Source organism: Mesocricetus auratus, unplaced genomic scaffold (assembly GCF_017639785.1).
Source record: "Mesocricetus auratus isolate SY011 unplaced genomic scaffold, BCM_Maur_2.0 Super-Scaffold_100006, whole genome shotgun sequence".
Taxonomy (NCBI): domain Eukaryota; kingdom Metazoa; phylum Chordata; class Mammalia; order Rodentia; family Cricetidae; genus Mesocricetus; species Mesocricetus auratus.
The window spans coordinates 104,633,419-104,744,891 of NW_024429190.1; the positions used below are offsets into that span (position 1 = coordinate 104,633,419).

General features: G+C 51.9%; 5 protein-coding genes across 10 annotated transcripts; 3 read left to right on the forward strand and 2 right to left on the reverse strand.

Annotated features, from left to right (window-relative positions):
* The first annotated feature begins 737 nt into the window (after nt 1-737).
* Stimate (STIM activating enhancer) lies at nt 738-44,088 on the forward strand. Of its 3 annotated transcripts, none has more exons than XM_040747803.1 (8): nt 738-982; nt 31,954-32,002; nt 33,638-33,733; nt 35,733-35,854; nt 39,907-40,019; nt 40,942-41,019; nt 42,129-42,278; nt 43,216-43,242. In XM_040747803.1, exons 1-8 carry the CDS (start codon nt 823-825, stop codon nt 43,225-43,227), a joined length of 780 nt encoding a protein of 259 aa, XP_040603737.1. In that variant the 5' UTR covers nt 738-822; the 3' UTR covers nt 43,228-43,242. The 3 variants fall into 3 exon arrangements, with proteins under 3 accessions (XP_040603737.1, XP_040603738.1, XP_012980037.1); XM_040747804.1 differs by lacking the exon at nt 43,216-43,242 and adding an exon at nt 42,383-43,203; XM_013124583.3 differs by lacking the exon at nt 43,216-43,242 and adding an exon at nt 43,302-44,088 and having other exon boundaries at nt 745-982.
* Nucleotides 44,089-48,141: 4,053 nt separating this feature from the next.
* Nucleotides 48,142-50,680, forward strand: Mustn1 (musculoskeletal, embryonic nuclear protein 1). Its single transcript, XM_013124585.3, has 3 exons — nt 48,142-48,425; nt 49,509-49,641; nt 49,789-50,680. The coding sequence occupies exons 1-3, from the start codon at nt 48,417-48,419 to the stop codon at nt 49,893-49,895; spliced, it is 249 nt and encodes an 82-aa protein (XP_012980039.1). The 5' UTR covers nt 48,142-48,416; the 3' UTR covers nt 49,896-50,680.
* Nucleotides 50,681-52,322: 1,642 nt separating this feature from the next.
* On the forward strand, nt 52,323-69,014 carry Itih4 (inter-alpha-trypsin inhibitor heavy chain 4). Of its 3 annotated transcripts, none has more exons than XM_013124590.3 (23): nt 52,323-52,461; nt 54,122-54,282; nt 55,740-55,844; nt 55,973-56,135; nt 56,277-56,387; nt 56,887-57,015; nt 57,621-57,737; nt 57,920-58,088; nt 58,170-58,295; nt 58,489-58,670; nt 58,784-58,969; nt 61,007-61,146; nt 61,372-61,526; nt 61,753-61,779; nt 62,012-62,068; nt 62,498-62,638; nt 63,333-63,395; nt 63,618-63,689; nt 63,786-63,899; nt 64,799-64,967; nt 68,033-68,187; nt 68,299-68,395; nt 68,815-69,014. In XM_013124590.3, the coding sequence occupies exons 1-23, from the start codon at nt 52,372-52,374 to the stop codon at nt 68,882-68,884; spliced, it is 2,799 nt and encodes a 932-aa protein (XP_012980044.2). In that variant the 5' UTR covers nt 52,323-52,371; the 3' UTR covers nt 68,885-69,014. The 3 variants fall into 3 exon arrangements, with proteins under 3 accessions (XP_012980044.2, XP_040603741.1, XP_040603740.1); XM_040747807.1 differs by having other exon boundaries at nt 63,657-63,689; XM_040747806.1 differs by lacking the exon at nt 61,753-61,779.
* A 7,375-nt stretch (nt 69,015-76,389) lies between these two features.
* On the reverse strand, nt 76,390-90,778 carry Itih3 (inter-alpha-trypsin inhibitor heavy chain 3). Its single transcript, NM_001281350.1, is given in 22 exon segments — nt 76,390-76,627; nt 77,429-77,540; nt 77,733-77,905; nt 78,715-78,919; nt 79,375-79,488; nt 79,628-79,663; nt 79,903-79,935; nt 80,824-80,826; nt 81,461-81,615; nt 82,721-82,860; nt 83,030-83,215; nt 84,619-84,800; nt 85,056-85,181; nt 85,838-86,006; nt 86,638-86,754; nt 86,967-87,092; nt 88,019-88,132; nt 88,810-88,972; nt 89,206-89,310; nt 89,410-89,576; nt 90,071-90,091; nt 90,695-90,778. Coding segments are annotated over 22 exon segments (2,661 nt in total). The 3' UTR covers nt 76,390-76,497.
* Nucleotides 90,779-96,874: 6,096 nt separating this feature from the next.
* On the reverse strand, nt 96,875-110,448 carry Itih1 (inter-alpha-trypsin inhibitor heavy chain 1). Of its 2 annotated transcripts, XM_040747808.1 has the most exons (22): nt 110,309-110,448; nt 110,074-110,094; nt 109,555-109,721; nt 108,963-109,067; nt 108,250-108,412; nt 107,686-107,799; nt 106,557-106,685; nt 106,306-106,422; nt 105,536-105,704; nt 105,321-105,446; nt 104,052-104,233; nt 103,621-103,806; nt 102,005-102,144; nt 101,278-101,432; nt 101,176-101,190; nt 100,710-100,730; nt 100,199-100,279; nt 99,995-100,108; nt 98,675-98,876; nt 97,733-97,905; nt 97,279-97,390; nt 96,875-97,124 (listed from the first exon to the last, which is right to left on the reverse strand). In XM_040747808.1, exons 1-22 carry the CDS (start codon nt 110,429-110,431, stop codon nt 96,995-96,997), a joined length of 2,745 nt encoding a protein of 914 aa, XP_040603742.1. In that variant the 5' UTR covers nt 110,432-110,448; the 3' UTR covers nt 96,875-96,994. The 2 variants fall into 2 exon arrangements, 1 of the variants encoding a protein (XP_040603742.1); XR_005877923.1 differs by lacking the exon at nt 97,733-97,905 and having other exon boundaries at nt 96,994-97,124; nt 110,309-110,447.
* Nucleotides 110,449-111,473: the final 1,025 nt, after the last annotated feature.

A 111,473-nucleotide genomic window follows, 5' to 3' on the forward strand; every position in this document is an offset into this window, starting at 1 on the left:
GTGTAGTGGCTAGCTGCCCCGGGACAGAGGTTCTAGATCAGCCTAGGCAACTCAACAACAGGACCCCCATCTCAAACTAAACGGCAAAATCGGGCTGGGGTTGTCACGCCTGTAACCCCAGCACTTAGGATGTGCGGGCAGGGGCATCAGTGGTTCAAGGCCATCCTTGTTTTAAGTTTGAGTACAGCCTGAGCTACAGAAAAGCCCGTTTCAAAACAACAAGAACCCCACTAAGTATGTTAGGGGACGACGACGACGACTCACCTTGGAGCTTTGAATCCTGTGGCTCTTGGCCATGAAAATAGAACACTCTATGTCTGGTGTGGCAAAAAGACTCAGTCTGAGATTGCTGTACTCAACACCCTGCTCTAGCATAATGTAGCTGCGGGTTATCGGGCTCCACTTGTGAAGCAAAATCCATGGGGATGTAAATTGCCCAGGCCGTGAAAGACTGACCTTGGAGGGGAAAGGGATCTAGCACTGCCTCTGATGCTAACCTCACGACCTAGATAGAGCACGGGGTCCTGCTGACTTCCCTTCCACACAGTCTGGCTCGGTCTACCTGCAGAGAGAGAGTCCCCTCGGCCCCGCCCCCTAGCCCAGGCCGGAGCCCCGCCCCCCGAAGCGGCGAAGCCCGCCTCTCGCCCGGCCGGCCCAATCAAGCTCTACGATCTCCGACGTCGGGTTACGCGCGGCGCGGAAGGTGGCCGCGGTCTGAGGTACCGGCTCCCCAGCTCCAGACCCCGGGTCGCGGCTGGGCGGCGCGGCCCGGGCTGCAGCGAGGGCCCGGGCGGGCCCCTCGCGCCCTGCCGCCAGGCCGCCATGCAAGGCCCGGGAGGGAACGTGAGCCGCGGACTGCCAGGCGCGCCGGCCTCCACCGTGGCGTCCGGGGCGGGCCGCTGCGAAAGCGGCGCGCTCATGCACAGTTTCGGCATCTTCCTGCAGGGGCTGCTCGGCGTCGTGGCCTTCAGCACACTGATGCGTGAGTCCGGGGACCCCAGCCCCGCCTCGGCCCCGCGTCGCCGGCCCCACCCCGGCCCCCGGTCCCCCCCGGCCCCCGGTAGAGTTCCGGCCTGGGAGACCCGGCCCTAAGGCTGCAGCGCCTCCCTCGCTCGCTCGCGAGGCCGCGCTGGGCGTTCGCAGACTGGAAGGGAGTCCCGCCCGCCCGCCCGCCCGGCCCGGAGTGACCCTGTCCCCTCTTCACCTGAGACCCGGTCCCTCACCAGACGCCACCCTAAAGCCGTCCCCTCCCCGCAAATGAAGGCCCCCTCCCTTTCCGGTGTGGAGCGAGACCCCCGCGAAGGCGGCACGGCTGGCTCTCACCTCCTGCTGGGGGGGATGGAACGGTCTCCCCTCCACCTCCCCTAGGCTCTTCCGACCCCACAGCCTTCAGCCCCCGCGAGGCTGACGCCGGGCTCGTCCCTCCCTGAACCTGCACTCTCCAGGCCGGCGTTGGGGCCGCCCCACACCCACCTGTAGTGTTAGGGCCGCGCAGTCCGGGCCCCCGCTTTACCGCGCGGCGCCCCCCGCCCTACCCCGGTCCTCCTCCCTCCCATTGTTCAGGAAAGAGCCTCTCGGACTGCCTTGGGCTCCACCTCCCCCCCCCGTTCAGCTCTACCCAGGCTTTTCCTAATTAAGTTGTATCTTGAAGTTTCCCCCGGCCGTTCTTCCCACCCCACGATTGTTACTGGCATTTTAAATTTCCTCTCTCCACGTGAAACTCGTACATCCTGGCTGGCTTGATGGAGGAGGCTTAGAGGGTCCGGGGAAGGTCCTGGACTCTCCGTGCTAAGTTGCCAGAGGCTCTTCCAGAGTTTGGTAGCAAAGGAAGAAGTCTCCTGTCTCCCGTGGGGTGGCGGCGAGGGCCTTGAGGACGCTCAGGTCGAGAGGTCGAGGTGTTTCCCTGATGGGCATCCTCCCCTTATTAAAGGATGGGGGCCTGCCGGGCACCCAGGCCCGGGGGGGGTGCGGGGGCTGCGGGGGTGTCCCTGTAATGCGTTAGGCGGGAGTAGTACCTAAGCCGTACCGAGGTGTCAGTTCCAAAACTTAATCTGTTCTCGAAACCTTGCTCCATGGGCAGAATGGGGAGTTCGGGCAGCACCTGCTCTTCTTCCGCTTGGGGGAGGGGAGGGGAGCCCTGCAGCTGAGTGCAGATACTAGGGTTAGCCTCGCTTGTCTGTAGCAAGAGGTCTCTTTGGGCAAACTCTTCCCAGGCTTCGGTTGGCCCCGGGAGAGCCTGACAATCCTAGCCACCATTTCTTTCTGTCCGCTCGGCCTTGAACAAGAAGTGCCCAACTGCCCGTGTGCGTGTCACTTTGTCTTTTCCACCGCTATCTGCGCTGCCGGCCCGGTGCTCCTTTGTTCCCACAGTAACAGTTGGTGACAACTTAGCCCGACTCGGTGGCTGACGGGCGGGCGCGCATGCATGTACTGCCGCCTGTGTGTTTTCAAGATAACTGTGGTGGATGGAGGCTTCTTCCCCTTCACACTTTGTCGTGCTTATCTTTACTTAATCTTCAGTGTGAGTTTATGACCAAAGCCCATGCTGCTAGTACTTTCTGCGAGCATACAGTAGGGATGAAAGTAGACGCCCGTCCAGGGGAAGGCTTGATGTGGAGAAGTTTGTGAGAATGGCCAGTAGGCCCTGGGACAGCCAGAGTTTGGGTGATGTGTAGAACTGGGGAGGCCATACCTAGGTCTGTCCTGCACACGGAAAGCAGATAGAGCAGGCCCAGAGGATGGGACTGTGGCGCCAGCAGGGGGCCCAACCCAGTTTGGGAGGTAACTGTCATCTGGCTTAGGCTTCTTGGTCCTGTTGAAATATGATTATGGGGCTTTCCTGCTTTGAGCAGGCAGGAAGAGGAAGGGATCCTTTAAGGGGCTGCCTTAGACTCTGGACTAGATTTTTGTCGCGCAGCACATCTGACAGATGTTGGTCTACATCGTAGCCTTCCTGATCACAGAATCTGTCTGGTAAGCTGTCGGAGTCAAGGGCCAGCCTTCTGGGCCAGAGCCCAAGTGGAAGCCCTTGGGGGGAGGGATGGGGGTGGGGAGCACCTTACTAGGGCAGTCCCATCTTTGTCATCTTCAGGCACATTTTAAGTGCCTTTCAGATGCTTCTGAGCAGTCTGAACTAACAGTTTCTGGTCTCTTTCGGGTCTTCCCCTTCCAGGTACTGTGTCCCTTAAGGCAACAGAGTCAATGTCTCGCTTGGTTCCTATCCCAGTTTTGACTCCTGGGACTATTCAGTTTTCTAGCTGGACCAGTTCTTGCTGTGGTACGATAGACCCACCTCTCTGCATGACAGCCTGGGAAGTTTCCTCCCTTCACATTCCTGGTCTTAGTGGATCCGCAGACCACTGTGTTTCTTCTTTCCTTATGCATGAAATGCTGTGTTTTCTTGTGAGGGTAGGCTTTGTGCTAGAGGAAGAATGTGGACATATCTTAATGTCACCTGGGGAAATCTGGATCCTCCCAAGTATTTCTCCCCCTGCTGCTCTTCTAATGGATGTCTTGTGTCATTTCTGGAAGTTGCAGGCTGACTCAGCCTAGGTCCCGAATGTACCCTGTTCTTTATTCTGTAGAACCATGCAGACCGTTAGAGACCGCCAACCACTGGTGAGTTAAGTAGAGGGACTTCCCAGAGCTTTCAGCTAAGGAGCCCCTTCCTTCCTTGTGCAGGGAGTGCCCAGCAAACCCAAGCCAGATTATAAAGTTTCTAGCCACTCCAAGAGTTTTCAGAGATGTTATGAAACTGGCTGGGTGTCCGCGTACCCACTTTAAGCAGGAGACTTTGTCATGAGCTGCATGCCAAACAGTCCGTCTTGTTTGGTGTCTTTGTCTCAGAGTGTGTGACTCACTGAAGTCACTCAGGCTGGAATTGCAGCAGAATGTAGCTGAGCAGTCGTGGAGCTTGGCGAGCTACTCCAGTGTAGGAAAGTCAGCTAGCTGTCAGCCAAAGGTCGGTGTGGGCCTGTGTGTGTTAGCATTTGGGGGTGTTTACGCTCAGGACTGTGAGTGCAGAGCAAACTCAGACTTCCTTCAGCATGCACACTCAGGGTTCAGAGCTGAAGTGTGGACAGAATTGGCTTTTAACAAAGCAAGCATTTGGCAGCTTGGGTAAATCTACCAGTGTGTGTTCACGTCACAGATGGGGACTAGCAGGCTGGTAGCAATGGATGCAGATTAGAGCAGCAACAGGACACTGGCGATAAGAAGTGACAGCTCTTTTCCTGCGGCCCAGAGCAAAGTCACAAACCAGGCCACTCAGCTATGGCATCGTAACCCCAGGTAAGTGCCGGATTTTCCCTCGTACAGCTCTGGCCTCCCTGTGTGCTCTGTGCTCATACCAAGTTGGCACAGTGCTTCTCATGGTCGCCCCTCTGTGTCCCACTACAGTTTTACCTTTTAAAATGTCAGAAAAGCAAATGCCTGCCTGCTACCTAGTTTTGTAAGTTCACATTTTGTCAAGACTTCTCTCTTCATGATTTTTTTTTTTCTGAGCCATTTGAAGAAAAACTGCAATCATTACCACACTTCATCTCTGAATACTAGGACAGTCCTCTATGTAACACCGGAGAAGATTAATAACTCCATACCATCATCATCTGATACCTACTGCGTGTTTACATTTCCTCAAATGCCGTTTTCTTTTATAGCTGGAGTTTTAAACAGCTGACTCAGCAGAGGGCCGTGCGTTATGTTCAGTCTGTGCTTCCCAGTTGGCGGTGCGTTAGAGTGGCCAGGGATAGGCTAGTGTTGTACCGCTTGGCTGCATCTCCGGCCCCACGGCTTTTTAGCTTCTAATGACACTGACCTTCGGGAGACTCCTGACTGGTTGCCGAGTGAAGTGTCTACATCCCACAGGTGTTTCTCTGGGTGCCTTTATTGTTTCACTGACCCCATGCTTCCCCCAGTTTGGAGCGATTAAATTGATTAAATTCATGTAACTTTTTTATGCATGAACACTTTATAAGAGGGTCTGTGTGTCGCTGTTAATGCTGTCAGGAGACTGTAGCTCTTGGATAAAACCAGGCCTTGCTGGGCTGTGGTGGCGCATGCCTTTAATGCCGGCACTTGGGAGGCAGAGGCAGGCGGATCTCTGAGTTGATGCCTGCATGGTCTACAGAGTGAGTTCCAGGACAGCCAGAGTTGTATGGAGAGAACCTGTCTCAAAACAGCCCAAAAACTCAAGAAAGAGAAAGGCTGGTTACTTCTTGTTAGAAGTGGGAGGAGTCCTCATTTCTCCCTTATAAAAGTTATCATTCTCACGATCAGCTGTGAGAGTAAGTAAAAGCCTGGCCTTTGGTAACCTTTCCCCTAGAGGTTACTTCCTCATAAAGAAAGGGATCTGGGGCTGTAAGGCAGCAAAGGCAGCAGACTGGGTGTAAGGCACCCAGCACATACTCCTCCCCGTGGAAAGGAAGAACATGCCTTTTTCTGGCCCATATGCCCACTAGGGAAAGTCGTGTGGCCAGTGTTAGCATGCCAGTTAGTTCCGGGCTTTCATTTCAGAAGACTTGGATTTCTAGGTGTTCATTTATTTGATAGCATTTGTTCAAATGACATCCTGCCACATCAATAATAAAACTTTATTAGTTTGGAGTTGTGTGAATTAGGACATAATCTGAATTGTAGAATAATTTCATCAAATGTGTTGTTGTTTTTCTGTTTTTTAAGATAGGTTTCTCTGTAGCTTTGGAGCCTTTCCTGGAACTCATTCAGTAAACCAGGCTGTCTTTGAATGCACAGAGAGATCCACCTGTCTGTGCCTCCTGAGTGTTGGGATTAAAGGATTGTGACACCACCGCTTGGCTATCAAATGCATTTCTAAAATTATTAAATACCCCTTGGCTAAGTGTTGCTCTGTAGGGGCCTATCAGACCTCTGCTGCTTTAGTGCTCGGTTTAAACCCTGTGTAATTAGTGCAGTATTTGCATGAAGATGAAGTTGTGTTGAAGGAGTTTCTTCACAAGAAGTTAAGAATAGCAGGCCCTTTGCCTGTGGACCCAGTCCACACGTAGGTCTCTGCTTCTGCCCTTGAGCCTCAGTTTGGGTTTCTTTCCGTGTAAGATGGATGGTAGTTCTCTTTTCTGGGCGTTGGACTTCTGGGGAGTGGAAGTCTTCAAGGATCAGTGTCAGGTTCACATTCGGTCCTCTGGGTGCGGGTGCGGGTGCGGGTGGGGGTGGGGGTGGGAGTGGGGTGATGTCATTATCCTCCTTGGTGCGCCATGTGCATTCAGAGGTCCCCTGGAAGAGAAAAAAAGACTTAAAAACAAAACAAACAAACCTTCATCCCAATCAGCAAGGTCAACGTCAATTCCAAATGAGCATATACCCAGAGCTGTGGTTTTAGGAGATACCATACCAGCTCTACCAAACCCTTTCTTGTGTTTTCACCTGTGATTTCTCATTGGGGCCTCAAGAGAGTAGGGAGTATACCGGGGCTAAATAAGTCCCATGTGACACACTGCCTCCTGCTCATGGGCTTTCCTTTGCCCAGGCACTTGGTGGCTGTACTGTCACTAGCACCGGCCTCTTTCCTGCAGCTCGCTCTTCTGAGCTCCCTGTGTGCCAACTCTTGCGCTCAGCCCTTGATGCGCTCACACGAATCCTGGAAGGAGGGGTTATATTTTGTTTGTAAACGAGGAGGTTGATCTGTGCCTTCGTGTTAATAGATGCAGAGCAGAATTGTAAGCCAAATCCCTCAGATGTTTCAATCCTCCTGGGCTCTTCCCATTCCTGCCTGCCCTGTCCACTCCTCACGAAGCCAATGGCGGCTTTTTGTGCATGGATACTTTACTACAACTTTGGCTCAGAGCGACCTGGATTCTCCTCCGGTTTTCCTTTCTCCTCCTAGTCTTTCCCCTCCCCAACTCTGTTTTTTGACACAGGGTCTCACTATGTGGCCCCGACTGGCCTGGAACTCGTGGCAATCTCATTGTCTCACTTCTTGAGCGATGACATTGCAGGGTGCATCACATGCTGCCCAGTGTGGTTTTCCTGTCCAGCGTATTGTCTGTCACTGTAAATTATCATGTGATAATTGATAAAATTAAAAATGTAAGTTTGGAGCCAGGTAGGATTTGAAGCCAGCTTTGTGAGTTTTAAGTCGGTCAGGGCTGTATGGTAAGACCCTGCTTTAGAAACTTCAGTGTGCATATGTCTAAATTTGGAGTTGGCCACGGTGGCTCGCTCCCACCCAGCATCAGGAAACTGAAGCAGGAAGGTCTTGTCCTCGAGGGCAGCCTGAGCTGTGTAGTAAAACTGCCTCAAACAAACCAATGGTGTGAGGGGTGAGGAGTTATAAAATGTGTCTTATGAATATTTATGTAAGCACATTTGAAGTGGTTTACCAATCATTCATGCATTCTGAGTTACGTTTTGTTTGTGAATGTTTCCTTAGCCCTGCTGAGGTGGTGGTCCTCTGAGGATTGGCATCTGAGCAGCAAGTTGCTAACTAACTGGTGGGGAATGGGTCTTCAGGGCCCTGCGTGATTCACAGATGCCTATTAGTGACTCACAGTTCGTTGCTTGTGCTATGGGACTGTTAGTCATTATAGGAGTTACCTGTCCCTGTAAGTTATTCTCTGCCTAAGTAGAAGTCACCAGTCTCTGAGATTGCCCCACTGCTAACACGTAATCCTTGTGTCCCGAGGTTTTTCAGATTAGCACTGTTGACATTTGGAATTGGATTAATTTTCCTGATGGAGAGCTGTCCTTTGCATTAAAAGGCACTTAGCAGTATCTGTGGCCTCTGCCCACTCCTTGACACTGTAGCAACCCCTGCACTGTGTTCCTGTTTGAGAGTCAAAGAGTCTGTTCAGCATGTCCCTTACACAGGAAGCTCACTTCAGCTCCTGACAGAAACACGGTATAATGTCCCAACCCGTGAGAACGGTGACTGTCAGGACATGATAGAGAATTGCTGTCCTAGCCTCCTCATGTCCCATTGGCAGTGGCTTCAGCATAGATGGTGGTGACATGTGGGCAGACACGTTAATTGCTAGGCATTTATTCCTGACAGCCGTCCAGATACTTAGTACCCCCTTTATAGATGTGGACATTGAGTCACAGAGAAGTCTGCTCAGTGTCACACAAGTCAATAAACAGAACCTATCGTCCACCTCTGGAGGGCTCCTTTTGTGCGGAAAAACAAAGGAGAGTCCTCATTGCTGCCTGGCTTTTATTGGTTGTCACCACTTTCATGGAGGTGCAGGGAAAGCAGAGTCATTTCCAACCCTAGACTTCTTTTTGTTTTGAGCTTGAGTCTCACCAAGTTCTGGCTGGGCTGGAATCTGTAAACTAGACTGTCAGCTGCCTTTCTCTCCAGAATGCTGGGATGAAAGGCACTGATAACCAACCACCGAGCAGCTGTCTTTAGTGTCTTATTCTAACCTTGATTCTGACCACCTCCCAGGGTGTGGTCACAGAATCTTGCTAGGCTGTACAAGTTCTGGGACCCGCTATTGCCCACTCTGTGACCATGGCCCCAGGCAGTGGTGGGGTTGGTCTTTGCCTTGGAATGTCTCCAAACAAGAATTCTGCTTGTCAGCAAATTCTGGAAATCCTGGACATTTGTGACCAGGAGAAAAGGTCTTTTCCCTTGAGTAATGAAATCCTGAATTGTCAGTAAACTCATCTCCTTGCCATTTCATTTGACTTCTGGGATTTTCATTCTAAAGGTTACTTTGTGCAAGAGGCAGGTTCCTGTCAAGCATTTTGGAAAGGAGGAGGGGCCTCAAGACCATGGACACAGGTTTTTTTGTTTGTTTTGTAGGGGGAATAGGTATCAAGCAGAAAAGGGGCCATGGGGGTTTGCAGCCCAGCATTTTTGTTGTCTTTGACACTTCCTTAAAGACTTGCTACAAAGCTCTAGTTGTGTGGTGGATAAGGCATTGTCCTCCTTAAAGACTTGGTACAGATTCTTGTGGCTTTTTCTGTCAGGGGCTTTTGTGCTTTTTCTTTATTTGTGTATTCCCAAAGTTGAATGCACAGGCCAGGTCACATGTGGTGCCAAAATTTATTTTATAGCTTTGTCTTTCCCCAAATACTCCCTCCTTCCGGTATTTTTTCTAGTCTTCAGGCTTTTCTAGGCCTTATATACTTCATGGGATTCTCCATTTTCCTAGGCGTTTTTAGTGTCATCAGAAATGATGTAGAGAGAAAAGGTAGTGACTGCATTTTCAGAGGGTTGAAGTCCAACAGCAGCACAGGGTCCTGTTGATCCTGCATAGTGTGACTGTGCTGACGGAGACCTCCCCCCCAGGCCTTCAAGCAGTCTTTCTGTTTGAGGCTTACATTTGGGATGGAACACTTAAAGAAATTACAGCAAGCGAGGTCCCTTGTACCCACAGTGTGTGTTGTTGTTATTATCTAGAACAGCGGCTCTCAACATGGGGGTCAAAACCCCCACAGGGGTCACATAGCAGATATCCTGCATATCAGACATTTGCCTTACAATTCTGAACAGTAGCAAACTTAGAGTTATGAAGTAGCAACAAAAACAATTTTATAGTGGGAGGCACTACACACAAGGAGCTGTATTAAAGGGTCCCCACACTAGGAAGGTTGAGAACTGCTGCCCAAGAGATAGAGTGTGGGAGACAGTAGGCACCTTTAAACAAACGAGTCACACATGTGGCTCTCCTCGGTTAGCCTCACCCTTGTGTTTTTGAGGCAGCAAACTGCAAGTCTGAGTTATTGGTTCCATGGGTTCCCCAGAGTGGCTGCAGCACAGAGGGGCCAGAGACAAAGAGTATGGTGTGTTCCTACAGGCACGGTATTAATTGACATAGTGTTAATTTTGTCCAGAACCCTGGTTTACAAATGGAATTTGGCTCAGTGACAGAGCATCCACCTAGAACACATGAGGCTGGTTTGGATCCCCAGCATAGGAAAAAGAAAGAACTCTACAGTTCTACTCTCAGATTTTTCTGTGAGAAATTCTGTCAGTTGTTGGCAACATAACAACAAAACATTCTAATTCTGTTACAAGAAATTAGAGTAAACAAAGGTAGTTTTGATTGTCTATTAATTTAACCAGTAGTGACCTTTTTTATTTTGTTTTGTTTTGTTTCATTTTGATTTTTGAGACAGGTTTCTCTGTGTAGCAGCTCTGGCTGTTCTGCCTCCCAAGTACTGAAATTAAAGGTATGCACCACCACCACCCAGCTTGCCAATAGTGACCGCCTCATCCCCACATCCCCCACCCTCCCACCCCATCCCCTGCACCCTGATACTAAAAAACAGGAGGAATATTCAGGGAGCAGCCAAAAAGAATGCTACAGGTGTCCCTGGTGTGGATGGACAGCTGTTTTCTTTGTTTTTATTTATTCAGCTTTTGGAGGCGGAGTCTTGCTGTGTGAGCTTGGCTGGCCAAAGTTGCGATACATTAAGAAGGCAAAATTGAGCTGGGCAATGGTGGCACATGCCTTGCAGATCTCTGTGAGTTCAAGGTCAGCCTGGTCTACACAAAGAAACCCTGTCTCAGAAAATAAAAAATAATAAAAAGGCAAAGTTAAAAAGACTGAAGCAACTGAGTTTGCAGGAGACAATATGCAGGGAAAAGCCACACAGGAAAAGCTGCAGACGCCTGCCCTGGGGCCCTCAGGACTCCAGTGAGCACTTACCTCTGACTGGGGAGGGGGGGGGGGGGTGAGACTCATGGAGAAAAGGAAAGAGTGGCTGCTAAGGAGTTGTAAGCAGAACTGTTCCCAGGGCTCAGAGATATCAGGTTCTTTGCAGTCATAGTGGGAGGTCTTATTGGACACCTGAGGCATTCAGTAAGCACCTCTGAGGAGTGATGCCCAAGTGTCTAGCTCTAGCAAACAGTAGTGCATAGCTGTATTTACAAAGGGGGGCTTTATACATGTATTAAAAGTAAGACATAGCTATATTTACAAAGGGGGGGCTTTATACATGTATTAAAAGCAACACTTGAAGGGCATTGGTGGTGCACACCTTTAATCCCAGCACTCGGGAGGCTGAGGCAGGCGGATCTCTGTGAGTTCCAGGCCAGCCTGGTCTACAGAGTGAGTTCCAGGACAGCCTCCAAAACTACACAGTAAAAAAGCCCTGTCTCTAAAAACAAAACAAAAGAAGCAAAACTCACTTTCTTCTACTCTACATTCACAATAAGGACTACTTCTGACCCCAGAAATACGGGGCTTTTCCTTCACTGTTCTTGGCTCATAACTCTCACCAAGGCAGGAGAGACAAACTAGAATTTCTTATCTCCTAGGTGAGCCAGTTCTAAGAAGCCACCAGTTCCACAGTAGTATCTTTCCCATTTGATCCCATTCTGGCATCATCTCCTCAAGCATTGTTTCTAGTCCTGCAGGAGGGCTCAGTACTGGAGACCGCCTCCTCTGTTTAGTGGCCAGTGCAAGCCTCTGGTTACTTTACCTGTGCATCTGCCTCATTGGCTTTGGGGTCCACACAACCCACCTACTGGGTTTGGTTAACTTACTCAAGTGCCTCCAGAGCTCAAGGAAACAATCGTTCAGGGCTACTGGTTTCTCCTTTTCAGGGGGTTGGGGTGCAGGAGTGCACATGTGGATATGTGCACGTGAGGGCAAGTGCCCGTCACAGCCAGAGGGGTGGGAACCCTGAACTGGAGCTAACATGGCTGTAAGCTGCTAGACTTGGGTGCTGAGAACAGAACTCAGGTCCTCTTAGCCACTGAGCCGTCTCTCCTGCCCAGTTAACGGTTTCTTGTAAAGGATATCGACAGAGGCTACAGATGAAGACACTCATAGCGGAGGGCCTGAAGGAAGGGGTGTGGTGTCTTTGCCTTTGCATGGGCTCTCTGCACTGTTCACATGTAGACATTTAGCCTCTGGAAACTCCAAACACCGTCCTTTGAGTCTTTTCTAAAGAGACCTCATTGCTTTGTCATGACTGAAACATGGACAGACAAAAAGAGTAGGGTCCAGCACTAATGACGGACTGGGTGGGGTAAGCCAGCAAGGTCTGTTCTTTATCAGGATTTCCTCTGAAACAGAAGTCAACCAATCAGATACATCTCCGTGGATATTAGAGAGTGACAGGTGGGCTGAGATTAGAACTCCTCTAGACTCAGGAGGCTGAAGCAGGAGGGTGTCACAAGGCTAGGTGAGCCTGAGCTATGTGGTGAGATGCTATCCCAAAATCAGTTTTTACAGCAGTGAACTAAGAGCCCTGCATGAAGGAAAAACCGCAATGTAGTGACATTAAAATTGACTAGAACTAGATCACAGATCAGCATGTAGACGTGAAAACTCGAAGAGTTCTACAAGGACCATGGAAACAGGAATTCTGACCTTGGATTTCTTAGGTCACTGAAAGCTTACGCCATTAAAAATGATAAATTAAGCTGGGCAGTGGTAGTGCACACCTTTAATCTCAGCACTCAGAAGCCAGAGGCAGGGGTATCTCTATGAGTTCAAGGCCAGCCTCGTCTACAAAGCATGTTCCAGGGCAGCCAGAGCTGTTATACAGAGAAACCCTGTTTCAAAAAAAAAAAACACTATGTGTATACGTACATACATAGATACATACATACACACACACACTAGAATTCACCTATATTTAAATTTTCTGTTCTTTTTGTTTGTTTTGTCTCACTGTGTAGCCTTGGTTGGCTTGTAATTTGTATGTGTGAACTGAACCTATGAAGGCCCATCTGTTTCCGTCTCCCAAATGCTAGGACTAAAGGTGTGTGCACCCCATGCCCAGCTTAGAATTCCTGTTTAAAACATGGAAGAGGCACACAGGAGTTGCTGGTTTAAAGGTCCAAGCATTTCATATGGGAAATGACTATGATGGAGAATAATTTTTATGAGGCCAGCAAGATAGCTCAGTGAGTAAAAGGTGCTTGTACAAGTCTGGTAGCCTGAGTTTGATCCCCAGAACCTATGTAAAGGTAGAGGAGAGAACCAACTCTACAGAGTGTCCTCTGATCTCCATATGCTCACCCATATGTGTGCGCGCGCGTGCGCGCACACACACACACAATTATTTTAAAGGAATAATTTACATATTACTCTTTTGAGTAGAAATTGAATATCCTTAGCCCAAATCCCACATGATGCTCAAAAAAAAAAGCTTCATATTTTCTCCGTATTTCAAGATGGCTCAGCAGGTAAAAAGTGCTTATCATGCCAGTGTCGGAACCTGAGTTCAATCCCTAGAACCCACACAAAAGTGGAAGGAGAGAACTGACTTCTCAAAGTTGCGCTCTGACCTCTACACACTTACTGTGGCTTGCACACCCATAAGAACATACAGTTTCAAAAACAAAGTTTCAGCCAGGCAGTGGTGGCGCAACCCTTTATCCTGGCTCTTGAGAGGCAGAGGCAGGGGTGTTAGGATTCGGGCGTCTGTACTGGCCTGCCACTGGGGCCTGGCAGGACATGTAGGTCCTCAGCTGCAGCCACTAGGAGCACCTCCTGTGTACTTCACTAGGCTCCCTTTTGAAAGGTGGGCCTTGCCCTCCCGGCAGCCCCCTCCCCGCCTCTTCTGCTACTCTTGCCCCAGGGTCCAGTCTCTGCCTCTTCTCTGCGCCTTCTCTCTCTCCCCTCCCAATAAACCTCCCATGTGAGCCCTGTTGTATGGCATGACTTCTTCCAGCCGTTTTAAAGTCAATTATAACAAGGGGCGTCTCTACAGAGTGAGTTCCCAGACAGCCAGGGCTGCACAGAGAAACCATGTCCCGAAAAACCAAAATACAAAACAAACTTTCAGGTTTTTAATTAGGAGTGCACATAAAGCACATGAAAATATTCTGAAATCTAAAAAGTTCCAAAATCAGGATCGCTGGCCTTAATCATTTCAGAAAAGGGTTATAATCTGTGTTATAAAGTAATTGAGAGGGGAAAATTTAAATCTCTTACTAGAGATGATAGGTGCATAGTTAGCCTAACTTAATCATCCCATGTTGTATGCTAATATCAGAGGGTGCCCTCTAATACATGTATTGTCAATTAAAAACATTGTTCATTTTTAAAGGTAGTTCATAAATTAGGAGAAATGTTTACAATATCAATATCTGACCAAGCACTTATACCTAGAACATGTGAAAAATTCTTACAACTCCGTGAAAAGGAACAGTGTACTTTTTTAAAAGGCAAAGTCTATTAGTAGACATTTCTCCTGAAGATCCACAAATAGCCAATAAGCACATGAAAAGACAGGCTTAGTCATCAAGGGAATGCAAATTAAAATAATGATGAGATGCCATTATTCACCCACACAACTGGATAAAAAGACTGACCAACAATACCAAGTGTAAAATTAATATAACCGTTCAAACTTTCATACATTACAGTTGGACATTAAAGCACTTTGGAAAAATCACTTGCCAGTTTCTTTTTTTTTTTTTTTTTTTTTTTTTTGCTTTTTCAAGACAGGGTTTCTCTGTGACTTTGGAAGCTGTCCTGGAGCTAGCTCTTGTAGATCAGGCTGGCCTTGAACTCACAGAGATCCACCTGCCTCTGCCTCTCGGTGCTGGGATTAAAGGCTTACGCCACCACCACCCGGCTTGCCTGTTTCTTATAAAGGTCGGTGTCCCATACAACCAAGCAGTTTTATCTCTAGATTATTCAATAGACGAGAACACAACAAAGTATAACAAGCAAACAACAAAAGGATAGTTCAGATGTTTGTGAGCATGTAAGTAGATAACCATGGATGTCTTAACAATGGAATAAATGTTGGCACCGGAAGGAATAAGCCACTGAAGTGTGGTGCAGCAGCATGGCTGATGCTCACTCTTGAAGATGCTGGCCAGAAGACACCAAATGTGTCTCCATTATATAAAATTGTAGAAAAAGGTAATTCTAATCTATAGTGACAGTAGAAGAGTTAGCTGTTGTCTTTGTGGTGGTAGGCGCGGGACTAAATGCAATAGAATATTTGAAAACCCAGCTAATATAGAAAGCAAGTGAGTAAAAGTACGATAGCGAGCCTGAAGACCTAGTTAAACCGCTGGTATACAGACACGTGCAGAGGTCCAGGGTTGGCATCTCTTGTCTTCCTCAGCTGCTTTCTTTCTTTCTTTCTTTCTTTCTTTCTTTCTTTCTTTCTTTCTTTCTTTCTTTCTTTGTTTATTTATTTGTGATGTTGTTGGGCAATGTCTAGGGCTTCTTACTGGCTAGCTCTGTCTTAAGTATTAACCCATAAATACTAGTATGTATTTCTACAAGGTCTTATCTTACTGAGAATGCCAGGCTTGTGTCCTCTCCTCCCGGGATCACATGGTGACATCCCTTACTGTGCTTCCCAGAATCCTCCTTGTCTCCTAGTCCCCGCCTGTCTTGCTTCCCTATTGGCCAATAGTGTTTTATTCATCAACCAATAAGAGAAACACGTACAGAAGACTTCCTCCATCATCTCCTCTTTTCTGTATAAATAAAAAGAAAGTTTTTAACTTTAACATAGTCAAATTATATATATATAGCAAGATAGTTATTAAGCAATAATTATAATTACAAATTTTAGTCTAATAACTTTTAGCAATATTTAAAGAAAATATTTTATCCTATCTTTATAGTCTAAAGTCTTATATGTAACTTATCTTTTATCATAACTAGGGAAAATTATAACCGTGACTGTCTTCAACTTCATCCAAGACCACAGAAGGATAGTATATAAACTCTAGAATTGACAGAGACAACTCACTGCCTGGTCAGTCACCCAAAGTTCTTCTGTAACGTTCCATCTTTGGCCCATAGGCCATAGTGAGTCTGACAGACTCCTCAGCAAAGCAGGAAACTTTAAACTGTCAGTCTGTCAGTCACTTTTCTCTGTGTCTACTTTATTTTTTTTTGAGACAGGGTCTCTCACTGAACCTGGAGCTGATTGATTGGGCTGGGCTGACTGGGCAGTGGTCTCTGAGGATCTGTCTGTCTCCCCTGCTCCCCTAATGCTGCAATTACAGGCACATGCATGGTTTCTGCATGGGTGCTGGGAATCTGAGCTTGGGTCTTCATCCTTGCACAGAAGTGCTTCACAGGTCGAGCCATCCATCTCCCCTGCTGCCTTCTGAAGGTTCAAAGAAAACTTTGTAACAAGGAGTGCAATGGAATAGCTTAAAGGGAACCATGTGGAATTTCTGGAATAGAAAATAAATTTTCCAGAAAATTTAGTGGACCAGCTTAGCAGAGAATTAGACTGCACACAAGGATGCTGAACGTGAAAACAGCAATAGGAAAATATGAATTGAAGCACAGAAAGGACAGACTGAGAGAGAAATGAGCAAAGTTATGACAAATATTATTATGTTTATATGAAAATATCAAAAAGCTGGTGCGTAATTGGATTTCCAGAAGGGATGAGAGAGGAAAGAGCAGGAAAAAAAACTAGTAGAAAAAATGAAAAATGGCTGTATATTTTCCAGAGTTGATGGAAACTACAAAGTCACACTGCCACAGTGAATCAGATTGTCGAAGAATAGTGATAGAGAGAAAACTATTACAGCCGGAAAAGAAAAAGACATTACACACAGAGAAGTATGCATAAGAACTAATGTGGGCCGTGATGGGGCACGCCTTTAATCCCAGCACTCAGGAGGTAGGGGTGGGTGGATTTGAGGCCAGTCTGGTCTACAGAGTAAGTTCCGCAGAGAAACCCTGTCTTGGGGGGAAAAAAAAACTAATGTGGGCCTTTCACCAAATTATTTTGAGCCAAAGCACAATGGATCATCTCTCAGATAGGCATAGTAAAAGCCTGTCAGTCTGGGATTCTGTATCTAGTGAAAAAAATGTCCCTCATGAATTATGGCTTCTGGAGAGGGAGCTCAGTAGTTAAGAGTGCTTCCTGCTCCTCCAGAGGATTGGAGCTCAGTTCCCAGCACCACATCAGGCAGCTAACCTGCAACTCCATCAGGCAGCTAACCTGCAACTCCATCAGGCAGCTAACCTGCAACTCCATCAGGCAGCTAACCTGCAACTCCATCAGGCAGCTAACCTGCAACTCCATCAGGCAGCTAACCTGCAACTCCAGCTCCAGAGTATCCAGCACCATCTTCTGCCCTCTTGAGGGACACACACACACAGACACACATGCACACACACACACACACACACACACACACACACACACACACACACACCGTAAATAAAAATAAATCTTTTAGAAAAAAGACATTTTTAATAAAAAATGGATAAAGGAACTTTGGTCCCTCTTTACCCAAAGCAGGTGATTCAACATGATTCCATCTTAGCTCCTGGGCCCTTCATCAGTTAAGGTTTTTAGTTACAGTCTCAAAGTTCAATGTGATGCTAGCAGGTTATGTACATTAGGAAGGAATTGGCTCTCTGCCTCCTTCCTTTCCTTCATTCCTTCCTTTAAGGGCCTGGCTTCCAACTGGGCAGAAGCTGACTGTGAATGACCTCAGCCTCCAAATGCTATGATTATAGGCCATGTGCCTCCATGTCCAGCTCGTGTTTCTTTCTTAACATTAAACGCTATGTCTACCACAGTAGCGTAAAAACAGTATGGTTTTAGACTCCTCCAAGCCGCATAGGAATCACGTGCTCCTGATGCCTCCTACTCACTGTCCTCTCTCCGTCCTTCCCTATCATTCTGTGAAGTGACAGGTCGTAAGCTCCTCTTGAAAATGGTATGTAGCTATGTGTATGGACTTTTGGAGTGGATATCCAGGGAGGATACAGTCTCACTGGGTTTCAGAGTAACGTAACAGTGACATGTGATAGAGCAAAACTGATATGGGGAAGTTGAGGAACGTGACTGCTGCTCTCCAGAGGCCTGCAGTCTGATTAGGAAAACTGATGACCTGAACAAACTGTGTGCTAATGGACAGCGGCAGTTCCCGTGTCTGCCTGTAGGAGACGGTGAGAAGGAAGATGGAATGCAGACTTGGAGAGTAGGGCTGCCACAGTCCTGCGGGTGGGTGGTGGCATTGCCAGCCCTCCTGTGCTCTGGAAGGTGGGTTCCCAGCAGACATCTAAGCCAACATAGGCACTGCCTGCTTCCATCTTCTGAGTCACAGGAGTGATGCGTCTTTCTTAGGTTTACCTTGTTCTTAGCAGCTCTCTGCTTATACTTTTAACTGGTAAGAAATCTGTGTCTCTATAATCCATGCTGGATTTCAGACTATTTTTGTTATATGGTGAGTGTCTGAATTACATGTGGGCGTCAAACATAGGCCAGTGTTTGAAAAGAAGTCTATTCCGTATGTGGTGACTTTTTACACATGTTTAATCTCAGATGTTGCTTTGTTTCCACTTCTTCTGTGTAAGGAGCACTTGATTAGTTCCTTTCTCACTGAGAGGGAGGGGGCACCAGGAGCCCTCTCCCAACTCCTCGCTTATATACAGTGCAGAACCCAGCTTCGTCTTCCTCTACCAGGATAGATGCCTTCATAGGTCTCTGTTCTCCTTTAGAATGTGATTGCACATAGTCACCCTTCTCCTGATGCTGTGCGTGCGTGCGTGCGTGTGTGTGTGCATGTGAGCTATGCCAGCATGTAAAAACCAGAGATTGGTCTTGGGTGCCTTCCTCAGTCACTCCCTCGTGTCATCTTTTGAGATGAGGTCTGTCACTCAAATTGGAGGTCATCAGTTCAGCTTGGCTGATGGGAAGCCAGTGAGCTTCAAAGATCCACCTGTCTCTACAGAGCTGAAGTTACAGCCACACATAAAGGTGCCAGAATTTTACATTGAGTACTGAAGATCCAAACTCAAGTCCCCACACTAACACAGTAGGCACTTAGTGACTTAAGCCATCCCGGACCCCTTCTGATTTTTTTTTATGGTTTATTTTATGTGGGCCGGCATTTTGCCTACATGTGTGTCTGTGTGCCACATGCATGCCTGGTGCCCACTGAGGTCAGAAGAAAACAGTGGATCCCGGGGAGCCGGGGTTATGGGTGAGCACTGGTGTAGGTGCTGAGAACCAAGCCCTGGCTCTCTGCAGTAGCACCAGGTGCTCTTAACTGCTGAGCCACCTCCGCAGCCCCGCTTGTTCTGACTCTTGGTAGTCTTTTAACTCTGTTTCCCTAGGCTCTGCTCTTGCCCTTGCCACATTTGGATCCTGTTCATAGCATCAGGTCTGGTAGAGCCTAGCCAAGAACCCTACAGGTAACGAGGCTGAAGAGCAAGTCCAAAGGTCAGTGCTGGCCAGTACTGGGGCAAGTTGGAGAGCCCTATACTTCCTTTTTCTTCTAGGACTCTGTGGATTGTGTACAGCTTTTTTGGATGGTAGATGGCATAAGCAGGCCTGTTTTAAAGGAGAAAGAGCAGAACCAGAGCATGCTGGTTCTCTGGAATTGGCATATCTCCATTCTAGACTTTTAGGAAGGTTGGAGCCAAAAACCAAAAGAAGACCTAGATTTAAAATACGTCTTCAGGCAAGCCTCTCTCCAGACCTCTAGATACTGAAGTGATGACTCTCCCTCACTCCATGCAGCTGGAGTTTGCAGCCCTCAAGGCACACCTTTCTCCCTTAGTTATTGGTGCCTCTCCTCTTCGTACCTCCCCGATCATTGTCCACAGAGGGAGCTTCCCCAGTATGAGGGATCCAAGCATGACCAGATGAGCCCTCATCGCTCAGCAGTGCTTCATGACTGCAACCCTGCCTCCCTCCACAACCTCTCTGCTAAGCAGGGCCTTTGTTCATTGCAGAGTTTCTTTCTCCATGCTGGCATACTTCTCACATGCCGCCTCTGCTCTGGAGGAGCGTGTGGGTAAACACACAGTACTCTCGCTAGGCCAGAGTGTGCTCTTGTCGCATCTCTCTCTTGCACAGCAGAGGTGTCCTCTGAAGACTGATCACTGCCATGTTATTAGCAGTCTCACTAGTTCCTGTTTGCGGGGAGGTAGTGAGACAGTCCTGGCTGTCCTAGAACTAACTCTAGACCAGGCTGACTTCGAACTCACAGAGACCCGCCTGCTTCTGCCTCCTAAGTGCTGAGATTAAAGGCGTGCGCCACCTCCTCCTGGCTCCTTTTTTGTTTTTTATAGTGTTCATTTTTATTGGTTTGTTTTGAGGCAGAGTCTCTTGTAGTACAGTGTAGGGTGACCTTGAAGTTGTATTCCTACCCTACCTCTTGAGTGCTGGGTTTATGTGTATGCACCCCATACCCAGGGCTTGCAGGGGTGGGTGGGCGTGGCAGAACCCAGGGCTTTGAGCATGCTATGCAAACATTCTAACAATGGATCCATATCCTGAGACTTGAAAAAGAAAGGTATAGCAGTCTGGCCTGAACCTTCTGTCTTTATTTAGCATTTGCATACCAGTGTATACCACAACGACTAACTTTGTGTTAATCGGCTCTTTGTTGTTGTTTGGTGCTGCTAGTTATTGGCCGTGGCCCTGTGCATCCACAGAAATGCTCTGGCATTAAGCGACAGCCACAGCACCACTTTTTATTTTCCCCCAGTGCACTGTAAAGGTAGCGTCTCCCTGCCTCTCTTATGGAGAAAGTAATGCTGCCTTCTGGAACTCTCACTTAGACACACCTCTAACTTCCTATGTAGCTTCCAAACGAGCCAATTCCCGTTAGCTTGTCCTTGGAAAAAGGACATGTGCCATGTTTCTGTGTACTGTTATCAGGATAGAAATGCATTTGGGTGGCTCTCGGGACAGTTAGGAGGGCAAATACTTGTCATTCAACAGGAGGACTTCCAGATGTGGTCCAGCCTGAGCTTGCTGATGAACCCTGGCATCACACTGCCTGAATTGGGGCCCTAGCTTCTCATGACTGCCGTACCTTTTTGCATAATGGCAGTGTTCGGGTGCTGTGCGGCCTCATCAGATAACTTTATACCTCTGAGATGGTTTCTTGTCTTCAGGATGGGGGTGCTCATCACCAGTCGTGATGGGCTCCTAGGGAATCTGCTGGAGTGAGTGCTTAGAATGGTAGTGCTGAGTAAGTGTTCATGTCAGACCTGAGGGGGAAAACCAACCCACAGCCGTCCAATTAAAACAACCATACTAGCCAGCGTCTGCCTCTCCCAAAGTCAGGCTTTCAGAGAGTAGCCCCTCACTGGCTTTTGCGGTTCCTTTTGTGGGGAAGGGTTAGGGCTGATTGAAAACCGCCGTCAGATAACTGGCTGTTAGCACGTGGACAGAAGAGTGGGAGGCTCAGGGCTCACGGCTGCCTGTGGGGTGGATGAGCGCAAGAACACGTCACGGGGAGGGACAGTCGTGCTTATGTAAGGCAAAAGGGCAGTCGTATCACGTGTTCAGGAGTTTAGCAAGGCAAAGGTATGCATCCCAGGGTCACAAATTCAACACATTAGGCTTAGGAAACAAACTTATTCTTGAAAGGTATGGAGACTTAATAACAATATATAACAGTGTGGCCCTTGTTTTGGTTTCACAGTTAGCCCAGTGCCACCTACGTTGACAACTGCTTTCCATAGCACATGATCCTGAGGAGTTAGACCAGTCCCCACTGTATCATCAGTAGAAGTAGGAGAACATGCTCCTCTTAGTTCAAGACCCCGTGTAGGTGTGGAACTGGAGACTGAGTTGCTCACTTAAGCCTCCCAGCAGGTCAGAGACTGGGCTAGCACTTGACCCAGGTGTCCTACTTCCCAGGCAAGCCTGCCTGCTGCACCTGCTGTCTCTGTGTCCTCACTAGAGTGCACATTTGCTTGTCCTCATTGGAGGTCCCTCTGTTTGTTCTACACTATGGCGTGGAACCAGAGCTGCAAGCCAGCTTTCCTAACTGACACTGTGCCCTTGGCCACAGCAGCCCACAAGTAGAGCTTGGAGAAGCAGCCAATGGGAAGGTGCTGAAACCCACAGTTAGGTGGAGGGATGTTGCATACTCTTGGGAAATGACCTTTTCCTCTGCCCCACTCCCACTGGCAGAGCAGATGTGGCGTTGCCTAAGAGCCTGAACTACTAGTGGTGATGGGCGGAAAGGCCCCAAGGAGAGCTTGTCAGAGGAACCAGTTTGACCTCTTGTCTGTATCTGTGAACTTGTAACAGTCAAATCCCCTCACTTCTAACCTACACTAAGATTTCAGGTGACTTCTACGATATATCATAAAAATTTGACTAATTCTTACATAGTCGCCTTCCAGACTAAATGACCTTCTGGAATTGCTTTGCCGTCTAGATTTACCTTTTTGAAAACATTGAAGTTTGGGAGCATGTGGAGGCCAGAGGCCAGCTCTGTAGTCAGTCCTTTCCTTCTGCCTTTTCATGGGTGCTGGGGATTGAATTCAGGTAACCAGACTTGTACAGGAAATGGCCTTTACCTGCTGAGCCATCTTGCCAGCCCGTGATTTACCTTCTTTGGGTGCTCATCTCTTAAATGCTCTTCTTGGCTTTTGCAATCCAGATTACATAGAGGTCTGAGTTTAGCACGCTTTACTTTGCACCTAGAGACCAGACTCGTCCATGATACTGGTTGCAGCCCATAAAGTTATCTTAACTACTGAGCCATCTCTCCAGCCACGCACTTGCTGTTCTTGCAGAAAACATGGGTTCAGTTCTTATCACCCACACGAGGCAGCCTACAACTGCCTATTAACGCTAGTTCCAGGGAATCTAGTGTCGTCTTTAGGCCTCTGCAGTACACGGTGCACATAAACTTACACAAAAAGTTAATTTCTTAAGAAGTAGAAACATACAACCAACATTTGATTTTAACTCGTGTCTATTAGTGTGGAGTAAGAATGGAGTTCTGGCCTGGCAGATGAGGCATGGGGAACTTGTGCCTACAATGGTAAAACTGTAGCAGTAGCCCTAAATCTTGTAGGACTCCACACCAGCTCAAGATATGTTTTCCACATCCAATGAGTTCTATCTACTTTACTCTGAAGTAAATGGTTTAGATTAGCCGGGTTTGAGGATTCTCTAGAGAACAGAACTTACAGTACAGTTCTGTCTGGGGGGGAGGGAGGGAGGGAAGGAGGAGTGATCAGAATAGTTTACAGGCTGCCAGGCAGTAGTGGCGAACACCTTTAATCCCAGCACTGGGGACGCAGAGACAGGCGGATCTCTTGAGTTCAAGATCAGCCTGGTCTACAAAGCAAGTTCCAGGACATGCTCCAAAGCTACACAGAGAAACCCTGTCTCAAAAAACAAACAAACAAAAGCAATAGCTTACAGGCTGTGGTCCAACAATGGCTGTCTATCAACAGAAGGTCCAAGGATCCAACAGTTGTTCAGACCATAAGCCTGGATCTCAGGTAGTCTTCCATGTACATCAGAATCCTAGAGAAAGAGGCTCTGATCCCAGTGAAGGAATGGACTTGCCAGGGAGAGCCAGAACAAGCAGGGGGAGAGAAGTTCCCCCCAGGTGCTGAATGTGAGTTTTCCCACCACAGAAGATCTGGATTCAAAGGGGAACTTCCCATGTAATTAACTTTACATGAGTTAATTTAGAAAAAAAAAAAAAAAAACCTCACAGGTATGATACCCCAGCCACTTGGGTTTTAGTTAATTACAGATGTAGTCAGCTAACAACCAAGAATAGCCTTTTACAAGTTCACCCTTGACAACTTGACACATAATCATATCTCTTTATGTCATGCTTAATTTCAAAATGAAAAAAGTAGCCAGATCATAACTACATCTAACATGATATAACTATCCCGTGTATTATGTGCAAATGTATTATGTGCTTAACCAGGTCTTTAATTATGTCTAACATGATATAACTATCCCTCATACAACCACAAGCACATTATAAATTTAAAATAAGTGGCAGTGTCCCTTGAGGGACATTCTTCTAGTATCTCAACTTAAATATGATAATCACGGATATTCTCTTACTTAATGTTACATTACATGCTATAAAAATTGCGGAAACACAATTATCTGTACAAACACATTCTTAACAAAATATGACAGAAATAGTCATGTCAGTTATAATCCTTGTTTCTGCAGCTGGTCATGTGGCCTTAGCCTGGTATTTATGACTACCTTCCTCTCCTACCCATCCAGTATTTCCATCACCCTCAGCAAGAACCTCAGCAGGTCTTGGGTCTTTTCCTGAAGGAGTGGTCCATACTTTCATTCCTGAAGGCTCTGTGTCCTTTGTCACCCTGCCTGGATTAGACTGCTGTAGTTTCCCATTGACTTTAATCACAGGACATGGTAGCTCCAAGAGACACCCTAAAGGATCTGCACTCCAAACAACCCTTCTTACCACCATTGTGGAGAGGCATCCAGTTTCCCCATGGTAGTCTGGATCAGTCACCCCTCTGAACACCGTTGTTCCTTTCTTAGCCTGATGGCTTAACTCAAAGGCATCAGAAGCTCAAAGTGGCCAGGGGGAAGTCTGAGCTTCCGGTTTAGTGGGATGCTTGTTGTAGCTTTTGTGGGAGGATCACTTTCCCTTCTGGAACCAAAACTTCTAGGCCAACAGAACTTAAGGTCACAGGAACAGGAAACAAAATTTTTCTTAGTGTGTCACTAGGGTCCACTAGTGAGTGGAACTATCACCTTTCCCACCTTGATTCCTGGACCTGTAGATTCTGAGTATGTGGGGGGGAAAAGTCCCATATATTGGATGCTGAGTCAAAGCATATACTTCCTTCTGGAGAACCCTGCCCCAGCCCTCCAGAATGCTGCCACCTAATTGGTCCTGTGACTGTGTCTTCAAAGGGCCATTCCATCTTGTTATCAGGTCATTTGTTTCACAGTTGTGGGGATATGGTAAGAGTAGTGGATTCCTTGATCATGGGCCCACTCTCCGGCTGGGAAGTGAGTTCCTTTGTCAGAAGCAATACTGTATGAAATACCACGTCTGTGGATCAGACATTCTGTAAGTCCATGTATGGTAGATTTGGCAGAAGCATCACCTACAAGAAAGACAAATCCATAACCAGAATAAGTATCTACTCCAGTAAAGACAAAATATTGTCTTTTCCACGGAGGAAGTGATCCATTGTCAACCTACCACCAGGTTGCTGGTTGGTCCCCTACCCGGAGGAATGGTGTCTTATCGGGGGCTCAGTGTTGGCAGATCTGGCACTCAGCAGCAGCTGTAGCCAGGTCAGCCTTGGTGAGTAAATGTTGTCGCGCCCATTCATAACCCCCATGTCAGCAAACGTGGCCACTTTGTTCATGGGCCGGTGGGCAGTGACAGGGGTGGCTGGGGAAAGAGGCAGACTGTCATCCTATCTACTTGATTTCTGAACTGCTCAGCTGAAGTCTCCTTTAGATGAGCATTTACATGGGATAAAAGCATCTTCACATCCTTCACCCATGTGGAGAGATCCATCTGTCTACATACTTCTTCCCCAGATGTCTTTCTGTAATTCGCTCAACCTTATGATGATGGCTTTGGTTTGGTTTTCCTCAGCTCTGTGACTGCTAGAGATTTTTTTTCCAGGACACATTTAGACATTTCATGCATATCTGAAGCTGATCAGTTTTATCATGGAGCTCGCTCTTTTCCTTTTGTCAGTTTATCCAGAGATGCTAGGAGCAGCCAATCAACATCATCATTTTTTTTCATTTTCCACAAATTGTCAAAGTGTTCATATACAGAGTCACCAAATCCGTGGCCTCTCACAGTTGGTGAATCAGGATAATCAAATGCATTTATCTCCTTTAGTTTGTAAAATACTTCACATCATGAGCTTTCAATACTCTCTGAGCTCCCAGGAGAGGCTTCAGCAACTACAGATGTTAGCAAATTGGAAACCCTATTCCAGATACTTGAAAAATGTATCCTTATACTTCTGATGCTCTAGAACCCCTCCTGGTACCAAAATCTGTATTAATCATGGTTCTCTAGAGGAACAGAACTTGTAGAATGAGAGAGGGGCATGGGGTGCATTTATTAGAATGACTTACAGGCTATGGTCCAACTAGTCCAACAATGGCAGTCTCCCAACAAGAAGGTCCAAGAATCCAGTAGTTGTTCATTGTGTCTGGTCTTCCGTGTACACCAGAATGCTGAAGAAGTAGGCTCTAATGCCAGTGAAGGCATGGACTTGCCAGGGAGACAAGAGCCAGCAGGTAACGAGCGACGCTTCCTTCTTCCATGCCCTTTATGTAGGCTCCCAGCAGAAGTGTAGACCAAACTAAGGTGGATCTTTCTATCTCAAAACATCTGTGTTAAAGGGGATTGTCCCACCTCAATGGTATGGATTAGAAATGGGTCTGCCAACTCAGATGATTTGATTAAGAAAAAAAAATCCCTCACAGGTATGCCCAGCTACTTGGCTTCTAATTAATTCCAGATGTAAACCAAGTTGACAACCAAGAATAGCCATCACACCACCACCCCTTGTCAGCTTGACACACAATCACATCTCCTTATGTCACGCTTTATTTCCAAAGTAAAACAATAACCAGTATTTTCGGAGTACCTATATAGTACACATACACACAACCTTCATCCACTATGAACTATGGTGAGCTGGGAGACAGACCTTCAATGACAGCCTGTTTCTTCTTGGATTCTCATCTGTATTCAGAGAGGCGTTATGACATTTCACTTGTCTTGGGATGTGTTCACTGGTCTCCAGCTCCTGGTTCTTACACCAGACCGCACCCTAAAGACCTCATCTTACCGCCTCCTCTACTAGGTCCCAAAGCAACATCCAAGGCACATCTACCTGTAGCATTTTTGGTTCAAGAAAGTTCAGTGAGACCTCCCTGGCCCTCGGGAAGTGCCTTCTTTGGCCTGAGTTTTTCTGGGTACCAGGATTATAAACCTTCATCCCCACTTTTATTGTTTTTTTTCACCAGAAATACCTGTTCTTAATTCTTACCGCATCTATTAATATTTATTAATTTTGATGAAAAATTTACATCTTCAAAATCAGCATCATCGAGTCTGATTATCTTCCTGTGTGTTTATCAGCTGTTGCTGTTTCTTTCCACCGAGTCCGTGTGAGGTGCCGTGCAGTAGTAATGCCAGGACTCACTCCTGCTAGGTTCCTTGTCATGAGCAGGTAACTCCACTGCCCTCCTCCCGGGGAAGTTGCAGCTTCCAGGACTGCTCAGAAAAGTTCGTCTATTTAGTAGTTCATCATTTGTCTCTTAGTCCTTGACTGAGCATGTGTGTAAGAGGTCTAAACCTGGCTACCTTAGAATCTTATCTGATTCAGAGAAAGTTAAGTCCTCACCAAAAACTACTTGTGAGCACTTGCAGTTAAAAGCCTCGTTGTCTGCGTCTGGCCCTTAAAGCCAGATGCTCAGTCCCTCTTGCCCTGCCCTGAGGGGTAATTGTCCTCTGGAAACCTACTGTCAGCTTCTCTGTTTAAGACCAAAGCAATTTTAGTCTCTTCAGCTAAACTGAAAGAACCTGTCATGAAAATTCATGGAACTTACTGAAATCAAAATAAATACCCAGACAGTCTCAAGAAATGGAGCTTGGGTGGCAATCTAAATAAATTCTCTTGTTCAACAAATGTTACTCAGCTACCTGATATGAGCCAGGCCATCTAAGTGCCATTGGTGAATATGGCTGTCACGAGCAGACATTCCTGACCCCATAGAGCCGAATTGCTATCGAAAAAAGACAAAGCCTGGAAAGCACGTGAGAAGCCAGGCCTACTGGCTTACACCAGAAATCCCACGTCCTCATGAGGCTGAGGTAGGAAGATCATGATTTCAAAGGCTGCCTGGGCAACAAATCGAGTTCTAGGACAGCTTGAAACTTAGTTGAACTTTGTCTTAATGTCAGAGTATAAAAATAAATACAAGGCTGCAGATATAGCTCAGTGGCAGGGTGCTTGTCTGGTGTGCATGTGACCCTGGGCTCAGCCTTCAGTTCCAAAAGAAACAAGAGAAAAGAAATAGCCCGGTGGTGATGGTGGTACACACCTTTAATCCCAGCACTCGGGAGGGAGGGAGGGAGGGAGGGGGAGGGAGGGAGGTAGGGGGAGGAGAGAGAGCATGCTGATTTCTGAGTGTAGTGGATAGGATAAAACAGGAGGCTGGTGAATGGGCATGGTGCACACCTGTAGACGTGAGTGTCTGCAGAGCTTCTGAGAAGATGACCTGTGACCCAGTACAGGTCAGAGAGAAGCCAGCCCCTTGTTGATCTGCAGCAGAGTGCGGGTGACAGGAAAACGGAATGTGGGTGTTGTTGCAAGAGGAGGCCTATGTGGCCGGAGCAGGTGAGGTCAGATCAGAAGAGCGAACAAGATCCTGCCATGTGAGACCTTGCTAGAGAAGGAGCCCACCCTTCTACATGCTCGGGACAGGCAAGGGATGGCTTTGTGTGTTTATAATTGTAAAGGGATCAGTTACTAAAGTAAAATGTACACATCTCAAGTGTGAAATTCAATGAGTTTATGTGTCATTGTATTTTAAGTGGAAAAGAGAGCCAGATGGAAGACTGGGTGGGTAAATGGACAGATGTGTAGGTGGAAAGATGGATGAGTGGGTGGATAGTGGGTTAGATGAATAAACAATAAACAGTCTTGTTATAAAACATAGTATGGCTCTGAGCAGGCTATTTACTCATTTAGCTTTTTGAAAAGAGTGACTGAAGATGGCATCTGATGATGTCTCATTGCCATCTGTGTCCCAGAAATAGGCCAAGTGGGGGCCAAGAGAAATGAATTGACTCCGATTGCTATGTCAGTAGACTTCAGCTTGGACCTTCAGGTCCTCCAGGGGTGGCTGGGTTGTTGTCTCAGTCCTACCACTGGGAGTTTACGGTTCAGGCTCTGTGTTCTCCATCATAGGAGTCCTCACTAGGGCCACCCTCATAGATCCCAGAAAGTTTCTACTGCTCTAGGTTTCCACATCATCCCCTGAATGTCTCCCCCCCCCGTTCAACTATCTTTCCCTGTACTCTGTCCCTCCCCAACCTGAGGTGGTATTCCCAAAGAACTCCAAAGTTGGTCATTTTTAAGCATACTCCCTACCTCCCTCCCTCCTTCTTCCTACCTTCCATCTGTCCCTCCCTCTCTTCGTGTGTGTGTGTGTGTGTGTGTGTGTGTTTGTGCACGTGCACTAATTTGCAAATTAGAGGCAGTGACAGGATTCAAAAACCACCTCTGTGTCTGAAGCCCAGACTCTTGACTATTCTTTCAGAAGCTTGGGACCCTGTGTCTGTCTTCAGGGCCAAGACCCTGCTTAGGACCTCTCCATGGCCTTGAAGCAGTTTGGAGTCCTGTGTGAGACAAAAGGCTTCCCTCAGTGCTGCTGGCCTGGGACTTGCTGGGTTCTCCTCCCTTTGCCTGGGAAGGGCTCTGAGGAGCTAAGCCCACCCTGAGGCCATTGTCTGCTTTCTCTGCCCTGAGCCTTGCCCAGAGAATATGTTGTGGGTGGGTGGGTGGCTTTGCTGTTTGTAGTGGCAGCTCCTGGCTTTTTACCAGCGAAGACTTGTCTTCCCGGGCTTCTTTGTCCCTGAGCTACAGCATTCAGATGAAATGCAAACCGCGGGACAAGTTTGAGTTCCCACCATTCTTTCTCTTTTGTCCTTAGCTCAAGGTTTACAAGGCCCCTAGGATCTTCCTTCTCCTCCTTCTCCTGTGGCAGCATGTGAGCCAGCTGTCCTTTGACCCAGGGTGTCTAGTGGTCCTCCCTCTCTACATCACCGCTTCAGAATACGCTGCTTAGTGGACTTCTGTTCCGCATCCATCAGCACAGGAAGAGAGAGTGGCTCTTGCTGCGGCTTCAGGGTAAAAGCTGTTTCACTACGCTGTTGGATGACCTGGAACCTTCACAAACCGACCAGACTCTGTGTCACAGAGCCTTTGCTCTGCTGCAGAGCTCATCTCCACACAGTGAGGTGTTGTCTGTCTGTTTCCTCCTGAATGGGACGTGTTACATAAAAGTCCATATGTCTATGTATACATTTATATGTGTATTAATTTACTAATATAACACTTGAAAGTGTTTCCATATTAAGTCATTAATTTTGTCTAGATCTATCTTTTTTTAGCAGTGTCTAGGATGTGTGTGTGTGTGTGTGATGTCCCATTATGTATACTTAGCCCTGTTAATATTTATTGACAGCCTATTTCCAAGGTTTTTGTTATAACAGTATTACAGTGGCATCCCTATACATCTTAATACATTGGCATTATTATTTTCTGTTTTTTTGTTTTTTTCGAGACAGGGTTTCTGTATTACTTTGGAGGCTGTCCTGGAACTCACTCTGTAGACCAGGCTGACCTTGAACTCACAGGGATCCCCCTGCCTCTGCCTCCCAAGTGATAGGATTAAAGGTGTGCGTCACCAACGCCCACTTGGCATTAATACTGACAGAGTGCATACTTTGCACTTGAAGGAATGTAATGTAAAAGTATGTGGGTGGTTAATACTTTGATAAGGCTTACTATATTAGCTCATTCTTCTGGAGTATGTTTTCTCTCCGGCTTTTTAAACAGGCCAATTGAAAATGGTGGAGAGAGAGCTGGGCCTGGTGGCGCACACCTTTAATAACCTCAACATCAAGGAGGGAGAGGCAGGTAGATCTCTGAATTTGAATCCACCTGGTCTACAGAGCGCGTCCCAGGACACCTCAACAAACAACAATGACAAAAATGAAACAATAATAATAATGGTGAGACATGAAGTGATAAGCATAAAGTGGCTCTGGTCCTGGCTGGAAGTTTCTAGACCTTCTCTTGTGAGCCCCTGCGCCTCGGTGAGACTTGGCCTGCTTCTAGGAGAAGAACTAGTTTCAGGCCGGCAAAGCCGTTGTTTCCGCTTGAGGCTCTTTGGCGCTGCTGAGGCTTTGGGTCTGTGATGTGTCAAGGACACAGCAGGCTTCCTCACAGTTCGCCCAGCTTTCCCGTCTCTATCAACATGACTGGAAACTCCAGGCTCATTTCAGCCTTTGCATAGACAGCCCTGCCCTGCCAGATGTGGACTGGCCGCGTTTATCCAGAGAGCAGGGTCTGTTGACTTTGCCCCGTTTTCTCTCTCCCCTCCTCCTGCTGCTCCTCTGGCAGCTTGGGTTTCTCCAGAAGTTGGTTCTCCCAGGCTACCAGTTATGATTAGGGGTCTTTGACGGCTTGAGTCAGTCTGTCTCTCTCTTAGCATTGTCGTGTGGGGTAGATACCACACAGGCAGCACTTCCGGTGATTGTTTTAGTTTTGGGATGTTGCCAAGAGCTTCAGGGGTGCCTTAGCAGTGAAACTTCATTTCTTCGGTTCTAGACAGTGAGCCCAGGTACAAACCTGGTGAGTCCTTGCCAGCCAAGGTTGAGCGGTTGATGCTACCTCTTCTAGAGCTGTGCACACAGCCAGCATCCTCTCTCGGGGCCTCCACCCAGGAAGTCCATGTCAGCACAGTTCTCGGGGCTGCTTTCCTAAGCCAGCTTTGCTTAGAGGCCCCTGGCTCTGCCTTTCCTACAGGATTCACTCCAGACCCCTTGACTCAGACACACCCTCCCCCCAAATGTGATTCGTGTTCACCTGCAGCAGGCGTTCTTGTTTTCTACTGTAGTGAGACAAATTAAGTTATTCCAAACGCACAGCCGTGCTCCGTTGCTGTACCTGTGAGCTCCTGAAGCTGTCGTCTGCCCAGCGTCTTCTCTCCTCTCTGGTCTTTCAGGAAGCTCTTACTCAGCCTGGAGGACTTGGCTTGATTGTTTCCTAACTACTGCTTCCAGCCCCATGTGGAAAGAATTCTCCATCCTGTATGGTCACATAGCTCTCCCGTTTCCTAGACAGCTACTTTACATTTGTATCCTCTGTTTGGCTTGGAGTAGACAGTAAACCTCAGTCAGGTGGGGGGATGGTCCTCAGATAGAGCGTGTGCTAGAGTTAGAAGCAGCTGCTTCGTCCTTTCTTGTTTGTAGTCATTACCCAAGTGAGCTTTGTCCCAAGGGAAAATGCAGGTCTGCACACACGGTGAGAAGTCTTGCTTTAGTAAGTATCTATCTAGTTCTGAAGAGTCCATGCTGACAGGTTACTGTCTGTAACCTTCACTGAGCAACATATGCTGTCCCATGCTAACAAAGGATTTTAGCTTAGCAATGTAAATGACATGTAGACTGGTAACCCAACTTGTGTGTGTGCTTGGCTGTTGGTTTGAGAAACCACTGATGTCTGTCTATTCTTCCAGTTAAACGCTTCAGAGAACCAAAGCATGAAAGACGACCGTGGAGGATATGGTATGTACCAGAGTGCTGACTCCCCCAGAAAGCTTTCTGCTGTGTTGGGGTTTGGTGTGGGGACTGACAGGAGTGTGTTAGGGAAGGTAGGGATGGAATAGAAGTTACGTATCATATAAAGTATGTGGAATTCCTCATTTGAGTTAATTAGAAGACATGCTCTATTCAGTCCTGTTTTTTTCAAATAACTATTGACCCCTCCTTTTATTTATAACGTTGCTTTCGGTACTGGAAGATGGAAGACAATACAAACGCGACAGCCTCTGCTGTGGGTTTCTTCATCTTGACTTGTTATGAGATTATGTTTACATTCTTGACTTCTATAGTCTGTATGTGTAAGCAAATACAAATTTATTTGGAGAATACTCTGCATCCTTAGAATACCCTCTACCAGATGTGACTCAAAACTCAAGGAAACAGTATTTACATTTCCTGGTTTATTATGAAGAACACAGATAAATGGTTACATGGAGAGGTTCAGTGATCTGGGATGCTCCTGAACACAGTTCTGTGACTATGACTTTAAGAATACACCATCTGGGGCTGGAGAGATGGCTCAGTGGTTAAGAGCATTCACTGTTCTTCCAGAGGTCCTGAGTTCAATTCTCAGCAACCACAGGGTGGTTCACAACCATCTGTAATGAAATCTAGTGCCCTCTTCTGTCATACAAGAATAACATGCAGGCAGAACACTGTATACATAATAAATCTTAAAAAAAAAAAGTACACCATCCTCCCTATGTACCAATTTGTTTGCTCATTGGTTCCAAAATACTCCTGGCCCCATGTTTTAAGATCACTAGGCTTGCCTGACCGTTCACTTAGTCTGTCTCCTTGGAGTATGGTGGATCTTGGGTTAATCATGGCTTAGTCTTTCAGGGCCTTCCCCATCCTAAAGCTCTCTAGGAACTAGTCACCTTTTTAGAATGAAAGATGCTCCTATCACCCAGGGCAGTCCAAAGGACTGGGAATTCCGTGAGAGAACCTGGGACCAAAACCAAGTATTAGGACAAAAAGTATTTTTCCCACCTCTGGCACTTGGGAAGTTACAGGGGACTTGGGACTCTGGGTCAGGGGTGGAAATCAAGTGTTTAGTGTAGATACATGAATATCAAACATACTCATTTTGTGTAGGATGACCCTGCAGTAGCAGCTGTGTGTTCAGTATGTGGTGGTAAAGCTTCATAAATAGATTCAAAGGACGAAACTCCCAAACAGTAAGTCATTTTGAAGGAGACAGGCAGGCTTTGGGGCCACACTGAGCTTACTCCTGTCCTAAGGAAACTTCAGCTCTCCTTCAGAAGAAACCTCATTGTCATGTCAATAAAGTGGCTTATCAATTGTCACGCATGTAAAAGACAGTACTCCCACATGTTGAGAATTCTTACTTGTACTCACTCGGTCACTGATTTTCCCAAATCTGGGCATTTAGTCCTGCTCTCATAGTTAGTAAGGAAGACCTAGATCTAAGGCCCTCTGCATCTTAAGCATGTTGTCTTTTGATGTTTCCTCATTCCACTGTGTCTAGGGGTGATCTTGAGGCGTGGTCTGGCTGACTGACCTGGTTTGTTTTCTCTGAAGCGGTTGCTGCTGTCCTATGAGGTTGGTAACCCTTGCTGGTTCTGTTTTGTGCAGGTTTTTAGATACCTCCAAGCAAGCCATAGGGATGCTCTTCATCCACTTTGCAAATGTGTACCTAGCAGACCTCACTGAAGAGGACCCCTGCTCACTGTGAGTCCTGCATTTGCATCTGACCTCAACTGAAAATATGGGCTGCTTGGGGGAGGCACCCATCCCTTACCTACTGGATCCCCCTCTAGTTTGATCCTGCGTGTGCCTTCATGCATCCGTATACTCAGCTTCAGGTTGGCTCTCGGGCTTTGACAGCTGCCTTGTGTGTTGGCTTTCTGCTGATCAGTCCAAGTTCAGTCCTTTGTCTTTCTGGTGCCCTAGTGGCCCCGAGTTCCCAGCGCCCCACCCCAAGCAGAGCAGGACAAGCCTGCAAGAGCAGCTCTGTGCCAGTCACAGAACACATAGGCGTCTCAGTGTGCTGACCTCTGACCTGTCAGTGTGGGCTGCTTTTCATGTGATACTCAGAGCAATGTGTCTGAAACCTTAACCGTTAAGATATTGTACGTGTTGCTGGATGGAGGAGCGGTCATTCCCGTAGCAGACTGAGAGACAGATTTTACCCCAACTCTTAACTTCCCATCTCCAACTTCAAGTTGGAGGCACCAATAGTCCTTAAAGATCACACAGCACAGAGATGGTGGAGCTAGACTTAAACCAGTGTGCACCCAAGGCCCCATGATCTCTGGTGCCTGAATGTGTCCCCTGTGTTGAATACAGAGTGTAAAATTTGGACTTAGTTTCCAAGCACAGCACACAGTGGGCTCGGGAAGCATTTGACAAGCGTATGGATGGATGCAAGACTGGATATCTCCATTGTCCTTGGTATTTTTCAGGCTTTGTCTCAGATGTGAAAATGCAGGCGTGAATAGCGTTCCTCACCCTTAGATGTGTCAGTGGGAGCCCTCCTGCCAGACTAGAAGTTGCTTTGGAAGCAGGGGCAGCTCTCTCTGACTGTGGTCTGAGGAGAGTGACCTCTTGTGTCCGTAAGAGGGAAGATCAAGCTGCCCGCCTCCCTGTCAGTGTGCTGGTCCTGGGAACCAAGCTCAGCCTGCTGCCTCCATAGTGAGTGTTGTGCACATCCCGAGGCCCAGGCTGGGGCCGAGGTCTGCGTAAAGTGTCTCAGGCCCTAGCCGCTTGGAAGCTCCTTGGAGTGGAGTCCTGCATTGCCCTTGAGCTTATCTATAGGGGTTCAGGACCATGTGGTACCCAGAAGGCCAGGGCCTGCCTCAGTGGTCTCATTTCCACTTAGTCCACCCAGACAGCTGGAGCCTGCCCCGCGGTGCTCAGTCAGACCTGGATACAGGGCCCTTGAGGGAGGACAGGTAAGCACAGTGCCCTCCCTGGGTGAGAAACAGGCTCTGTGTCAGGAGAATGGAAACAAACCTTGTAGGAATGTGTGGTTGCTATGGGCGTGCCTCCCCACCCCGCTTCCTCCAGTGCCCTGGCCTTTTCTCATCGCAGCACAGTGCTCACTGATGTTCAGAGGTCGAGTCTGGGAGCGTAGCTATGGTGGAGCTCTTCTCCAGCATATGTAGGTGCCGGGTTCCATCACCACTACAAAAAGTAAAAACCCTGTTTGCACACTTGGTTACAGATAAGGGTGAGCATGTGGCCATGCGCCCCTGTCTACTTTGTCTAGGAAGTCTTGGAAGCCATTTTCCTTGAATGTCCTGGGAAGTGGCACAGTTCTGTGACCTCATGAGGCCCAAACCATCAGGGAAAGAGTAGATTCGTTCAATGGATTTATTGTTGTCAATTGGGTTTTGGTTCCCTGTGAGTTTCCTTAGCTACTTCTAAGTATGCTGTCTTCTACTGAATCTTGGCCTTGGCACACACACTTGGAATGTATAAAGTTTCTTTGTCCTTCTCTTTCTTGCTCTTCAAGTTTTTTATATTAGCACCTTTTCAGACACCTGGAGACAGGAGCCACCACTTCCATAGCCTCTTGCATAAATACATGTAAGGGTGTCACTCTGCCCCGTAAGGCCAGACAGAGTCTGGGTCTGTTAGCCTTGATCCCAGACCCTGATAAGTGCTGCTGAGGCCCCAGCCTCGTGGCTTTTCTCCCTGACCATGCTGGTATGGCCTCTCTTTCTAGGTACCTCATCAACTTCCTTCTGGACGCCACTGTAGGCATGCTTCTCATTTATGTGGGCGTACGTGCTGTCAGTGTCTTGGTGGAGTGGCAGCAGTGGGAATCCCTGCGTTTTGGAGAATATGGTAATGTCCGTGAACCCTGGGTAGAACATGCTGGGGACTACTCACCCTGTGTCGTTCTGAAATCTGGAGGTTTGGGAGCTGTTCACTGTCTTCCTATGTAAACGCAAAGGGGTTTGTTTTAGGGTCTGAAATCACTTTCCTGAGGCCAGGAAGGAAGGACTTCGAGGCCAGGACACTCAGATTGTGGGAGAGAAGGTGGCAGAAGCCAGGGACCGCCAGCCCCTCTGCCAGAGGCGTTTGCAGTCCCATCTGCAGGACTGCACAGCCTCCTCACTCTGCTGAGGTCCCCAGAGATCTCACCGTGCCTGCCCATCACAGGAGAGATGGGAGCCTGCCCTTTCTGCTACACACAGTGTTTGCCCCGTCTGACAGAGTAGCATTCCCATGGTGGGTCCTGGAGTGTGCATCCCTTCTGAGGTCAAGTTGTCTTGCTTCTCCTAACAGTAGACTTGCCCCCACCCACCCGCAGCATGTGGATGGCCCAGTGGCTCAAACATGAGGTCATCACTCAGATACAAGGCTTCAGACCAGCAATTTGTGGGTGCTGGCCTGCCTCGTAAGACGCCCTTGTTACATCTTGAGTAAGAGGCTGCTTTCGATTCGGCCGTAAGCACGAGGAAGAGTTGAAGGTGGTCTTGATAGGAGCTGCCAGTGCAGAGCGTCTCTTCGGGAAGTGTTAGTAGAATTTCACCACAAGAGGGCACCAGGGCCAGCGTGAGAGCTGCGGGTGGAAATCTGTCCCACATTCCGCTTTCCTTGTCCTGCCATCCAAACAGCTGGCTCTGGGCCCAGAGACCTGCTCACTGGTAGGTGGCTGAAGATCTCTGACAGTTTAAAAGGACACATGATTGGTGGAGCTGGCTGTGGAGAACCTTGGGTATTTCTAGAAATCTTGAGTAATTGTTTGTCTTCAGTGAGGGAAGATGAGCTCAGGGGAGGGCTTTTCTTAACCTTTACTTGATGCCTATGAGTCACTGACTTAAGATAGTGCCCAACACAGCATGTGTGGCAGGACTGAAGTCATAGAGCTCTCAGCTTGCAGACAGAAGCGGCCGTAACATTCTCGTTTATAAGACAGGCAACTGGAGGAGCTAAGTGACATACCTACCCAGTTGGGGTGTGTCTGAGGGCTTTTGCCTCTGCACCAGGAGTCCTGGCACCTTCCACTGCCTCCATCAACACTGCCCACGAGCACCTTTGCTGGCTGGAGGTAATGTGGATTCTCAGCTGTTGGCTGAGAACAGGTCGGGTCTGGTCCTGATACACCACATATTAGAGTACCGCCTGCTCTGAAGCAAGTTTCGTGTGCCTGCCTGAGGATGGAGAGAAAGGAAGAAGGCAGTGGCTGTGTGTGAGCTCTGTCCTCTTCCCCATTCCCTTATTCCCGCCACTGCTGTTGGAAACCAGAGTCTTCAAGCCAGAGCGTCTCCAGAGAACATGTCCCTTTGCCAAGGACCATCCCAAGCCTCCTTTCCTAGGCTATCTCCCCTGACACTGGCTGCTTTGCAGGTGTCAATCATTGTTGTTTTCTGTTGCTGCTGTAACAGCCCGTTGATTTACTCTGTCGTTCCTCTGGAAGTCAGCCCAGTTCTGCCAGGTTAACATGGAGGTATCAGTAGGTAGTAAGGATGGTTGTTCTGTTGCCCTGCCCAGCCTCTAGTTCAGTCTGAGTCCCTCAGCTCATGGCTCTCTCCCTCTGCTTTCAAAGCCAGTGGCTAAGTTGCTCTTGTAGTCTACCGGTCTGGCCTTCTACCTTGAAGGCCCTGTGACTACCCCGCGTGCACCCAAACACTCCAGATAGTCCATTAGAGCCTGAATCACAACCTTACTTCCACTAACAGCCAGAATTCCCCCTTGGCCAAGTCACAGCGCTTACCATGGGTTCCAGAGATTGGGATGCGGACATCTTTGCAGGGCCATTGTTCTGCCTTCTACACCTGTGAACTTTCCTGTCCAATTGAGGCAGGAACTCCATGTAGGCTCCGCAACTCTCAGGCAAACAAAGAGATGTGTGCTCTGTAGATAGTTGCTTGGTTCCTAGAAGAAATATTGGGACTTGGAACATAACTTGGTTTGAACAGTTTCTGAGTGACCTGTGACATCTGGGGTCTGCTGAGCAAGTGTCTCATACCCTGAAAACAAGGTAATGTTCAGCAGCACTGTATGTCATGGACTTTCCATCTAAATGTTCCCTTCCGGTAGCTTCTCGGCACAGATGTCTCTTTTTTGGCCCCTCTTCCTATAACTTACCCTGAGGGAATAACTTACCAAAACAAACCAATGTCCCAAGGTTGTCCATTACAATAGAAAGCAGGACACATGGCCATGCTTATTAACTGTATTTGTCCTGTAGAGACGAATTTCAGGGGGCATTTGAAAAACCCACCAGGAACAGAAATAAGCAAACTGTGCACTCAGCCCAGCTTCGGTGACCTGTGACCTGGTGTATCAGCTGGGCACAGGTGCGTTTTCCCTCTTTGGTTTTGAACATTTTTGTTTTAGTATCCCAAACAAAAGGCAGTGCCAGCTCCACTGCGGAGAAAGAAGAGGAAAAGCCTTCCTCTGTTGCCCGTTGCTCACAGCCCCCAAGCACATGGAGTGTACATGAGTGTACACCTTGAGCAGGGGAGTGTTCTTGTGACAGTAAACAAATGTATGCTTACTTCCAGACACACCAGTCCCTATTCAGACATTTTCCAGTGCTACTAAGTCGTTTCTTCTCCTGTTGAGATGAGCTTTTCTCCATTAGGTCAGGGGGTTTACCAGAAGCTGCATGGGCAGCTTTGCCGGGGGTGGCACTTCTGAGTACTGCAGCTCGCATGTCAGGTGCACTGCCCCGGGATGGAAGCAGACAGGAAGCCGTTAGAATAAGCGGTTAGTGTGCTTCTGCAGGCTTTCTGCCCCTCTCCTGGCGTTGTCCAGAAAAGGAAGCGGCAGCCCGGTGTCTGTCCATGGCAGCCGTGTAAAGGCATCCACTTGCCTCCACTATGCTCAGCTCGCAGGCCCAGGCAGGACTGGGGGCTGCAGCATGAATGCCTGGGGTTGCTACGGAAACAGGAGTCAAATGAGAAGTTGGAGATTTCTCTCCAGACCAGAGTCTCTTCTCACAGCCTCCCTGGAATGTTAATTTTCCCGTTTTGGTCAGTGGAGCCCAGACTGCTCTGGTTGAGCGTCTAGGACGCAGCTCTGGCACCCAGCCTCCCACTTTGAGGGGGCCTGTCCTAAGGTTCTGATGCCATTAGGTCATCCTCTAGAGAGGCTGGTCCTCCACCCTTCATTGAGTCCCTTTTAGAAGCATTCTAGAGGTACTTTGTGTCTCAGATGCCCCACAGTGGACCGTTGGGCCCTTCCCAGTCGTTTCTTAAGCCCTGGCAGCCTCACAGACAAACCTCACTCACAGCTGCAGGCCCCGGCCCGTTCCCGCTGTCCCTGTCTTGAGGGCTTCTGTCTTCTTTGTCCTGACCAGGGTTAATTAGGTTGCCCTCCCCCCATTCGTTTTTGTTTTAATTCCTTGAAAAGGCCCTGGAAAGCATTAACTTGTCATTCTTTTACGTTAATTCAGTTGGAATCTGAGTTTCTCTATGTCAGCTTGGGGTTCTCAGAGCTGAGGACAGCAGGGATGGTGGGTAATGGCATAAGACATGGGTGGTGGACCAAGAGGTTGAGTACTGTATTTATAACTGCGGTGTCAGTCTCATCGTGGACAGAGAAAGGGAGGGATAGCACCAGTCACTGGGGAAATCAACTCTAGATAATAATAGTGCTCTTGCTTCACGCAGAGAGCCTGCAGTCAGCTCTTGCTAACTTTAGTGCCTCTTAACTCTATCCTGGAATTTTTTGGAAGAAAAACATTCTGGTATGTCCAAATTAGGAGCTCTGACTTTATTCAGAGCACCTCCTGTTTTGGGAATGAGATGAGTGGTAGAGCTTTAGGGACTCACAAAGTGCGAACCCTGGGATGCCACTAGCAGTACAAGCTGCAGGGGGTTGGGGGGTTGTCTTCCTACCCAGATCCTGGGCGCATGTGGCTAAGCACCTGTCTGTCCCTGCAGGAGACCCTCTGCAGTGTGGGGCCTGGGTGGGGCAGTGCGCCCTTTACATCGTGATCATGATCTTTGAAAAGTCCGTCGTCTTCATCGTCCTTCTCATACTCCAGTGGAAAAAGGTTTGCCTCCTCCTAACCCGTGCTTCTGCGGCCTCCAGCTAAGCTAAGCAGGCAGCATCCCAGTCACCCTGGCCCCGGCCTGCTTGATTTTGTTTTTGTTTTAGCTCCTCGAGTGAGTCCTGGATTTGGTCTACTAGAGCAGCTATTTACAGGGCGTTAACTCGTCATTCCTGTACTTGGCGTCCGAGGACTTTATGTAAACACGCGTCTTTTCTGGATTAAACTGTGAAGTGTGCAAGCTCAGTGGGAACACGTCCCTCCTGGTGTGTTGCTTGGTCTTCAGACTCTAACTGGCAAACGTCCTTGACACATGTGTCTGGGCTAGCTAGTTCACTGAAGCCACTGTGTGCCCGAGCAGTTTCTGAGGTCTGTCCCCACCTATATGTTAATACCTGGGAGCGTCCACGGTTTTCACAGCTCTGCCCTTTGCCCTCTGACGCCAGTGCTGCCTAGATAAACCTATGCCACTTGTTCCCATGTGAAACAACCAAGGAGCCTTCTAGAACATGTGTCTTAGATACTGGCTTTCATTGTTTTTATCCTGTGGTTGAAGTTTTACCTTTTTAAGGAAAATAAGCCAAAATATTTCAGAGCTGCTGTGCTCAAGGTGATGACTGCGTGTGGGGGTCTCTGCTGGAGAGTGGTCTCGCACCTCATTGTCCAGGTCTCCAGTGATCTCCCTCCCGTCCCCTAAGGCCATGCCCACTGCTGCTGCTCCCCAGCTTCAGGCTGCTCCCTACTGGATCTGACTCAGTGACCTCAGGTCCACAAAAGGGGAAAGCTGCTGATGTGATAATGACCCAAAGTGGCTCTGAGCAGTGGTCAGGTCCAGGGTCCCTGCAACATGAGTGTAAGGGGTTTCCAGTGACGCTTGGGGAGTCAAGTCTCTCTGTGCTTCTCACTGTGTCTGTTTCTTCTGCAGGTGGCCCTGTTGAATCCGATTGAAAACCCAGACCTGAAGCTGGCCATCGTCATGCTGATAGTTCCCTTCTTTGTCAATGTCAGTGCCTTGTTGCTTGTTTTACTCCGCTTGTTACCCTTCCCTTTGTCAATGTCAGTGCCATGTTGCCTGTTTTACCCCCCTTGCTACCCTTCCCTTTGTCAATGTCAGTGCCTTGTTGCCTGTTTTACCCCATGTACCTGCCTTCAAGGGTTCCTGTTGAGAGCTCTGAGTGTGACACAGAAGTCACCTTAAGCCCCAAGTAGACCTTTCTGTCTGTAACCAGTTGCTGTTTCTCATCCCATAACCAGTCTTGGAAATGGCGGGAGCCCTTCCTAAGAATTCAAGTACCCTCTCCAGGTCCCCTATTTCAGATGAGGGATCCTAGGAAGTATGACTTGCCTTCCCTGCTAGGCCACTTCTCACAGAAATGTCCCAGGCTATGTGTGATAGTCACTTCTAGATGAGGGTCATTTCAACTGTTCTCCAGATATTGCTGAACACAGACATCAGAGAAACTCGTGAGCACAGTGGCCAGAAGTGAGGAAGCAGGGTGTAGAGGTCTGAGGGAGTCGGGGCTCCTGCAGCAGCAGGGTGTACAGGTCTGAGGGAGTCGGGGCTCCTGCAGCAGCAGGGTGTACAGGTCTGAGGGAGTCGGGGCTCCTGCAGCAGCAGGGTGTACAGGTCTGAGGGAGTCGGGGCTCCTGCAGCAGCAGGGTGTACAGGTCTGAGGGAGTCGGGGCTCCTGCAGCAGTAGGGTGTACAGGTCTGAGGGAGTCGGGGCTCCTGCAGCAGCAGGGTGTGGCCACCTGTGAAGGACCCACGAGGGCTCAAAGCAGGTAGTTAGAGGCCTGGGTTCTAGGCCCAAAACAGGCTTCCTGGTTTGTTTGTTTGTTTGTTTGTTGTGTTGTTTTGGAAACAGGGTCTTTCTACATTGCCCTGGCTTTCCTTGAACTCCCAGGGATTTACCTGCCTATTATAATACAACAAAACCCTTAAGTGAACACAGCAAGAATTATCCTGCTGTTCTCTGATAACAAAAGCCCAGGAAAGGAAATGGAGTGACAGTCAGGCTGAGTGAGGCTCTTCTTACCTCTGTTGAAGGGTGGGCATGGACCCCTCTGCTCTGCTCTGACTTACCCAGAGTAACCTGCACTTTCTTCCCACAGGCTTTCATGTTCTGGGCAGTAGACAATTTCCTCATGAGAAAGGGGAAGACGAAAGCTAAACTGGAAGAGAGAGGAGCCAACCAGGACTCGAGGAATGGGAGCAAGGTTCGCTACCGCAGGGCGGCGTCCCATGAGGAGTCTGAGTCTGAGGTAGGAGCCTGCTTGACCCTCCCCAAGGGCCTAGCCATTGTTCCTTGGGCCCTGGGGGTCTCGGGTCTCCATGTGCGTCTCATCTCCTGAATGCTGATTCACAGCGCTAGTCAGAGGGAAGGAAAAGCTGAACTGAGGACTAGCCCAGGTCACTCAGCCTTATCCAGCCAGCCAGAACCCAATGCCGTCACATGATGCCATATGAAGTCAGGTTAGCCCCTGTGGACTAGCCGTGGAGACAGCCAGGTGAGGTGAAATGCACCTTATTCCAGGGAAGCATGGAGATCCATGGAGTCCTGTCCTCCAGCAACAAGGGAAGTGTTGGCCACAAGCTTCTAAAATATGGGACTAGTTACACCTCACAGAGATAACCTCACCTTCCTTTATTTGCTGGGGTGTAAATTCACAACCACATGGTGTGGCCTCTGATAATAAAGTAAAATTCACATTGGCCATGGTGGGGAGTGATCAGTCAAGTGGTTCAGTCTGCAGGAAGGGTGGTGAGGCTGTTGGCCCACTCCTGGAGTGGGGGTTCACACTCCCTGCCTTAAGCCTTCTCGAGGGCTGTTGTGATCTTCCCGAGGTTCTCAGAGGGGTGAGGGAGCAGCTGTGGCAGGGAACGAGCACGTTTGTCCTCCGTGTCTCAGCTGCATGGATGAGTCGAGCACGTCTCCCTCTTCATCTTCAGCAGTGACAGCCCGTTTGCAATTGCACGCCTTGTGTGGTCCCTGGGATGACTCACTCCTTTTGAAAGAGACTGGATTTAAGGCAGATCCAGGACCCGAGCTTCCGTGCACCCGGTTGCTCCTGATAGGATTTGGGCCTGGCTGGGAGTTGGATGAAGGCGTGGGGAGGAGGGCAGATGAGGGGTGGTGACTCTCAGGTTAGCGTCACGCCCATCTCACTGGAAGGGGGCACTCCCACTCTTGCAAGGAAGTGGCAGACTTGAGGCCTCCCAGAAGGCGAGCACAGAAGGTACTGCCGCTGGCTGGCGTCTTAGGCCTTGCCTCTCCACCGCCGCAGATCCTGATCTCGGCTGACGATGAAATGGAGGAGTCTGACGCCGAGGAGGACCTCCGCAGACTGACGCCCCACAAGCCTGTGAAGAAGAAGAAGCACCGCTTTGGGCTGCCTGTGTGACACATTCCCACGCTGCGGATAACGGCCACGCTGCGGATGACGGTCGTGGGACCTGGCCCTCAGCAGCCCCCTTCCCTCTTCTCTCCACCCTCCTCTTCTACCTCCACTCCTCTCGCTGTCTCTGCCCGCTCTCCACCCGCCCCAGACTACGGTGACTGAAGAGAAGGAAGAGAGAGGACCCGTGCCTGAGGGGGCTGTGGGCAGCTGGAGGTCCCGCTCAGTTGCACTACAAACACTGACCAAATATGCAAGCGCAGAGCTGTTTGTTTGTTGACGTCCCTTTGGGGTGCTGTGACACCCCTGTCCTCTGTCTGACCAGGTGGCCATGGTGGAAGAAAACAGAGCACACATTGACTGTTGCAGGGCCTCGTGCTGAGGCCGGGGCCTCGTGGACGTGTGACATGCTTGGGGTTCACAGCTGCTGGTTGACCCAAGTTGGAACAGGAATGCTTTCTTAACTCAAAGTGGCTTTTGTAACTCTTTATTTCTAAAGCCAGTTTTATGAGCTGTGACAGTGTTACTGTTTTTTGAGTATGTGTTTATTTCCTACAAAGTATCTATGGGTCTAACGGGCAAACAGATTTTTAAGTCTTCCGTATGCTGTTTGACTTTTATATTTTTAAGTTATATTTTCATACTACTGTATTTAAAACTCTTTTTAATCCCTAAAGAAATGGATCTGTTTGCCTTTCATGGGGTGTCAGCTGGGGAGGAGTGGGTAAAAGTCAGATTTTAGGCGGGAAGGTTGTTAGGTAACAGCCACGAGGGAAGGCACCCTGCTGGGAGGGGCGGGTAACCTGCATCTGTGGTCAGAGACCCGGTGTGCTGAGGTCAGCTCTGTCCAAATGGACCTCTGTGCTCCAGCGCGCGGGAACCGAGCCCTGCCAGGACATTACCAGCTGGAGCGCCAGAGGCTTTGGTTAAAGTTGACTGAGGAAGGAGCTTGAGTCAGACATTTGTGTGCAGAGGATGCAAGCCACCAGGCTATTCCTGCTCGTTTCCTGCCTCTCAGAGCCTCCAGATTACAATGTTAGAACGGTCCCAGCCCCTGCCTCCAGGACAGCAGCTTGCAGAGCCAACCTTTGCCTTGGTGCCGCTCTCTTGCTCAGCTGTCTGGGGAACTCTGCCTGGCCAGAAAAGCCTGTTGCCATGCCCTCCAAAGTTGTGAAGTGGCAGGAGCAGAGCAGATACCAGTGAGAAGTAAGTCTCACTGTATAGGCGGGATGAGGTCTTTCTAGACTGTGGTTCCTCGTTGGTGTTACACCCACTTTACCTGGTGACACAGGCTGACCCAGCACTGTACCTGCTGTAGAACCAGCAGGGTGGAGTCGTCCGTCTAACAGGCAGGCACAGTGGTAAGGAGCACAGAAACACCCCACTACTTCGTGGGCGTAGGCTTAGGTGAAGTGAGCACAGAGGAGGTGACTCTCCTCGGATCCGTCTTCTAAACCTGTGTAAGAACGTGTTTTGCTTTAATGTCCGGGATCTAAATATGCCTGTCCATGTGAACCCAGCCTTTATCTAGGATACCTGGGGCCTGCCCTCTGCCCCTTGAAGTCTCACTTGTCCTGGACAGAGGGTTAACTCTGGGATGTCTCTCGGCTCATCCTCCAGTGCAAGCACCACTGAGAAAAGAGAGACTGCTGCTGGAGGCCAGCGGCCTGGGAAATGGATTGGTCAGGCCCTGCGTTCTTCCTGTTTCCTTTCCGCGTTCTTCCTGTTTCTACCCTACAGCCATGGTCATTCCCCTCCCCATCTTTCGTGAGGGTGCACCGAGTGTTGTGGGAAGAGTGCAACTCGAACTCCTGATGCCATGGTCAGTCCTGGTGACGCTACTGATGTCACCGTCGCATCCCCTCCTGTTTCACCGTGCTAGGGACAACCTGTGCTGCACCGGGTACCCCTGCCATCCTTCCGGAGCTCAGGGTTGGAACCTCACTTCAGACTGAGCTCCTAGAGTTTCCAAACCAGACACAGAGGTGGGGGAACCACCGTGAAGAATGGAAACTCAAGTTGCTCAGGCCTCTCAGAGGCAATCTCTAAGGCTCTCCCCGCTCCCTGCGCCTGAGGGACGGGGAGTGAGTGAGCCTAGGCTCCTTCTGCATCCCGATTTTCACTAAGGGCTGTAGTCCCTGAGCTGCTCTGTGACTCTGGCTCAGCAGGGAAGGAGGCCTAACAGAAGTCTGGTACTGGAGCCCGTCTGTGCAGGCGTGGCGTGTGTTCCCCCTGCCCCTCCTCCTGTGCGGAAGTGTGTGCACACACACACACTCACACATTTCTGCGTCCCTCAGGAGAGCCCCCAGCGGCCGCTGAGGCATTTCTATGACCATGGTGCTTCCCCTCCCTGGAGTGGATGTAGAAGGCTCTAGTCAGGACGTCTTCCTGAGCTGTCCTCCCTCCTTGGAGCGAGTGTCCTCATCACTTGTTCCAAGGTGCCTTACGAGGTGGGACCCTTCACTGGCTGCTGGCAGACGTCACCAAGCTAGGGAGGAAAAAGGAAAAAAGGACGGCTGATTTAGCTGTGGTGTGCTGTCCATCTGATTCAAGCTGCTGTCTGCAGAAGCTTTCAAGCCAGGGAGATGAATGAGTCTTCCATAGCTAACAGAGATAAACCACTGAGAGAGAGCTGACACCCGGAGAGATACTGGGTTTTTTTGTTTGTTTGTTTGTTTTGAACTTCATTTGGCTGTTGGCAGGGCTTCGATAAAGGCAAGGATGAACAGTAAGATCCTGTGTGGCAGGGACCAGAAAATGCGTCAGGTAAGAGTCTGCGCCCCCCTCAGTCCCGGAGCGTGTCAGAAGCTCCCTGCCTCAGACTTTAGATTGTGAACGCCCTAGTAGCAAGGATCTATGTGTTCACCTCACTTACAGGGAAAACAACAACAACAAAAAAGCTCAAGTTCAAGTTGTAACTTCCCTTTGGCAGCGCAGGCTACAGCACAGGGCCCACGTCGAAAAGGTGACCCAGGACCCCGGGAGGGGCAGACCCAGACCGTCCCTCATACCACACCCAGCAGCAGCCACATTGCAGGATGTGAGCTAGCTCCTAAGTCAGCGGTTCTCAGCCTTCCTAATTCCGCCACCCTTTAACACAGCTCCTCATGTTGTGGTGACTCCCGACCTTAAAGCTGTTTTTGTTGCCGCTTCCATAACCGTAGTTTTGCTACTGTTGTGGATCATAATGTAGATGTTTTCAGATGGTCTTAGGTGACCCCTGGGAAAGGGTCATTCGACCCCAGGTCGAGAACCCCTGTCTTAAACGAAGTTTCACACAGCTTCCAGTGAGGGACCTGCCTTGCTTTGAACACCCTGAGTTCTGAGTGGGTGAGTGGATTGGTTGGTTGGCTGCCTGGTTTGGTTTTTAATTTTTCTTTCCATAAGATTTATTAGCAGTCAGACCTGTGTGAAGAAACCATTCCCACTTCAGCTGCCTATCCAGATAGTGGGGTGTTTAATCAGCGGCACCATGAGTCACAGAAACACAATTTTTAGATGAAAGGGAAGACGGTGTACTTATATTGTAAACTGGTTTACAATAAAGTTTCACATCTTATTACATTTTAAAAAAAAGAAACCATTTCTTTTGTGGCCGTTGGTTGTGCCCTCTGGAACTGAAATAGCTCAGGAGGCTAATAAACCTGATGCCTTCTGGCAGCTATGGGGCTAAATCTGCAAGAAAAGAAACCAAACATAATGTAGCCGGCTTCCTTGCTGATGAGAGCCTAATCCAGTTTACCTGCTGTGGGGACAGGGGAACATCCCATAACATCCCGTATCCTTGCCCTTCCCTTGAGGCCAGAGCTAGACAGAGCTAGCTGTGGGCACTCCTCACAAGGCGCGGTCTGCCTGGCCTCTCTCTGGAGTCACCGGTGTTGCTCAGATCATCACCTGTTCCAACCTAGACCTGGCAGTGCCCACATTGACCTGCCGGGAGCCAGGGCCAGAGCAGGGGCTACGGTGGAGTTTGAGGTACAACAGCCACGCAGTGACATTTAGGATAGCCGTAGGTCAGTACCTGTTTGGATTTCGTCCACCTGGAGCCTTCAGGGTAAGAATAATGTCCCGTGTGGACTGGAGGGAGCTGAGGTGGGTAGGTCTAACAGAGACTGACCTCCGACCCACACCTACCACTGCCCAGCTCGGGCTGAGGGTCGTCCCCTCATGTTCCCAAGGTGATCTTTCCATGTAAAGGTGAGGAATGCTGAAGGACTTTCCAAGGGAGCCTCGCCCTTTTCCCTACAGCTTAAAAGCTGAAGTGGACTTTGCCCCCTCTCCCCTAAAGGAGATCTGCTTCTGCTGTGCGGTTCCCACCCCAGGCAGCAGCCCCCTCGAGACCCTCAGCAGCAAGCATGGTCCCCTCCCTCCTGGGCCCATACCCCGCCTCGTCCCAGGTCTGGTAGGGTAGAGGACCAGGACGTCATCAGCAAGTGTCACACAGTGCCCCCCCCCCAGGATCTCCTCCTCGAACAGAGGCAGGCGGGCTGCTCAACTGAGAATCAGCCGTGCTCACCCCGAGGAAACACTCTCAAGCAGCAGGAAGCTTCTGCCCTGCCAGTGTTCCGAGATGGGAAAAGCTATCTCCACTGGAATCCAGGGGTAGGAGAGAAAGACAAACAGGCTCAGAGATTTCCCCTCCCGCCCGTGCCACCGGGATGGGCCCTTGGCGGTCTGCCCGCCCAGACCGTCACACGTTCTTAAGCACTCTGGACTCAGTGCCAGCACCTCCCACCTGCGGGTGAGCAGCTGTTCCCAAAAGCACGGGGTACCCCCAGCTGTCTGCCCTCACCAGGGCTGCCACCCATCATCTCCGAGAATAAACGCCAGCTAGTGGCTGCGTGGATCTGAATCATCTGGAAGCTTCCAAAGGAGGGGAGTGACTACCCGGGACGGACAAGCAGGCTATATAAGTTCCCGAGGGTTGGGCTTCACACAGATCTCTTCTTGTGGCTACTGCCTGGCAGAGTTAGCTACAGAGAGAGAACTTGCAGGGCATCTACCATGTCCGAGGTAAGAAGGCTGGGGGAGGAGGGGGGGGTCCAGCTGTCGCCAAGGGAGTTGGGAGGGGCAAGGCTGGACACTAACGGATGGTGTCTGCTTTGAACTAAAAGCCATGCCCAACAGGCGGCAGCCCTGCAGCCCGGGAGGCTGGGCTGGGAGCAGACACCCTGGGTCCCCGTCCCCCCCCCCCCCGGGGCTCTGGCGAATGGCCTTGTGAGGTGTTGGGTTTGTGGGGAGTTCTTATGTAGAACCGTGTGTGCTCTGGTATGCCTGTGAGTTGGGCTGGCTTCAATAGCTTAATGTGTCCAGTTGTTTACATTTGTAATCTGGAGGAAGGGTGGGGGAGGGAGCTGTACCTATAGGTCACAGTTCTGTGCCCTTCTACTCTCCTGGCAGGGTGTGTCTCTGGGCAGGCCCTCCTGGGAGCCCAGCCCAGGCTGAGTGAGGGAAACCCTGCACCTGCCTGCAGGGCTCAGGGACTAAAGTGTCAGCCTCACAGGCGCCTGGGGTTGAGGGGAAGGGTAAGCAGAGCCCGGCTCCCCCAGCTCCATGGCTGTCCACCCCACACCCTTTCCAAACACAATAACAGAAAGTATCAGTGTTTGGTTTGGAGAAGGGGGGGCGGTCCTTATGGGACGCTTTGCTCCCCAGTAAACAGCACCAGACTCCCTAGGGCTGCTCAGTCTTGAAGTCCATCCTTTCCCCCTCTGCTCCCAGGCCCGAATTGGGCTAGACAAACAGGCCACCACCCCCAGGGGTATTCTTTGGGCCAAGGTTAGATGTCTAAGTCGGACGGAAAGGGAAGAGGGCTTACAGGGGCTGGGGGAAGAGTGGCGTTTTGTTTTGGTTTTTTTGTTTTCCAAGACAGATTTTCTCTGTTGGTTTTGGAGCCTGTCCTGGAATTCTCTTTGAAGACCAGGCTGGCCTCGAACTCACAGAGATCTGCCTGCCTCTGCTGGGATCAAAGGCGTGTGTGCCAGCAGGAGTGGGCTTGGAATTGACTTGAGTTGAGTGATCTGGGAAGATGAACCCCCGCCAAAGCTGGAGGGGTTCATTTCAAGACCCGAAATGTGAGACTCTGGGCTTTCCAAGGTTGGCACCCCGGAAGCCCCCATCAAGAAAAAGCGCCCCCCTGTGAAAGAAGAAGACCTGAAGGGGGCCCGGGGGAACCTGGCCAAGAACCAGGCGATCAAGTCTAAGACGTACCAGGTCATGCGGGACTGCGGTGAGTACTCCAGGGCTTGCGGTGGGGCTGGAGACGAGTCCCCCGTGTAGCTGAGAGGTGTGGAGGGTTTCTGGGTATGGGAAAGGGCTGCACCCAGCATAGGCAGCCTTGCTGTCCTGACGCCACGCCTCTACCTCTTGTCTACAGAGCAAGCTGGCTCAGCTGCCCCGTCTGTGTTCAGCCGCAATCGCACAGGTACCGAGACTGTCTTTGAGAAGCCCAAAGAGGGACCTGCCAAGAGCGTCTTTGGCTGAGCAGTGCACACGGCGCCACTCCAAACAGCTGGACATGGGAGCCTTTCCCACGAGCTTTCTTTTTTATTTCTTTTTTAAATGCTAGAAGATGCCTTTTCCCTGCTGCCCCAGAACCATCATGACTCCCCACAAAGCCAGCCCTGCCTTGCCAGCAGCTTGCAAGCGTCCATAGAGAGGGTGCCCGAGTGGCTCCAACCTTGGGAAGGAACTGGTCAGTGGCCATGACTAGTAACTGCTGGGAAAGAGAGGGAGTGTGGGATGTAACACATCCAGTGTCCTTCCTGGGCTCTTCGGTGGGCGGGAAATAAAGTGTGTGCTTTCAGGGCATCTGAGACGTCCTCCAAAAAGCCTTAGACATGGTTCAGACCTGATGACTGTAGACCTCTCTGCTCCTTCCCTCCCTTTGTCTGTCTGTCTGTCTGTCTGCCTCTCTCTCGGTCTCCCTCTCTCCCTCCCTGTCTCCCTCTCTCTCTCTGAGACAGGGTTTCTCGGTATAAACAGCCCCAGCTGTCCTGGAACTCACTCTGTAGACCAGGTTGACCTCCAACTCACAGAGATCCGCCTGCCTCTGCCTCCCAGGTGCTGGGATTAAAGGCGTGCGCCACCAACGCCCAGCGCTTCTGTTCTTTCTAACCCTCCGTTTCAGAGCTGGGGAGATGGGCACAGTTAGGAATTCTTGATGTTTCTGCAGAGGACCCTGGCCCCGGTCCCAGTATCCCCATGGTGGCTCATTTCACTCTGTCGCCCTCTTCTGGCCTCTGAAATAAAAATAAATTTTAAAACTAGCCTCCGGTTTCCCATCATATGCACCAGGAGAGTTGAGTTGATGCCTCTTCCATAAAGCGGGTCACAGTGACACTTACAGCCATAGGAGGCCTGGCTCTCTGCCTGCCACAGAAGCCACCGAGACGTTTCCAAGGTCCTCAACACCCCTCCCCTTGCACGTGTGTTAGACGGCTGCTTACCATGCTCTGCCCCCAGCATGTTGTCTGGAGTGTGAGAACACCAGGTTCCTAGCTTTGTGTGACCTCTTCAGGACTGTGTCCCGTGTCTGCCGTGTCAGATTGAGGAGGCCAAATGCCTGGCCGGCTGGGATGGCAGGCTGATAGCGGCTCCTCCTGAGAGCAGGGCCTGGCTCGTGAACCACCGCTGCCCGGAAGCCCCTTGTGTGCCCTGGGCATTTTTCTCAGGGCATTTTTCACATCCCAGCCAGCCCGGTCTTGCATAGCTCTGGCTCCAGGCTGACCTATTCCCTGTGTCCCAGAGGAGCAGACCTTCTGTGGGGACAGAGCCTGTGCTTGCTCATTGGACCTCTTAAGAACGTTCTTCCCAGAAGAGCTGAGTGTCCCCCGTGTAACCCCAGTCCAGAGCCAAGAGGGCGAGCAGGTGCACAGAGGTGGCCTCTGGCCTTGCAAGGAAAGGGAGGGTCTTAATGGAAGCAATAGAAATTGTTCCAAAGTCTATGGTACCCTGTCCCAGGGCCAGACACCACCAGCCTTGAGCTAAGCTGTGCTGGTGATAACCCCCCCCACACACACACACACAGCTGGCCACACTTTCGTGTCCACAGACCCAGGAGAGGCCTCTCCAGCGCCCCAAAGAGTATCAACACCAGCCTCACCAAGTCTCCAGCGTTTGTTCACTTAGTCACTGTTTGCTTCAACTGTATCAAGGACATATTGAGAAAAGCCACTAGCAGCCCTTAAGTAACACTCCCGTGATCCCGCTGTGACAAAATCAGGTCACCGCTGTAACTGTAAACAGCCTTCAGGAACCGTGTGCAACTGACTCTACGCGTTCCACCTTCCTGCAGAGACTGTCCAGCATCACAGCTCTGGGCTCGGGATACGCATCTTTACAACCCTTGGCTGTTGTCAAATTGCAGACCTGTCTGGGGGTCTGCTGGGCTTGACCCAAACAGCAGCCTTGAACCAGATGGGCAGAGAGAGGCTCCTGGGCCCAGCATCTTTTGCTCCAAAAAGTGTCTAGTTCTCTTGATGTCTCTGGCACCAGGGACCCCCAGGCATGTCTACCTGGCTAGTAAGGTCCCCGTCTCTTCCAGGAAGCCCCCTGGGGTATCCTTCCAGCCCTAGTCTTCCTGGTGAAGCCGCCATTTCCTCCCAGGCTAGACTCATGAAGAGCAGACTGGCCTCACTGTTGGGTGCCTCTGGGCCTACAAAACCATGGAGGATGACCTGTGTAAGGTTGTGATTCCTTGAAATTTGGAGCTTGCAGAAGGGGAGCTAATACCCAGCTCCAACCTGAGCCTGCCTCTCCTCAGGGTATGTCCCACTGTCCGCAAAGTTCACTGGACATAGGTCATTTGTCTCCTTATCTGAGGCCGCTGGGATTTTTGGCTGGAAAACCCCCATTTCCCAGAACTTGCGCCAGTAGGGGCAGGGCACCCAGCAAGTTACCAATTTATACCCCACCTGCCCTCAGGTTCAGACGCAGCCTGGCAGGCAACTGAAGACCAATGAAGAGCCCAGCCCCTGCCCACATGTGGAGCATTGTGCTGGTCCTGCCCGCACTGCTGGCCGTGCTTCAGACCACCACTGCCAGGAAGGTAGCAGTACCCATAGAGGTGCCTCTGTGTGTGTGTGCATGTGTGTGTGTGCGTGTGTGTGTGTGTGCCTCTGTGTGTGTGTGTGCCTCTGTGTGTGCGTGTGTGTGTGCCTCTGTGTGTGCGTGTGTGCCTCTGTGTGTGTGTGTGTGCCTCTGTGTGTGCGTGTGTGTGTGTGTGCCTCTGTGTGTGCGTGTGTGTGCCTCTGTGTGTGCGTGTGTGTGTGCCTCTGTGTGTGCGTGTGTGTGTGTGTGCCTCTGTGTGTGCGTGTGTGCCTGTGTGTGTGCGCGAGCCTCTGTGTGTGTGTGTGTGTGCCTCTGTGTGTGCGTGTGTGTGTGCCTCTGTGTGTGCGTGTGTGTGTGCCTCTGTGTGTGCGTGTGTGTGCCTCTGTGTGTGCGTGTGTGTGTGCCTCTGTGTGTGTGTGTGTGCCTCTGTGTGTGTGCATGTGTGTGTGTGCGTGTGTGTGTGTGTGCCTCTGTGTGTGCGTGTGTGTGTGTGCCTCTGTGTGTGCGTGTGTGCCTGTGTGTGTGCGAGCCTCTGTGTGTGTGTGTGTGTGCCTGTGTGTGTGTGTATGTGAGTGTGCCTGTGTGTGTGTGGTGAGCTGGGGAATGAGTAAACACATCTGGGAAGCCTCTGGGTGTGTGCAGGTCAGTGTGTGTGCGAAGACATGGCGCTGACTATTCACCAGGCACTACCCAGAGATCCTTACCGGGTTCCTTCACTTAACAGAAGTCGTGACCCTATTCTTGTTCCTTTATAGATGAAGGGAAGCTTAGCCAGTTGCCCCTTGAGGCTGACAGAGCCAAGTAGGTCAAAATGTGGCTGTACAAGCTCAGCTCTTCTGCTGCAGACGAGTGACTCCTGGGAATCATTTGTATGCTCTGTCTGCCAGTCTCCTCACCTGAAAGAATGATAATATAACCAACTGGGAGGGCTGTGCTGACTGGAGACCAAGCCCACAATGCCCAGGAAGCTTTCAGAGCCACACACGGTGCAGAGCTGACAGTAGACCTGTACACGAGCTGTGCTGCCCCTCTGTGCTAAACCGGGGCAGGTGGCCAACCGTGAGCAGCGTAGGGCGTGCTCATGTCCTTTCGTAAGGAACTGCCAGCCTCCGTGGCTAAACGTGTGCGTGGCGAGTGGTAACCCTGTGGAGTGGCTGGCACAGACAGGGCCCATTGCGGGTGGGATGGGTGAAGAAGGAGGTTGTTGACCCTTAGTGAGACCTGATCCACTGCAGATTCCCACAGCTCCCACGACCGACTTAATGGGAGAGCAGCAGGCGCGTTCTCCCATTTTCATGGAGCTCAGAATTTCCAGAAATCGAAATGCTTACTCACTACCCTTCTGCTAGGCAGAGCTCAGCCTGGACACAAGGTCCCTGACTCCAGGCCCCTCACCTCTGCCCAAGTGTGACCCTGTCAGACTTGGACTATTACCCTAACCCCCTTGCTATTTCCCACGGGGGCCCTGTGGCGCTGTCTTGTAGGGAATGAGGTCCACAGCTGCCTCTAACTTCAGAGAAATGTTCACACGTGAAATGTTTGACAGGGTTCAGCCTGGTCAGTGTCTGTATCAGAGGATGGGTGGAGTTTGGTCTGGGACCAGAGTCAAAGCCTACTCTTGAAGCCCTCCCTCCCCCTCTTCCCCTTGCCTTGTCCAGAATGGCATCGATATCTACAGCCTCACAGTGGACTCCCAGGTGTCTTCCCGGTTTGCCCATACTGTGGTTACCAGTCGGGTGGTCAACAGAGCCGACTCTGCTCAAGAAGCTACCTTCCAAATAGAGCTACCCAGGAAAGCCTTCATCACCAACTTCTCCATGTAGGTAGCTTCTAACTCTTCCGATCCACAACGCAGCCCAGCAACTCCATCTGTCTGGGCCTGAGATGTGTTGCTCCAGAAGCTGGTTACTCGGGACACTGCCCCACCTGTTGGCCTCACAGGGTACAGGGACGTTATCAGGCCCTGTGAGATCTCTGTCCCTCCTGTCCGTCATCCAGCCTCCTCGCTAAACACTGCCAGGTGGCAGACAGAGAACCGCAGCATTTTGGAATCTTTGCCACTGGGAAGCCTAGGGTATGTCTAGGCCAGAGCTAGGCCCAGGAAGTCACCAAAATCAGATTCCAGCTGGAAAAACGTAAGCCCTGACTCCTGGGGTCCTCTCCGTCACTGCAGGGGGCGGGCAGGTCTCCGTTTCCTCAGAAGATGCCAGGGTTTCTGTGGACTCTGAGCTTGCAGGAGTCCTTGCCTTTGCCCTCTGCCTTCCTGCACACCCCCGCCTGATCTATTTTGCAATGTTTATTAAACTTGGGGGGGAATCCATGCTTGGCCCCTAACCTCCTGGAGAGGCAGGCATGGAAGGTGGGCTGCTCCCATTAGGGGGAGCACTTCCGGAAGAGGAGGGCAAGCGCTCAGGGTAGGGTGGGTGTTTCTGGAAAACTGCAGGGGTGGGGCGAGCTCCTCCCTTTCTCCCCACCTACAAGAACAGTTTCTGTTTCCTGACCCTGGAACCTAGGCCCCCAGATCTTTTCCACTGCCTGTCCCCTGCCCTGGCCAGGAATCCCAGCAGAGCATCTGGAGCGAGTGTGAGCTTCCCGTCCAGCAGAGGGGACCTGGCTTCCTGTTCATGCCCACTGTGACCCCGAGTTACACCATCTGTGTGCTCAGCTAGGTCCCCTCCAACCCCCTCTCTGCACACTTCCACCCACGCACGCCACTCCCAGAACAAGTGGTGTCCATTTGCTGGTCCCCAGTCACCCCCACGAGGAAGTCCGGGAATGGAGAAACGGCCCTGGCAGCTCCTCCTCAATCAAAAAAGCACAGCAGCTAGAAGCCTGTCTCCCTCCACCACTGGGTGCCCAAAGATGCCAGGCTCCCCGCAGCATCCGTCCTAAGCAGGAGGGCTGAAGGAGAAGCTGCAGAGGATAGAATCACAGCCTTCAGCCCTGTGCCACCCTCTGCCCCACAAGAGGTAGATTCAGGGCTGACAACTCATCACTGTATTGTTCTAGAGTTTCAGAACAGTTCACAAGAGTCCCGGGGCAGCTTGGAATGCGGGCTGAGTTTAGCCTCCTCTGTAACCTCCTGCCCTGCCCCTGCAGTAAAAGCCAAGTGTGCTAATGCCCTGTATGCCTCAGGGAGGCTGAAAGCCTCTCCCAGTGCTGTACATGAGGCCTTCTTCTACACAGGAAGCACATGACAAAAGGCAGTGGCCTTAGACATCAAATTCTAGAAAGGCCCTCCTAAAAACGTTCTCAACTGTCCTCTTCCCTACTTAGGGTCATCGATGGTGTGACTTACCCAGGGATTGTCCAAGACAAGGCTGCAGCCCAGGAGCAGTACAGTGCAGCAGTGAGCCGCGGGGAGAGCGCTGGCCTCGTCAAGTGAGCCCGGGGGGAGGGGGGGAGGGTGCCTCTGTGCAGAGACTGTCCCTACCTTGGCCTTTATTCTTGCTCCCCTCCAGCAGCCATCCCCCTACCTGACCCAGTGGGTTCTTGTTCATATCCCCCAGGACCGCTGGGAGACAGACAGAGCAGTTTGAAGTGTCAGTCACCGTGGCCCCTAATGCCAAGATTACCTTCGAACTGGTCTACCAGGAGCTGCTCAGGCGGCGACTCGGAACGTACGAACTACTCCTCAAAGTGAAGCCACAGCAGCTGGTCAAGCACCTTCAGGTACCCGGCACCGCCCTCTCCAGGAAGCCCCCTAGGTTTCCCTTCCCAGCTAAGGTAGCCTGTCCTTACCGCCTAGCTTCCCGGGGAGGCCACAGCCTACCTCCTGGGTCCCCTGGTGACCCATATCTTGCTTGCTTCCAGATGTGTATCCACATCTTCGAGCCTCAGGGTATCAGATTGCTGGAGACAGAGAGTACCTTCATGACCCAGGAGCTGGCAGACGCCCTGACCACCTCACAGAACAAGACCAAGGTGGGTCTGCTGTGACCACCAAGTGCGGACACCCCAGGGCCAGTCTTTAGTCCAGCCGACTGTGGCCTAGATTCCCATAGTCCAAAACAGTTGCAAGTTCCCTGAGCTGGGGAGGCTTCTGAGATCCGTGTCCATGCCAGGGCCAAGAAGACAGGACGGTGAGACCTTGAGAGGGTCAGAGGGCCCTTGTAGGAGCTTAGGTTTATGGAGGACAAGCTTGGAGGGTAGACTGGCAGGAGGGATCCTCAAAAGGAGATAACTGGCTCGTACTGGATCTCACTGAGTCCAGATGTTTGCATGTCCCCAGAAATGGGATTCGTACATGTACGTGTGTCCTCACACACGTACCAAGTGGAAGCAGTCACCTCTCAGCTCAGAACACCCCCCCCCTAGAATGTTCGCCCACGGCTGCGGATGGAATCTGGTTCCCCAGTGTGCACACAGGAGCGGGTGTTGGCCTCACCGCTCCTCCGGCGGTCAGCTTTGGTTGTTCCTCCAGGCACATATCCGGTTCAAGCCAACACTCTCCCAGCAACAGCAGTCTCAAAACGAGCACGACGTCGTCCTGGATGGGAACTTCATTGTCCGCTATGACGTGGACCGGTCTGTCTCTGGGGGCTCCATTCAGGTGGGTGGATTCCAGTCAAGAGCAGTGAAACCTCAGAGTCTAAGCACGGGTGACTAGAAACGGAAACTGATGGCCCCTCCTTCATACCCTGCACTGGGGGGGGGGTTGGCTCACACAGAAGATAGGCAGTTCAGTTATGGTGACTCTGAATACGCCTTCCCTCTCCGGAGGCAGAAAAGGGTTCCTCTCTGCAAAGAACTGCTTTGTGGCGATTCCCTCTGCCACTGCCACCCAGAGGCTCCTAGCTCAGCCGCGTGTGCAAGTCCAGCAGCTGTGTAGGTCATTTGTGTCCCCCCTTTCGCTCCATGCTTCCCCGGCGTTCCCTCTGGAAGCACCTTGGGTTCGCTATGTTTTTTAAGTATAAAGCTGCTTCAAATACTAAAAGAGGGGACGAAGTTATGGGGAGACTTCTAGGGATATACATGGATGTGGAATTCTTCTGCCAACGAGGGGCTGAGCTTTGAAGGATGGTGGGGACCTTGGGGGAACCTAAGGAGCTGGCTGGAGAGGGATCCAGAAAGGAGAACATGGGAACGGGGGGGGAGGGGTGAAGGGGGCGGGGCTCGTGTCCTGGTCACCTGGGTGTGCTCTCACTCCGGTCACAGATCGAGAACGGCTACTTCGTGCACCACTTTGCCCCCGAGGACCTCCCGACAATGCCCAAGAATGTGATCTTCGTCATCGACAAAAGCGGATCTATGTCAGGCAGGAAAATCCAGCAGGTAGGTCTCCCAGACGCTGAGGTCAGCAGCAGCCGGACCCTGATTCGGCATCCTGGGTGGGGGCTTCCTGGGGCTCTGTGAGCCCGCCGCCCGAGATAACCAGGAAAGTAGCTCTCAAGGACCGCACACGCCTTTGGGAGCTCCTCTGAGACACCCCCCCTTGTCTTCTCACCCCTGATTAGACTCGAGAAGCCCTAATCAAGATCTTGAATGACCTCAGCCCCAAAGATCAGTTCAACCTCATTGAGTTCAGCTGGAAAGCCACCCAGTGGACACCATCGCTGGTGGAAGCCACAGAAGAGAACTTGAAAAGGGCCACAGAGTATGCTTCCAAGATCCGTGCTCACGGAGGTGAGTGTCCCTGCGTCACGGGAGGCTGGGAGCTCCCCGGCGGTCTCTGGCTGGGATCGACCCTGAGTGTGTGCCCTTCAGGGACCAACATCAACGACGCTATGCTCCTGGCTGTGAAGCTGCTAGACAGCAGCAACCAGGCTGAGCTGCTGCCCGGGGGGAGTGTCTCCCTGGTCATCCTGCTCACGGACGGCGAGCCCACTGAGGGTGAGGACACTGGGGCATTCCGGGGGCCGCTCGGCATGGACTGAGGCTGGAACCATTTCCCAGGCTGGCTGTGAAACCTGGGGCGGGGAGAAGGGGAATCCTCAAGACCCCTTTGGTTCTGAAGTTCCAGAAACGTCGACGCACTGGAGCAAATGATTCCCTTCTCTTCCTCTCCCCAAATTCATGAGTCTAGGGGAAACCAACCCCGATAGCATCCGGAGGAATGTCCAAGAAGCCGTCAACGGCCAGTACAGCGTCTTCTGCCTGGGTTTCGGCTTTGATGTCCACTACCCTTTCCTGGAGAAGCTGGCACAGGACAACGGTGGCCTGGCCCGGCGCATCTACGAGGATTCAGACTCTGCACTGCAGCTCCAGGTACCAGTTCTATCCAAGGCGGGACTCGGACAGCCAGGCAGGCCCTGTTTGCCTGCCTTTTGTGACGCAACTCCCCCTCCCCCTCCCCCCGGCCGCCGACCGCCACCCCTTAGGACTTCTACCATGAAGTAGCCAACCCGCTGCTGTTGTCGGTGGCTTTTGAATACCCTGAAGACGCCGTGGAGGTGGTCACGCAGGACAACTTCCGACACCACTTTAAGGGCTCGGAGATGGTGGTGGCGGGGAAGCTCCAGGACCAGGGTCTTGATGTCCTCTCAGCCAAAGTCAGTGGGCAGATGGTGAGTGTGATCAAACCATCCTGGAGCCTAGGGCGCGGCTGGGGCCACCTGGGCAGCCTCCTCATTTGCAGCCAGGGGACTGGGCTCAAAAGTCCCAGCCATTACCAAGTTCCAGATGACTGGCCCTGAGTGAGTGTCAAGAGGACCCTCTTCCGTGGGTTTCCCTGAAGGACAGCAGCCCCAGCTGCGTGGGTTCATGGTAGAAACCCAATAAAGCAATGCAGTGAGGGCGCTCCGGAGACCCTAGCGCACATAGGAACTGGCGACTCAAGTCTGCCCTGCTGTCACCCATCTCTTCTGTGAGCATACAGTGATAGCCGTCTTCCCAACGGCCTCTTCCCTCTGTCCTCATGCTAGGCCTTTGAGGGCATGGGTAGACAGAGAGACACTACCATTTCACAGGAGAGCGGACCAAGGACCAGGCAGGACAAGACCTGGTCCCCTCTGCTTCCGGGCCCAAAGCCCAGCGCACCTCATAGAACCCCAACCTTGCTCAGACTTCTCTGCCCTCCTGGGTGCTGGAGGTTCAGCCTGACATCTCACAGATTTAAAAAAATAAACAAATAAACCAGAGTCTTTAGGTTGAGGGGTGCAGCGGTCAATAAGGCCAACCCTCCTTCCCCTTCTGGGACAGACAGCTTGTGCACAAGTGGAGTGACAGCCTGGGCCGCTCCTGACAGCGCGAATCCAGGACTCCAGCAGAAGGTCTTGCTAAGACTGAGTGATAAGTAGGAATGGAGAGAACCCAGACATGCCTGCAGGGCACCTTGTCGGCAGAGGATGGCAGTGGGCATGGGGGGGACCCGGGGGCCTCACCTTAGACACAGCCAAGTGGTGGGACTGTTCCTGAAGACTGTGCGGCCAAAGAACCTGTCTTTAAACCTCGCCTCCCGTGGGTGAGAAGTGAGAAAATTGCTTAGACTCCTTGTGTATCAGTTTCCTCCTGATTTTACAGACGTGTCCAACTCTCATGCCTGCACCAGAGAGTTACTGCGGAAGGCTGTCTGGCCCCTTGTAAACACAAACGTGACTCAGGCTTCAAACTTAAGGGATGGGGCTGCTTACGGTCACGTTTCTTCTCTTTTAGTGCTGGGGATTGAATCTAGGGCCCTAAGCAAATATTCTACCACTAAGCTGTATTCCTGTTCCTCTTTTTACTTTTTATTCTGAGACAAGACTTTGGTAAGTTTCCCAGGACGGCCTTGAACTTGCCCAATAGCCCAGACAGGCCTTGGCTTTCTAACCCTAACCCTGAATCACAGGCTTGTGTGAGCCCAAGAAAGCATCCGTCTATTCAAAATTCATTTAAGGGAAAACATCAAATAAGTAGCCTTACAGTGTGGAGAAAACTCCACGCTTGTGGCCTTCATGTACCAACGCTTTGGCAAGCCAGGCTCAGGGTCAGAGTCAGGGAGAGGCCGGTGCCTTCAGGACAGGCAGGAGATTGTACTGGGCCTCTTAGCTGTCCTTCTGATAAAAGAGGCTGGGGGCATCTTTGCTTTCGGCCCCATTTCCTAGGCTCCCAGCTTGGCCCAGACTAAGCCCATGACCACCTTTTCCCCGGGAAGAAAACAGCCAGGCAGTAGGGAGTTTCCTGCTGTCACCTAACAGGGGCCAGCCCCAGCAGAGGGCAATGTGGAGCGCATAGCTTGTTGCAGTTCAAGCTCTACTGCTGACCACTGGGGGGAGCCCTTCTCCTCCTTTTCCTCCTCCCCATGATCCCTGCTCCACATTGTGTTTGGGATGCCTGCCTTCCGCACTGGCCTGGAAGTTGACTCCCTTCTTGTAAAAAGTCAGCTGGCCCAAGCTCCCACGCCTGGACAGCTGCCAACATTTCTCCCCTCCTCCCTCTCACCCTGTGGGAGACCCTCATACTCCTGAACCCCCTCCCTACCCGCACAACACTCAAAAGAAATGAAGCCCTCATCAGTGTTCCATGCCCTGACCCTGGCCCCAGTCCCAGTCGGGGCTCTACTGGCGAGCTCGGAAAGGCTGGTCAGCTGTAGACATCAGGCCCTCACTCTCCCCTCTTCCCAGCATAAGCAGAACATCACCTTCCAAACGGAGGTCAGCGTGGCCCAAAAGGAGAAGGAGTTCCAGAGCCCCAAGTACATCTTTCACAACTTCATGGAGAGACTCTGGGCACTGCTAACCATACACCAACAGCTGGAGCAGATGTGAGTGGCCCTGACCTTCGGAGGCCACTGTCTCGGGTTTCACATGACATCAATGAAACTTTCGGGGGGGGGGGCAGGTACTGCGGGTTATCTACCGAGTATGGCTTGAGGTGTTACGCCCGGACTCTTCATCCTCCCGAGGGGGACTCACAAGAAGGGGCCAGCGAGAGGGAGACCGCCAAGAGAGCCAGGGACCTCCTGAGCTCTTATGTCCTCAACCCACAGGGTCTCGGCATCAGGTGATGAGTTAAAGGCCCTTGAATCGCAAGCTCTGAACTTGTCACTCAAATACAATTTCGTCACTCCTCTTACACACATGGTGGTCACCAAACCTGAAGGCCAAGAACAATTCCAAGTTGCTGGGAAGCCCGTGGAAGCTGGTGAGTGTGAGCCTGGGTCTTGACCTCATCATCAGTGAAGCCTTGTGACCAAGCCCCTACAATCCACAGACGAGACCCAGGGAGCCCCATCCCAGCTCACTAAGGAGGAAACTGGGAATGGGTCTCGCAGGCCCCTAGATTGGCTGGGGAAGCAAGTTGAAACACAAGCACTTCGAACTGGCAAAACCACCCCATAAACACCTCCCTTTCCTTTTCCTTTGTGTAGATAATGGACTAAGGGATATCTTAAGAGGTAAGGGCCTAATAGCTCAAAAGCTGATCTATGTAGGCTCCACCGGCGTGCTCTGCCCTGCTGCCCGGAGCTGGTGTTACCTGACCAAACTCACCGGCCTACTAAGTCGCTTGCTCACTCAAATACCGGCTACCCCTCAGGCCTTGATTTGGACCCTCAGTACAGTCCCCATCCAGATGGAGCCCCAGAGAGCTGGCTCCAAGGAGTAAACGTAAGTCTTACTGTCTTCCAGTTCAAGGCCACTTTTCCAAGTCTCATGCCGGAAGATCTAGACTTCACAAGCCAACAGGTAACGGTGGAAGACGGGATAGAAAGGGGAGGTTTGTGGAATTGTGGCAGGGTGTAGGCTGAGCTCCACGCTTGGCTCTGGAAGGATGGTGCCTAGCCTAACTCACTTGGCTGGCAAAAGGCCTGTGACTGAAGATCAGGTGTGTTTAATTAGAAGCTGGCCATCTAGAACCTTGCTTGACCCAGAGAAGGGGGTTTTAGTAATCAGGTAATATAAGGGGCACAGTGTAGGGGAAGATTGACCTTCTAGGGGGGGAAGTTCCTCGGATTGTTGTCTCCTGGCTAGGGGAGGCTCTCCAGGGGGGGAGGGCAACAGGGCCTATGTGCTCTCTCTACACCCTACTCCTGGCATAAGGTTCCTAGTCCTGGCTGTTGGGACCCCAGGGAATCCTCTGTGAGAACACCGCTCATGTCGACGTTTTAAAATTAGGAGCCAGGTTCCACCTGGACCCCAGACTGGATGGTGGTGTCACTGCACTTAGACAACACATTTTTCCCGGACTTCATGGATCCCCCGGTGACCCCAACCTGCCTCGTTTGATGGGAAGGATGCCAGCCCCGCCACCCTTTTGTGAGCCCCCTTCCTTTTCTTCATAACTCAGTGACCCTGACCCACAGAGAAGGCAAGGACGATCGCAAAGAAAGCAGGTGGCCTAGGCCCAGCAGAGCCAGGAAGCAGGGCCCGGGTGCCTGTGTTTCCTATGGCTGCCCTGGCTTTTCCATCCCTCAGCAGTCTCCCCTCTGCCTCGTCCTCAGCATTTTGTGTCAGGCATGTTCTGCCCTGGCTCTGGCTCTGCCCCTAGGTTGCTGTCCCACAAGCTTTGACAGACTACCCTCCTCCTGCCAACCCTGGAGCCCAAGAGGACTCACTGCGGGGCTCTTTGGGCCACCATGGCCAACTCTTTCCTTCTTGAGGAAGCCTCTTCCCCCGCCAGTTCTCGGACGGACGCCAGCCCTTCCTCCCCAGAGCAGGGACTCTCCACATCCTTTGTTTTCACTGACGATCCGCTCCCCGTGACGGAGAAAGGAGGCCTTCCCAAGTTTGTTTCCAAAGTCAGCTATGGTCCCTTGTGCTGCTTCCCCATGCCCAGTGGGAAGTCAGACTCAGCCAGGACCGATCTTGAAGTCTCCCCTGCCCTATAGGCCTGAGCTTGATGGGCAGGAAGGGCAGGGCCCCCCCCCCCCGCAGGTGCACGGCAGGCCCTGCGTCCTGACTGCCTCTCCCTTTCTCTCCATGACCCTTGCTGTGCTCACACTCACCTCAGCAACGGGAGCGCCTGTGGTTTCAAGTCAAGCTGCGTCACAGAGCACGAAGGAAAGAGACAAAGGTACCGGAGCTAGGGGTGCGGCGCGGTGATAGACCGTTTGCACAGGTCCCTGCATCTGCTCCCCAGCACCAGAAACAAACAAAAAGCTTGAGGCATAAGATGCTGGAACCCGGGGGAGCCCTGGGCGTCTATAGCCTGTTACATTCTGCATGTTCAAGTGGAGAGAGAGGGAGCCCCAGCCGCAGTCACCCACCACTCTACCCGCAATGCCCTCTTCCCCAGGAAGGAGCTACCTGAACCCAGGCTTTTCCTACCTTTTAGAAAGCACCACTCCTGATGACCTCCCGCACCCAGGTAATCCGTCCCCTTCCAGGGTCCCACCCCCCCCTTGCCCGCCACCCCCCCCCCCCGACCGTCGCTGACCCAGGAACTGTGTGTGGGCCATTTCAGCCGACTTCCAACAGTTTCCTATCATCCTGCCACTTCCTGGATCCAGTGTGGACCAGCTCTGCGTGGATGTACATTCTAGGGAGGGCATGAAGCTGTTCGAAGACCCTGAGCAGGGTAAGAGCTGTATCCCGGGCACCCACATAGAAAGCGGACCCCAGTCACGTGACTCACCCCTAACCACCCCAAGCTACCCACGTGTCCCTCCCCCAGCCATCTTCCACCAGGAACTCCTCAGGGTCACCCAGGATTGTCAGATGAACCCAGAGAAGGGTCAGGGTGTCCCAGGTAGAGGAGCCAGAGCTGGAGAACACAGGTACCCAGTGTCTCAGTACCGGAGGAGGGGAAAGGTTGAATCAACAGATGTGCTGGCCAGATTCCCACTCACTAGTCCTGGGACGGCCTCGCTTATCAGGCTGTAGTGTCGGGGCAGACACGGGGCTGTGGAGCAGTCAGCGGTGTTTGCACTGAGCTACTCGGGGACAGCCGCGACTCCTTCATTCCTCTGAGAACCAGTTTCCACCCCACTCGCAGCCGTGTGAGCTCAGGACCCAGGCACACCGCGGGGACTCACGAACGCTTGAAGCGAGACTCACAACTCCCATTATCAAAAGTCTGGCGGGGTGGCTGTCAACGGGATTTGAGGGTCCAAGTCCACTGAAAACCAAAGCTTGAGTGTAGAAATCGTGAGAACTAGGTCGTGAGCCGGGCGTAATGGCACGAAACTCTGACCCCCAGCGCTTGGGAAACAGAGGCATGCTGTTCTCTGTGAGTCTGAGGCCAGCCTGGTCGAGGCAATGAGTTCCTAGGCCAGCCTGGGCTACTAGGTGAGATCTTGTCTCAAAAATGGGGAAGGAGAAGGAGAAGAGCCTAAGCTGAGGCAGGAGTATTGCCGGAGTGGACAGCAGAGTGGCCCTTCCGGGGCCCCCAGGCCCTAGAAGGACGTAGTCAGGGAGACCGCCCTCTCCGGCCACTGCTCAGAATTGACTTTGAGCTCTCTGGCCCGGTCTCCTTAGGGCTTCAGGTGTTTGGTGATTATGAGAATGGCGGGTTCTCATCGATCAAGGTGAACATCCAGGAGCCTCACCTGCATATCCATGCAACCCCTGAACGCTTGGTGATGAGGCGGGACCGAAAAAGCTCTGAGTACAAATGGAAGCAGACATTGTTCGTTGTATTACCTGGGTGAGTCCCGGGGGTGGGGGGTGGGGGTGGGGTCCCAGCTGTGTGTGGGCCTCTCAGGCTGCCCTGACTGAGATGCTAGTGGTAACAGGCGGCCGGAGGCCACAGATGAAGTGGTGGGTTGGTTATGAGTCCCCTGCAGTGGGGCTGTACTCCCGGTAAATTCCCTCGTGTCCTGCAGCTCTGGAAGCATTGTCCTGGGACCTGGACCTCATCACTGACCTGGGTCACTAGGCCGTGGACATGGTGGTGTGGCTTGAATCTAGCTTTGGAGGCAGGCAGCCCTGTGTTCGCAAGCCATATAGCTCCCTTCAAGTCTTCTTTTCCTTACTCATCACCACCAGACTCCTCCAGACTCAGCCAGAGACCTGGGGGAGCCACAGAAAGGAAATCCGTGGGCATGGAGAGTCAAATCATGGCGGTGGGAAGTTCTTTTTTGTGCCGTCTGGGCCCCCGACCCTAATACTTGTTGCTACCTGTATTCGGGGCAGTCTTCCCTGCTGAGTTGCTCTCTGTCACGCTGATTACTCTCTGGAAATGGCCATTACGGACACGCTCAAAAATATTTTGTGATCTCCTAAGTGTTTCCCAGCCCAATTGCAGTGACATTTGAAATTAAATCATCAGCCTGTTTGAAGCTAGTAGGGAGTGGAGGCAGATGGTGATCCTGGGAAGCATAGGTGTCCCACTGTAGGCTTTTTGAGGACAGCTCTCTAGCCTGGTGAGTCCCAGGAGGCTGAAGACATTTTGCAGTATGTCCTCTGTGTCCCCAGCCTATTCCACGGCCTGTCTTTTCCCAAGCAAAGGGTCTCGTCTGTTTCCATCCTTGCCAAGCCTTTAGCAGGGCCTTGTCACATGTGACAGGGAAGCATACACACAGAAAATCCAGTGTGCTCATCTGAAGTCCTTCCAATGTCACAAAGTGTAGGTTGGCTTTAATTTAGCAGCTTTCATGATCAAATGTGCTTTTTAGCAGCTATGGCTCCTTTCGCAGCAGTCAAAAAATTCAAACACAACACAATAGCACACAGTATCAAGACTCTGCGTATTTTCCATTTTACATGGCTTAATACATTTTTTATTACTCTATTCCTTTTTAAGGACTTTACCTTATTTTAAAACTATATATGTGTACATATATATGTATATATATATATTTTCTTTTGGTTTTTTCAAGACAGGGTTTCTCTGTATTGTTTTGGAGGCTGTCCTGGAACTCTCTCTGTAGACCAGGCTGGCCTCGAACTCAGAGATCCACCTGCCTCTGCCTCCCGAATGCTGGGATTAAAGGCGTGCGCCACCAACACCCGGCAAAACTTTATTTTTTAATCTAAGACTATATATACTCTTTCTCTTCTCTCTCCCAAGCCTATGTGTATTTTTAAACACGCTATAACCCATTCAGAGGACCTCTCTCGTCTGAATCTGTATTTACTGCGTATCTGTCTGTAACCTTTTTCTCCCTGTATGAGCCTTTAAACTGGGAGATGCTTTTCTGTACTGAAGCCATCATGAGAGACGGCAGGAACCTGCCATTTGTCCTATCCCATGGTGCTGCTGGTGGCTCAAGCCCACGGGCAGCAGCCAGGAGACATGTTCCTATACCACAGCCACCATGAGAGACTCGAGACCGGGAAGCTGCTCTTGGTTCTGTTTCTGTGCACCTAGAATCCTTTTTTTTTTCCTTTTTTTTAGCTAGACATTATATGGGAATTCCAGCCCCATGTTGGAATACCATTGGTAGGTGGATATTTCTCTCCTGATTGCCAGTTCCCAAACAACCAACACAGAAACTTAATATCAACTGCAAATTCTCAGCTAATAGCTCAGGCTTGTTAGTAGCTGACTCTTACATTTTAAATTAACCCATATTTCTTACCTATCCTCTGCCACGTGGCTCCTGGCTTGTTGCCTCATTTTCTACATGTCCTGCTTCCTCTGTGTCTTCCAGCGTCTCCCCTGACTCCGCCCTTCTTCATCCCAGCATCCTTAGTTTGGTGGTTTGGTGGTCCCACCTATACCTCCTGCCTGACTACCAGCCTGTCAGCTTTTTTTTTTTTTTTTTTTTTCCGAGACAGGGTTTCTCTGTATTGTTTTGGAGGCTGTTGGTCCAGCCCGGCCTCGAACTCACAGAGATCTGCCTGCCTCTGCCTCCCGAGTGCTGGGATTAAAGGCATCAGCTTTTTATTAAACAAATTTGAATGACAAAAATCTTTACAGTGAACAAAAGGATTATTCCCACAGCATTTCTCCCCTTTTGTCTCATTAAAAAAGGAGGTTTTAATTTTAATAAAGGGCGTGGCTTTCTTTCAATCTCAACAATAAAGAGGAACAGCAGGTTCTTCCTCTACTTAATGAGACAGAATGAGAAAAGACTTCCCCTACAGATGTTAGAACGCATCTAAAACCGTGGCACCCGCTATAAAAACAGGGACCAGCGCAGGTGTATGAAACTCCACTGCCTCTGTGAGAGCGGAAACCTCAGGGAGCATCTTAAGGGAGGCAGGATTTCCTCTTTGCACATCAGAGGGTCCAGCCCATCAGACAGGAGAGCAGAGAAGCTCACAGCACAACCGCCCAGGGCAGAGAATGCCTGCGAGAAAGAGCTTTCTCCCTTTTATCCCGCCCAAGCCCCAGGTTTTGAGACAGCGTGGTCCATGTTCAGAATGGGTCTTCATTTTACCTCCAGAAGTATCCCTTCAGACACATCCAGAGATGAATTTTACTAATACTCCAGGTGCTTCTCAGTCCAGTCGAACCGACAATGACTGTTATCGATCCCCCCCCATGAAAGCGTATAAAATTCATTCGTGAGAAACAAAGTTTAAAACCAGAGGGAAGGAATTATAATTCCCTTTTTATAAACGGTGCGGTGGAATTGGACATTGTTAAGCTCACCTTGGTGCTCTTCTGCCAGTGGCAAAACTGAGCCGAGAAGATTTAAAGGATTCTCTCTCTGCCTAAGGCCACACAATGACCTCCTGGTCCAGAGTTGAGCTCCCCACCCCTGCTGAGACCCCACACAGGCGTCTCTTCCTTCCTGATCAGGGTTTGGGATCTCTCTGCAGCTTGAAGATAACCATGGACAAGATGGGACTCCTACAGCTCAGTGGCGCAGACAGAGTGGGCATTGCCCTCGTGCCCATGAACGAGCCCCAGAAGGGACTGATGCTCCAAGTGCAGGACACGCAACACTTCTCCAACCGCACCGATGGGGATCTCGGTACTTCACCTGCCCCAGAGCCTGCCTGTGACCGAGCACGGGCAGGTTCCTCTCGAGATGCCCACCTCCCTCGCCATATGCATCCCTCACTGACCTAGCCTTTTGTCTCAGGACGGTTTTACCAGGATATCGTCTGGGATCCACCAGTTGGACCGGACGACACAACACGGACACTCAGAGTTCAGGGAACAGAGTACTCGGCTACCAGGTAAGTATACAGCCAGACCCCTGAGCCTGGCTATGGTGGGCGGGGACTAGGAGGGTGAGAGCTGGGATCTACAGATCCCCCCACTCCGGGTCCCCTTGCCTGGGAACTAAAAACAGATGAAAGGGTGATTCAGCTTAGTCTCACGGAAGACACGCAGGTTCTGGGCTGTGGGCAGAGTAGCATGTCCCTCTTGTCCCTTCCCCAGGGTCCAAAGTCCTGGGCCCAGAAGACCTCACATGCTAAGTCCCTTGGATAACCCTTTGGGCAAACGGGCCTTCCTGGCCTAGGTCAGAGGGAATTCTGGGGGACTCTGAGACTCCCTGCGCTCCACGTTCATGTCTGCAGCTGTCACCCGTCTCTTGTCTTACCTGAGGTTTGCTGACCACCTAGTTACTTTCTTTTGTTGTCTTCCACCCCAGACAGCTCAAACGGAAATACCAAGGAGGGTCCAAGGGAACAGACATTTCCTGCTGGACCGTGAAGATCTAGCTGTTAGGAACAGTGTTCCCTGCTGCCATTGTATGCGGACATTTGCGAACAGGGCCACCCACCGGCGAGGCCTAGATCTCAATGGAGAAGAGGAGTCTCACTTGTCGCAAATAAAGGAGGGCGATTTGAACCCAGGGTGTTGGTGTCATGGTGTGGCCGGCCCTGGGGGACCTAGGGTTCCAACCTGAATATTCTTCCTCATAGAAAATTATAGACTCTTTCACAACTGTTCCTCAGCAGCCTGGGGCCAGGGAAACCCTACCGAGTTTTCAGCCCTATCTTTGTCTTTGTCACAGGAATATAAAGCCAGCCATTCAAAGTGTCAGTGCTGCGTCAGGTGAGGGCCCAGCCTGGAGTGTTCTCCAGAGAGAGCAGAGTGCGGGCTGCTTTTGTGGCTGCCTGGACCACGGAAGCCACTTTGACTCAGGAAGACCCCGCCGGGTTGCACAGTTGTGCGATTTCTTTGCTCGAGGAGATGTGAATGAATGTCTTCTCGTCCCAGAGAGGGCACCAATGACAGATCAAAGAAAGGGTTTCACCCTCATCTGCTGCAGGGAGTCCAGTTTTCAGCAGCTTAGAGAGACTAAAAGGAACTGTGGTTTGTTTTTTTCCCCATGAGGGTCAAGGCTCAATTTTTCATTTTTTTTTCTCTCTGCCAGATGCCATGTTTTTTAGCCTTACATTTTCCCCCTATCCCTTTCATTACACCTAAGACAAAAATTTCTACCTAAGAAAAGATTACCTCATAACCACAAGTTACATATTTCTAAAAAAAAAAAAAAGGAATTAAAATCTTTACGTAAGGAGAAATCACATTAAGATCACAATTACATGTTTTCCTTAGAAGCCCACAAGCAGTTAAACTAACCAGGCTGGTCTCAAACTCACAGAGCCTGGCACATTTTTCTTTGTATGAGTTTTCCCACTATAACATTTCCACCCCACAGCGATGGTTCTTTTATTGCGGATTAACGACGTTTGCAGCAGGCTAAGCCAGTTCTCTTTGCTCCGGCAGGCAGCTGTTTGCAGCTCAGGCCTAACGGATTTCTAGTCTTAATTCTACCCCGAGAAAGTTTACACAGGTGGCCCAGCCGGTCATCTGCTTTTCTGTACACACAGTAGGGCCACTTAGTTTTTCCAAGGTGCACACCAGGGCCTGTGGTTAATTCCATAGGTTACGTGACCTAACCTTGGCTGTAGGCACGTGACTGCTTTCTTTAGCCAACAACCTGTTTGTCCATAGGTAGACCTCACAGCTCTGTAATGCGTGAGACTCCCTTGTTCTCATTTTCCGTCCTCTGCAAATCTCATATCTAACGAAGGGGAAGGTGCCTTTTTTTGGGGGCTCCCATTGGAACAATTGGAAGGATAATCTAAGTCCTGTCCCTGACCATCCTTACTAACTGTCCTAACCACCTGTATCTTAGGCTAACTCCGAAAGTCCCATTAAATCAACAGATCTAACCGATCATCGTTGGCTCTCATAAAACTCATCTTCATTATGATCTGCAAGTAAATTGCCCAGTGAGGAGTGGGATTTTCCCAAGAAACAATCACGCTATACTAGATGCAGTGGGATCCGTTCATATGGTAATCACACCCGTGGCAAATTCAGCGGGGAACAGGGCAGCAGCAAGGGCCATGCTGGAGACAGTCCACCCAGGGCTCCGGCTCTCCAGGGTGCTCTCATCATAGCTGTGTTATCTGGTGGGGTGTATTCCGTTCAATCCATTGCTGACTGCAGCTCCCCCAACGTGGCCACCGCCACTAGTCTCGTTGGTAAATGCGCTTATTGAGTACTTACAGGGGCATGGACGAGGAGGAGCATGCGTGACTCCAAGACCACAGCATCACTGTAAAGCCCACCCATCCTGGATGAAGACTCCAGGTTGCATGCCTGGGGGCGGGAGAGCCGGCTCTGTGGTTGAGAGCATTTGCTTCTCTTTCTGAGAAATTGGAGTTCGGTTACCACCCCCCCCCCCTAAATAAAAAGTTTTAAGAGGCTGGAGAGCTGGCTCAGCAGTTAGGAGCATTGGCTGCTCTTCCAGAGGACCTGGATTGGATTTCTAGCACTCACATGGCGACTCACAACCGCCTGTAACTCCATTTCCAGTAGATCTGATGACCTCTTCTGGACTGCATGCTAGTGCTACACGGGCAGACACGCAAGCAAAACACGCACACACAGAATAAACTAAAATACATTTTAGAAGTAAGTGAAAAGATAAATAATGACCTCTTTTTTAAAAAGTAAGAGAAAGAGCCTGGTGTGATAGTGTGAACCTTTAGCTCCCGTGCGCAGAGGCAAAGAAAAGGAAAAACAGGAGAGGGAGAGAGGGAGAGAAATTTGCACCCCTGGAGTTCCCTGCAGTTTGCAGGCCTTTCCCAGAGTCCTCTCCCCTGGCAACTGCAGCCTGGGGAAGAAACCCGTGAACCTATTGTTTTCTGAGCTTCCTAATACTTTCCTCCTCCCTTCACCCTCCTCCCTTCTTGCCCCACCCCCAGAGAAGAATGTTTTTCCCTTCTGAGGAGACACCTACACAAACCTGGCTAGTCTAACTCCCAGACTTTCTCACCTTGGGCCTCTTCCCTATGGGGTTTGCCTTACTTTGGTCTTCACATCCAGGTTCAGGTACAACCCTATCTACCCAATGCTGGGTTAAAAACAAAACCAAAAACAAACTAGCAAACAAAAACCCCCAAAGCAACCAAAAAATATAATAAGGCAAAACAAAACTACCACTGGAAGAAGACAGTGGTGAGGCCCAGGCCCAAAAGGTGAGCAAGGGCTGCTTCCAGAATCCTCTTATCTAAGGGTGATGGGGCTGTCAAGTCTGACGTTGGGGGTTTCCTCTCCTGGGCATGCCCCAGAGTCAGACACCCTGGAGATTCTACCCAGAATATTTTTTGAGTTTGTATTATAATGCAGTGCATGGCTGTGCACACCTTTAATCCCAGCACTCGGCAGGCAGAGGCAGATGGATCTCTGTGAGTTCAAGGCCAGCTTGGTCTACAGAGCAAGTTCCAGGCCAGCCACAGTTACATAGAGAGACCCTGTGTCAAAAACAAACAGCAACCTTTGTATCCTTTTTCGTATGTATCATATGCATAGAATCAACCAGCTGTGGGTTGAAACGTTTCCAGAAAAGTTGCACCCGTGGGCAGAATAGATACAGATTGCTCCTTGACACTGTCCTGTACAGCATGGTAAACTCCGCATAACACTGTGTGTGGCGTTAGTAGCGCTTTGCAGATGATTTAAGAGCACAAGAGATTGAGCCAGCTCTATGTGAGCACTACACTGTTTTATATACGGGACTTGAACCTCCATGGGTTTTTAGTGTCCTTGGGGGTCCTGAAACCAATCAGCTTTAGATACCAAGAGACGACTGGACCCTACCTACTTCTAGAAAAAAGGGTGTGGCTTACAGATAGACACTGTAAGAAGAATAAAGCCATGAGTATTAGGATAAAAGAGCCAAGCAATCGGGCAGCAAAGTCGGACACCCAGGTTGAGGCAGCCGCAGAAGCAGCTGGCCACCCAAGCACAAAGCAAGCAGCCCACTTGCTTGTCAGCGAAAGGCGTCTACGTTTTTTCATCAGAAAGACATTGCGTGCCAGCTCTCGGGCTGTGGAGGGTGTTGGTTGGATGAGTCTTTCTCTAAGAGAAAGGTTGAGGCAGCAGGCTCTTGGCTAGGCTAGTCACACTGAAATGGCTAAGGTGACGCCATCTTCTCCTAGCTTTATTTTCTGTCTGCCTAGACACCCTTAGCTTCCCGCCCCCGCATGTCCAATAGCCACATCTGCCTTGGCAACACTTTTGGCACTGTCTGTGACCCTGACCATAGTCCAGATGAGTTAACCAGAATAACTGATGTTTGAGCTAAAACATTAAAATAACAAGAGGTCGTGTAAATCGGAAGTAGTCGTCACGTGGTGTCTGAGAAAACCCCCTAAGCTCTGCAGACACTCCCCCCCAACACTGATCTAATTTTGGTTCTTTTGTCTTTAAAAATGTCCTACCCCTGAGCGTCAGTACCAAGAGGCTGTGAGGCAGGAGCCTGCTCTTGGACATGGGCTGATTGAATGACTTTTAGTTGGTTTAATTAGCATGATTGTCTGTCTTGCACGGGTCATTACAACATCCCTTCCACACTCGAGAGCAGAGAACAGTAAATTAATGATTCACACCAGGGGCTTGGCTGGCTCCACCTCTCCCTTTCAGTCCAGGACCCAGGCCAAGAAAAGTCATCGCTTCCATCAGGTGCACCTTCCCACTTTGATTAAGCCAATTAAGAAAATTCCCTCATTGCTAGGCGTTGGCGGCGCACGCCTTTAGTCCCAGCACTTGGGAGGCAGAGGCAGGTGAATTTCTGTGAGTTAGAGACCAAGCTGGTCCACAGAGTGAGTTCTAGGACAGCCAGGACTGCTTCACAAGAGAAATCCTGTCTTGGAAAACAAAAAGAAAGAAAGAAAAGAAGGAAGAAAGGAAAGAAGGAAGGAAGGAAGGAAGGAAGGAAGGAAGGAAGGAAGGAAGGAAGGAAGGAAGGAAGGAAGGAAGGAAGACTTTCATAGGCCGGCCGATTCCTAAACAAGTCCTCACCCAGACTCCCTTCACAAGTGATTCTGATTGTGTCGCTGTGACAAAACTAACCTTCACAGATACCTGCCCATCCCGGGGATGTCAAGAAAGGCTTGCTAGGGGTGGTTCTGAGGAAGCAGGACGAGGACACCCAGGAGGGAGTACCAGGAGTCTAGCCCTAGAGATGGGGCACTCAGCTGAATTCTGGGGAAGAGAAAGAAAGTGCTTCAGGCTGGTCGAGAAAGGACCAGGTCAGCCCGGGTGCCGCCTTCACCTGGAGCAAGACCTCTGCCTGATGTCTGGCTCTCAGCGAGAACAGGGGAGCCAGAGTGCTGTGGAGGGAGAGGACACAGCCTGCCTAGTCGTTGCCTGGGTGGAGGCGTCCCTGCATGTGTGTAGAGAGAAGGGCAGGATTCGGGCTGAGTTATTTCTCCAGCCTTCTCCCCACACTCACCCTGGATCATGGGAAGGCCTTCAGTTTGGGAGCTATGTCTCATGTACCCTCTCTCTAGAGTGGTAGTGATCAAGAGTCACCTTCCCTCCCTCCCCTTGGCCAGTGTGAGCACTGAAAAGTCATCCTGTGACCCCAGAAGTGGGGCGTGTCTGTGGGTCTTCTGTAGTGAGAGGTATGACAATCCTGTGACCCATAGCCACATGCCGCCTCCTACACACACACACACACACACACACACACACACACACACACGTGTGCACACACACATGTACATGCACACGCATTCTGCATTCAAGGTGTTCCCCATAGCCACATGACACCTCCTACACACACGCACACACACACATGCCTGTGCACTCTCCATGCAGAATGTTCCCCAGTTTGATTCCTGACTCCAGCCTTACTGTGCCCCCTGATTGGTCATCTAGCAGCGACCCACTGCTCCTCCAGGATCCTCTGCCCAGCATCTCCCAGGCCCTCAGAGAGGGAGGCAAAGAATCTAGGCGGGATGACCATATTGCCATTAGAAGCAGCCCGTGTGCCTGGAGAGTGAATGATGAAGAGAAATACCTGATGCACGCACGGAAAACAGAGAGGCTGGAAGAGCAAGTTCTGTCCCCGAAGCGATGAGGGGCTGTCCTGGTGCATGGATTCAGGTAGGGCAAGCGTCTGCTGTGCTCCTTGCAAAGCCTCACAGAAGTCCAAGCGCTAGGGCCGGAGATGTCCTCGATTCCCCCTCTAGGAACCCGTCTCTGCCTGCCTCCCTCACGCACCCCAGGTTCATTGGAAGAGAGAAAGTGGCCGCCATGAGGTGACTGGAGACTCCCAGCAAGACCTGGCCCCACTGAAGACAAGCTTTGGCTGTTGTGAAAGTAGGAACTGTGTTACAAGCTCTATGCCTGTGACCCTGGCCCTGGGCACCATGCCTGTCTGCTGAATCCGGGGATGGCTGGGTGGATGGAGGTGAGTGAGTGGGTGGGGGGAGTTGAGTAGATAGGTGGTGCTGTTTTACATCTGCTGTGTTACCAAAAATTTATGTGTGCTTATATCTTGGTCACCAGCCTGCACCAACAGCCTGATAGAAGGTGATGGAACCTGGAGAAGCTTGGGCATAGTGGAAGGAAATTGCCCTTGAAGGGAACATGGATTCATATTCTCTCTCTCTCTCTCTCTCTCTCTCTCTCTCTCTCTCTCTCTCTCTCTCTCTCTCTCTCTCTCTCTCTCTCTCTCTGTTCCCCCCTCCCTCCTTTCCTCCCTCCCTCTCTCCCTGACACAGGATCTCACAGAGCCCAGGCTGGGCTGGCCTTGAACTCCTGATCATCCTGTCTCTGCCCCCGCCCCCCAAGCGCTGGGATCACAGCAACGTGCTACGATTGCACCTGTCCCTCCTCTTCCCCCTCTTCCTCCTCCTGTCCTCCAGGTTTTAACTGTTTTTTTTTTTTTTTTGAGGTAGCGGCTTGTATGTGCCGAGGCTGGCCAGCAACTCTCCATATAGCCTAGGCTGACCTCAGTTCTCTTGCCTCTAACTCCTGAGCTTGCAGGCCTGGCTCTCTTGTTTTCCTTTTGAGCTACCATAAGGTTAAACAGACTCTTCGCTGGTACACACTCCAACCGTGACGTACCGCGCCGCCACACTACCCCAGTGTCAGAGCCACAGGTGGGCACAGGGCATCCTTGGAAGCTGTGGGCCAAAGCGAGCGTTCCCTCTTGTTACTTGTGGGAATAGGAGCTGCCCTCATAGGCCCATGTGTTTGAACACTCCAGGACCCAGCTGGAGGAATGGTCTCTAGAGGGCAGGTCTTCATAAATTAGGCCAGACGGATCTGCTTCCAGCCCCAGGTTCTGCTTCTGACTGATTCTGAGATCTGAGGAAGCCAGCTCCTTCTACCGTGACCAAGGTAATCCCAGCTACCATGCCTGCCCTGCTGTGATGGACCGTACCTCCTTCTTTTTTAAACGACTTATTTATTTATTATGTATATAGTGCTCTGTCTGCATATACACCTGCAGGCCAGAAGAGGGTGCCAAACCCCATTACAGATGGTTGTGAGTCACCATGTGGTTGCTGGGAATTGAACCCAGGACCTCTGGAAGAGCAGACAGTGCTCTTAACCTTTGAGCCATCTCTCCAGCCCTGGACCGTACCTTCTCAAGCCGTGAGCCTCAATAGACCCTTCCTCTCTTGTCCCAGCGAGGAGAAGGGGAGCTCTTGAGCCTCGACCCCTGACTTAAGACATCCCCTGGGTTTTAAACTTCGCGCCACCCTCCCTGATGTCTCGGCGGCCCCTTTGCCCAGCGCCAGTTGTGGGCTCCCCAAGGGGTCACCCAACCAACCCTGTCCCACACCTGTCTCAGCTGAGGGCCCCAGGAAGTTACCCCCCCCAACAGCCACCCCACCCCCTCCTTCCCGGATCACAGCCGCTTGCTTCTTAGGGAGTGGCTCGTGAACTCAGAGACCAACAGCCGTCTTGGTTTACAAGCTGGCTTTATTGTCCTGGCCCTTCCCACAAGCCCGTTCCCGGGCCCTTGCTCCGGACCATCCAGGCCTTCCACTTCCGCAGCGGGGTGACCCGTCACTCAGAACAAGCTGGGGACGATGTAGTCGGTGTGCACACCGTCAATCAGCCCTTCCCCATTGTTGTGGACAAACCAGCAGGTGACCTTTGTGCCGACACTGGCATCCTTCCTGTAATCTCTCTGGGAGCCCCTGGGGGGGGGGGGAGAAGAAGAAATGCTGTAGCACAGGGGTGGGCAGCATGGCTGTGAGCATCGTGGGCCTGAGGTTGGAGGGAGCCGTCGAGGTTTGTTTCTGTGGTTCTGCAGTGTTAGGGTTAAACCCAGGGCCTCACATTTGCCAGGTGGCTGCTCTGCCTCTGAGCTACACCCCTGCAACTGGTCCCTGAGATGGGATTTTATTTATTTATTTATTTGTTTATTTATTATTTATTTTTGGTTTGGCTTTTTAATGTTTAAGGCAGGGTCCCCTGTAGCCTAGGCTGGCCTTGAACTTGTGGTGTACCTCGTCTACCTGGTCCACCCCCTAAGGGCTGAGATTATAGGTACATGCCACCAGGCCTGGCTTGAAGTCGAAGAGCCTGGCATTCTTTCTTTCGTCAAGAACGAAGTCATGCGATTGCTCTTTCGAAGGGGGGGGGGTCTGTTCTGAGCTATTCCTTGATTAGAAGAGTCTAAAAAATGGCCAAGACCAGGGGGCTGGAGAGATGGCTCAGAGGTTAAGAGCACCCAACTGCTCTTCCAGAGGTCCTGAGTTCAGTTCCCAGCAACCACATGGTGGCTCACAACCACCCGTAATGAGACCTAGTGCCCTCTTCTGTCCTACGGACATACATGAAGACAGGGGGTTGTATTCATAATAAATAAATAAATCTTAAAAAAAAAAGGCCAAGACCTCAGAAAGAAATAAGGGCGCCCCACAGGAATCAAGGGCCCATCCAACAAAGTGCCGGGCACAGAGGGTGTGGTGGTGGTGTCAGAGGTATCACCTCACCTTGTGACAGTCAGCTGATGGTTCTTCACCACCATTGTGGCATCTGGCTTTGCGGGGTCAGAGCCTGGGCGGACGTCAGACACTTCAAAGTCAAAGGGGCGGAAGAATTGCCCTGGAAATGAAAAAAAAAGTTAGCGGGTCAGCCTCGGCCTGTTGCCATGGTGATGCGGGCCTTCCGGGATTGATGCAAAGGCTGAACGGGCATGTTGCAAAATGGGTGCGGGGTGACTTCGTGGCCTTGTGCGGTCTATTTCCGGCCCTCCATGTGACTAGGCAGTGTGCAGTTTGAGGAGGATTGCCGTACCCAGCAGCCCGTGTGTCCGTGCTGACATCCGGTGACTGTCCACCACGTAGAACCCTAGGAAGTCCTGGTGAAGCGGATGTTTCTTCCAAACCTGGTGTAGAACGATCACGAAGTTAACCCCATCTCCAAAGGACACGACCATGTTCTTCTTTCTGTTGATCGCTACAGACAGCCTAGGAGAGACGAAGGAGGCAAAGGCAGTGAGAGGCCATCTGAGCCATGGGACGTTTCAGTGAGGCCTTCAGGCACAGGTCCCCTGGGGGCACACAGACACCAGACCCCCACAAACATGTGTGTCATCCACGCCTCTGTGGGCAGGAAAGAGGCCATGTAACCCGTGCTGACCTGGGACTTGGTTCTGTCTCCCAAGCACTGGGATTATAGACGTTTGCCACTGCACCCAGCCATCCTGGGTTCTTGCTTGGGCTGGTAAAATGACTCATTGCACAAGGGTGCTTTCTGTGCAAGCCCCATGGCCTGAGGTCAACCCCCAGAACTCACATAGCTCGTGCAAAAGGAGAAAACCGACTCCACAAAGTTGTCCTCTCTTACCTACCCACACGTGTTATGACACACACACACACACATGCACGCACACACGCACGCACGCACACACGCACGCACACACGCACACACTAAGAAATAGAACTTCAGAGATGGAGTCCTGCTATGTTTGCCAAGTCTGTTCTTAACCTTGTGGCCCCGCGCAGGCAGTCCTGTGACCTTAGGCCTCCTACTATGTGCTCCTGCACTTGATGGCTATATGATGCCTCCATCCAGCCAGGGCTTCCCTCGAAGTGAGTCCTGCACACTGTCCAGGCACAAACTTGGACTCACCCCGTGCTTGCCATCCTGTGGTTACTGAACTCAGGTCATCAGTCTCTCCTGTGACCCCTGTCAACGTCCCGAGGTTGGCCCAAATCCCTCCAGCGTTCCCCTACATCCTTAGGCTGCAACTGCGCTCGGAGATAGGGGTTCTCACCCAGTCTGTGTGATTGTGACTGTGTCTAGCCAACTGAACGTGCTCAGTTCGTCTTCAGTCCCCAGGATGATCTTCTCTGTGGTCACCTCAATCCGGAAGTCCATCCAAGCGTGGGTGATGCCCAGTTTGCCAAAATAGGTTTTCCCTGTCCTGGAGTAAGGGCTACTTCCCTTATCTCCAATGATCTGTCCAGTCACAGTGATGCCTGCAGGGGGGGCAGGGAGGGCAGGAAGAGAGACTAGTGAGGTCTTCTCCTTCAGTGAGGCATGCTGAGGGGAAGCAGAGGCGCGGGGGGGGGGGGGGGGGAAGGGTATGGAAACACCAGGGTGTCAGAGCCAAATCCTGGTCTAGAAGCTCAGGTCCGGGACTCGCCGGGACATCATGGGTCTTCCCTGGGTCAGGGAGTGTTGCGAGAGGAAAACCTGCTCCCCGTATACAGGCTGTCTCCACGCTCAGGGTCAGGCTGCCCACATCTCTACCTCTCTCTAACAGCACCGAGCGCTTAATGGGTCTGACTCTTTGGTAGTTCCCGCCTCCCTTGTGCGGGAATGTCCTGCGCATGAAGGTGGATAATGGCCGGGCAGAGTGAGCAGGACCCTGTCCGTGAACTCACCTGGGCACTCAGACCCCGACAGAAAGAACCCCAGCCCGTAGCCCCACCTGTGACTGGGTCCTGGATAAGCCGAAGCACCGTGCCGGGTTTCTCGTCGATGTTGAAGCAGATGGTGTCGTTTTTTCCTGGCACTTGGATGATGAAGTGAGGGTCCCCGTCCACTGAGGGCACATCAGAGAAAGGGCTGGACCCAAGGGCCTTTCTCTGTACCACAGGCCCTCCCGAGCCAACTGGCCCTGCGGGCAGGAGCAAGGCACCCATAACCCTGAACCTTGGCCAGGGAGGAGCCGAGGAACTCACCATAATAGTAGGGGGTTGGAGGAGACTGGTGGCTGGCTGTGGAACAAAGGGAGATCAGATTGAACGCAGTAAGCCGTCCCCGGGAGAGATCTGGGGGCCTCCCATTCGATCTCATTCCCTCTTTCCCCCTCCGCCAGCGTTCAACCTCCCGGGACACCTGGTCAGTCTGCCTAGTGTGACAAGGTTGATTCGGAACCACTGCCACCAGAGGGAACCGGGCAGGGAAAGCTCTTGGTGGTGGGCGGGGCTGGTTGCAGCAAGCAGCTTTTACTCACTCAAGTAGGCCGTGGACGTGGCTGCGTAGGGGGCTGGGAAAACACCAACGGGCAGTCATGAGCAATCGTTAAGGGCTTCCCCCCCCAACCTCGTGCTTTCTGCCAGCTTGGAGGCTACCGGTCCCTGCTGGGGCCTTAACATTGGCGAAACATGCCCAGGCAACCCCGTTACAGGGCTGTGGGTAGCATGGTGTCATCCTAATGCTGGGAGCATATTTTCGCGTGGCTAAGACGCAAACCTGTCGCGCCACCAGCCTCCCCGTTATGAGCAAGGTCCCTTCCCTTTGAACTCTTTAGTCCTCAGACAGGATAGAGTGAGACCCATCCTATTGCGTCTGTCCTTCGTGGTTGGCAGCTCCTAACACATACGTGACAGCGATTGCACCTAGCAGGGCTTCTCCAACGGCGGAAATGGTGGCCTAATGTACTTGTGCCCCACAGAGATCTGGGTGGGCAGCTTGGCAGGGGGGCTGAGTTTTGCCCAGTGTTAGTGGGCTGGAGGGGTCCGAGGCTCTGATTTTACCGTGAGAGAAATGTGGAGTGCCCTGGTTCCCGGAGACCTTCATCCTGGGCACTGAAAGCTGCCTACGCCTGTGTCCCAGATTAGCTACCGTTCAGCCCTCTCTGGGCCTTGTGCTCTCACTATAACATGAGAATTGTAAAGGGCTTCTGTGAGGGTGGCCGGGGGGGGGCCGTGGAAAAGTGCTTAACCACCACAGTTGCTCATTTTTGCAGATAATACGACACTGTCAGTGACTGGTCCATCTTGCGATAGGGGAGTCATCTTCAACCAAAGAATGGGAGCCTTGGGATTCTGAGGAGTAACCCTGAAGACTCTCTTCAATCTGCCTCCCTCCCTTCTCCTCCCTTCCTCCCTCCTCCCTCCTCCCTCCCTCCAACCATCCATCCCGTGAAACTTACCGTCTAATACGCAGGCACAGCGGGGGAGGGGGAAGAAAGACGCATTAGACACAGACTACCGATTGGGGCCATTGCAACCGATGAGAATGGTCCATGGCCTGGCTTAGAGCTAGCTTTGCCCCCATAGGATGTCCCCTAAAACCAAGAACTCCCAGAAAGCTGTGACTGTGCCAAAAGAGGTCTCTGACCCCCCCATGCCTCTCTCAGGCTCCCCATGAAGCTGCTGTACACACTGGGGTTCCCCTGGCGAGTCCAGTCTGGGGTCTTGTTGAAGGCGTTTGGTCTCAGCCTCCAGCCCTTAGGGCCTCTTTTTCTCACAGATCCCAGGCTCCTGGTATAAACTTGGGGTTGGAAGAACCTCTTGTCTGACTGAACCCTTCCACGCTGTAGCTGAAGTCCCTTCCTTGTCGAGGCCCCAGACAGTGCACTCTCTTGGCTTATACGCCTTGAAAGACACAGACCCTGACTGGGCCACACCCCCTGCCTCTGCTGACCACTCCACTCTTGCCACGCCCCTTGAGATACTTCCAAACCTCTTCAAAAGGTCTGGTGTCCCCAGTTTCTCTGTTGGGATTCTAGGGCCCAGGGACTAAGGGGCGGGGGATTCTAGATCCTGGCTTCCTCTCCCTGTGCTCACCTTCCCCAGGCTTGTCAGCAATGGACGTCTGGTCCTCATTGTCCTCAGGCTTGGTCACCACCATGGAGGTCAGGGGAGTCACAAAATGGTACTTGAGGGACAGCTCCAGGGCCTGGGCTGTGAGGTTCTCTTTCTCCTCCCCATGGGCGTTCTTGCTATGAGGAGAACACAGCTCAGAGTCAGCCCAGAGCACAGTGTCCTGCTTCCAGTCTCCAGGGACAGCGTAGGAACAGCACCACTGCCCCATCACACACTCACATACTCACACACTCATACACACACTGTCACACAGACACACACTCACATGGTCACACACTCACACACACACTGTCACACAGACACATACTCACACACTCATACACACACTGTCACACAGACACACACTCACATACTCATACACACACTGTCACACAGACACACACTCACATACTCACACACACTGTCACACAGACACACACTCACATGGCCACACACTCATACACTCATACACATTCACACACATGCACACACTGTCACACAGACGCACACTCACATTCATATACACTCACACACAGACACACTGTCACACACTCACATATACACCACATACATACACACACTCACATACACTGTCACACACTCACATACACTCACACACAGACACACACACACAGAAACACACTCTGCCTACATTGTTGGTCCTGCTCAATGGAGCTCACAGGGAGGAAAATGCTAGCTCACCAGATAGCTCCCGGAAGCACATGGACAAACTGTTTTCTCTCTAGGAGTCAGTTTCTCCACCCATAAAATGTAAGGGACTTGACTTGGCTGCTGTTATGATCACTTAGGATAATAACTGTATGCCGAGCACTCGGCCTGTGCCGTATTTACTGGGGCTTCATTGTTCCTCCTAAGAAACTCTTGCATTGCCCGTCAAGGATGCCCTCTGGGTACCGGGGCTTGACCCCTCCCCATGTCACCGCTATTCAGCCTCCCTACCACTGGGTGGTGCTGATGGCTCTGCCACGCCCCACGGGCACTCTCAGCCCCTGCCCTTGGCAGTGCTTGCCCGCTTGAAATGGCAAGCAGGGGCAGGACACAAGGAGACTTTTTTTTTTTAACCTGGGCCAAGAAGAGGACGGAGCACCGAGAAATGTTCACGGGGCTGTCCTTCCTCCTCGTGTGGCTGTCTTACTCCTCTGGCCCCATCGGAACACAGCCAGAGGTGTGGTGGACACTAGACAGCTCGGTATCCCTCAAGGCCGGGGTAGGCCAGCTCACCGTTTCTCCAGTAACTGCTCGATAGTGAGGTAGGCCCAGAGCCGTTCAATGTAGTTCCCAAAAATGTAGCCCTGCTCCTTCAGCGCTGCGTCCATTTCCTTCATGTCTACCTCCTCCGTGAAGGTCAGGTCATTCAAGGCCTGGGTAGGGGGACAGGGAAAGCAAGGCCCTGGAGAGCTGGATGGTGCAGTTATGTGAGCCAGGCTGAGAGGACGCTGCTCCTGGACCACTGGCAAGAAGGCGCCCCCCCCACCGTCGTCTCTGCTGACCCTTCACCCCAGCACAGCCCAGGCACCAGTTCCCGCTCACCCCGTGGCCCTTCACGTCTGCCTTAAAGTTGTTCATGTCACTGTCCGCCAAGCGCCCTGCTACGACGATCTCAGAGCCGTCGTAGAAGTGGGGGTAACTGTTCTTGGTGAGGTCCAGGATGGCGTTCTCGGGATACTCCACCTCCACGTTCGTCAGCAGAGGGTTAGCTACCTCCTCGTAGAAGCCCTGTGAGTCCAGATCGGGACCCAGTCATCTTAGACCCCGCCCAGAGTAGACATGGAGAAGCCGGGATAGGTCGGTCCCACACATGCTGCCTGGTGGCACTCGGTCCCCAAGGGGCTGAGCCAATCCCTCCTGCTGATCCCCACTTCTAAGAGGCCCTGACTGTGCCCTGGAGTCCAGGAGAGCCCTCCCTGCCCTGCCCCTCTCGAAGACGAGAGAGGACAGGAGCAAGGGACCGAACCCTTGGCACAGGACTTTGAATGAAGAAATGTCAGCCAGAGACAGTGATATGTGTTGGGGTGGGGGAGGCCGCCAGCTTCAGACTGAACAGTGAGACATGCAGTTGCCTGTGGCTAGCAGATATCTTTAAATGTTATTTTATTACATAAAGGCTGTTATGGGTCAAATTGGTACTGCATTCCCACAGTCTTTTGCTCTCCTGATCCTCACAGTGCAACCTTGTTTGGAGGCGAAAATCTCTACAAAGATAATCCAATGTTGTCATGAAGTTGGGCCCTAATCCAACATGCCTTGTGTCCTTATAAAAAGAGGAAACTGGATGCAGGCACACCATGAAGGAGTGTATGGGAAGGCCCAGGGGGAAGAGGACCACAGGTCAAGAATGGAGGCCTAGGGGCTGGAGAGACGGCTCGGCCGGCCATTAAGAGCACTGGTTGCTCTTCCAGAGGGCCCGGGTTCAATTCCCAGCACCCCTCGGCGGCTCACAACTGTCTGTAACCTCAGGTTCAGGGGACCTGACACCGTCATACATGCAGGCAAAGCATCAATGCTCATTAAACACAAAATTTTAAATGAAAAAAATAAAGTATTTTTCTTAAAAAAAGAATGGAGACCTATACAGACCTCTCTCCCTCAGAGAGAACCAAACCCTATCACCCTGATCTCATTCTTGTAGCCTCTAAGACTGTGAGGCACGTGTTCCTGTCAGTGGTCACATACTTTTTATGACAGACTCAGTAAGCCATGGTCCTGTGCAATAGTGGGGCATATTTACATAAAAATTACTCAATGCTTATGAGACATATACTTTTGTTTTTGTTTTTGTTTTTCAAGACAGGGTTTCTCTGTGGCTTTGGAGCCTGTCCTGGAACTTGCTCTGTAGACCAGGCTGGCCTCGAACTCACAGAGACCCGCCTGCCTCTGCCTCCAGAGTGCTGGGATTAAAGGCGTGCGCCACCACTGCCCAGCTGAGACGTATACATTTAACTTGAGGTCTTATGTTTGATCTGCCAGGCCTGCAGAGGAAGCAGCCCTTTTTGTATGGAGATTAGAACTAGAGGTGGCCAGAGGTAGATTTAAACAGAGAGAAAGTTCCCTCTAACATCTGAGGTTGCCACAAGGCGGGAACGGCTTCCCCGGGAAATAGCGTGCGAGCTGAAGTGTACCTGCAGCTGCAAGTTGGCATCAGAATCTTCATAAATGCGCCGGGCAACCCCATGGTTCTCCAGGGCCATAGTCTCCAGGAAATTATAATTCAGATTGTTGCCAAAGCCCAGGTTATACAAAGGGAACCTGCCCTCGATGGCTTTCCGGACATTCTCCTGGATCTTCTCAGGTCTGCTCTCACCTGGAGAAAGCGCGCTTGCTTCATTCTGGGGACTAACCTACACTACTAGCTCTGCCCGGGGAGCTCCGACTCTACTTGCACAGCTGGTAGGGAGCCTTGGCAAGGAGAGAGGCATGCGCCTGTCTTTAAGGGGCTCACAAGATGCTGGGGGACCCCCAGGGAAAGATGTCAGGCCTTAACAGTGAGCCGACTGCAGAGCCAAGAAGGCAGGCAGGCCGGCACTTGCCTGGGGGTTCAAACCTCCCTCTCCCTCACCGGTATTGGCGTCCCCGTCTGTCAACATGATGATGATGGAGGTGCTCCTCTCCGGAACGATGTGCTGCTCCCGGGCATCTGTCAGCATTCGGATGCCCCTCAGCAGTCCATCATTAATGTTGGTCACTGTACACAGACAGAAAGACAGAGCCACTGGGGTAGGGGTGTCCATGGGGTAGGGGTGTCCCTGGGGTAGGGGTGTCCCTGGGGTAGGGGTGTCCCCGGGGTAGGGGTGTCCCCGGGGTAGGGGTGTCCCTGGGGTAGGGGTGTCCCTGGGGTAGGGGTGTCCCTAGGGTGCCAGTGTGCAAGGCTGCATCATGAAGGAGAAAGGGACAGCAGACAATGTTCTTGTGCTAAGGACTCTGTCAGCCTGCACATGAAGCATTCGGTAAGCACTGGCCTACGTGGGCAGACAGCGTAGACTTCCACGTAGGCATCAAAGGGGTGCTAAGAGGTTCTAGGCCTGCAATAGTTGCAGCAATCTGGCAAGCAGTCAGATGGCGTCACCAGGAGTGCAAGGGAAGTGGTAAAGATGTCACATATGGTTTCCACAGGAAGCAGAGTCAAGAAGGGTTCCCTGTGGACCTAGCGTGCCGAGAGACTCGTGAGCACCAGGACCGTGGTTAAACACTAAGAATGGGTCTCCCTAGGCTGCACAGAAGTCACCCTGGTGCCTTGTCTTCAAGCCTGAGGTTTACATCCAGGGAGAGGCTTGCCAGAGGCGGGCTGCTGGTGCGGATAAAGGAACGGGCGGAACACACATCTGTGCCCCCGACCCTTACTGCCTTGATCGCTGATGCTCCTCACAAATGTCCTGGCCTCCTCAAGGTTTGCAGGGGTGGCTTGCACTAGGCTGTCTTTCCAGGTGGTCACACCCGTGCTGAACAGAATGAAGTTCAGATAGTCGTCTTGCTTCATGTCGTCCAGGATTTTGAGAAGGGCATCCCTGGTCTGGGGAAGGCAGAGAGAAACAGGCCTTAAGGCTGAGGCATGAGACAGTGGTGAGCCAGGCAGCTCCCCAGTCTAGGCTGACTGGGGAACTCCCACTCTCTTTATGGGCAAGCCTTGCCCTAGACCCCCACCTCCCCGTGAAAGTGGGGGTAAAGGCTTGAGTACTCTTTTTTTTCTTTTAAAGATTTATTTATTACATATACAGTGTTCTGTCTACACGCCAGAAGAGGGCACCATATTGAATTGTAGATGGTTGTGAGCCACCATGTGGTTGTTGGGAATTGAACTCAGGACCTCGGGAAGAGCAGTCAGTGCTCTTAACCTCTGAGCCATCTCTCCAGCCCAAGGCTTGAGTATTCTTACACTCTGTCTCATTCCTCCTTTTCCTCCCAATTAAGAAAAAAAGGGAATCTCCCAGCCTGGTCTACAGAGCGAGTTCCAAGACAGCCAGAGCTGTTACACAAAGAAACCCTGTCTCGGGCGGAAAAAAACCAAACCCAAGCCAAAATAAAACAAAACAACCCCCCCCAAAACAACAACGACAAACACGCAAACTAAAATCTCTTCCTCCTCACATTTCTACACCCAGGCGCTGCCTTCAGTGTTGGGAGGGGGTTGGATGGGGGCAAACCTGCTGGATTTTCCGCCCAGCCATGGAGCCGCTGATATCAATCACAAAGACTATGTTCTTGGGCACCACTGGAAGGCCTTGGGGCGCAAAGAAGTGCACAAAGTAGCCGTTGACTACCTGGAAAGGCAGGGGGAGAGATGGAGGCCAATGCACGCGTGTAACAGTGCCTCTTCTTGCAAGTGGATGTCGGAAGTTTGCCGCTGGAGGGGAAGGTGCCCCATTTCCACTACAGGTGGAGAGAGGGGTGCAGCCGCAGCCCCTTAGGGTACCTCTGCCCAGCATGAGGATGGGCTGGCAGGCCTGGCGGAGCCACCCACCTATGTGTATACCTGCACGTTGCCTGGAGACTCTCTGTTCACGTCATAGACGATGGTGAAGTCCCCGTTGAGGAGGGAGTCTGTACACGTGGGGCATGAGCGCTGTTGGTCTAAGCTGGGCTTGAAAGACACATGCCCCTGTGGGGAGGAGGAGGGAGGAAACCTGCTCAGCCTGGCCAAGGCTTGCTTCCCACTGGCAGACAGGGGGGAAAAACCCTCTGAAAGCACGGAGGTGAGAGCCTGGCGTTGAGTCAGAGGCCAGCTCCCCGGGGACGGGGATGGAGTTGCCCTCATGCCCCTCCTTTCTGAGTACCTCCCTTCCTAGGTGATGAGAACCTGCCCAAGGTGTGGTGTTTGCCATTTTCATTCCTCTCTCTCTTGGCTGCCTCATCCTAACCCTTAAGCTCAGCACCAGAGGTTACTTGGGCATGGGAATGTTGCCCCAGATGAGAGAGCTCTGTGTTGAACGGGTTCTGCACATTGGAGTTGGTACCCAAAGAAGGGGAGAAGGGTAGAGTGGGGTAGAGCATCTTAGAGTGAAAGAGGCTGGGGCAACACTCCGGAAGCCGGCAACTCTCTTGAGTGTAGGCTCTCCGATGACTGAAATTTGATGTTTCTGTTTTCTCATCTGCTTCCCAATCGGGGGAGGGGGCGCTGGGATCCTCCCCAGTATAGCTAGGGGCGGGGCTCAATGACTGGAGCCAACTGCCCAGCGCCAAGAATTGCATTCTCTTTGATCCTCCATCCCCCTAATGGGGAGTCAGCAAAACTAGCCTCGGTATCTTAATCTGCACCCCCTTCCCTGTCCATTTGCCAAGGCAGAACGGAACTGGGAGTCATAAATGGCTTCCCTTCACCCCCTTTGTCCTGGCAGAGCTGACATCCCAAATCTTCTAGCTGGTCAGCACCAGCCCCTTCCCTGCCTCCAGTATCCCCCTTGATGACCCAGTTGACTGGGGAGACGGCTAGTGTCACAGACAGACCGCCCCCTCTGTGCTGAGATCGGCCAAGTCAAGGCCAGTGCCCTACCCACTGCACCCCAAGCCCCAGAGGTATCACGCCACCTTTTTCCCGGAGAAGGACTTGGTGAGGGCGCTTCCCAGGAGGTCGTTAGTAATGAACGAGGCCTCGGCGTCCAGCATGCTGATGCCCTGTGGTTCGAAGATGTGCGCATCAATCTGAAAAGGCCCAAATGAAGGAAGTGTCACCCTGGGGCGATGCAGAGGTAGGGATACAGCCAGAGGGGACGCCTGTGACGACGCAGAGGCCCTCAAAGGCAATGGCGAGGGCCGCTAGGAAAGCGACCACGGGAACTGTTAGAAGGGTCTGGTGGTGGCGCACGCCTTTAATCCCAGCACTCGGGAGGCAGAGGCAGGCGGATCTCTGTGAGTTCGAGGCCGGGCTGGACCGACAGCCCCCAAAACAATACAGAGAAACCCTGTCTCGTAAAAACAAAACAAAACAAAAAGGGTCTGGTGGCACAAAACACTTCCATCATCCGTCGGCCACCGACCCCGCGGGACACAACCACGGCATTTGCTCTTCCTTCTAGCCTTGGTGCAGGTGGAACGGGCCAGTTGCAAGTGTTCCAGAAGCCCTTTGCGGTGCTGGAGGGCCCCAGCGCGAAAGCCTCCGCCCCTTGGCTCCCGGTGGCTGGAGAAGAAAGGCCACTGTGCTTTTTCCAACCCCCTCGGCCAAGTCCAGGGGCCCTGCAGGACTTGGAGATGCATTCTTGGCTCTGCTGTGAGATTTGCTCCTCCTCCTCCCACCCCGCCCCATCCCCTGCCCTTCTCCGGGGCGTCCGTGGGTCCCGGCAAGGGATGCAGGAATGGGATGCCCGGCAAGGGATGCTTACCTCAAAGTGTCTGACCAGTTGTTTGGGCTGGACTTTGAGGTACATCTCGTACTTTCCTTTATGCCTCTTGAGCAGCTCTTCATAGGTTAGCTCAAAAGTGACCTTGCTGCCCGCGGCCACATTGACGGACACTGTGAACTTCTCCAGTTTCCTCCCAGAGGCCCTGGGTGGGTTCCGAGGTGATGCTTTAGCACAAAGACTTCAGGAACCCATCCCTTCCTCGGCCATGGGTTCAAGTCCCAGCTCCCGGGTTAGAGACCTCCCCGTCTGTTCTAAACCTTATTTGCTTTAAAGTGGGATGTTCGGGGGTTGGGGGGTGGGCATCGCACACAGTTTGCTGTGACAATAATCACAGTTGCTGTTTGCGTCCCTCAAAGGCCCAAGGCTCACGCTTACTTGACCAGTCCAGCCGTCTTGCCCTGAGACACAGCCTTGTCATATTGCTTCTGGGCAACTTCCTTCTCCTTGATGTTCCCAGGGTAGGTGACACCGTCAATGGTCCTGCGGATAGAGAGTTTAGGAGAAGGCGGGGGCTGCCGCACTGGGCCAGACACCCCCCCCCCGGGAGCTCAGAGCCGGCAGCTGTGGGGCGGCACCCACAAGGTGAAGTTGGTGATAAAGGCCGTCTTGGGCAGCTCCACGTCAAAGGAAACCTCTTTGGCCTGGTCTGCACGGTTGACGGCCCTCGTGGTGACAACGTTGTGCGCAAAGCGGGAGGTCACCTTGCAGCTGATCTTGGTGCTGTAGACCTCGACGCCATCGACCACCTGCGGGAGAGGTGGGCAAGGATCCGCTGGGCGGCGATCAGCCCCACTGCTCCCTGGGAAACCCGGTCGTCGGCCTGGCTGCTTCCCTCCCAAATGCTCCTGTGTGGGGCTCCGAAGTCCTGGGCCCCTCAGTCCTCCCAGTCACCCACACTGGAGGTCTGGGCCGTGCCCTCTGTCCCACGTTCCGTTGGCTACCACGGTGCCTGTGCCATGCCGCCAGCTGCAGCAGCCAGTGAGGTCGTATAAAAGCCCAGCTCAGCCACAGCCCCTCTCCCAAGGAAAGCCTTCCCAGGGCTCCCCTTCGTCCTGGCCCTAGACTCCCCCTTGAGGAGTCCTGATTCTCCATATGGATCTCGGGTCACACGAGGCTCTGCCGGATTGGGGCCGTGGGCTGGTGGGGGGGCTGCTCCCATTACGATCTGTGCCTTCAGCAAGCGGAAACTGCTCCATTCTGCCCCTCCCCACCCAGTCCGTGTCTTACTGGAAGTCCTTACCCCTTCCGGGAGGCTCCGTTTCTGTAAATATAAAGATCAACAGAGAGGTCAGGACGAGCATGAGGCTACCAGTGACCTGGCAGCAGGTTCTGGGCTAGGGCCAGGTCTCCGAGAGACACAGGACCCTCCAGGCCGTGCGTTAGAGAGGGACTCTGGATAGATGGAGAAAGGGGTATGTCACCAGGTCCCCTATGGAGGAGCTCATAGAACTGACCCTACGCTGTCTCAGGCTCTGTGTGCCCCCAATTCACTGGGACTCTCATTCTGCTCTCCCTGGGCCCTGGGCCCTTTGGATAGCTTCCAGGCTCAATTTAGCATTTTGTAGCGGCCTCTGCACCTGCAGGCCTTCATAGACCGCAGTGAGACGTCCACAATTTATCAACCATTTGGCAGGTGGGGAAACTGAGGCCTTGGAGTCTGGAAAGCTCTGCTCTGGGTTAAAGAGCAAACTAGCTTATCGGTCCTATCTGGAGCTCCGTTCTCCAGAGTCCAGAGTTGTCCCAGAAGCGCAATGTCCAGTCCTCAGCCTCCTCCCCCACCCCACCCCCGGCTCAGGGGACTTGGATGGACTCTTCTGTCACCTGCCCCTCAAAGTTCCGATACCAAACAGGAAGTTAGACTCACCCCTAGCAGCCGGAGGGGGCTTCTCGGAAAGCCAGAGGCCTCCAAGCCAGAGAGTAGGGCCAAGACAAGGTAGGGCCACCACATGGTCACCATGGCTGAGCACACAGTCCCGGCCTCCTGCTTTTCCTTTTATATATGCCAGCCTGGTGTTTTCCAGGCGGGGTCAATGACCAGAGCATGGGGCCAGAGCAGCAGAGGCTCACACAGCAGCTCCGGGAACTGGGGGTGGGTGGAGCAACCACCCAGTGTGACTGCATGAAGAGGGCCCAATGGGTACAATAAACAGTGTTGGGGTTTCACCCCCGATATTCTGCAGCCTGGAGGCCCTCAGCAGAGCAGACGCTGTGTGAAACCGGTGACCCCTGGCCTCCTTGGGGTGGATGATGAAGATGGTGTGAGCTGCATATAGAACAGCTGGCATCTCCACCAGCTTGGGCTCAACACTTTTGTCCTTACCACCCACATCGCCCCTAGTCTGGGCCTGGATCCCAGCTCCAGCCCTCGCAAGACAGCCGCTCTCCAGCTAGACAACCCCGTGGCTGAGCCCTTACCCACTCGGCTGCCAGGGACCAATGAACTAAACAAGACCCGAGCCCCGCAACCTATCGTCCTCTGGGATCGGACTCCAAACTTGTTTTTCCGAGTTTACTCTCCCCCCCCCCCAGTGACGTCTTTCACTTACAAGTTGCAACTTGTCCCTCTGCCTGCCTAAGGGTCTTGGCTCCCTCTTCCTTTTTGAACAAGAGGTGCTTTTGATTTAAAAAGTCAGCTCTGGATGACTCTGAGACTATCAAGTCCTAGTCATTTGGCTATTCACAGCATGATGACTTATTTAGTTTTTAAGGATGTATTTCATTTTAATCATGTGTATGTGTGCATCTGTCTGTGTGGGGGGCATGTGCATGTGAGCGTAGGTGCTGGGAGACGGGGCTCAGATCCTCTAAGAGCAGTATAAGTTCTTAAGCACTGAGCCATTTCCCTGGCCCCAGCAGGCTCTCTAGGACTCCATCCCATTACCTTATGCTGATCGGGTCTCAATGTCCCTTCCTGGACAGGATAGGCCTGGCTATGCTCACTCTGTGCCCCAGGACCCTGCCAGGGTCTCAGCTCTTCAGAAAACAGCAGTCTTTGTACATGAGGGCTGAGACCTCCTGAACCACATCAGGGTCCTGCCAGCCTCTGGTGTCTTCAGGACACACGCCACATATGTCCACCGTGCCATTGAAAAACCTCAATGCCCCCCTTTTTTTTGAGACTCAGAAGGTTGCCTCAGTGGAAAATTCCCCAAGGTCCCTTACCCTAGGCAGGGAACAAGGTCTGATTAAAAAGAACATCTGTTCCAGAGTGCTGAAACAGGACACCAGCAGGCTGTTAAGATAAGTTTAATTCAGACCTTGTGGTTTCTCCAGGAAGGATGAGTTATGCCCGAGTTTTAACAATACCCCTATTGCTTGCCCAAATCTGCACCTGCAGTAACTCTTCTTCTTACAATACCCCTATTACTTTGCTTGCCAAAAGTATGTATATAAAAAGAAAACTGCCCTAGAGCCCGACACGTTCAGTTAGTTAAACTGCTGAATCGCCCACAGACGCCTGTGTAAACAATAAACCTCTTGCGGTTTGCATCCAACTGTCTGGTTATTGAGCTCGGGACGTCACCGGGGTATTCAGCCTGAAGCCTGAAAACCTCAGGTCTTTCACCATGACTTCGTCTCTGGGCACCCTCCATATGCTGAGTGGAGCAGACCCTTATCTACCTGGGCTGAGGCCAGCTACCTTAAGGGATGGTGCCGTGTCCTCAGCTGAGAGCCCTCAGCCTAACTATCGGATGTGCAGAGCCCTGGCTGCAGAGAGAGGTGGCTGAAAGCAGAAACTGAGAGGCAGAATAAACCACCAAAGGCTGGAAGCGGCAGGAGACACAGAGAGACGACAGAGCTACCAAGTGGGCGAAGATGGTGGAGTGACAGGGGCCCGCTGCTGGACCCCACTGGGCAGCACCTGTTCTTAGACCTCTCAAAACCAGGCCTCTTTCTTGGCTCTGGGGACGTCCCAGTCACACGGCCATTTTCAGCACCTGCTAGCCACGCTAGCCACGCTAGCCACTAAGGGTTGGGGTTGAAGAGAACCCGTTTCTCAGCGGCTCCTCCTCAGCGCCCACTGCTCTCTGGAGAGCCTTTCCCCGACTCCTTCACTGCTTCCTCTCTAGATGCTTGGGGTTTGAGGAGAGAGGCAACTCAAAACAGGAATTTTACAGCTGCTTCGGAAGGACAGCCAAACATTTGTGGGAAACCAGAATCGCGCAGAATTAGAACCTTACATTTCTAGACTTATCCCCCTGCCCGTTCCTCAGGAGGGGAAGATGAGTAGGCTGACCCAGTCAGTTGGCAGTCCTGCTCTCCCAGATGCCTCTGGAGGTAAACTGATGATCTGTCAGCTTCCAGTCATACCCTCCCCCACTTGCGGTTGAAGGACTCTGTTCCCCAACGCGGGGTAGCCTTTGAGCTCAACATCTATGAAGGCTAACACTGTGAACTTGACAAGCTTCTTGGGGCACTTGTCAAGGATTACCTAGATTAGGTAGTTGGGGAGGAGAGACCCACACTAGATGTGGACGTGCCATTCTGTGGGCTGGGTCCTGGACTGAATAAAAAGAAAATAAGCTGATCACAGAGCTCATTGCTCACTGCTTCCTGAGTCTGGATGCAGTGCGACCAGCCACCTCCTACCCCTGCTCTGGGGCCTTCCCTGACTCTAGACTGTTTCTCCTTGAGTCGTAATCTAAAATAAGCCCTTTCTGCCTTAAGTTGCTTTTGTTGTTGTTGTTTTTTTTTTCACAGTGAAGGGTTTAAAACTTTCCCACTTGTACAACTGAATTTAAGTTTCAGTTCTCTGAGAGGGGCAAACAGTTGTCTCTCCCAACAAAGGGTCGTTTATCAACAAGTTACATTCAGGGAAGAGGGAGAGACAATGAACAAGGCCCAAGTCAGCCCCACAGTGTCTCAAGGGCAGTTCCCTTGAAATATACTTGGGTAAGTATGCCCAAAGATAAAACCTCAGCCAATTAAACGTGTACTAACGTAACTGCTGCTTGTTTAACCAATCATATTTGAGATGACTTAACTATCCCCTGAAATTCCTCTAGCAGTGCTTAATAGGAGTCCGCACACTCCTCTAGGGGTCCTTGCCATTTTATACAGGTATGCTTTCGCATATGCTGGTAAATAAACACCCTTTACTCTTACATACTGTTTGAATCTGGGGTCTTCCTTCAGCATTTCCTCGGACTCCTACAATAGAAACGTTTGTGTGACAGACTTTTCCCGAGGAGACAACACACACACACACACACACACACACACACACACACACACACACACGGGGGGGGAGAGAGAGAGAGAGAGAGAGAGAGAGAGAGAGAGAGAGAGAGAGAGAGAGAGAGAGAGAGAGAGAGAGAGAGAGAGAGAGAATCTACTCCCTCTAGACAGATAGCCCATTACAAACCAAAGAAAGGATACTACGAAGCCCAGCTTGGTGAACCAATGAGTTTTATTAGGGTTACTTACTTACAGGAGCAGAAATGACTCAAAGACAGCTGCATCACCAAAGGCCACCCCGGCTTTGGTGGCAAGTCACTAAAGCTAGAAACCTGGAGCACGCGGCATAGGCTGAAGGCAGATCAACAGTTTGGAGAGTGCCGTTTCCCAGTGGTTCAGCTGGTCTCTGCTTCTTCCAGGCTGCTTGCCTTGTCTAAGAGTGACTCTAACGAGTCTCTCCTGTTCATATACTATGGTAGTTTGAGTGAGAGTGGTCCCCATTGGCTCGTATATTCGAATGCTTAGTCACCATGGAGTGCAACTGTTTGAGGATTAGAAGGCGTGACCTTGTTGGAGGAAGTGTGTCCCTGGGGGTGGGCTTTGATGTTTTAAAAGCCCACACCAGGTCCCTTTCTTTATCTGCTGTCTATGGATCGGAATGTAACACTCTCAAGTACTGCTCCAATGCCATGCCTGGCTATTTTCCATGCATGATGATCATGGATGCAAGCCCCCAGTTTTCTTTTATGAGTTGCCTGGGTCATGGTGTCTCCTTACAGAAACAGAACAGTAACTATGACACATACTCTCGGAAAAGGAGGGCCCTAGTAAATCTAGTCAGTTTCAGGGACTTCCTGAAGCTATTTTGAATTGCTTACTTCTGGTCTTACCGAGCTTCCCTGCAGGACACAGTGTTTCAATCTCAGAGGAATTGTTACACAACCTTCAGCTAGGTGGAACTGTTTCTGCATGCGCGAACAATCAAAGGTTGAGAGTCTGCTACCATGTTTCCAGAGAGCTATGGCTGCCTGTGCTACAGGTCAGAGTGATGTGGCAGGGTCAGAATTCCTGCAAGGAGGCCCTGAGAAACCAGTCTGAAGCTCTGTGAGTGGAGCCTAAATTGCAATGGAGATTCTGGGATATGGGAAGTGCCAAAACCACAAGATGTCTACCAAGGAAATCTGCATGTGTGTAGTGGGTAGGACTCATAAGAAAGGCTATGTGTGCTGCAGGCCATAAAACTGGAGAGACATGGCTGTCTAGATCCTTCAGCACCCAGATGATTCCATCTTGATTCTCAGCTGCCAAACATGAGCTCCAGGATTTTGTGTTTTCCCTGCCGAGTTTCAGTCTTGCTTTGGCCCAATCATTCCTTGCTATTACCCTATTCTCCCCTTCTGGAATAGGAGTGTTTATTCTGTGCTACCACAGAATAAACATGACTCATTTTTTTATTTTATAGGTGCACATGGTTAAGAGGCTGTCTTGAGTCTCAGAAAAGATTTTGGACTTTGAAATAGTGTTGATAACTGTTAAAGACTGGGAACTTAGTTAAGCTGAGTGCATTTTTCATTAAGATAGCCGTGAGCCTATGGAAACAAAGGAAAGGAAGGTTACATATTAAAAGTGATAAATGGGTGCCAGGTTGGCAGGGGATGAACTTGTCACTGAAGAGACAAGCCTCTGGAAATGCCTGTGATATAACATCTAGATTGGGTTAGCCTCTGGACATGCCTATGGGGGATTATCTATATAAGGTTAATAGAAGTGGGAGGTCCCACTTTAAATCGGGTGGGATTATTCCATAGGCTGGGTTTCTAAATAAAAAGGAAAAAGTGAGAGGAGTCAAGCGTTCATCACTTGGCTTTCTGATTGTGGATACCTTCTGCTCCTGACATCATGCCTTCTCTACCAGGATGGATTGTACCTCCTGGGATGGTAAGCCTAAATAAAATTTCCTTCCTTAAAATTCTTTTGTCACAGTAATAAGCCCATAATACAATATCCATGTTACTCAAAGCCAAGCTTTGTCCAATCTGGGTCCCCACAAGTTTAGTTTGTTGTGGGGACTGGACAGAAGACAGAGGAGAAAGAGGCAGGACCAGAGTGAGCAGAGGCCCACCACCTCTGAGTGAAAGGCAAACGGCTCCCCAGAGTGGGAGACATTGTCTTGTGCTCTGCGGGTTTTCATTGTAACAGAGCCCTAGGACCAACCCAAGGAAAGGAGCCTTAATGGGACAATTTTAGATTAGTCTGAGGAGACAGTGGGGTGCTGTTTTAGGTGTCTGAAACCCCAGCTTTGGACAGTCACTGTCTCCGTCCTAGAAATGTACCATAGCAGTCTGGCTACCACAGGCTGCCGTCCCCACAAGGAAATGTGACTAAGGTGAGGGTCCGAGGTGCCTGCTCCTGTAAGATTTCCTTGGGACCCTAATTCTACCTGCAAGTAGTCTCCATGTGCTAATGCTGTTACCCAGCAGGCTTTGCCCATGTACCGTCTTGCTGATTAGAAGAGTCACACTGGTGACATTCAGCTCTGTCATTCATAAGCTGAGGGACTTTTAACAGGTCAGCTAACTTCTGTCTCCTCAACTGTTAATGGGCCTGTCCACAGGAAGCTCTGGGTCAGTTGTGATATCCTTCACTGTCAATGCATCTCTGGGCTCCTGGATTGCACGAAGGGCTCATTCAGGGGATTCAGAGGCCGTGGAACCAGCCAGTTGCAGAGAACAGTATGCAGTGGCCTGTCCTACAGAGCTGGTGGGTTTTCCTCCCACCTCTGCAAATTCTTGCCCATCTCTAGGTCTGGTGTGGTCCTGAGCTATTCCCGGACTCCCTCTCTCCCCAAAGGCAGCCAACTCTGCGCTGGACACAGCCTCTCTTTAATGAAATCACAAAGGGCCAGGACGCTCAGGAGGGTGGGGTTAATTCGATGCCCTCCTCTCCCTCCTCAGATGCAGTCTCAGGTGCGGACTAGCTGGAGGGCTCAGAAGATGTCCGGGACAATGTAGTCAGTGTGAACTCCATCAATCAGTCCAGCTCCATTGTTGTGGATGAACCAGCAAGACACCTCTGTTCCATGTCTGGGGTCCTTGCTGTAGTCTCTTTGTAAGCCCCTGGACACAGACACAGTAGCTGGGGTCCTTATTTAGACCTGGCAAGGCTGCACCTCGTCTCACCCACGTGATATCAGGAGGAAGGCCCAGACTTACTACAGGGACAAAAACGCAGTCAAGAGCAGAAGCAGCGCTGGACAGCACCCCCACTCACCTGGTGACTGCCAGCTGCCGATTCTTCACGGCCATCGTGGCATCTAACTTCATAGGGTCAGAGCCTGGGCGGATGTCAGATACTTCAAAATCCAGGGGGCAGAAGAATTGCCCTGTAAAGGTGAATTGGGGGTCTGTGGTTACTGTTGAAGGGGAGAGAAGCCTGAGGGACTCACAGAGAGCAGGGGTGACAGAGATGCCACAGAGATCTGGCGGCCAAAGACCCGCCACTCTTAGAAGGTCCCTTGGAGCCTTCCGACCTTTCTGTGAGCTGGGTGTTTCACTTGGCTTTTGTCTCGCTCTGCATTTGGTCACCGGAGAAGGACAAGGGGCCCTCAAGCACCGAGTCTTAAAGGGACCACTGGAGATCAGCCTGCCCTCGCGCTCTGGGACCCATGAGCACTCGCTGGCTTGGGAGCACCAACTCACAGTTCTGCCCACCCAGACAGTCGTACCCAGCAGCCCCCGCGTCCGGGCCGACATCCGGGAGCTATCCAGCACATAGAAGCCCAGAAAGTCCTGGTGGGCGGCACTCCCCTTCCACGTCCTGTGCAGGACAATCTCAAAGGTGGCTCCGTCTTCCACAGACACCACCAGGTTCCTTTTCTTGTTGATGGTCACCAGGACCCTGCAGGGCCAGGCAGGCATCAGATCAGGAGATCAGGAATGGCTGCCCTCATCCTCTAGGACCCAGACATCACAACCATCCCCCACTGGCTCCCAGTCCGTGAGGTCTAGGTGCTGTTTGTTCTCTCCCATACGTCTCTCTGTCCTGTATGTCTTAAAATGTACCGGGCCCCGCGCCAAGTCCTCTGTGTAAACCGAATCACTCAGTTTTTTCTCTCTGACCCTGTGAAAGGAGCAAGGTTCACGGGGGTTAAGTAACTTTCCCGGAGTCACGTAGCTAGTAACTGGTGGCTGTCTGAGTCTGTGTCCCATGAATCCCACGCATTGCCCGAACCGTTCACCTGGTCTCAGAACAACTCTTCCTGTGGCTATGCTGGTATCTCAAGGAGTTGGTTGGATATAAATGAGTAAGTAAAGGAAGGAATAGACAGGATAGGTACTCAGCAGGAAGACCAGAGGAAGACTTGAGTTCCCGGCGGGAAGCAATCGGGAGAGCTGCGGGGAAGGAGGGGCCTTGGTCACAGCCTGGGGCTGACTGTGTTTGCTGGAGATGGGAGAGGGGTTGAAGGCTCCAGTCCCAAAGCCCCATGCCCAGGAATGAAGGGAAATGAACACAGGGATGGCTGAGTCTGGCCGTGTGCGTGGGCCCTGTGGGCGTCACTTGGTCACGCTGTTTGCAAAACGCAGGCTCTGACCACTCGGGTGGCAGAGCTAGGGCTACAGTTTCAGACCTTGGCCCCACGCCTCCTGCCCAGCCCAGGCCCAGTTACCCGTCTTTCTGCAGCGTGGCCTGGTCCCTCCAGGAGAACACAGGCCCACCAGAGCTGGGGTTCAGTGTAATGTTCCGAGGCGTCACTTCCAGCTGAAAATCTGATGGGGGATTTGAGATCCCGAGTCTCCCGAAGTATGTGGCCTCATGCTGCCCAGGCCTGCTGGCCTTGCTCCCAATGAGCTGTCCATTCACCGAGAAGCCTGCAGTGAGGTGAGGAGCCATCCGGTCCACATGGGGCCTTTGCTCATGCCACATCTCCTTCCTCTGAAGGTCCCCTACGTGCCGCAGGCCATGCCATCTTTAAGGGTCTCACCTTCGGGACCGGTCCTGCTCCCAAGACGACTCCCCATGATTCTTCTCTGCTTCCTTCCCACCCATACCATAACTACTAGATATCCCATACTTAGCTTTCTTTATTTTGGGGGGGGGCTCTGGCACCCTGAGGACAGGAGTGGGCCTCCTCCTCCTCACACAGAGACAGACTCACGGGAGATCTAGAAACACGTCGGCCCGGCCCTGAACAGCCCCATCCTCACGGACTCTAAGGGTGGAGCCTCATGCTCCAAAATTAACATCTAAGTTCCTTGGGGGGGGTCGCTCATGAAGCCCCGTTATCACGGCACCCCGGCTCCTAGTCAACACTCAGCAGACATGGAGCTGGCTGGCTGGATGAGGGGTTGCGGGGGGGGGGAGAGTCAGGAAAGCCTTCTCTGCTATAGCCGTGCCAGAGAGAGAGAGAGAGAGAGAGAGAGAGAGAGAGAGAGAGAGAGAGAGGTTCTTTGGGGGCTCTGTGCAGCCACACTTGTGGGAAAGGTGTGGCAGGACCTGTGTGGTGTCCAGGCCTTGGTATAAGACAGAAATGAGGGGCTGGGCTTTAATCCCAGCGCTCCGGAGGCAGAGGCAGGTGGATCTCTGTGAGTTCGAGGCCAGCCTGGTCTACAGAGTGAGTTCCAGGACAGCCTCCAAAACAATACAGAGAGACCCTGTCTCAGAAACAAAACAACAACAAGAACAAAAATAAATAAATAAAAAACAGAAATGAGGGACTCTTGGTTTAGAATGTCTAAGGATGTTAAGAGAGCAAGACCTGAGCTGCAGACCAAGTATGCAACTCATCTGGCTACCGGTCCCGTGAGCTGTGCGGGTCACACACTCATGACCCTTAGGACACGGAGTAAGGGGGAGGCGAGAGGCACCTGCCAAGAGGGTGACATGGAAGGCAGTGAGGGCCACCCCGGTACTTTCTGTTTAAATAGGGAGGGGGTGGAGGTATGCTGGCTCCGCCCCACCTGGAAAGAGGGCACATTACCCCCCACACCTGTGTCAGGGTCCTGCACCAGGCTCAGGATCACCCCGGGTTCCTCATTGATGTTGAAGCACAGGCTGTCCTCTTTCTGGGGCACATAGATGATGAAGTGGGGGTCGGTGTCCACTGGGAATACAGCACGGGGTCCATGACATCGGGCGTTGGCCTGATGGGGCCAATGACGGGAACCCCACCCCAGACCCTCCCAAGACTCACCGCCTGTCACTTGGTTCGGCAGCTTTGAGACCACGGAGCTGCGGGCTGTAGGAGAAGGCTGCGTGGCCGACAGCACGAACGCTGCAGGTGAGAGTACGCGGTAATAAGAAGGGGTGAGCGGCTCGGTTTCCCATTGCTGGGCGGACGCCCCTTCCCATGCAGCTGGCCCCAGGCCACAGACAATGGGGGCGCTTAAGCATCTCACAGGCTCCATCATGCCTCTCAGGACACGGGGGACAGAAGTTTGTACTGTGAGGCGGCCTGACCCCCTCTGTCCTCTTCAGTTGGAACCAAGGTTGGGGAAGCCCGGCCTACACTGGGGGCATGTCCTAGGGTGGGGGAGCCGGGTCTACACTGGGGGCATGTCCTAAGGATTTCCGGTAAGGTCGTGAAGGGAACCAGGCTGGGTGATAAGCAGGGTTTTGGTGAGAGCTGAGTGCTCAGCTGAGGGCCAGCAGGGTAAGCAGGAAGAGTGGAGAAAAGGGAGTCCCCCAAGAAGGCTGCTACTTACTCCTTCTGGGTCCCACCATCTCTGCAGAAGACAAGGAAACACAACGTTACTCTGACCCCACCCTACCCCACAAGTGTACCTCGGGCAGAGATGAACTGGTCAAGACTCAACCCTGCTGAGTGAGGATGAGGGGGCCTCCCAAGTGTCTCCACTCCTCACACGCACTGGGCAGAGGGGCTAGATGGAGACGGGAGGGCGGCCGGGGAAGGTTCTAGATGGAGACGGGAGGGCGACTGGGGAAGGTTCTAGATGGAGACGGGAGGGGGGGCCGGGGAAGGTTCTAGATGGCAGAGGCTCATGAAGCGCGAAAGCCCTGAGTCTGTGATGCAGGCTGAAGGAAGAAGCCCAGGGGAGGGTGGGGCCGGGGGAAGACTCCAGAACAACGGGCTCTGTGCTTGGGGGTACAGCATGCGTCACCTTCCAGCCCCTTGAAGCCTTGTGCTAAATCAACAGGCTGAAAACTCACCTAAGGGCTGAGAATCTGAAAGGAAGGGAAGAAGGAAAGAGTTAATCCCCGGGAGGATCTTGGCTCATGACCTCCGTGGCCACAGACCCCTGCTGTCTATACCCTCTGGGGTCTTGTCGATGGTGGGCTCCAGCCCATCCTCGTCCGTCAGGCCTCTGATCGTCATAGAGGTCAGCGGCGTCACGAACTGATAGTCCAGCGACATCTTCAGGGCCTGGGATGACAGGTTGGCCCTCTCTTCCCCCTCCATCTTCATCCTGTGTGCGTGAGACACGTGCTTGACCTCTGCACAAGGGATGATGGGTGTGTGCCCCTTCCCTCAGCTTCCCTGCCCGCCTGCTCTCTCTTTCACTCATTCAACAAACTTTTGCTCACAGCTCCCTCCTGGCGCAATGGCTGTGGCCTTCGGGGTCCCGGTGGTGGCAGGATTTCTCACAGTGAGAACCTGGGTATTGGGCAGGGCTGAGGCATACGCCTCAGAGCTACATGGCTCGGCTGCTACGAGACCGTGGTAGACCCACCTCTGTGAGCTTTCCACTGCTCCCCCATTAGGTGGAGATGATGAAGGAACTCCCTCACAGATGGTGAAGGCTAAATGAGTATGTCTAGCAAGTGGCAGCCTCTTCCAAGGCAGCTTAGTGGGACAAATGGGCTGTCCTCTTCCCAGAATCCCCACCCAAGTGGAAGACCCACACTGTAGACCCTGAGGAAAGCAGAGGCGGGGAGTGCCCCTGACTCCCTCTCAGCCTGCAGGCTCAGAACCACCATTCTCTGTCTGTCAGGAGCAAGGGCGAACAGAGTCCACTCGGAGCGGTTGCGGTGGCCCTACCGCTTCGCCAGCAGCTCCTGGATGGTGAGGTAGGCCCACAGCCGCTCCACGTGGTTCTCTAGCATGTGCCCACGCTCTCGGAGCAGCTTCTTCATCTCTTCCTCATCCACCAGGCAGGTTGCCTTGAACTCTTGCCTCTCCTGAGAGTCGAAAGGGGAGAAAGGCCATAAGCCATGACCGTACCAGCCTTGGATGATGCCTGAGGTGCTGGCAAACAGCTTTATTTGGTATCTGCTTCTTCATTCTCAGTGTCATCTCTCTGGAGCCTGCTTTCATATCCATCTGCCCATCAATCCATCCATCCATCATCCATCCATCATCCATCATCCATCCATCATCCATCCACCCATCCATCATCCATCTATCAATCATCCATCCACCCATCCATCATCTATCCATCCACTCATCATCTATCATCCATTCATCATCCACCCATCCATCATCTACCTATCCATCATCCATCCATCTATCCATCATCTATCCACCCATCCACCCATCATCCATCCATCCATCATCCATCCATCATCCATCCACCCATCCATCATCCATCTATCCATTATCCATCCACCCATCCATCATCCATCTATCCATCATCCATCCACTATCCATCCATCCACCCATCCATCCATCCATCCATCCACCCATCATCCATCCATCCATCCATCCATCCATCTATCCATCATCTATCCACCCATCCACCCATCATCCATCCATCCATCATCCATCCATCCATCCACCTACAGATGCTGGCTAACCACCCCCTTGTGAGCCAGGTGTGGCCTAGGCCTCAGAGATCCAGTGGGACAGGAAGCCCAGGCCTGTCCTCATGGAGTTACTCTCTCTCTGGAAGAGGCCAGCAAATAGCTGCTGGTTCTGCTTGCCATTCCCTTCTCCCAAGAGTCACAGAGTGCCAGCTGGACTACCTTGGTCAGCTTGCCGTAGCTAGACCATACGCATGTGCTGTGGTCCCCAGCTACAATAATGAAGTCTCGGGACAAGGCATCGTTTGTATCAAGGCCTGTGTCTGCTACTTAATGTATTGTTATTCCATTTGCCACCAACACATACACGCGCAGCCAAGGGCAGTGCTATCTCTGTGGTACAGAAAAAGTACAGTCTAGAGAACGGGACAGGGCGAGGCCAGATTCTAGCTAGCTTTCTTCCCTCCAGGCCCAAGTTCTAAGCCCTCAACTCCATTGTGGGTTGAGTCCATGCCCTGGAGGGTGAGCCCGGGTCTCCTATCGCCGGAACCTTCCATACATGTGTGTGTAGTTGCATTCACCGCACCATGACACTGGGTCTGGTACACAAGGCTGGTCCAGGAAATGGGACCTAGTGAGAAGCAGAGGCTGGCCTCTCATTCTCTCATGCTTGGGGCGGGGGTGATGTGAGGAGCATTGAGTGATCCTATTGAGCCAAGGGATTGCAGTAACTGATGCCGTGTTGGTTCCATCCCAGCCCATCCAGTCCCCAGGCTGAGACACATTTGTCCTCCCCTGGGAGGAGGACACTACAATGGGGAAAGAGAGGCCCTTGGGATGGTCAGGGTTGCGAATCTGGCGTGTCTAACAATTGCCTAGCCTCTACACCCCCCCCCCCCCCCGCCCACCATTTACCCCACGAGCCCGAACGTCAGCCTTAAAAGTGCTCAGCTTGTGGTCAGCAATACGTCCGGCCACCACGATCTCGGAGCCATCATAGTACTGTTTGTGTCGGTGCTGCGTTAGACTTAAGACCGAATCCTGGGGATACTGCAGCTCCACGTCGGTCAGCAGGGGGTTGGCTACTTGATTGTAGAAGCCCTGCAGGGATAGGGGGGTGTAGCCTCAGAACTGAGCACCTGGGAACCTGCTAGGTAGGCTGTGCAGAGTGGGATGCTGGCGTCCCACTTTAGAGGAGGAATCTAGGCTCCGGAGGGGTTAGGTAATTGCTTATGGTCATACAGCTGATTTCAACTATGGGTATCTGTCATCTCTAGGCTGGTAGGCAAATGGCCACCAAGGTCCCGTGACATGCAGATGATGGTGTGTAGGAGAGTAGGGGAGACCTGTAGCTGCTGGGTGGCATCATGGTCCTCATAAATCCTCTGGGCCCATCCACTGTTCTCCATGGACATGACCTCCAGGAAGTTAAAGTCTAGGTCGTGGCCAAAGCCGAGGTTGTAGAGCGGGAATCTGCCCCGGATAGCGTTGCGGACGTTCTTGAGGATCTGGGAACGGTCCGTCTCCCCTGCAGCCACACATCCAGGCGGTGATGGGATGTCAGACCTCAGGCATAAGGGGGCCCTAGATGTCTTTTGAAACAGTTCTTGGGAGCCAAGATTCCCATTCCAGATCAGCTCTAGTCCCCTAGGGCGACTGGAGGCGTCGTAGGGGCAGCTACAACAGCTGGAAAGCTCTGCCAACCATGTGCACCCGTCATAGGCAGACGTGGCTGGGCTCCACACTCTCCCACGGCTCCTTGCCGTGGCCCGTGAGGCCCCAGCATCCCTTTCACCCTCACCTACCCCATTCTGCAAGTGTCCTCTGTCCCGGCAGCCCTGCCAAGATCCCTTCCTGCCCCCTTCACTTCCTTCCAGCTCAGGGCTTGCTTGCTCTCTCTCTCTCTCTCTCTCTCTCTCTCTCTCTCTCTCTCTCTCTCTCTCTCTCTCTCCTCTCTCTCTCTCTCTCTCTCTCTCTCTTTTTTTTTTTTTGTTTTTTGAGACAGGGTTTCTCTGTATTGTTTTGGAGGCTGTCCTGGAACTAGCTCTCTAGACCAGGCTGGCCTCGAACTCACGGAGATCCCCCTGCCTCAGCCTCCCGAGCGCTGGGATTAAAGGTGTGCGCCACTAACGCCCAGCTAGGGCTTTCTTCTTCCAAGAGGTCTTCCCCGATCTCACCTGGGCCAGGTGCCCCTGCCAGGAATTCCTTAGCCCTGTGGCACCCTGCTCATCTAGCTTCTGTGGTAGAGAGTCTCTACTCCTGGTTACTCCTTGAGGGCAGAGACACATCTCGTTTGTTCTCTTGGTGTCTCTTTGCAGCCCCTTGTCCTGGACTTGGCACAAAGTGGGTCCTGAATATAAATGGCCTGAGGAAACTTAGCCTGTGAATCCCACCCCTCCTCTGAGTCCCTCCGCATCCAAGCGCCACATAGAAATACTCGCTGTTACCAGCTCACAGGACAGAGATGCACCTTGGAGCGCTGTGGTCCAAACAGTTTTCGGGCCAGCATTTGACTTTTTACCCTGAGCCTTTCTGCCCCAGTGGCCTCTCTGATGGACAGATTGGTCATTTCTGGTAGCGAGATCACCTCCCAGGGCAGCCCTTGAGGAACTCACCCTCCGTGGGCTCTCCATCTGTCAACATGATGAGAATTGAGGCGGGGCTGCTGAGCTCCGGGTGGCTTCCTTGAGCTTTGTTTAAGATCTCGATTCCTCGGAGCAAGCCTCCATTCAGGTTTGTGGCTGTAAAGGGGAAGACAGGGACCAGTGTACAGCCATCTCCCAAGGAAGCAGAAGTGATGCCCAGGGGTGTGCTGAGACACCTCCCCTACCTCCAGCCAGGGAAAAGCGTCGCACGAAGTCCTGAGCTGCTTGCAGGTTGGCCTGAGTCGCGGGGACCAGGGAGCCCTTCCAGGATTGCACTCGAGACCCAAAGAGGACCAGATCAAAGCTGTCCCCTGGCTTCACGTCCCCCAGGATCTTGAGTAGAGCCTCCTTGGTCTGTAAGGACAGGAAGTCAGAGGAGGGGCATAGCCCCCGGATGGCTGTAGGACAGCTCCTTCCAGGAGCCCCGGTAGCCACTGTAGAAACCCACAGTGGGCAAGCAGAGGTGACAGCCTGCTGCTGGGACTCGGGGTGTATGAGGAGCACAAAGAAGGAAAATGGACCAAGTGTAGGGGGAATACATGATGAGGAGTCTGGGGGAGCAGGACCGATAGAGAGCCCCCATACACACACCACAACTCCACCTCCCCACCCCAGCTGCTTTTCACCCCCCGCTGGGCGAATCTCTGCACATGCAGAGGTGCCAGGCCATAGATCATTTGTCACTCCCAGTGTTCTCAGGGCACAGGCTTCCTCTGCCAGTCACCTCTCCACAGGAAACTCCGTGACCCGTGGGCGCCGCTATCCTTTGTTCCAAAACTGAGAAGAGCTGTGCTCGCCTACCAGTGAGGGAACCGGCTGATTCCAGAGTAGGGACCTCCAGCTACTTCCCCTCGTGTCTCTGCCCATCAGCGCAAGTCCCAAACCAAGCTCTACGGCAAGACGAGCCAGAGGAGCTTCTTGCCTGCTGGGTGAGCCCACTCAAAGCCCCCTTTACCTGCTTCACTTTCTGGCCTTCCATTGAGCCGCTGATGTCAATCACGAAAACCAGGTTCTTGCTCATGTTGGTCAGGTTTTTGGGGGCAAAGAAGTGTGCAAAGTAGTTGTTGGCTACCTGGAACAGAAGAGACCCAGAGAGGCCAGAGAGGCCTCTCTCTCTCTCTCTCTCTCTCTCTCTCTCTCTCTCTCCCTCCCAAGCTCCTTCCCCTGCCGTCTCGGGCCTGGGCCGGGAGCTGTACGTAGGCTTACCAAGAGGTCACAGAGCTTGTCCCGGTTGACGTCGTAAGTCACCTTGAAGTCCCCATTCAGCCAGGATGTGGAGCATGTGGGGCAGGGCTGCTGCTGCTGGCTCACCGTGGGGCGGAAGAGCACGTGGCCCTGCAAGCAAAGGAGGTGTGAGGCGCCAGGGGCCTGCACAGCTGCAAATGGGGGTGGCGTCTGCAAAACAACCTAAGAGTGTGTGTGTGTGTGTGTGCATGTGTGTGCGTGTGTGGTGTGCATGTGTGTGTGTGTGAGTGTGTGTTTACACCTGAATGCATTTTGCCTAGGCATCTAGGTTCTGAGTGTGCATGCTTGTCCGTGGCAAAGAGAACTGTTGGAATTTCCGTCATAACCACCAGCACGTAGGGTATAAAGACAGGAATAAAATAACATTAGTATGATAGTATAAAGGATATCGGTCATCTCAGACTGTGGGTTAGCGACGCTATAAGACACCATGGTAGTAATGCCTATGACCCTAGCACTCAAACGGCTGAGGCCAGAGGATCTTCAGTGCAAGGCCAGCCTGGGCTACATAGTGGGTTCCAGGAGAGAAAGAGATACACAGAGTAACCCTGTCTCAAAAAAAAAAAAGACAAAACATAAAACAAGCAAAAAAATGAATAGACTATTGGTCTGAGGTAGAACAGAGAAAAGTGAGGCTAGCTTGGAAGAAGTTAGTCACTGGAGAGGCGCCGCCCTGGAAAGTTACTTTGCTATGGCCTTTTGGTCTCTCTCTCCTCTCTCTCTCTCTCTCTCTCTCTCTCTCTCTCTCTCTCTCTCTCTCTCTCTCTCTCTCTCTCTCTCTCTCCCTCTGTCTCTGCTTTCTGGCTACATAAGTGAGCAACCTCTGTCCCTAAAGGTACCTCTGCCTCATTGTGTCCCTGAAGTAGCGGAACCAGCTGACGATGGATTGAGACCTCAGAGACCTTGGGCCAAAATGAACCCCTCCTCCCCAAAGCTGTTCCTCTCAGGTAGGTATTTGCCACAGCGGTTGGAAAGTCTGACTAGTAACTCATCGTGACCACCCAGCAGCCCTGCCTGGATATTGTACAAGGGCCTGGCTAATCCCAGCTGTCTCTAAGGGCCCATCCCCATCCCCCACCACGACACGTACCTTTTTCCCTGAGAAAGACTTCTTGATGGTTTGAGCAGCGAGTTCCTTGCTGAGGAAGGAGGCCTGAGCATCCAGCTTACTGATCCCCTGGGGCTCAAAGATGTCCACATCGATCTGTACCACGGAAGCCAATTCTGTGCTAAGGCCCACTTGGGCTAGCACCAGACTTCATTCAAGAGCCTGAGGACCTGCCTTCCTACTGTGTGCCGTCCCCAGCCCGCCCTTAGCAGTCCAGAAATACTGACAGAAGGATGCTCATGCTTGAACCCTTCAGCTCGGTCCCTCAAGTGGGTTTACACATAACTGGGTCTTCAGTTAGTCTGGGGGTGGTCCTGGGGAATACAGGAATGCCCTCATTTAGCAGATACATAAACTGGGGTTCGTGAATGCGGAGAAAGCTGAGAGATTCAGGGAGCTTCCTGCCCCGCATGAGCCCACAGGAGCCCACCTGAGGAGTCATTCCCTGTTTTCAGGCCTCGGGAAACATGGAAGGGGCTGGACCACTGCTGGGAGCCAGAGAGAGATGGCGGGGTGGGGGGTCCATCCCAAGGGCCTGCAAACTACCTCGAAATGTTGCACCAGCTGCTTGGGCTTGACTTTGATGACAATGTCGTACTGCGTAAGTCTCCGCTTCAGCACCTCCTCGTAGGTGAGTTGGAATGTGGCCTTGCTCTGGGCTCCAACGGTGATGTGGATGGTGAACTGTTCCATATTTCTGCCCGAGGTCCTGGACATGTCACCAGAGGCGACAACAGGCAGACAAAAGGTGACATGTGCATCCTTAGCACCTAAAGCATGGCCCTTAGACCCAGGTTCTCTCTGTCTCTGTCTCTGTCTCTCTCTCTCTCCTATTGGTTTTTCGAGACAGGGTTTCTCTGTGGCTTTGTAGCCTGTCCTGAAACTCGCTCTTGTAGACCAGACTGGTCTTGAACCCACAGAGATCCTCCTGCCTCTGCCGCCCGAGCGCCGGGATTAAAGGCGTGCACCGCCGCCACTGCCCGGCTCCAGTTTCTCTTCTCATCACGCTGTCCCCAAGATTATATCAACTGAATGGTCAAGGCTGGGACGCAAGAATGATGCCCATTTCTCCCCAGGACATAAAGAGTCCAAGTGTACCTACCCCACCCCTGCCTTAGATGCCAGCTTCGACAGTTTACTCAGGTGTCCGTCCTACTGTAGATGTCCCCTACCCAACAACAGCTAGCAGCCCTTGGCTCTGTCCTGTCTAGGCAGAAGGAACAGCCCTGGAGGCTTAGCCATCAAGGGTTGGGAGTTACCTGACAAGGCCGGCGTTCTCCCCTGAAATGGCCGCTTTGCGGTACTGTTTCCATGCACTGGCTTTGTCCTTTATGTCTCCGATGAATGTGTTCCCATCTGCTGTGCTGCACAAAAGGGGGTGGTCCTCAGTGGCGGCGGCCACCACCCCCCACGTCATTGCCCAGGCTGCCTTTCGTATTGGAAGCATGCTGAGCCTAAGAAGACCCTGTCCGCAGGACTCCTTGAAAAAGAGGTATCTACCGTCCACTGCTTCTAGTGTCCACCGCTCAGAGGCCCTAACCCTAACCCTAACCCTAACCCTAACCCTAACCCTAACCCTAACCCTAACCCTAACCCTAACCACGTTCCCCGAGGCCAGATCATCTGCTGGTTTTGCTCCTCGGGGTGGAGACCTGAAAACGAGCATTCAGAGGCCCTAATTTCTGTGTAAAGGTAGGGGCTGGAAAGGCTAATAGACCTCCCTCCTGTCCCTCTTACGCCGGGGCCCCGTCTGTGACCAGAGGTGAGATCTGGCCACACCAGCCCCGGGCTGCACAGGTAAATGGACACAACCGAGCTCAGGGTGGAGGAGTGAGACAGGGCGTCACGCACATGGCGAAGTCACTGATGAAGGCCGTCTTGGGGATTTCCACATCGAAGGCCACCTCCCTGGCTTCATTGGCGCCGTTGACCACTTGGCTGGTGATGATGTAGTGGGCGAAGCGAGAGGTGACTTTGCAGTTGACTTTCAAGCTCTTGACCAGCACACCATCAGGCGTCTGAAGCGAAAGGGTGTGGGTGTGGGGGTGTGTGTGTGGGGGGTCCTGCCCACTCTCGGACCCAGGTGCCCAGATTCCAGAAGACTGCACCAGACCTCCCAGAGAGACCCTCTCTCTCTCTCTCTCTCTCTCTCTCTCTCTCTCTCTCTCTCTCTCTCTCTCTCTCTCTGCTGGAGACATGGAGTGAGGTAGGAACAACGATGCCACATCTGGCAGGGGTGGGGGGTGGGGAGTTGGGGAGGGGGTGGGAGGAGGGGGGTGGGAGCCCCCACCCTGCGGCTCTGGCAGGTAAACTCACGGGGTGGGAGAAAGCAAACCCACAACAGGAGCCCCATCCCAGGCTCCCACTTACTGTATCCACGGCCTGCCGTTTCTGCAGAACAAGACACAAGGCAGAGCATGAGCGGGAATTGCCCAAGGACCACGGCCCGTCTGTCACAGGGTCTGTGCTCACTACTCCTACTTCCTCCCTCCTCCTGCTTGGGAAGTAACCTCTTCGGGCAGAAATGACTCAGTGGATGGGTGGGGGTGGCCCAGGCCCCCGCAGGCACAACTGCCTGACTCTGCCTAAGGGCTTAGTCACATACCTCTCTGGCCCTGGGTCTGCCCGTTGTGGCCAAGCCCCACGCAGCAGGCATGGCCTGCAGAGTGAGGAGGGACACCAGGCCCAGGCCCAGCAGCACCCGAAGCCCCACCGCGGCGCCGTCCATGGTCTCCAGGCTCTCACTTCCCAGTCACTTTCCTCAGGGCACTGGTCAGCGCTGTGCTGGATAAACACAGATTAAACATTAGACACAGAGGAGGCAGATGGCAGGATTGAGGGAAGCAGAACTTGGCAATGAACTGGGCCTGTAATGCGGTGGTAGGCGGCTTGCCTAGCGTGCACAGGGCTGTACGTAGCAAAGAAAAAGGAACGTGTCCAGTGAGGTTGGAGGAAAAACATTTTGTGACCCCGGGAGACGGCTCAGCAAGGAAAGGAACTTACTACCAAACCTGACTACCTGAGTTTGGTCTTGGAACCCACATGGTTGGAAGGAGAGAACTAACCACCTCTAGTTGTTGTCTGATCTCCACATGTGTGTTGTATGTGGCATGCATGTACACACACACACACTCACACACACACACACACACACACACACACACACGGGGTGGGGGGAGGGAGAGAACTGGGCTTGGTGGGGCACACCTATAACACTATGTAGGTGGGGTCAGGAGGATGAGGAGTTCAGGGAAAGCCCTTAGCTACACAGGGAGGTCAAAGCCAGCTGGGGATGTGTGAGATCTTGCCTATAAAAACAGGAGGGGTGGTGTGCGTTGAGAGATGGGTCGGCCGTTAAGAGTGTTTGCTGCTTTTCCAGAGGGCCCAAGTTTGGTTTCCAGCACCTAGGCTGGATGGATTGCAATCCCCCATAACCCTAGCTACAGGGGGATTGACAGCCTCTTCTGGTTTCTGTGGGTACCTGTGCAAGCATGGCATACACACACGTGTACACATGTGTAAAAATGAGTGTCTTTGAAAGACATGGCAGCGGAGGTTGTCTTCTTGTGAGGCCGGCAGCTCAGGACTGTGGAGAGTCCCTGTGAGACTCCAGGCTGCCCTTGTGTGTCTGTCTGCGTGCACTGGAGGAGGATCGTGAAGCCCTCAGATGCACGCTCCATCCCCTTCTGGGATGGAGCACCAGTCTAGCACCAGTCAGCACCGGTCTCATTCATGTGACATTTGGCGAAAAGCCACAGGTAAACGTGGAT

Coding starts and splice junctions, on each gene's coding strand:
- Stimate (XM_013124583.3), top strand. CDS start 823: ATGCAAGGCCCGGGAGGGAACGTGAGCCGCGGACTGCCAGGCGCGCCG. Junction 33,734..35,732: donor GAAGAGGACCCCTGCTCACT/GTGAGTCCTGCA, acceptor CTCTCTTTCTAG/GTACCTCATCAACTTCCTTC. Junction 42,279..43,301: donor ATGAGGAGTCTGAGTCTGAG/GTAGGAGCCTGC, acceptor CCACCGCCGCAG/ATCCTGATCTCGGCTGACGA.
- Mustn1 (XM_013124585.3), top strand. Junction 49,642..49,788: donor CCAGGTCATGCGGGACTGCG/GTGAGTACTCCA, acceptor TCTTGTCTACAG/AGCAAGCTGGCTCAGCTGCC.
- Itih4 (XM_013124590.3), top strand. CDS start 52,372: ATGAAGAGCCCAGCCCCTGCCCACATGTGGAGCATTGTGCTGGTCCTG. Junction 57,738..57,919: donor CAGGCAGGAAAATCCAGCAG/GTAGGTCTCCCA, acceptor ACCCCTGATTAG/ACTCGAGAAGCCCTAATCAA. Junction 64,968..68,032: donor TTGTTCGTTGTATTACCTGG/GTGAGTCCCGGG, acceptor ATCTCTCTGCAG/CTTGAAGATAACCATGGACA.
- Itih1 (XM_040747808.1), bottom strand. CDS start 110,431: ATGGACGGCGCCGCGGTGGGGCTTCGGGTGCTGCTGGGCCTGGGCCTG. Junction 97,906..98,674: donor GCCACGCTGCAGAAAGACGG/GTAACTGGGCCT, acceptor CTGGCCCTGCAG/GGTCCTGGTGACCATCAACA. Junction 97,391..97,732: donor CCGGACGCGGGGGCTGCTGG/GTACGACTGTCT, acceptor TCACCTTTACAG/GGCAATTCTTCTGCCCCCTG.